This window comes from Pangasianodon hypophthalmus, chromosome 9, assembly GCF_027358585.1.
Source record: "Pangasianodon hypophthalmus isolate fPanHyp1 chromosome 9, fPanHyp1.pri, whole genome shotgun sequence".
Taxonomy (NCBI): domain Eukaryota; kingdom Metazoa; phylum Chordata; class Actinopteri; order Siluriformes; family Pangasiidae; genus Pangasianodon; species Pangasianodon hypophthalmus.
Genome location: NC_069718.1, coordinates 1,502,793 through 1,632,016, shown reverse-complemented (window position 1 = coordinate 1,632,016; position 129,224 = coordinate 1,502,793). Strand labels below are relative to the sequence as shown.

General features: G+C 40.2%; 4 protein-coding genes and 2 long non-coding RNA genes across 12 annotated transcripts in view; 3 read left to right on the top strand and 3 right to left on the bottom strand.

Annotated features, from left to right (window-relative positions):
- The window catches only part of eomesa (eomesodermin homolog a), a 12,317-nt gene extending 2,313 nt beyond the window's left edge, over positions 1-10,004 (top strand). For all 5 annotated transcript variants that reach the window (XM_034307673.2, XM_034307675.2, XM_034307676.2 and 2 more), the window contains 5 exons: positions 1,772-1,926; positions 3,981-4,102; positions 7,554-7,712; positions 7,853-7,914; positions 8,814-10,004. In XM_034307673.2, the coding sequence (XP_034163564.2) occupies positions 1,772-1,926; positions 3,981-4,102; positions 7,554-7,712; positions 7,853-7,914; positions 8,814-9,576 (1,261 nt within the window). In that variant the 3' untranslated portion in view covers positions 9,577-10,004. The remainder of the gene's footprint in view (positions 1-1,771; positions 1,927-3,980; positions 4,103-7,553; positions 7,713-7,852; positions 7,915-8,813) is intronic.
- A 9,283-nt stretch (positions 10,005-19,287) lies between these two features.
- Positions 19,288-26,531, bottom strand: LOC128318729 (uncharacterized). The gene is made up of 3 exons (XR_008302194.1): positions 26,455-26,531; positions 25,681-25,892; positions 19,288-20,425 (listed from the first exon to the last, which is right to left on the bottom strand). It is a non-coding gene; the product is annotated as an uncharacterized LOC128318729 (long non-coding RNA).
- Positions 26,532-49,850: 23,319 nt separating this feature from the next.
- LOC117598114 (procathepsin L-like) lies at positions 49,851-61,492 on the top strand. The gene is made up of 8 exons (XM_034307662.2): positions 49,851-49,903; positions 55,775-55,893; positions 58,127-58,249; positions 58,376-58,531; positions 58,661-58,885; positions 59,911-60,073; positions 60,916-61,018; positions 61,165-61,492. Exons 2-8 carry the CDS (start codon positions 55,780-55,782, stop codon positions 61,259-61,261), a joined length of 981 nt encoding a protein of 326 aa, XP_034163553.1. The 5' UTR covers positions 49,851-49,903; positions 55,775-55,779; the 3' UTR covers positions 61,262-61,492.
- A 2,804-nt stretch (positions 61,493-64,296) lies between these two features.
- Positions 64,297-92,125, bottom strand: LOC128318941 (uncharacterized). The gene is made up of 2 exons (XM_053237155.1): positions 91,954-92,125; positions 64,297-72,054 (listed from the first exon to the last, which is right to left on the bottom strand). The coding sequence occupies exon 2, from the start codon at positions 71,980-71,982 to the stop codon at positions 71,131-71,133; it is 852 nt and encodes a 283-aa protein (XP_053093130.1). The 5' UTR covers positions 71,983-72,054; positions 91,954-92,125; the 3' UTR covers positions 64,297-71,130.
- On the top strand, positions 90,723-105,156 carry LOC128318940 (cathepsin S-like). Of its 3 annotated transcripts, XM_053237152.1 has the most exons (8): positions 90,723-90,930; positions 97,623-97,741; positions 100,428-100,550; positions 100,667-100,822; positions 101,447-101,671; positions 103,149-103,308; positions 104,206-104,308; positions 104,463-105,156. In XM_053237152.1, exons 2-8 carry the CDS (start codon positions 97,628-97,630, stop codon positions 104,557-104,559), a joined length of 978 nt encoding a protein of 325 aa, XP_053093127.1. In that variant the 5' UTR covers positions 90,723-90,930; positions 97,623-97,627; the 3' UTR covers positions 104,560-105,156. The 3 variants fall into 3 exon arrangements, with proteins under 3 accessions (XP_053093127.1, XP_053093128.1, XP_053093129.1); XM_053237153.1 differs by lacking the exon at positions 90,723-90,930 and having other exon boundaries at positions 97,613-97,741; XM_053237154.1 differs by lacking the exons at positions 90,723-90,930; positions 97,623-97,741 and adding an exon at positions 99,311-99,340.
- A 1,306-nt stretch (positions 105,157-106,462) lies between these two features.
- On the bottom strand, positions 106,463-107,602 carry LOC117598140 (uncharacterized). The gene is made up of 2 exons (XR_004578843.2): positions 107,505-107,602; positions 106,463-106,938 (listed from the first exon to the last, which is right to left on the bottom strand). It is a non-coding gene; the product is annotated as an uncharacterized LOC117598140 (long non-coding RNA).
- Positions 107,603-129,224: the final 21,622 nt, after the last annotated feature.

Below are 129,224 nucleotides of genomic sequence, written 5' to 3'. Positions count from 1 at the left end.
TTAAAATGTGCAAAATGTTCCACTTTGGAATTCTAAAAAAATAAACAAACGCATTAAATAAATAAATAAAAATAAAAACCTGATCGTTTTTAAATCGTTTTCGCTAAACGAAACAGAAAAGTTCTCTCACACACATGCATCCTGAAAACAAACATTTATCGAAGTGTGTGTGTGTGTGTGTGTGTGAGAAATTGGCTAACGCGCATGCGCAGAAGCAGATCAGCGTGGATTCAAGTTCGACTCACTGAAGAAAACATTTTACACCAAAAACATTTTACACCAAAAACATTTTACACCAAAAAGTCGAAATGAAATTAACCGCACTTTATTTATGTATTTATTTATTTATGCATGCATGCACCGCTGCAGGGTGTGTGTGTGTGTGTGTGTGTGTGTGTGTGTGTGTGTGTGTGTGTGTGTGTGTGAGATTTGGGGGGTCAGTAGAACTGTGCATCCCGTTAAACAGAATTAAATGCAGTTTATTTTCTTTTCTTCTCGTTTTCACCGTTTGATGTGAGCTGCATTAGGAGCGCGAGCGTTAAAGCAGTTAATGTGAGTGAATAATGGAATAAAGTCTCTGCTGGTGTTCAGGTGCTGGTTATAGTGTCGAGATGCAGAGCTGCAGCTGTTAATCCGCCGACATTAACACTGAACATCAGCAACATTTACTCCATTTTAACTGGATTTATTCTCTTTTTGTTGCTGTTTAAAAAAGTCTTTGTGCAGAAATACACCACTGTGATTCTGCAACACAATCAGCAGCACATGCTCAAGCTCTTTCTGTCTTTCTTTCTGTCTTTCTAAATAACTATTTATTCCGATTTAAATGCACTAAGAATTATTAGCGTTCATTAATCAGGTAATGATGAATATATTCGGTTAATTAATGCTTTAATTAATGCTTTGTGATGTTTTGTTTAAATAAATATCAGAAGATTCATGAACTTTCCCGAGACAGAGTTTATTTAATGAGCTGAAATTGAGAGATGATTTTATTTTTCCTCCTTTTTACCCACGAGCCAAATGTACAATAATAATAATAATAATAATAATAATAATAATAATCTGAGGTTTTATTAATTTGATCATTTCCACGTGTTTAATATGTTTTAATATAAGTGTAGTTTTTATAAGCTATAGTTACTCCTGTAGTAGTGAAGCTTAATTATGCTTTTTAAATTAAATAGAAATAAGGAGTTATTTATTTGTTTTTGTTTATTTATTTTTGAGCTCTATATAGATTTAAAATGTATTTATTTTTATTATTATTTTGATATTAATTCTGAACTGTTTGTGTTTCCGTGCATTTAAAACCAGATGAGCTGTAGTTAGGTGTAATACACACACACACACACACACACACACACACACTTAAATGTTTATATCGATTAGAAGTTGTTTATTTTTTTGTTTATGTTTATTTGAACTCCGTGTTTGTGCGCATGCGCGTGCTTCCTTCTTTGCGCTTCAGCATTTATTTATTTTAATTGTATATTTATTTATTTAAATGCTTTTGTTTAAATGATTGTAGTGTGTGTGTGTGTGTGTGTGTGTGTGTGTTTTGTCTCGTTTCCGTTGCTGAGTTTGATGTAAATGAGACACGTTTTATTCTCCATGTGTTTTGTCTCGCGCGCTCCGAACTTCACGCATTAACTAACAGTGTGATCGATCGATCGATTGATTGATTAATTGATTTTTTTGGTTCTGTCTCGTGCATCCGCGGTTCAATCCGTTTTTAAAACGAAATAATTCCGGTGTTTGTCTCGCGCAGGCGCATGTTCCCGTTCCTGAGCTTCAACATCGCGGGGCTGAACGTGAGCGCGCACTACAACGTGTTCGTGGAGGTCGTGCTCGCGGACCCGAACCACTGGCGCTTCCAGGGCGGGAAATGGGTCACGTGCGGGAAAGCGGACAACAACATGCAAGGTGAGGATGATGAGGATGATGAGGATGAGGAGGAAGAGGAGGAAGAGGAACGCGCGAGCTCGAGCGGTGTTATTTCCGCTCTCACGCGCTGTAATGTCACTTACAGGATATAAACTGCTGAAATGTGACTCTGAGGAATTGGGCTGTAATTATAAATTGCTTATGTGGAGCTTAAAATAATTTAAAAAATGACATTTTTTTTCCCCAAAAATAAAGACAATAGTGAAATACTAATTTAATACTCATTTAATTTATAAAGGGAAGAAGTTACTGCACTCAGGTTGCTCGCTCTCACTGATGCTGCAGCAGAAATGAAAAGATAAATAACAACAAATAATAACGCCAGTGTGTAAAGTTGTGCAGGACATGAACATTAATCTCAGGAGTAACACTAACACACACACTAACACACACACTAACACACACACTAACACACACAGCACTGAAGTCCCTTACAATCAGTTTCATCAACACCTCGTCATTTTATATCCACTCAGACCCACAGGAGGGAAGTTTCTAAATTATAAAGCAAGCATTTCCAAACTAAATCAATCAGTAAATCAATCAATAAATCAATCAATAAAGGTCTGATGGTTTTAATGCCGCCGCTGAGACGTGCAGTGTGAGGAGCCGGACTCTGTTCATCACTACACAACAGCTACACAGGACTGGCTCAGAAATAATTTCACACGCAGGTCGTGTGAAGTGAGAGCAGTGTTACAGCTGGCAGAGGTGTGTGAGGCTACAGTGCACTTTCACTGCAGGGAAAAAGGAACTACAAACACAAAGGGATTAAAAAAAACCCTTAACACTTGTATAACATGGTAAAGTAGGTTAATAATAAGGGTGTGTGAAAAGTGACCCTCGTGACCTTTTCACCAAAACACAACAACATTCCTGTAAAGGAAAGTGTGAAAAGTGTTCTAACATTTTATTGATTTATTGATTGAATCACTCAGTATTTTATGCAGATATGTTGGCTTTATAGTCTGTTTTTTTTTATGAATGTTCATTAGCAAAAATCCATTTGGAAGAAAATACACTTACAGGAAATTTAAAATTGAAGTGAAAATGTTCTACACAATATATAATTATTGCTAAACCGTTAAATAAAGTCGAATAGAAATTTAATTTCAGGTAAACAGAATTATTAAATCTATCAGTAGTACCTGTACGTTCATTGTCGCTGGAGTGGTACCGTCAAGCGCACACCTTTAGCACCGATCTTTTACCTGCTTTACATTTTTTATAATTGTAATAATATAAATACAAAACAAAAAAAATTAATATTCACAAACCAAAACGCAGCATGCTTTTATTTATCATTTATCACAAATATTTTACTTAACGTAAGCGGAACATAAAGTACTCGAGGCAGATAATTTCGGTTCAAGGGCTTCATCTGTGAAAAGTATGAGAACTTCTTCTCTAAAGATAATTAAGATCCAGTTGCGTATCTTGAGTCTTTTTTACATTTTAACAAAAAATAAGGAAGGATGCAGATTAGAACCGAGTGTGTGCTGTGTACATAAAAAAAAAACCCACGATAAAATATAAGTAGAGAGAATAAAACGGATAAAATATTAGACAAAATACTGAGGTTTAATTTTTAAGCTTCCAGATAACACACAGGCTTTCTTTTCATTTTATTTCATTCATGTTAATAAATCATAAATTCAGTAGGAGCTGAAAGTGAGAAAGTGAGAAGCTTGTGCAGTGTGTGTGTTGTGTGTGTTTCGAAATGAGCAGATTTCCTGCTGCTGCTTCATGTGTCTGATTTTTATTTTCTAATTAAATATTGATGTATCTTCTTCAGAACAAAACAATATTATTTTGTTCAATTATTTTAGTTTTGTTATTTGGAAACTAATCAGTGACATTAGAACAGGAGGTGTTTTTCAGCAGGGATGCTCCGCTCTCCTCATCAGGATCTCTCAGGGATTTATATAGTTATTTATATAGTTATTTATATAGTTATTTATATATCAGGGGAAAAGTGAGGACTGTGTGATCCTGAGTAATTTGCATAATTTGTATAATTTGTGTTCTTTCAGGAAATAAGATGTACGTGCACCCGGAATCGCCGAACACAGGAGCGCACTGGATGAGGCAAGAGATTTCATTCAGCAAGCTGAAACTGACCAACAACAAGGGCGCAAACAACAACAACACCCAGGTACACACACACATACACACCCAGGTACACACACAGATACACGCACAGGTACACACCCAGGTACACGCACAGGTACACGCACAGGTACACGCACAGGTACACACCCAGGTACACGCACAGGTACACACCCAGGTACACGCACAGGTACACGCACTCACTTACTGAGTGTTTTCGTAAACACAGGAATGTGTCAGGATAAACCACGAGGTCCTGGTGTACATGTGGTTATTTTACGGTCACATTTTCTCTCTCTCACACACACACACACACACACACACACATACACACACGCATCCTGATTTTAGTGAAACTGTGAGGACCAGCATGTCCTTACTGCCCTTACAGTAATGTCGAAGAATGTCCCTTGAGGTACTAAGGTTTACATTCACTTATTTTACAGTCATGTTTTATCTTAAATGTCATTAACACACACACACTGGTATTAGTGAACTTTTCTTAATTGGTCCTCGTGCCTATATGCATTTATTTTATCGTATTCAATCTTAAACACACACACACACACACCCTGGTATTTGGTAACTCCCGGGGACCGTGTGTGCTCATAAACAGAGTAAAAACACTCAGAAATACACACACATCCTGGTACTACTGAACTTGGAGACTGGAGTGTCCTTGTAAGCACAGTAACATGGCAGAATAAATCGTGAGGTCCTCGTGTCTACATGCATTTATTTAACAGCCACATTTTATCTCGAACACACACACACACACACACACACACACATGTCCTCATGAACACAGTAATACACAATTACACAATGACACACATATTTTTGTTATTAGTGAATTTGCAGTAATGGTGTCCTTGTAAACGCAGTAAAAAAAACACACAATGTACACACATCTTGGTATTTGTGAGGATCCTCGAAATCACCACACACACACACACACACACACACAGTTACACTGTACATTATAATTCTTACTCTAATTCCTTCTAATAAAGCATCAGCACTGTAGTGAATGTGTTATAAATTGGCTGGAAACTGCACTGTAAGGTGGAGTGGGATGTATTGTGAGTGTGATATGTGAGGTGGGTGGAGATCATAGAGACGGTGGCAGTAATCGAGCAAAAACCGAGACATCAGACTGTAAAAATATAGTGCAGTTATAGACCAGTGGTACAAGATGTGCAAGAGGCCGCGGTACACTGTGCGATACTGCAAGGTTCGGTAGCAGCAGGTGCGTGTGTGTGTGTGTGTGTGTGTGTGTGTGGAATTGAGCCCAGCACATCACTGGACAGAGTCAGCTGTACGTGCTGGTGGAAGCGTCAGTGGGTGAGAGTCACTGACGAGCCTGATCGTTCGTTAAAAGCAGTTCCTTAGCCGTGAGGTTTTTGATTTTACACTCCTGCAGCGTCTCTGTGATGGTAGGAGTGTAAACAGGCTGCGTTCTGCCCATGACGATATTGCGGGATCTCCTGGTGATGTAAATATCCTCCAGTGATGGATAGGCTGCTCCTGCGATGGTTTGAGCCGTTCTAACCAGTCGCTGATGAGTGGTTCCAGTCCTGAGCAGAAAACACGCATAGATACACCAGGACACACACATTGTAGTATTAGTGAACTTGCGGGGACCTGAAGTTTAAGTGTCCTCATAAACAAAGTAATGTGACATAATGACCCCTGAGGTAGCACCGTTTACATGTGTTTATCTTACAGTCATCTGTTCCCTCGAACACGTGCACGCATACACAAAAAAGTTTATCTCAAATACACACATCCTGGTATTAATGAAGTCTGTAAGTTTACACGTGTTTATTTTTCCATCACATCTTCATTAAACACACACACACACACACACACACACACACACACCACATGGACTTTAATGCAGCATTTGTATAACAAACAAAGTCCTTAGTTTGTCAAGTAGCTCAGACAAGCAGCTTTGAAAGAAATTGTTTGTGGTTGCGTTGTGATCCCCTCCCTCACCCCCCTGGTGTGAAATTGCCTTAAACAGTGTGAACTTTCACTGCACAGCGTCCGAGGTGCAAATCTTCACTTTGTTTATGCTCACAAATCAACTTTATGCACTTTATACACATGCACATATGCATGGACACTGCTCATTATTGTGCAAAGGCTGCAGGACGGTTCACACACACACGCACACACACACACACACACACACACACGCACACAGACACACACACTGAAGTGTCAAACCACTATGCAACGTCCGAGAAAATGGTGATGAAGCAACTTTAACACACGTTCCCATCAGTAGATATCGTTTATCTTATAGATTCATGTTTTAACTCGCCCTTTCTTTATCTTAAACCTTCTAGAGCAATTCATTTATCGTTAACATTCTCTTCATTACAGTGTTTTACAGCTTCACAGTCTGAACCTGTTGTTTTTTTTCCCCTCCATCACTTAATGCCTCCATTTGTACACACAGTCGCTAATGAAGCAGCACTGCTGCACTTTGCTAGCAAGTTAGCATGCTAGCCAATTAGCGCAGGTGTAAATGAGGGCGTAACGACAAGTTTAGCCAATGGGAGTGAAGAGACTGTGAGATTAGAAGTGAGCTTTGCGCCAGTGTTAACACTATTTACGACTGTTTTACACCATGAAACTGCAAACTATGAATTTCTTCATTTTTCTGAGGGCTTTTGCTCTCCTTAGCACTCGCTAATTTTGTCTGCAAACATTACAGCACAAAAATAACCCTAAAGTAGAAGTATTAAGAACACATTATGGCATTCTGTTGTAATCCACACATATGAATCATAGTGTTAACAAGGCTTTGTGGTGGTGAGTGTGTGTGTGTGTGAGTGTGTGTGTTACCCATTATGGACTGCAGTTCACTGGACCATAGAGATAAAGGTGACATGTTTAGTGTCTCAGGGTCTTCTGTCAGGATTTAGAGGAATGTGTGACTTTATGTAGAGCCTTAGCGCACATGCTAACAGCCTGCTAGCTAATTGGCTAATTAGCGGTTAGTGTAACTTGATGGTGTTCTCTTTCCACATACCTGCTAATGGGAACTCGACTGGTGCAGAGTGAGAAGTGTGGCAAAAGTGCAGAAAAATAAACATTTACTGGAGGAGGATGATGATGATGATGGAGTACTGTGTGTGTGTGTGTGTGTGTGTGTGTGTGTGTGTTGGCTGAAGTGGAGACTATCACTATCTCTTCTGTTTTCTGACTATGCTTGGTGGTTTGACACCTCTGGGTCTGCTGGCATTTTTGCAAAGGCAGAAAGATTCTCTGCAGCACCACTCTGTGTGTGTGTGTGTGTGTGTGTGTGTGTTTGTGTGTTTGTGTGTTTGTTTGTGTGTAAAATGCAACAAAAAATACACCAAAATACCAAGCTAACTTCTAAACAAACTTTGTAATCATGTCTGCATTGCAATGTTGAGTAATGTGTGGTCTGTAATTGTGTGTGCGTGTGTGTGTGTGTGTGTGTGTGTGTGCGCATGCAGATGATCGTCCTGCAGTCTCTCCATAAGTATCAGCCGAGGCTGCACATCGTGGAGGTGAGCGAAGACGGGGTGGAGGACATGAGCGGCGAGTCCAAAACTCAAACTTTCACTTTCCCTGAAAACCAGTTCATCGCAGTTACTGCTTACCAGAACACAGATGTAAGCCAAACACACATGCACACGCGCACACACACACACACACACACACACACACACACACAATGTATATCAATCTTGCTTCCTTCTGCTTTGCTGACCTTGTGTGCCTTTAGTAAAGTGATTATTTCTCTCTTGTCCAGATCACACAGTTAAAGATCGACCACAACCCGTTTGCTAAAGGCTTCAGAGATAACTATGACTCGTAAGTGTGTCTCTCTCTCTCTTACTCACACACACCCACACACACACTCCACCCTGTTCAGAGAGACAGACAGATGGGGAGATGGGTTGATGTATAGTTTAATGGATAGATAGAGGGAGGTATAAAGACATAGAATGCTTGATGGACAGCTAGATGGATGAATGGATAAACGGTAGATTGAGAAATGGGTGGAGATTTAGAGGGAGGTATGACTGGATGGACAGGCAGACAGACAGACTATTGGATAGTTAGACAGAAAGGTAGGTAAGTGTGTGTACTGTAAAACCCTTAAGGGTTCTTCAGTTGTCCCTCTGGAGGATCCCTTAAAGGTTGAAAGTAGAACTCTACCAGTGTTTTCCTAGCAGAAAAAATAGAACCCTTTAAAAAAAAAAAAAAAAGCTAAGAACCCTTAAAGAACTTAGAGTATATGCATTAATAGGGTACGTGTGCAGTGCAAACTCCAAATTATTGCTCATTATTTTCTTATTAATATCTAGAACCTGTCAGGATTTTAACAGCTAGCTTCCTGGTACTTGGCACACTCTTACAAAAAGTGTTCTTTAAGGGTTCTTTGTATAATTAAGGCTTCTTGGCTTCCTCCTAAATGTTTTTTCTTTACTTGAACCATTTTGAGCATTTATGTTCCACTTTGGGTTCTAGATAGAAATATTAAGCGCTCCCTGGAAACGATGATTAAAGTTCTGAATTTTGTATTGAACAGTAAATGTTCATTTGTCAATAATTAATCAGAAAGAAATGTGTTTAGGATTTAGATTCACATCTACACTCATGTTAATGTACTTCTGTATCTGTATCTATGCCTGACTGTCCTCCCTCTCTCTCTCTCTCTCTCTCTCTCTCTCTCTCTCTCTCCCTCTCTCTCTCTCTCTCTGTAACAGGATGTACACAGCTCCGGAGAGTGATCGATTGACCCCGTCCCCCACCGACTCTCCTCGTTCACACCAGATCGTCCCGGGAGCACGTTACGCCATGCAGCCTTTCTTCCAGGACCAGTTTGTGAATAATCTCCCTCAGAATCACCGTTTATACGGCGGCGAACGCGCCGTGCCGCAGACCAACGGCCTCCTGTCTCCTCAGAGTGACGACTCGTCCATCTCCGCATCATCCTCGTCCTCCGCAGCTCAGCGGTGGTTCGTCACGCCCGTCCAGCAGAACGAGACCGATTACTCCGTCCTTCCTTACGGCATCAAGCCTCTCCCGCTTCAGAGCCCGCACTCGTTTGGTTATTACCCAGAATCCTCTGCTTTTGCCTCGATCTCAGCTGGCTGGAGTGGCGGGAGAAGTTCCTACCAGAGGAAAATGGCTGCCGGTCTGCCTTGGTCGCCTCGTCCGAGTCCGCCTTCCTTCTCTTTTCCTGAAGATCCTCTCACGACGACGACGATAACGACGAGCGCTAAAGATAAGCTGCAGGATGAAGGAACGGCGGTTACTGCGGGGGCTGGAGGAGTCTGGGGTCTCGAAGCGGCCTCAAATTTGAAGCCGTTGGACAAATTCGATGCGCCCTACGCCATGGTGTGTAAAAGACGACGTCTCTCGTCGGGCACCGACGCCTCGCCGACCATAAAGTGTGAGGACGTGACGAGCGACGAGTACGGAAAAGAGCAGCCCAAAAGCTACTACGCCTTTTACACCAGCCCTTAAATGAATATTTTTCTCGGGGTTTCTCTCTATTGCGCCATTCCCCTCGTTCTGCTATTTTAAAGTGCTTTTAAAATCTTTTTATTATTATTATTATTTTTTTTATTTTAAACGCAGGTGCCAAAGCTCTGTGCTTCTTATCGTGATCCTGATTTTCATTTTTGACATTTTGTGAAAGATGGGGATTGATTTATTTTCCTTTTATCTTTTTAAATAATCTGCTGTTTTTAATTTTCTTTTCTATTTTAAACATAGATATATATTATATATAAAATCAGTGTGATGGGTTTTTTCCCTTTGCCCTCTCCCCTTTAATTTAAGATCCTTTGGTTGTACAGTATTTGTGCACTTTAGATTGTGACGTATCTTGTATAAATTGTCTACATGGCACTGGTATGAGACGTGTAATAAAATGTGCTTTTCATAAAGTTCTTCATGTCCTTCTTGGTTTCTTTTCTTTTCTTTTTAACACACTCAAATAATTAAATGCCAGAAAAAGCAAACCTATTAATACAGTCACAGGTTAGATTATGTATGTATGTATTTATTTATTTATTTATTGGAAACTGTTTTGTTATCATTGGATCACAGTTTTTATTACCCATTATAACTATATCTTTTTTTTTTTTTTTTTTTAACTCATTTTTTATCAGTTCTTCACAGTAAGGTTGCTACCTTTTTTTTTCTTCTTCTTCTTTTTTTAAATCAATTTTGTTCATTGCATTAAGATTCTTCAGATTTCTCCTTTTTTAATTTTTTAATTCTGAATTAAATGAATCCTGTTTAATGTTACACAGCTCTGGTTTCATGGTGCTTTATTATTTGTCCTGATGCTCCACCAGCCATTAATGATGAATAAATTCGTGATGGTGATCTTAAACACGACACATTTCTCATTTCTAAATGATGGAGTTTTAATTCTGAAGTCCTGATTCTTCTTCTTCTCTCCAGAGAAAGCCAGCTGAACAGACTGAAGGAATGCAGGGATTACACGCTTTTAGACCTCTCTTAATGTCCGAGCTGTCTCTCTCTGTCTTTAAAAGACTCATTCATCATTCTGTGCTTTATTAGTTATTCTGTTCATCTTCTGCGTGTTGATCTGTTTTCTGGAGGAACCGGAAACGGTTTATTTCATTACATTTTTAGGTGAGCTCAGGGACACTGTGTCCTTCTCCTGAATAAAAGCCTATATGTGAAAATGATCAGGAAATGAAATTAGTTAAATAAAGACGGTGCATTAACTGAACCTCACATTTCTCTTCTTCTGAATTTACATTCATTAATTATCTCACGGAGGAAAAAGCGTTTCAGACGCACAGAGAAACACATGAATAGATACAAAAGATAATAGATACATAAAATAATAATAAATAATAATAAAGGCGTTGAATTGCCGCATTTCCAGCAGGAAAACACTGAATTATTTTATTTAACGAGTGTTCTTAGGGACTGTAACGCATACAAATCAATCAATCAATCAATCAATCAATCAATCAATCCCACTGCAGTCATTTGAATCATTCAGAGCTCTTCACACGACTCGTCTTGGGAGCTGCTCTGTGTGCTGTAACTCTCACAATTTATTATTATTTATTATTAATTTAAAGGTTAATTATCAGATAAATAACTTCACAGTTTGGGTCTCGACTTAATAAATAAAGCGCTATATTTCCACAAAATCATTCAACTTAAATCATTTCTTCTTTCTTCATCTATAGTAAATTGTTTTGTTTGTTTTTGCCTCCAGTTCTTTTCTGTAGGCCTACTGTTTACATAGCGTTATTTTTACAGACAGAGCAACGCCTCGGAAAAACCAACAATTAACACCGGAAGTAGCCAATGTTAGCTTTTTATTCTCATCCAAAACACAGTGAATTACATTAATTACATTTGACACCTAATTGAAATACATTTAAACGTTTATATTTTAATAATTAAAGGATTTTTCACTCATAAACGCTGACAGTAGTAGGTGGCTACCGGCGCACAGAAATGACATCATGCTAATCTGCAATAACTAGCATTCATTTCTTATTAGTACCTGCTGGTTTTAATGATATAACAGTCGTGAAATTGTTTTTTTTTTTTTTAATCCATGTTATGTTCACTATTTCACATTGGATGTACCATTTTCTAACTTATTTTAATGCAGCTGTTAAAAAACAAATAGATTTGTTATTTAAAGTTCTTGTCAGGGATTAGCATACTAAGATGCAGAAAAGCCCTTCTCATACTTGGTGCTTTTTCTAACAGACTAAAATGATGAATTTTTTACAGTGAAACAAAGACAAGTCATTTCACCACATCCATTTTTGGATTTACTGTGGTTTTATATGCAATGCAGACAGCTAGATTATGTGAAAGATTGAAGGTTGATTTCTAGATCAGTGCAGGAAGAAGAAGTCTCCAGATAACAAGGATGGAAATGAACAGCTGAGTGACCTCCATGAAGAGAAACGGTAAATTATGACAAAACAGCACAGTAAAGGTGAAAAAGGTCGCGTTAGACATCTCTCTCTCTCTCTCTCTCTCTCTCTCTCTCTCAGAAGAGGTTTAGTGACTTTGTATTAGCGAGGAGAGAAACACAAGTGAGGAACAGCAGGGATGGGAACCACGCTCGCTTTTACAACAAAGTCGATACACTCTGAGATGCTAACATTCATTCACGCAAGAGTTACACTGATCAATACACACTGCTCACTACAGGTAAACCAAAGAGAGAGACATCTGTCTGTCTGCCTGCCTGTCTATCCGTCTGTCTGTGTAGTTTATCACTAAATTGTTTACTATTCATCCTTTGTGCACCTACAGAAAAATCACATACATTTCACACCTGATCATATGTTTTTTTTTAGTATGTAATTTGGTGAGTAATATGTGATTACATGTGGGAAAACTCCATGTGTGACATCATGTGAAAAATGTCATCGTTGAATAGTTCCAAAATCATGCGTGAATATAAATGAATCATCTGTAAAATCACTTGGAAATAAATGAATTGTCGGAAAAATCCCAAATGAGTATAACTTCACTACATGTAGTATTAGTAATTGTTTCTGTGCACTAAACACCTAATATTGAGCAGTTTTGTAATCAAATCCTTCAGATCTCTCACAAATTTTGGCCAGTGACTCCAATCTAAGGGCTCAAAATTCTTCCCAACCACCACTCACATAATTCCCAGTGGGAGTTAGTAGAGAAAAAAATCATATATCGCACATCACATTTAATTGTTTATTACATTAAAGAGGGAAAGAGAGCAAATGGGTTTTTTATATTTTCACATTTAACAATGTTATTATGAATCAGTGTGTGTAAGAGTGTGTATCTGCATGCATTCTGCAGTCTAATGAGAGGACTGGGCTTGTGCGTCACACTGCAGCGTATCAGAATCAGGAGATGTAGCTGAAATCATGCTCATCTTCACTGTTACCTCCAACCATCCAACCATCCAACCTGATCCTTTCGTGAGCATAAAGCCCATTTTACACCAAAAGGCCACGTTGAATAACATGACAGAGTGTTGGCTGTGGCGCCGCTGTGGTCTGGTGTAAAATGGGGAAAAAAATAGGAAGCACTCCAACTAATGAAGGCTAATGAAATTTTAATAATAGTAATAATAACAATAACAATAATCTGACAGTTTTAAGTACTATTAAATATTCCATAAATCAGGTTTATGTCCAAAAGACTACATAATACATAATGGTTTGTAACAATTGACAGGAACCCACATGGGGTCACATGTTGAGAACTTGACCTACAGTGTGAAACTATAGCATAGTGCACTTCCTGTACAATAGGACATTTTGGAATTAAGGTCAGTCCATATGATATAAAATAATGACTCCTATGCCCTAATTAGTGTACTATAGTGTACAGTATTATATTTTTATATAGAAAATAAAGGCCTCCACAACCTGCGGAGCACACTATAGCACTCCTCTCTCAGTAGGTGAATTCTCCCGCTGATGATATTGTGTGGATTGTAGTCACTGCGTGAGTGTCACCCTGCACACAGCCAAGAAAAGTGCACACTGCTGTGTTTTTTTATAATGAAGCAGTTGTCCTTTATTTTCATTAAAATTTTTTTTATCGGCTCCTCCGAAGTGCGAAGGCCGTAACAGTTACGTGTATTCTCTCTAGCTTTCTCTCTCTCTCGCTCTCTCAGCTGCGCTGTGGAATGTAAAACTGTAATAACTGATAGTTTTTTATTGATATGACACGTTCACGTAACACGAGCGTGACAGATCCGGTGTGATTGCAAAAGAGGAAGCGGACCATGGAGTGATTGTAGCTCTTCTCTCTTTCACTCTTTTATAAAACACAATAAAATGGCCATGCATGTGAGCGTCCTGGAATGATCATGTTTTAATTTCAAGGTTTGTATAATAGTCAGCAATTGAGTGATAAGTATGAACACACACACACACACACACACACACACACACGCTTTCTCTGTCTTTCTGTCTCCATCTCTGTCTGTCTTATGTATGTGTGTACAGATAGACAGTATATATCATCAAAACTCTGACCTCCATGTATATGTGTGTGTGTGTGTGTGTGTGTGTGTGTGGGTGTGTGTCTGGCTCACTAAGGTGTGAGTAACAGCTGCCCCCTTACGACCCTGGCAACACCCCCCCCCCCCCCCCACCAACCCCCACCCCCCATTCCCCTGGTTCCTGGTTCCTGCACTTAACACTGAATTGATTTCAGACACTCCACATGATCCTCAAAGGGGACATGATTTCCCCTACAGACTCGCTCACACACGCCCCCACACACACACTCAGTAGAACGCTGGCCAAGTTGTTTGGAGGCGGCGCCCCCATGTGGTCCCTCGGGAGAACCACAGACGCCCCAGAGCACTAAAGAAAAACATGAGCCATGATGTGTGTGTAACGTGAAATCGTCAGTCCGTAAAAAAAAGTTGTGCGTAAAATCAATGCAGCGGCACTTTGAGGAATACCACCGATTTGGGAGTGTCCCTGTAGAGCTGACCCCTATCTCTCTCTCTCTCTCTCTCTCTCTCTCTCTCTCTCTCTCTCTGTCTCACTGTCTATCAATTCAGTGTTTTACTGGCTTGAAAAAAGGGTTCTGTAGACCATGTTCACTGGCGGACAGTAGATCCAGGTTCTGTTGTAGACCTTGTTCAGTGGGGACAGCAGGTCCAGGTTCTGTTATAGACCCTGTTCAGTATGGGACAGCAGATCCAGGTTCTGCTGTAGACCCTGTTCAGTATGGCACAGCAGGTCCAGATTCTGCTGTAGACCATGTTTAGTATGGGACAGCAGGTCCAGATTCTGCTGTAGACCCTGTTCAGTGGGGGACAGCAGGTCCAGGTTCTGTTATAGACCCTGTTCAGTATGGGACAGCAGGTCCAGATTCTGCTGTAGACCCTGTTCAGTGGGGGACAGCAGGTCCAGGTTCTGTTATAGACCCTGTTCAGTATGGGACAGCAGGTCCAGGTTCTGTTATAGACTGTGTTTAGTGGGGGACAGCAAGTCCAGGTTCTGCTGTAGACCCTGTTCAATGAGGAATAGTAGGTCCAGGTTCTGCTGTAGACCCTATGCTTCCATCTTTTCCATAATTTTTTCTTCATCTATCTTTCTCCTAACAACTAAGTCATTAGAAAAGAGAGAAAACATGCTCTCTCCATCCTCAAAGGGAAGTCTCTTTTCTGTCTCTCACTCTCATGGGGACTGGAAATGACATGCTCAATAGTCATCATCCTGTGAAACATCTACTGTAAAAACTATTGAGATAGACACACACCTGCATTTATACCCTCCAACACACACATAAGAATCTAGCTAATGTTAATTAAAAGATTGTTAACAGAAGATTGAACGTTTCTAGAAAATAACTTTTCTCTTGTGTAAATTTTAAATTTACTAAGAATCCAGAGAAACAAAACCTGAATATTAAATACCAATTGTGATCTCCTTGATGTTTAACACTCTTCAGGCTGTTCTCATCAGAATATAAATGAAATATTGAATAACAAGTGTGGTATTAAAATAAATTTTCACTTTCTCCATGTTTCAGTATTGGCAGAGGAAAACGTGCCATAAAAACTTAAACAATATGCCATTTACAGTGTTTAAAAAGCCGTGTTAGCTCGGTGCTCAGTGTTCATGCACACTGACTTTAATACAGAAACACACACTTGGCTTCGGCCGTCAAGCTGTGAATCCCGTTCTCTGTTCCATTGTTTCACACCGCGTCAGGATGCCATTTTCACCACATACAGAATCTGAAAAAACAAACCTACAGTATACAGTGTGCAACATTTTCTAGAAGATATTTCCAGTGATGGATCGAGTCCAGGCATTGTCAGGGTGCAGCATAAAATAATGGAGGTCTGCTTTATGCTGATTTTGGATTCTGTGACCTCTGCGTGACAGCTTTGTGATGGACTAACCATGCCAAAAATAATAAATAACAAATGCATATAAATAGTAAATAGCAATTAAATAATAATCAAATCTATAAAATATCTATAAAAGTACACAAATATTTGCCCTTGATTTCACTGTCATGAGAGGATTTTGTGTCTTTTTATATATATTTATATCTCACCACAGTCTGCCAACTATAGTGTATCTTTTATTTTTGTTTTTAATTATTGTTTTTTTTTTAAGATGGTAATTGTGTCTTCTATTTGAAAAAAAAAAAACTTGTTCTGAAAAATCTCAGCTGTTGGGTATTATACTGGAAACCTAATCTTTGTAAAATATTCTAAAATTAAATATTATAATAAATTGTTATTTTAAGATACATCAGAATCTAAGTTATTTGTTGATTATCCCACAGCGCTGCTGAATTCTGGATTGTTATTGTTCAGAAGGTGTTGATTAATTCTCTAGAACAGCAGCTCTGACAGTAGCGCAGCTGCAAATCACAGGTTTATATTAATGCGCTCGCTCTAATACATCATCATTTCTATAATAACAGCTCATTCACAGGGACTAATAATAGATGCTAATAATAAATTAAAAACGCGTGTAATTGTGGTGAAGTTTTCTGTAAGGAGATGTTTATGTAACATTTAATGAAGGAGTCTCCAGTGTCAGCGCTTTGTAACAGTCAGAGGTAAAACTGTAACCAAGTTTTCCGACACCTTCAGGACAGAGGAGTTTACGCTTTGTGGTTTCTCAGTAACATGACAAGCTGCGATTTTTTTGTCTTATTAACTTCAAGAGAGAGAATAAAGAGAGGCTGGTGAGGGAACGACTCTTTATAGCTGCTATAACATAAGTGAGAACAGGAACTAATTAGTTTTGCAAACATTCTACAACAATAACTGTAACTATAAAGGGATAAAGATTATGACATGCCATTCTTTAATAAATAAAATATTGTAATTGTTGACAGATTGCTGTGGTATAAAAGGAATGCATATATTGTTATAGGAAAATAATCAAATCTACCAGGAGCACACGCATCAAACTTAAGAGAGCCAATCAGGTTTCAGTATGCAAACACTGCCCGGGTTTATCTGGGAAGGGGGGCGTGGCATGTCGGTTGGGGCGTGTTTGCATATTTATTGACTTTGGATTGGATTTCTTCCTGAAGGTAACAAATGGGGGGTTGATGAAAAACATTAATTAGTTATTCAATGTAGGTCAACATTTGTGCTTTTCAAAATACTCTAGAATAGATTTATTTTAACTTCATTCTAGAAAATACAAACTGATAAAAAAATTTCTTGATCAATCGAGCAGCAAAATTTATCAATCGATCGACTGACTTCATGGAAGAATCAATTGTTTCCTTTCACAATGTATTCTGCACTTGAATTATTTGAGTCATCTATCTGTGTGTGTGTGTGTGTGATAATAAGCTCTGAACAGAAATTGGCATCGGGGCACAATTAAGAGGTGCGATCAGCTCCCTCCTGCCTGATCAGTGCTATTTCCTTACTCTGGTGTGACTTGCCTTTTGGGGAAATGAACTATATAAAGACAGAAAGCCTCGATGTTGAAAAATCTGGAGTCACGATCTGAACGGGCAGAGGCAGTAAGTGAAAGACAGGAAGTGAGACTGAGAGAATGTGAGAAAGGTGGACAGATATCATACATGTATCCCAAAGCCTTGTGTTTGATAAAGTTCAATTCAGTAATAATCATTTAGATAATAATTTTGGTTTTGGGGTGGTTTAGGGGTGGGGTACTGGGTGCTTTGTGGGTGTGGTTTTTTTTTTTTTAGTATTTTGGGGGTGTGGTTTTGGGTGGCTTGGGGGTGTGGCTTGGAGTGTGGATTTGGGTCAGTTTGGAAGTGGTATTGGGTGCTTTGGGCAGGGTCTGACACTACAATTTTATATTAAAGATTACATCTTGTATATATGTGTGTGTGTGTGCAAACAAGATCTTTCAGTTCCTTCTGAGTACTGGAACAGCAAGCCCAATTCTTTTGTTTTTGCTATACACTGAAGACATTTGGGTTTGAGATTAAAAGATGAATATGAGACGATCAGAATTTCAGCTTACATTTCCTGATATTTACATCTAGACGTGTTAAATTTAGAACATGGCACCTTTGGTGAGCAAAAGTATAGGAACAGATAATCTGTTGCATTCTTCTTTTGTGATGCTTTCCCAGGCTTGTAGCGCAGTAGTTGTTAGTTTTGGGGGTTCCTCCTGTAGGTCTCCTCTTCAGGAGGTGAAATCTGCTGAACTGGGTTAAGGTCTAGTGATTGGGTTTAATGGCACATCTACTAAAATCCATACAGAGAAGATTAGCATGGCTCAGTGCAAGCGGTGACACACAAGATCCTAAAACCTTCCACAAAACACTTTGATCGAGCGTTTCATCTCATCTTTTCCTCTGCAATGTTGCCATCTTGTGGACATTACATGACACGCACCCCAGGTTCCTTTTTATTTCCTTAACACTTTCATACATAAATTATTTAGAAGATTCTTTAAATGTTTTTTTTTAAACTTTTATATTGCATGTAATGTGAATCTTGACATTTTCTATATACCATTTAAATGGTTTAATAAAAATTAATTTACATTATACAAAACATTATAATATGAAAAAATATATATTCCAATGTGTTTCTAAACAAAAACTGTTGACACACACACACACACACACACACACACACACACACACACATACATATAGTATAAACTACGCAAAATATCATATATATATATGAGATTTTGCATAGTTTGTAAAAATATACCGGAGACATAGACAATGGCTAACAGAATGCCAAAAACTCTAATAAATAGGCTATATATATAATTCTGCATATATAATAATATACAGTATAAAAATTATACTTGTATTTAAATAATATAAGTATGGAGGTGATTTACATCTAAATCATATATCTTAATCCAAATTACAGATTATATAATTATAGCCTGAGTTCTTACACATTGTGTTATGCTACTTAAAACCTAAGGTCTTTCTTTTTCAGTGTTGCATGATGTGATTTTCTAGAAGTTTCTATTTCCAAAAGAAACATTTGCAGGACTATTTTGTGAAGTTTATTTAGAAGTTGAATGGGTATTTCAGAGAAATCTGTGATATTAACATACTAAGTTTACTGCAGGAGACTCAAACATAAATCTGTCAGCAACAAATTAAGTTCTGGTTTATAATTGACAGGTGCAGGTCTATTACATTTTACTAGTCAATCAGCAATTCAGAAGATTAATGAATAGTTAAAGCAGAAACTGTTTCAGGACATCATTATTTTTCAGATATTTTATTTCAAAGAATGCATCAAACTGCACTTCATTTATCAGCCACATACAGGCTACACATTACATTCAGCTTCACTGCTTTTCATGTTGCATTGTTAATAACTAAAGTAAATACATTAGTGCAATAAATGTAATAAAACAATCTATGTATCATATTACATTATATAATGACCATTCTGAAAATACACTTATGTGCTGAAATGACTAATTATTGCCTTATACCTTAATGATGAATGGAAGATGTAATGTCTAAAGCAGTGGCTGAGAGATTTTAATGCCACATTCATCTCCGGTTCAAAAAATATTCTGCACCGGCCTCATTGAGCAGGCATTGTATAGCACTGGTCACAATGGAAATCCAAACCGGTATTATTTACATTTTATTTATCTTTAAAGGATGAAAATAACTGCAGAAGGAATTCCTTCAGAAACATCTGGGATTAAAACGCAGTCTTGTGCAAACACACCTCTACACTTCATACAGAGTGACATCGGAGTGTTAAATATCAAAGTGTACTATGCTTTTCCCAGCATAATCTTCTACAGTGGACTGTCGAATTGGCATCTAATCTAAAATAATTCTCAAAATAACAAAGTACATTTAGTTGGTCAGGTAAGCAGGTGAGGATGGTAATGCAGGTTGACAGGTTTTTAATAATCCAGGCAATCAAAACAAGAATGAGATTCAAAAGCAGGGTTGAGGAGAAGACAAATGTCAGGTGATCAACAAACAGAATAAACAAGGGCAGACAAGAGCAAGTTGAAGCAACCAGGAACAATATCAAAACCAGCATAGCAATCAATAATCAAAGGCTTGGTAACGACTGGCAACACAGAGCATATACTTCACAAATTGCATGTGGGAGAAGAGTCCTTTAATACTGTGAGTGTGTGTGTGACTGCGATTGAGTTCAGGTGTGTGCAATCAGTAACTGAGTGAACTTGAACGTGAGAGTGTTTGAGATGGTGGTGTGGTATAGTCCTTTTTGCCGGCCATGTTTGTAGGCTGTGCTGTGCTGTGAGAGCTGTAGATCGACGCTGATTCCAGCATAGACATGTCAGAAACCTCCCCGAAGCGCTAGGACCGGGAGCAGACTTCTTCTTTGTCCTCCCCCTGGGCCGTGGAGCTGAGAGATATGTGTGGTGTGCATGAAAATCTTGGCATACACTGCAAAAACTCCTCATCTAGTCAAAACTTACAATCTTATTTCTAGCCATAAAATCTTATTGATCTTATTTTAAGAATAAAATACTATGCAAGAGCAGATTGTGTAAGATTATTATGATTGTTTTAAGATTATTTATCTTTTTTTTCTTACTTAGTTAGCAAAGCTTAAAGTTAGTTATTTTACCTGCAAATTAAGCTTATTTACCATCGCAGGCATCATTTGAGGCCAGCCTTGTATCTTTTAAGACTTTGTTTTAGCTGTAATAACTGGTTTTAAGGTTGCCCGGTACAAAATGCTCAATAATCACACTTAGGACTTTTAGCTCTGGTAGCTCTGGTTTGAAGATATTTTCACACAAACTAAGATAAGCAAACTGTTTAAAAAATTAATTAAAAAGCTAGTTTTATACACTGCTTGGAATAAGTGTTTTAATGCTTATTTAAAGACATTTTGTTCTTTTCTAAAGCCTAGTTTTCTTATTTCAAGAAATCTTACCAAATGTAAATATCTTACTGCACTGGCAGATAATTTGACTTGTTTCTAGTCTGTATCTTCTTAAATCATGCATTTGTTTCTTATATTTAGACGGTTATTTTTTGCAGTGGGTCGAATATATCATGAGCTGGACCCCAACATCTCTCCTCAGGTCTGCAGCCCTCCCAGTCTGATATACTGAAATTTACTCTCTGTCTGCATCGTGAGTCCAAGATTTTATGGGGGTAGAATGCCTTCTGTGAGGGGTCCTGGCTTGACTGGTTTGAGTTGGGAGATGTGAAATGAGGGAGCAATGTGGCTATGGCGTGGCAGTTCCAGCTTGTAGGTGACGTCGTTGATACATTGCAAGATCGATGTAGCGGTATGCCAGCTCCCTGCAGCCCTCTGTGATGCACAGATCCCTGGTGGAGAGCCACACCTGATCCCCTGGCTCATAGACAGGTGTCTCCCCCAGTGTCTGTCTTTGAATTTCTTAATGCTCTGGGCCAAATTTTTCTAGGTGCTGGTGAGCCTGTTTCCACACTTGTTTGGTTCATTGGTACCAGCTGTCCCCACTGGGCATTCATCCCCACTGGGCATTGTCTAAGAATCCTCCCTCCTGCTGCATTTTCAGTCTCTTTGTTGAGATCCCAGGTTAGTCCTATGAAAAGGGAGGATACATTCCTCTGAGGCGTCACGAGGCAGAGCGGGGTACAGATGGAACAATGAGTTGGCCTTTACATTCTTGGAACTGGGACAGTAAGAGAGGGTGAAATTAAAGCATGCAAAGAAAAGCGTCCAGCGTGCTTGATGAGAGTTCAGTCTTTTGGCAGTTTTAATGTACTCAAGGTTCTTTTGCTCAGTATAGATAATGAACAGGTACAGGGCCCCCTCTAACCAGTGGTGCAATTCTTCCAGGGCTAGTTTGACAGCAAGAAGCTCTCTGTTGCACATGTCATAGTTTCATTCGGCAGGTGTTAGCTTCCTGGAGTAAAAGGCCATTGGGTAGAGCTTTGGTTTCACTCCGAACCGCTGAGGGAGTACAGCCCCGACTCCCATCTCTGAGGCATCTACCACCACAACAAAGGTTTAGGTGGGTCAGGGTGTTTCAAGATTGGAACGGAGGTGAATGTTTATTTGAGCTTTGTGTAGGCTTGTTAAGCTGACGGGGTCCACTGCAGCCATTTGCTTCCCTTTTTTAGCAAGGTGGTCAGTGGCAAAGCTATGATGCTGAACCCATGGACGAAACAACGATAAAAGTTTGTGAAGCCCAGGAAGCATTGCAGTTCCTTTATTGTGGAGGAAACTGGCAACTTGGTGACTGCTAATACTTCTAATACTCATAATCTTGCTCCATGAGCACCCGGTATGGCCAAATAATGTATCCTAGGAATGTCACCTTGTGCATATTAAATTCACATTTCTATCCCTTGCCATACAGCTGATTAGTGAGAAGGTGAGACAGTACCTGTTTGACGTGCTGGGTATGGGTGGCTTGGTCAGGGGAATATATCAAAATATTGTCACTGTAGGTGATGACAAATTTCCTCAGCATGTCTAGCAGAACATCACTGATAAGGCATTGGAACACTGGCACTGAAGATAGTCCATATCTTCAGTTACACAATACTCAAAGTGGCCAGAGGTGGTGCTGAAGGCAGTTTTCCACTTGTCTCCTTCTCTAATTTGGACCAGATTGTAAGCTTGGTGAAAACTTTGGCTTTGTGTAGTTGTTCAAGGGCTGCTGGTACCAGGAGCAGAGGATAATGGTACTTGACTATGATTTGATTTAAATCTCTGTAATCTATGTATGGGCTTATGCCACCCCCTTTCTTTTCCACAAAGAAGAAGCCTTAAAATGTTGTGAATGTAAAACAACTATGACCATAGTATTCAGCAGATAAGCTTATACTATATATGGACATAGCAGTTATTGAGGTAGCAGCCAGGTAGAGAGTACAATAATGACGAGAAATTATATACAATAATTTTATAAGTACAGTAGCAGCAAAAATGCAGATAGTAAATACAGAAATGTGCAAAAATTGCAAAGGGAATGGGATGGTATTCAGTTGAGTATGTGTGTGTGTGTGTGTGTGTGTGTGTGTGTGTGTGTGTGTGTGTGTGTGTGTGTGTTTGTGTGTGTGTGTGTGTGTGTGTTGTTAGGCCAGTCTCTGAGTATTGAGGAGTCTGAGTATTGAGGAGAAACTGTTACACAGTCTGGTTGTGAGGGCCCAAATGCTTTGGAAGAAGATTGCAGCATAAGAGGTGTGCATCCAGACTCTAGAGAGGGTTAGTGAGAGTGAGAGCAGTGTGGTTTCTGTAGAGGAAAGTCTGGATATCTTAGGCGGAGTTAGTAATCCCCCAACTCCGGCATTAGAGCCCTCACAGCGGGGTGAATGGGTGACGACTCGGCGGCATAATTGCAAAGCCAAAGTTAACGCTAAGGCTCGCCCACAGGAGCACCACTCCTCTCCGCTTCACGTGTCTAACCGGTTTGCTCTCCTCAGTGAAGCACCTGCTGAGAAACCTGAAAGAGCTCTGGTTATAGGAGACTCCATGTTAAGGCATGTGAAATTAGCTAGGCCTTTAGGTGCACCAGCAGCACTAGTTAGGTCTATACCGGGAGCCAGGGCGCAGGACATAGCAGGTAATCTTAGGGTCTTAGGCAAGCACAGGTTCACAAAGATAGTTATTCATGTAGAAGCTAATTATATACGCCTTCGTCAGTCAGAGGTTACTAAGAGTAACATTGTAGAGGTGTGTAAATTAGCGAAGGCGATGTCCGATGCTGTAGTATGCTCTGGCCCCATCCCAATGCGGTGTGGCGATGTAGCTTACAGCAGGTTATGGTCGCTGAACTGCTGGATGTCCAGGTGGTGTTCTGAAAACAATGTGGGCTTTATAGATAATTGGACTAACTTTGAGGGCAAGGCTGGCCTGTTAGGGCGGGACGGTATCCATCTCACCCGGAAAGGTGCTGCTCTCATTTCTTGCAGCATAGCACATAGTCTCAGAACAGGCCTAGTTAATCGGTGACAATCCAGAGCCAAGGCCAGGGAGTAGACAAGCAGGCTAAACCGACCGTCTGCTAGCTGCATTGAGTTGTCACTCAATACGGTTCCACCATATTGAGACTGTGTCTGTTCCCTGAGCTAAACAAAAATGTAGAAATACTCAAAGTTTGTTTTAGTAACCTAATTAACATATAATTAAATCAAACCAAATGCGTAGCCAGCACCGTTGATGTGAAGCTAGGACTGTTGAATATTAGATCTCTTACGTCTAAAACGCTTATTGTTAATGAAACCATTACTGATCAGTAGTTTAATGTACTGTGTTTGTTACAATCACCAGCTGGAGTGCCCACTGACTCCACTAGAGGGCATTCCACCCCGGACTCTTGCCCTTGTCTTCTGGACTCCATTTCCCATGTGTTCTTTGCCCCTCATGTGATCTCACCATGTGCTACCCTTGTTGGTGTGTTATGTTCGGATTGGTTCCTTAGTTAGATGTGTCTTGTTCTCATTGGTTGGTTTTGTCATGTGTTCTCCCGGTCCTGTATAAGAGTTGGCTTATTGGCATTGTGTGTATACCCATCCCTAGTTTCCTAGTTTACCTGTGTTTTTGACCCTTGGACTGTTTTCCATGTTTTTGATTGTTTGCTGCCTGCCCTGACCATTGCCTGTGTTCTGGATTACTCTTTTGCTTCTGCCTTGGATTATACTGTTTGCTGGTGCTCGACCCTGCCTCTTTTGACCACATTTGTAAATAAAGCCTTGCATTTGGATCCCCAACTCTGTTGTCGACCTCCTACGTTACAGTTTAACAGAAATGTGGATTAAACCAAATGAGTATGTAGTATTAAATGAAGCTAGTCCTCCTGGATACAGTTACATAAATCAGCCCCGTCTAACTGGCAAAGGAGGAGGTGTCACAGTTATTTATAATGATAATCTAGGTGTCACACAAAAACCTGGACATAAATTAAACACAACTGAAGTTCTTTATACTAACATAATATACATAGCCACAAAAAATATGTTAATTATTATTTACAGACCCCCAGGACCATATTCACAATTCCATTGTGAATTTGCAGATTTCATCTCAAACCTGGTTGTTTCTTTAGACAAAGCATTAATTGCTGGAGACTTAAATATTCATTTTGATAATCCAGATGACCCTCTGAGAACAGCAGTTGTGTCCATTCTAGATTCAGTAGGGGTTAATCAGAATGTAATAGAACCCACCTGTAGTGGTGGTCACACTCTTAATTTAATACTAACATTCAGATTAAATATAGACACATTTCCACAGTCTGAAGCTATCTCAGATCATTTTCATTTCATTTAAAATTTATCTTAATCATAATATATGCACCTTGCCATGTTAACTTTTACATTTTATGCCTATTATTCTGGGACACATATTAATCTCAGCCTAAAGATGTTAAACATGCTGATTAGCATAGATTTATTTATTCAAACATTATTATTATAGTTGTCATTATCTATGTCTTAAATAACCACACCTTAGATTTAAAAGTATTTACTATTCTAGAAGGTCCACAAGGTAGGTTTCAGGGGGACATGGGCAGTATCTTTAATTCAAACACTAACTATAATATGAAAATTGAATAGTTATAACACTTAAGCAAGTGAAGAATGCACCAAGCTGTATAAAAGCAGCTTTACCCAGCAAAACTGAAAGATCAGTGAAGTGAGAGAGAGATTTACATGAAGACTGCTGCGTGTGTAACCGTCCTTCTTCTGTTCTTCTGCGCTGGTCAGAACCCCGTCCTTCACCTGGGAGCCGTCCACTGTCCAGCTCACCAGCGCCCCCTGTGGAGAGTAGGCAGACAGCAGGCAGAGCAGCGAGGCCGATCCCTCAGACAGCTGCAGAGAGGAGGGAGGGAGCAGAGACACGGAGGGCTTCACCGCGGGACCGGCTGGAGACCACAAACACACAATAAACACACATTTACACACGCTTACACAACATTTACTCATTACTGCTTATTCACATTACTGCAGTTCAGTAGAACTACTCAGCAGGAGAACATTTACTAGTTACTCGTTATATTGTGGAGCCACTCGGACTTTGATCAGCTTTATTCTGTGTTAGTTCTTACTGATGTGTCGTATAAAGCGCTCCCTGTGTGATAGCAGTAAATGGATCTGATTCCAGAAATGTTCATTGTTTAACACAAACACACAGCAGCATTCGTCTGTATTTTCCATCAGCACAGAGACTTTAGAACAATTTACACAATACTTCAGATATGAACCAGTGACCAGGTTTCCACTCACCAACACAAACACACTGGATATTTATTAAATGTTCAGTATTCACTCATTTATTATTTATTTTACTACTTTAAGGTTTAGAGTTACCCCAAACATATTACTCATAACTACACACATTATATTTCATTTTAATTATTTATTAATGTCATGGGTAAACAGAAGTAAATAACTTTTTAGAGTTTTAGAAGAACTAAAATGACTTACTGATGATGAGTTTGGTTCCTCCACCGAAAGGGAACCACAGTGATACATTCTAATGAAGCCGTCATACAAAAACCTCTTTTACACTACAGTGACCCCACAAACACACACACACACACACACACACACACACACACGTTTCCATAGAGAGAGGTTCCACTTTGCATTAGCAGCTCATGCTTCAGCGCTCTGCGAGTGTTTATAGCCCTGTGACTTTAACACTTCATGACTGAGAGCTGCTGCTCAGCGACTTCACCCACAGCAACCATGAGTTTGATCAGCGTCTTCATCTGCACACTGGCCCTCTGCGCTCGAGGTAACACAATGTTTTATCTTCTACTGTTCAGCTGACAAATCCATGTGAAGTAGGCCGACTAGATGAACTTCAAACTCCACATCATTATTAATGTAGGGAACGGATTTATTCTTCTTATTTTTTTCAGGATCCAGAGGTCAGGTGACTGTGACTCAGAGTCCTGCAGTGAAATCTGTTTCTCCAGGAGACACACTCACCATCAGCTGTAAAACCAGTCCTGATGTTTACAATAGTGGTGGTTATTGTTTCTCCTGGTATCAGCAGAAACCTGGAGAAGCTCCTAAACTCCTGATCTATTATGCTAGCAGTAGAGCATCAGGTATTCCTGATCGTTTCAGTGGCAGTGGATCTGGATCTGATTTCACTCTGACCATCAGAGGAGTCCAGGCTGAAGATGCTGGAGATTATTACTGTCAGTATGTACCTAATGTCAGTAACTGGATGTTCACACAGTGTTAGAGCGTCGTACAAAAACCTGGGTGAGTGTGACTGCTGCAGCTGGGACCTACTGCAGGTGCTGAGGGGGACGATGTGATACAGCACAGTGACACACACTGGAGCGAGTCCTCCAGTCCAACAGCTGTGTAGTAGAGATCGTCTCTCTGTCCACTGTGCTGAGACGAGCTGAGAGCTGACAGCAACGTGGCTGCTCTAAATGAGAGATTTAACACATGCAGGAGACGCCTGTGTTCATCTCATAGTCACGCTGATGAAGACTGATGGTTATTCTTACTGATTTCAGTAGTTTATTTTCTGTTTTATAATAACATATTATTTATTTATTCATTTGGATTTATCACATAGTTAACTAGCTAAACTAAATCCCTGATAACCTTTACTATGTGTAGTAGTACTATCCCTTTAAGAGTGATTATGTAAATGGGGCTTATAGACACAGGTGTGTAGATTACCTGCATGCTGTTTGGCAGTGACGTGCAACGTGGTACGCAGCATCCTTCCTAGTTGGTAGGAGAAAGTTGCGGGTTAAGGGCCTTGCTCAAGGGCCCAGCAGGGGCAGCTTGGTGGTGCTGGGATTTGAACTCTCAACCTGACTATCAGAAGTCCAACAGCTTAACCACTGAGCTACCACTTCCCATCCTGCAAGTGGTGGTGGTGTGATTAAGCAGTACCAGTTAATCTGTGTAATGCTTCAGATCAGGTATGGTTTCTTAATTATAATTAACAATTTTCTTTTTTGTAGAGGCTGCTCTGACACTCTGCTGCTTCCCTGCTTCCTCGTGTGGCTGGTAGCTGCTTGGCTGTTTCACTGATGTTTTGTCTGATGCGGCTTTTCTGCATTGGATTTCACCTGCTTCAGCCACACCTGCTCTGCTGCTTTGTGCATGATTTCTTCACTGTGGTGTTGTGGATTGGGTGTGAGTGACCATGTTTGTGTTCACCATGTTCGTCCCCGGTTGAGTTGCACTGTCGGCAGCTACATTCATGGCGTTAGGCTTGTGGCCCAGTCAATCTCCTGTGGTAGCTCTTGAACTCTATCAGTAGCATTTGTTTGTTTTCTGTTTTTGTATTTTTTTAAATACTTTTCTTTAGCAATTTCCATATTTCTCTTTTGACTGACTGTTTGGGCTTCTCCCAGTAGGAGAAAGGAAAAGTATTTTCTTTTATTATCTTGCTAACTGGAATTATCAAATTTGTAATTGTTGTTTGATTGTTCCAGGAACATCACCCAGTTGGTGTCCTAGCGAATGTGGAGGATTCCGTTCTGCAGTTCCTGGGGTGACAGTATTGCGTGATTATGTGTTGTTGTCGTTAGTACATGGTGTGATCAGTGGGAAGTGGAATTTGGTATTGGTGTGTGTCCTCACAAAATTGAGTAGGTATGAATTGCTAGATTGCCCCCTAGCATAGACCCCTCCACAGGTAGGTTGGGCACAGCTGGAACTACCTGAGCAGCTGATATTGTGAAATCATAGTAAAGTTGTAGAGAGTTTTTAATCATTGTTAATGTTATTTTCTTGTCGTATTGGATTTTAAATGTGTTGTTTAAATGCTTTTTCCTTGCAATCATTATGAACATTTTGGGAATTTACATTGATGCTTGTCTTCTTTCATTTAGTTGCAAGGCTTGTGATTGGGGAGCAACACGGCTATAATATAATATACGGCTATAATTGTTTGATCTGTTATTTCCTGGGTTTCTCAGGGTGGCGTAGTCACTACAGTGATTCTATTCCAAGTTTGTATCAGCTGTGGCCATTGTGGTCCCACGCCCACATATGGACACAGGGATTTAATAGCGTTCTCACAGGATCACATGATTTGAAGCACAAAATAATGAAGAAAGACAAAATTTAGACTGAATAAAATTATCAAGCACCAGACAGAGCACTAATGATGATAATCTGAACATTACAGGTTACTAAGCTAACTACATAAATCTTATGGAGATCAGGATAAAGTTCTACCTCTTTCCAAAAAAAAAAAAAAGTGATCTTTGAGTTGTTACACACACTTTAGCTCTCAGCTATAGTAACTGTGGTTCACTTTTTTACTCACATACACACATACATTACTCACATAGTGTGGGTGAGTAGCCTGTAAGTAATTAAGTCATTAATTAAGTATTAAGTAATTAAGTAAGTAAAAAGACTTCTCTTAATTGATAGCTATTAAAAATAATTGATAGCTATGAAATCATGTTAACAGAGGTGTCAGTATTGCTAATGAAAAAAAAAATTAGCAGATGGAGAGAAAAAACTGAATTTAGCCACAAAAACCTGGTGAACATATACACCGATGAGCCCAAACATTAAGTCACTCACAGATGAAGCCAATAACGTTGATTATCTCGTAACAGCGGCGCATGTCATGCTGTGGAATATTATATTAGACGTGGACAGTCAGTTCTCGTAGTTGAAGTGTTGGATTCGGGAGAAATGAGTGACTGAGAAACACAAAGAGGGTGTAGGACTAAGTGTAAAATTATAATATTTAATCCAATGCTCGAGTTTGATGCGATAGACTTAAAGTTAAAACTCTAATTATGTTCATACTCACTTAGCACTTTTTGACTATATAGTATAGTACAGTTATATATATAATATAGTACAGTTATAGAAGAGAAATTGTTTCTAGTCACACTGTCCAGTGTCACCCAGATGAGGATGAGTTCCCTTTTGAGTTACAATTTATAAAACTACAAGGGTGAACTAAGGAAACATTACAGAAACACTTGATATTTTCAAACATTTCATAACACAATAGCTCTAGGCCTTAAAGCCAACACAAAACAAGAACTACTGACAACAACGCTTTCATAACACTGAAAAACCCCCAGACTGTTTTAATTTTAACTTTGCTACTAAACATACTGTATTAGAAAGAAACAAAAAAAATCACTTATGTGCAGCACCATCATATTTACTGCACCGCTGAATCATTTCAGTGTATACATCATCTTTTAACCCACTTTAACCAAAACAGACACACACACATGCTGAGATAGACAGAGAGAAAGAGAGAGAGAGTTAATATAACAGCCACAAATAGGTATCAGGCCACGTTCTAACTCATTCATTCCCCCACACTCTCACTGCAGACTCGCGCTAAAGCACACACAGGAGTTAGAAGACGAATTTTTTAAAATCTGATTTAAATCCACAATTTCCTTCCCAGTGTTCTGTTAATATAGTGATATAGGAACACATGCTCCTGAGAGAGGGAGGCATTTGATGGTAGGAGATGTAAAACAGCACAACACACAGGCTCGATTGCCTTTGCCTAACACTGAGTAGCCGGATACAGAGGCTCCATTACAGTCAATCATTATGCATCACACTGACAGACACGGCTGTAAAAGTTCTGTATTAGTCTATTTTTCTCTCAACAATTGAGACCTTTCTCACAACTACTGTGTTGTCATGTCAGGTAATGAAAGGTAGCGTTCAGGTTGCCACTTTGAACATTGTTTAGGTACTGAAATGCCTGAGTGACAGTGGATATGAACCATCTATTAACGGTATATTCCATATTAAGTTAAGCAGTAAATAGCTAGCTATATTTTTCACACCTGGCTAGTTCGTTTAAATCACAGATGATAATGAAGAGAACACCAATAAACTAGTTAGCTAGTGTTAGCAACAATCGGAGCATGTGATGGCTGCAATGAAAATTGTCACTTTATAGTATTTTTAATGTATATATGGGTGATTGTGTGACAGAGTGAAACATATGTTTGTATAATTATATTGAGATTCATAAATCTGTAAAACATTGAAAGAATTCTATATTCAGGCTATTTTGAATCCATTTAAAAAGGTTCATCAAATGTAAATATGTTATCTAAGTAGTTTTGGTTAATCTGTAATCAATTAGTTCAGTCCAACAAGTTGTGCAATCGATTACTGCTGCCTTGTCAAACACTAGGGGGAGAACTCGCAGTGTTTCTCCATTACGCATAAAGTTCGCAGTGGAGAAGCTTCGTGGAGTGTGACTGATTAATTCTCTCCCCTTTTCCAGGTATGCCTTTTAATTATTTGTTAAAATAGTGTGAGTTGATGTTTAACAGTGTGCAGATGTCAGTATTATAGAGAGTAAATGTTGATTGAAATGCTTAAAAATGTGATTAGTTCGGTGATGCAGGAGTTTGGACGGCGCAGGGCCCACGTAATGGCACGAGGCCATATGGTGAGCAATGAGTCGTACATATTTAGATTGTATGTTTGTAACGAACATTTAATTCTGTTTGCGTAGTGTTCATTGTTTGATTCACATATTGTCTTAGACACCTAAGCATTTTTAGAAATATTAATTACTTGGAAGGAATATCTATATGTGTTAATGGTTTGTACTAGTTTATAGATGTGTCTTGCCAAAAAGAACAATTAGGTTTTCAGATAATTCTGAAATGCCATGAAATGTATTAATTCATTGATATATTGTTGATTATAGGTAACTGAAGATTACATCTCATTAACAGTTTATGTTACCAATTGTGAATTAAGAAAAAATGCAAACAACGCTGTTTTGGACAATTGTTTATTGTTAACTCTTATCAAGAGAGATTACGCATAAGGTTCGCAGTGGAGAAGCATCGTGGAGTGTGACTGATTAATTCTCTCCCCTCTTCCAGGGGTATAACAATTATACAGAAGTGGTATAAAATACTGTCCCCTATATTAAATTGTCCTTTTTAAAATATCTAAATTATAAATGGAAATATTTATAAATGGACATATTTATAAAAAAAACAAAAAACAAATGTAGTACTCATACTTACAGTTGAAATGTTTTAAATAAACTTTTGATAAATTTGATAAAATATTGAGTTAAATGCTCTACTACTTGCGTGTGGTGTCTCCCAGTCCATCCCCTAACATTTCACTGAAAAATAAAACTGCTTTTTTTGTTAATATATAAACACTTTTTTTCATATAACTTTTGTTGCTTTTGTGAACTCCTTATTAGTATTATTTTTTTACATTTATTTAAAAAAAAAACTGAAAATGTCATTACCAAAACACAAAAAAATCTGTGCACCTTAGCAACATTTGGCCACACCCATAATCATGTGACTAGGAAGTAGCATCAAGTCTTTCCTACCAATGAAAGAATCACATCCTACCATCCCACACTTTCCTACCATCTGTATCACATGGTGAGTAGACGGGCTTCAGGATTTTTTAAATTGACCTGTCATAAAATCAGGATGTGTTTCTAAAAAGTGTCATTACCAAACACCTTATTTCTCTTAAAATATAAAAGCTGTGACGTTAAAAAAAAACTGTATTTTTTTTTAATAAGTTACGTCTGTCAGAATGAATAGCCGCTATAATTCTGCAATTTACAGAGCTTTAGCTAAAGGCAGAACTTTGCAAGATGAAAGCAAGAAGGCAAATTTAAATGTATTAAAGACTTTTCAGAAAGGGAGCAGAGATACACTCGCACTAAATGGAAAGAAAGTCAAAGAGACATACGGCTAATGATAAAAGCACAGAGAGAGTTGGAGAGGTTTGCAAAGCAAACACAAAATTCTAAGAATGATGTAATTTCAGTCTTATTCCTAGACTTAAGAATAAGTGTGGTTCATAAAGTTTCCTAAGTGTTAAGACTAGGTCTCAGCTCCTAAATTACTTAAGAGTGCTGGAGAGGTATCCAAAACTAGTTAGTAGTAACAAGATGGCAGCAGAGAGTCAGAGACCACACACTGTACAACAAAGACAGTGTAATGCCAATTACAAGATCCTGAATCTTGTGCCAAAATGGCCAGGGTCAACCCATGATGCTCGAGTTCTTTCCCAGAGTGGCCTCACCGGGTTATTCGAACGTCTGCTGGGTGACTCTGGATATCCTTTAAAACACTGGTTTCTCACCCCTTACAGAAGACCACAAGGAGAACAGCAGCTCAGTTATAACAGATACTGGACTGAACTGTAGACAAAAATACTAATTATTATCATGGCTTGTGGCATTTTACACAACATTTGCAAAGCTCATAACCTTCCACTGCTTGGTGATGATGATGATGATGATGATGATGAGAATGATGATAATACCACCGACCACACATTATAAGTCTGTATCTGTATAATCTGTATTATTGTTGAGTCCTGCGCAATTGGTAAAAGTGTGTAGCTATAGGAAGTTCTAGGTTACAATAGCCAAACGATGTTGTTTTACTCGTCAATATGTAATTCGAGTGCAACTGGAGAAGCAGAATAAATCCTGCAGTTGAGCTGTACACAAGCTTAAATTTTCTGCCTCTTTGTTTCTACATACAGATGCAGGGTTGATGAACACACCCCTCCCCGACACCCAGCAGGCCAGTAGTGCAACAAATGCAAAGCAAATTTTTTAAATAATTGTTTCAATGTTTTAATTAAATCATGAATGAAGTTTGTCATGCTGCTGTGACTTTACCCTTGCAGGCTCATTTTTGGCTAATTCAGAGGTTGAGGGCAGCCTTATGGGTTCACATCATTGTAGTCCTTAGTTCACAACACTTAGTGCTGACTGAGGTGGCACTTGACACAAGAGTCAGTCTTAGACTTTGCTGAAAGTTGCTTTTAGCTTCTTTATAAAAAGCACCTACTCTTACACAACTCCTACTTTTTACTAAGATTTTTTTACACTTAAGTCAAAGCCTAAAACTATTCTTAAGAGCATTTCTGAGAAGTTTTATACATATAGCCCCAGATTATAATCAGAGAAGGTCCAGAAAAATAAGAAGTGGGAGTACCAGAAAAATTAGACAATTATCAAACAGAAATTAAGAAGAGATTGCAGAGATTCTGAAAACAGTGACAAACCCAGGATTGAGGAAGATATGTCGTCATGGAGCCCTCATCTCTTGCAGAGATCATCAAGACCCTCACCGGCATCCACCATATGCAACATCAGGCCCTCCTCAAGCTGCACAGATAGCAGGAGCAGCACTTCCAGGCCCTTCTCCAAGCCCAGACAGAGGAATGGCAGGTGCTGCAGAGCCTGGTCCGGGCAGCAGGTACTCCAGCAGTGGCCACGCTGTCCACCGCAGCCATGGCCCACATCATGCTCCACAAGATGAGACCTCAGGATGACCCAGAAGCTTTTGTGGAGCTTTTTGAGCGTGTCGCAGCCACTTGGGGATGGCCAGAGTCACAGTGGGCGGTCTGCTCGCTGCCGCTACTTTCGGGGGAAGCCCAGCTCGTGGCCCAACAGCTTCCAGTCATGAACCCACTGGAGTACGCGCACCTTTGCTTTTGCATGTAGCTCATGGCCCATTTCTATTGGCCAGGCATTTACAGCAATGTTCGCTGGTGGTGTTCGGCATGTCACAAATGTCAGCTGGTGAATCTGCCAGCCTCTCCAAAAGTGCCATTGTGCACCGCTCCCCATTTGAAAGAATTTGGATCGACCTCATCGGGCCATTGGAATGGACTGCATGGGGGCATCGCTTTGTACTAGTCCTAGTGGACTATGCAATGCAATACCTGGAAGCCATGCAACATCTCAGCACACAGTGTTGCGGAGTCATATTCTAAATAATCTCCCACCTCGGAATCCTGAAAGAGATTCTGACTGATCAGGGCACCATGCTCATGTTACACGCCGTTCGTGAACTTTACGAATTATTAATTAAATCAATTTGTACCAGCATGTACCATCCACAAACAGATGGTCTGGTCAAACAATTTAATCAAACGCTTAAAAATATGATTCGGACTTTCTTACACGATGGAGCTCGGAATTGGGATAAGTTGCTCGAACTCCTGTTATTTGCAGAATGAGACATCTCGCAAGCCTCTACAGGGTTCTCCCTGTTTGAATTGCTATATGGGTGCAAGCCTCGTGGTGTCTTTGACGTCCTCAGAGAAAATTGGGAGCAGGGCCGTTCTGAGAATAAAAATGAAATTCAGTACATTCTTTAGCTGAAAGCAAAACCCCACACACTGTTGCAATTAATGCAAGAGAATTTGAAGCAGACACAAGAGTGTCAAATGGACAGAGATGAGATGACAGAGATGATCACAGTGTCAAAATCAGGTGTCCAAAATCTTTTTTTCATTAGTGATGGACCAACAATGCAAAATAGGGGAAAGAAGAATTGATTTTTACTCATCCATTGCAGATGAACTTTATTGCAGTCAATTGGAATCGTCTTAAAGCAGGCCATGGGAAGGGTCTGGAAAAAGGAGTTGGAGCAATTAACAAGTGAACTGCAGGTTCTCAGGTGACCAGGAGTATTAACATTCCAAATGCTCAAGTCCTTTCTGATACCCTTGTGGAAGAGAAGGAGATTTGGGAAGTAGCCTCTCTCATTCCACATGATCTCCCATCAGTAAGGGGCACACTGAGTATACATCAAGTTATCAGCACCAGCGATGGCGTAATTCAATATCGTGATCCTAGTTGTTTCTGCCAGGGGGGACCATGTGCCCTTGCTTTTCATCATCAAAGCAAACGTGGCATTAAAAGATCATCCTGAGAAGCAAGTCTGGAAATTAAAAAAAATTTGATGTGACTGATGGCCCAAGCAATAAACATGAAGAAGCATTATTAACAATGGAGGATGTCACAGGTATGATGATGACTTTTATCTAGGAACAGTTGAGGTTGAAGAAGCAGGAGCTGTAAAGGTTAAAGTCATGAACAAAGTAGGCAAAAAACTGGTACACCTGGCCATGGATTTTTGTTTGTGTAAAGCTGCTTTGAGACAATGACCTTTGTAAAAAGCGCTATACAAATAAAAATGAATTGAATTGAATGAGGACAAGAGGTGAGCCACAGACATGTACAGATCAGCCTAAGAGTCTTCATTATTGTCTGTTAGATGTGTGTGTGTGTGTGTGTGTGTGAATAGACTGAAGAAATTGTTCCAATATTGACCCAAGTACTGTATTCTCTAGTTTTTGTTCATTTTCTAAATGTCAGATTGAGACTGTTCAATGTTCATTTTAAAGAGATCATTCTGTGAATATCCTGGAGAAGTGGTCATTGATGAAGGTGATTCAGCATACAGTTTTCTTTCCTAACTTTTCCTAACGTTTTCTGTATCAATCCAACCTGTTTGTTGTGGTTTGTGAGAAGAAGAAGTGTACATTTTTGTAGAATGACCCATATAAGTTAGCTCACTTATCTGGAGGAGAAACAGCTGCATAGTCAAGGACTGCAGCAGGAGCCCGGCCTACACACACTGCTAGCATTTCTGACTTTGTCCCACACACACTGCTAGCTTTTCTGACTTTATCCCACACACACTGGTAGTTTTTCTGACTTTATCCCACACACACTGGTAGTTTTTCTGACTTTGTGCCACACACACTGCTAGTTTTTCTGACTTTATCCCACACACACTGCTAGTTCTGACTTAATTAGTTTAACTGACTTAGAAATTTAATATAAACAGATTAATTGACCACATCATCAAGCTGAACAGATAGAATCAGTTGTAACCAGTAAAACTGAAAGATCAGTGAAGTGAGAGCAAGATTTACATGAAGACGGCTGAGTGATCCTCTTTCTCCCAGAAGAGAGCAGCACTTTCACCAGATGTTCAACTTCCTGCAGCCAAACTCACTGAAGCACAACACACAGCACTGAATCTACAGCTACACACACTCTCTCATCACACTGATAATGACTATTAACTCTAATAAAAGAACACACAATGTCCAAAATGAAGCTTTATTTCAGCAGAGCAAAACTACAGGAAGAGCAACAGGACAGTGAAGAGAGTAAAGACAGAAATGTCAGCATTGTGTAGAACTGAAACTCTATTGTAGATGTTTACAATAATAACTCCTCAATAGAATGTTGTAGAAATGTGATTCCAATTTCCTCTGATTCTTTGGGTCAAGCCACATTCATCAGACACTATGATGTTACTTTCTGCAATATTCAATATTCCAAGTTTAAAAAAATATTTTTCTCATCTTCTTCTACAAACTTTGTTCCATCATCACCAAATTTGAATCACAACATCATCATACTATACTCAGAAAATAAGTTTCTTTGACTTTTGGTATATGAGATGGTTTGTCCATAACACACAAACAAATTTGATGGAAAAGCTGCCAAACAGGAAGTGAAGGCATATATCAGCAACAGGGTGACGTATTCTGACCATACTTTGGAGGGAACTGAAAAACCTCACGATAAGGGTCTAACAGAAGGTGTGTCTATATTCACCTCTAGGTGGTGCTGTAATTAACAAATTTGTAAAATTGCTTGTATCTTTTGAACTACTCACCATTTAATCAAGATTCTTAATCCTATTGATTCCCTTGAATGTTGTGAGTTTAAGGAAGTTGTGATTTCTAAACAGGAAGTCAGCCATTTAAGGTTCCGAGTGTTGGTGATCAAAGGAATTTGTGAATTTGGCAGAAACCTGCCTCTCCTTTGTCTCCTTGTCTGGTTAAGCAGAGCCAGGGCACTCGTTGTTAGAATTTCCAAAAACTCTGATGCTTGAATAAACTCCAGAATAATACCAGGTGGAGTGCTCTCCTTGAGCAGCAATAAGTTTTCCCTGCTCCAAGTTAGTTTTCCATGCCATAGACAATATTAACAAACAAAAACACACACAACAGTTAGGAGCAACAGATCGCTTGTTGCCATTCGTGGTGCCATCTCAACTTAACATTTTAACCAGCACTGTCACAGTACTGTGATGAAGCTTAATTCCTGACTGATACATTTCATGAATGTTATTGCTATGTAGGTATGAGCATAACCGCTATGCTAAAACCTTTTCTAGAATCTTGGAGATAAAGGGGAGGTTTGATATTGGCCTACAGTCGAACAGCTGACAAGGGCTGAGGTCAGATTTTTTTAATCAGGGGTTTGATAACTGCTAGTTTAAAGGATTTCGGTGCAAAGCCAGTGCTAGGTGAAGAATTAATATTTGTAATAGATGTTCAATTACTTCTGTTAGTATCTGTTTGAGGAAATGTGTAAATGAGGGGTCTTGTACACAAGTGGATGACTTTGATGAGGAAATTAGTGAAAGTACTTTAGTCTGTCAAAGAGGAGTGAAGCATTCTAATCGCTGATCTGATGTGGTTATATTATTATCTACATGGCCAGTTATCAAGTTGTTTGGCTTTAAAATAATAGTCTTAATTTTTGCCTGATATTTTCTATTTTGCCATTGAAAAAAATTCATGAAGTCATCATTGCTATGACTTGATGACATTATGGTCTTTACGATGACCTGGGAAGATCATCTAAAAGCGCTAGAAATGGTGTTAAAACATTTGGCTGAGTTTTAATGTCAAAGAAGACTCAGCCAAATGTTTTAACTCCATTTCTAGCACGACTAGTTTGCCAAAGTGTGTCACCACTGCCTTGCCAAAAGTGAATTTGGAAAGGCAGTGGTGACACACTTTGGCAAACTAGTCGGGCAGGGCTAGATTTGGCCTGTTGAGGCCAAGGTCATCTATTGTTGAGTTTCCCTCTCCCACAAACAAATGCAATTTGCATTTCTTAGAGAATTCTGTTTCTTAGAGATGGCAGGTTACTACCGGGGGTTCTTTAAGAACTTTGCCTCTGTGGTTTCGCCCCTGACAGACCTCAGAGTGAACTCAGACTGTAAATTTGTATAGAGCCCAAAATATGAATCTGCTTTTCATTCAGCAAATGATCTTTGTGTAACACTCCAGTTCTGTCTGCCACAAATTTAACCCTCCCATTCAAGCTGCAGGTTGATGCCAGTGATCACAGAGCCAGTGCCGTACTTATACAGCCAGTATGTTATTTTTCTCAAAATGTCAAAGACGCTTCCCTGGGTTAGGAGGGAGAAAACAGGAGGCAGACTTAGGACAACTCAATAAAAGGCTCTTTATTGGCTGTGACTATTTTACTCGTTTTTCGGAGGTGATATTTTAATACAACACACAGACACACACAGCTCTGCACAGCTCAGCTCTCACTCTCCTGAGGCTCTCATCTCTCCCCTCTTTAACATTGCAGCTGCTCACTGAAACACAGAACATTCATTAGCCAAATTCCGCACAGGTGTGTAAACCTTACCACTCACTTTCTCCGATTCTGCCCTCCATTCATAACCCGGTGCTCAACCATGCCCCCGCTTCCACGACGCTATAGTACCATTGAGAAAGAGTCTCTAGTCTTATTATTAGCTTTCCAGCATTTTGAGGTCTATTTGGGCCAGTCCAATAGTGGTTTACACCGAACACAACCGTCTAGTTTTTCTATTGCGTATGTCTAATTCTAACCAGCGGTTGATGAGGTGGTCCCTCATTGTACAGGAGTTTAATCTGGACATACGATATAAAAAGGCGGCAGCAAATGTGGTAGCTAATGCACTGTCCAGAGCTCATGTTGTTGAAATTTAAAGATGAGAGGGTGAGTTGTAAGTATTATTGTTACAAGCCCTGGTTTTCTGTTAGCAAGCCCTGGCTTGTAAGTAAGGGTGGGTGTGTTACGTCCCAGGATGTATTTATATTACATCTGTGGGTGTAATTTAATGTTGCTGTACATTGTGTAAGTGTGCTGTGCTTTTGTGTTTTCTTGTTGTCTTTCTTGTTGTTTTTCTTGCTCACTCTCTCTCTCTCTGTCACTGCTCCAGCCAGGTTAATGGATACCTGCTCGGATTGGTTGACAGGAAGAGAGCAAGTGGATAAAGCTGAGAAGGAAAGTCACTTCTCTCCTGCCCCAGTGTGTGGTGTGGTTGTACTATTGTTGGTGCATTTGTTCTTGTACATATGCTGTGTTTATAGGGTTTAATCCTATGTAACCAGTTTTTTAAATTCTTGTAAGTTGCTTTTCTTATTATATTGTTAGTTAACTTTATTGGGTGTGTGAAGCTGTAGAGAGGTCGATGCCATTATTTTTATTGATAATTCTGTTTTCTCCTGTTTATGGATAGTTAGGGAGTGAGGCTAGAGTTTTGTTGTTTTTGTTTTCTTTTTGAAAAGTTAAGAAGTTTACTTCTCCCAGTAGTTAGGAACCTTTTTTGTTTGTTATTTCAGCCTTGTCCCTTCTTGACATTTTGTCGCTTCCTTTTATGTTAATTGTAAATAAACATTTGATTTTTGTTATTGCTTAAACTGGTGTTATTACTGGCTGGGTCAGGAGAGGAGATCTCCAGATTCTTTTCTTTTCTGTTCTTTATTACTTTTTTGTTACTTTTCTTCCCCAACCCTAGACGAGAGGAAACGTAACAATGTGGATAACTACCTTTGTGAGTAAATACCTGGCTGCCACTATATACTTAACTAGTGCTGCTTCTGAGCCTAAAGGCCTAGCTAATTTCACTTGCCATAAAATAAAGTCTGCTATAGAGCCCACAGGTGCAGGCTCATCCTTACCACTCATTCTCCTGATTAAACCCTCCATTTCTGAACTACCACACACCTGCCGCCACATACCCCCACAGCCTGACTCAGGACGTGGAACCATCTGGCCTGCCTGCCAGTCACTGCCAGCGGGTATTTGGGAGCATCCCCATGCACAGACCTCACCTTCACCCGGCAAGCTCTATCCAATGGTGCACCTTGAACCAGGGGGATGAGTGAGAGTGATAGAGAGAGAAAAGAGGGGGGCTATCTGACATACACTATATTACCAAAAGTTTTGGGACACCAAATCATTGAATTCGGGTGTTCCAATCACTTCCATGGCCACAGGTGTATAAAATCAAGCACCTAGGCATGCAGACTGCTTCTACAAACATTTGTGAAAGAATGGGTCACTCTCAGGAGCTCAGTGAATTCAAGCCTGGTACCGTGATAGGTTGCCACCTGTGCAATAAATCCATTCATTGAAATTTCCTCACTACCAAATATTCCACGGTCAACTGTTAGTGGTATTATAACAAAGTGGAAGCAACGAAGTGGTCGGCCACGTAAAATCACAGAGCGGGGTCAGCGCATGCTGAGGCACACAGTGCACAGAAGTCGCCAACTTTCTGCAGAGTCAATAGCTACAGACCTCCAAACTTCGTGTGGCCTTCAGATTAGCTCAAGAATAGTGCGTAGAGAGCTTCATGGAATGAGTTTCCATGGCCGAGCAGCTGCATCCAAGCCTTACATCACCAAGTGCAATGCAAAGCGTCAAATGCAGTGGTGTAAAGCACGCCGTCACTGGACTCTAGAGCAGTGGAGATGCGTTCTCTGGAGTGACGAATCACGCTTCTCTGTCTGGCCATCCGATGGACGAGTCTGGGTTTGGCGGTTGCCAGGAGAACGGTACTTGCCTGCCTGCATTGTGCCAAGTGTAAAGTTTGGTGGACGAGGGATTATGGTGTGGGGTTGTTTTTCAGGGGTTGTTTTTCAGGGGTTGGGCTTGGTCCCTTAGTTTCAGTGAAAGGAACTCTTAATGCTTCAGCATACCAAGACATTTTGGACAATTTCATGCTCCCAACTTTGTGGGAACAGTTTGTGGATGGCCCCTTCCTGTTCCAACATGACTGCGCACCAGTGCACAAAGCAAGGTCCATAAAGACATGAGGGCCTTTCGCACCACATAGTACCTGAACTAACTGTGGAACTACCCACTTTTTGGCGTTTTCGCACCTCCGGAACTGGGTGTGTTTTTAGTACCGGACTGCCTTTTTCGAGAACCAAATTAGCTCCTACTCTGGAGCAGGGTCTGACCAGCTCAACTGGTACTATCCGTGACGTAAGTAGACATTGATTGGCCAAACGCGTACAAAAACGCCCTCACCCGCCATGATTTAAAACACTGTGTAAACATACTGTAGTGTCAACTTATTTCGCAAGTATGGAGAACAGCGATAGATGGACGCGAGACATGACAAAAACACAGCTCCGATCACAGTGTCCTCCATCCTCTGGTTGTTTACGTTGTTCTTCTTTGTTTCCGTTGTTGAACGCCGCGCACAAATGACGTCGCTGTCGATCGGCTTACATCACTTCCTAGTGCCCACTGTCGGTGCGAATGCAACCCTTTAAACGGTACTGCGAAATAGTTCGCGCAAAATTGCGCAGTACTTTAGTACTGTAAATTTACTGCTGGAACTAAAGTGGTGCGAAAGGCCCTATGGATGAGCGAGTTTGGTGTGGAGGAACTTGACTGGCCTGCACAGAGTCCTGACCTCAACCCGATAGAACACCTTTGGGATGAATTAGAGCTGAGACTGCAAGCCAGGCTTTCTCGTCCTACATCAGTGCCTGAGCTCACAAATGCGCTTCTAGAAGAATGGTCAAAAATTCCCATAAACACACCCTAAACCTTGTCGAAAGCCTTCCCAGAAGAGTTGAAGCTGTTAAAGGGTGGGCCAACTCCATATTAAACCCTATGGATTAAGAATGGGATGTCATTAAAGTTCATGTGCATGTAAAGGCAGACGTCCCAAAACTTTTGGCAATATAGTGTAGATGGCCTCTGCTTTAGTTTTTTTGTCTTTAATCAAAAAACCCTAAAACCTTTCTTCAAGAAAATTAAAATGTGACAGAAAGAAAAAAAAATACAACAAATTAAAATGATATCATAAAATTATCAATGAAAATAAAAAAAACGGTATAGTTTAAACACTGACACAGGTGAGAAACTCCTAGCAAACGACTGGAAAACAGAAACTACATCAAGATCTGTGAATTAAAGAATATTCATTATTTGAATTAAAATTATGTTTAATTTATTCTTCATAGTTTTTGTTTTTTTTTTTTTTTCAGGGATGAAACAATTGTTTCATGTTCGCTTTAGTGGCCTCTGTATTGCGGCTTAAGCACATATTGGCCTGTTGGTATTCAAAATTTTTTTTGCTGCAAAAAGGGCATGAAATAATTTGACTGACTTCACTTTATAATATAGGGCATAGATGGACTTAATGAAAACTTATAAGAGGTGAATTTAGCTGAATAATTGATGCATAATAATTTGCCAAACAAGGTCTTTACAAAGCATGAATTGCACATTTCTACACAATAGTTCTCTAATTGTGAACCACACAAGTGTTTATAAATAAAATTTAATTTATATTAAATAAAATATTTGAGTGCCTAATTTTGGCTTTATTGAACTAAGAACGGGACCTTAATTAACCTCTATGTGTTTCTTAATCCAAAGAATATAGTATGATCCATTAAATTAAAACAGTTTTCACAAAAAAAGTGTTTATATCAATTATGCAGGGTCTAAAGCTAATATTATTTGATTTTTTTTTAATGGAGTACATATGGACTCTTATAGGCCCACTGCAAAAAGAAAAACAAACAAACAAACAAAATTTTATATATATATATAATATGGTACATTCTAATATGGACATTATGAGCCTAGAATAGATCCTTGTGGAACACCAAACTTTACTTTTGTACACACAGAGAAGTCACCATTCAATTTCCAAACTGATAATGATCTGTCAAATATAACCTGTGCCAGGAAAGAGCTTTTAGAACATTTATAGTCATTCTAAGGCTACTTTTTTATGTCTTGTAGGAATAACACATTTCATATTTTGGCTGCATCTTTGATGATACTATGCAGTTTTAGTGATGTTAGGTACATAGGAATCAATAATGAAAAAGCCCCAAGTTTCTAAACTGTAGTTTATGGTATGAATAGGCATCAAGCTCTAACATGAAATCATAATCCTTATTACAAGCAGACATGGTATGCAACATCAGAATTTGTTTTATTGCCAAGATTTTATGTAGCCATATTCCATTTGACGTAGCTGTGCCACTGATTAGTACAATTGTGCATCATCAGCATAAAAGTCAACATTGTTTACAAATTCCATGTCTAAGTGGCTTATGCTCATAAATTGGCAATGCCATGCAAATTAAGATCTCAAACCACATGAGAAAGTCTATCATGTTTTCAACCCTGCCATTATAATAAATGCTTAAAGACCTTTTACAAGAAATGTTTGGTATTCTTAGACAAACAGCTGTTATTTGAATTCTAAGAGATCCTCTCTGTAATTGATTTAGCAGGATGTGGTTTTGTATATATGTACAGACACACAATGTTATGTCTTTTCCTGTGCTGTGTGGTCATGTTGTTTTGCTAGTTTTCAAAGCCATGTGAAAGTTTTAGTTCAGGATGACTTTTATGCAACAGCATAGCTATTTCACCACACATTCTCAAAATCATAGATCAGCATTTCAGCTTTACTTTGAAGGTATTAGGCACTTTAAACCTAATTTCATTTCATTATTCAATTTCAACTTCAAAATACTGTGGTGGACAGATAAAATAATAACTTTGTCCAAATATTTATGGACCTGACTGTATATACCAATGTAAATATAAATTGCTTGACTTTAGTGCAGCTTTTGATACCATTGATCATGCTATTCTCCTCTAGACTAGAAAATGTTGTAGGTGTTTAGGAAACGGCCCTCTCCTGGCTCAGGTGTTATTTGACTGATCGTTATCAGTGTATAGATGTAAAGTGTGACTTCTCTATGCATACTAAAGTAAAGTTTGGTGTTCTGCAAGGTTCTGTTTTAGGCCCACTGCTCTTTTCTTTATATATGCTACTTCTGGGTAAAATTATTCGTAAACATGATATTAGCTTCCGCTGTTATGCTGATGATACACAGTTGTATGTTTCAGCAAAGCTAGATGAGAGACGCAAGCTTAATAAAGCTGAGGAATGTGTAAAGGACATTAGACACTGGATGCTTATTAACTTTCTTCTACTTAATTCTGACAAGACAGAAGTACTTGTACTAGGACCACATGCAGTTAGAAGTAATCTTTCTGATTGCATAGTATCTCTGGATGGCCTTTGTATTTCATCATGTGCAGAAGTAAAAGACCTTGAGATTACTGACTCCAGTCTTTCTTTTGAAGCTCATGTAGATAATATTACTAGGATAGCTTTCTTTCATCTCAGAAATATTGCTAAAATAAAAGAAATATAATGTCACTACATGAGGCAGAAAAATTAGTTCACGCTTTTATTATCTCTAGGTTGGATTATTGTAATGTCTTGCTTTCTGGATGTTCCAGTAGGAGCATAAACAAGCTCCAGTTAGTCCAGAATGCAGCAGCAAGAGTTCTTACTAGAACCAGAAGATATGATCACATCACCCTTATCTTATCCACACTGCACTGGCTCCCAATCACATTTCGTATTGATTATAAAATACTACTATTGACCTATAAAGCACTAAATGGTCTCGCACCACAGTACCTGAGCAAACTTTTGGTCTTTTATGATCATCCACGCCTGCTTCGATCAAAAGGTGCAGGCTATTTGTTGGTACCTTGAATAGTGAGGGCTAGAGAAGGGGGGCAGAACTTTCTCTTACAGGACTCAGACACAGTCTCAGTGTTTAGTCTAGACTGAAAACATATTTGTTTAGTCTAGGCTTTTGTGAATAGTTTTTTCTTAGGTAAGGGAGCAGATCTGGAGGGTTCACAGGCATAGAGTGTTGTGGTGAACTAGGATATTTGGATGCTGTCGCCCCTCCACTCTCACACATTCACTCAGGTTAGTTGACGGTGGAGTGGCTGGCTGCTTTATGTCCCAGGGTGCCCTCATGTCTGTGTTAGCTTCTGGCTCTCCCTTTTAGTTATGCTGTCATAGCTAGTTCTTGCCAGATTCCCTGCTTACGCTCTGCACACAATGTACAATTTCTTTAACCACTACAAAACAATGACAATACCTAATAATCTCTCAATCTTTCAATTTCTCTCTCTCTCTCTCTCTCTCTCTCTCTCTTTCTCTCTGTCTGCCTGATCCATTCTTATGCCCTGCTTCTGGTTGGAGTTCTCATCACTTTGAAATAACTTCCTGCTGCTGAGGATGACCCCACATCGTCAGTCTAAAGATACATGAGATTACTGTGGATGGTACCACTTAGAACCCACGAAGATGGCTTTTGAATGCAATTGATAAGAACAGTTTTGCCATGATGGCTTTAGGACTGCAATTTTTTGCACTCAAGTCTTCATCAGTGAACAGCTGATCTACCCCCAGCTGCCAGACCCCTGAACACTGTGCTGCCCCTCCCTACATACATCAACCTGGGATGCAAGTAACTCCGTCCACCCCACTGCACATATCTCACTGTGTACTGCACACTGTATATGGCTGTGATGACAAGACTTGACTTGACAGTGAGACACAGACACAATGAGAGACAGACATATTAAGACAGGGAGAGACAAATACAGTGAGAGACAGACAAATTGTCTCACTGTGTCACTCTCTCATTGTGTCTCAGAGAGAGCAACGCACAGACACAGTGAGTTACAGACACATTGTGACATAGGGGCAGTGGTGGCTCAGTGGTTAAGGCTCTGGGTTACTGCTCAGAAGGTCACGTTCCAGCCCCAGCACTGCCAAGCTGCCACTGTTGGACCCTTGAGCACTCCTCTGTGCTCCAGAGCCACTGTATCCAGCTTCCTAACAAGCTGAGATATGCAAAGAAAAGAATTTCACTGTACTATAATGTATATGTGATGTATATATGGTTTTTACAGTAGAATACAGACTCATACACATTATAGTCTTCACAGCTTGTTAGGAAGTTAGGTGCAAGGTCAACCATGATATGGTGTCCCCGGGGCAGAGAGGGTTAAGGGCCTTGCTCAAGAGCCCAACAGTGGCTGTTTGGCGGTGCTGGAGTGCTTGAAGCCCGAACCTTGTGGTCAGTAACCAATACTACTGAGCCACCACTGAAAGACAAAGAGAGAGAGAGAGAGAGAGAGAGAGAGAGAGAGAGAGAGAGAGAGACAAAACCCGCAATGGTTATCTGCAGGTTCCACCAGTGTGACCCCACAAATTTGGAGTAACTTCCTTCTATTCCTTCTACTTAATTCTGACAAGACAGACATACTTGTACTTGGACCACATGCAGCTAGAAGTAATCTTTCTGATTGCATAGTATCTCTGGATGGCCTTTGTATTTCATCATGTGCAGCAGTAAAAGACCTTGAGATTACTGACTCCAGTCTTTAATTTCAAGCTCATGTAGATAATATTACTAGGATAGCTTTCTTTCATCTCAGAAATATTGCTAAAATAAAAGAAATATAACGTCACTACATGAGGCAGAAAACCCGCAATGGTTATCTGCAGGTTCCACCAGTGAGTAATGTCCAATCTGTAGAGTGAGCACTTCTCTACACACACAACGTATATCATATTCTCACACTCACACACATACACACACATACTTTAACACTGCACTCTAACTGTAAACACACACTCTGGAGTTTTATCAGGGAAAACGAACACATTTTTACAGTGCAGCATGGTGTGGGAAGGGGTGACACACACTTCTGGGTTTCACATCCATACAGTCGTGGGAAAAAGAAAGTACACCCTCCTTCATTTCTGTGTTTTTACTTTTCAGTGCATAAATAACAATTGTGTGATCCTCGCCAACTTCTGTAAACATACAGGATACAGTAACTCATATTATCATTCTTTACAACTGTGGTGAGCAGAAAAGCATCTCAGATGCACAACATATTGAACCTTGAGGTGGATGGGCTACAACAGCAGAAGATCACATTGGCTTCCATTCCTGTCAGCCAAGAACAGGAGTCTGAGGCTATCATAGGCACAGGATCACACCAACTGGACTGTTGAAGATTGGAAAAAGACCAGGTGATTTTTTTTATCTTCAACTGTCCAGTTTGGGTGAAACTGTGCCGATGATAGCATCAGTTTCCTGTTCATGGTTGAGCACTTTCATGGGTTGCACATCACATATCACTATCCAATCTCACTCTGCTAGTTTTTCTTCTAGTCTGATGCTGGCTCAAAGATACCAAGCTACACACAAGACAGGAGCCAAAAGAAGAAAGACAGACAAAGACATATGTCATGTGTCATTCCAAAGATGAATATATGAATTATTGAATAGTTTGTGGAGAGAGCAAGGCAGTGTGTGTACCTGATGGACCTTGTAGAGCTTCTCCTGTTTCTGTGTTTGGCTACTAGTTGAGTTAACTCCCTCACTCTCTGTCGAGCTACACATGCTACTCCTGAGATGCCAGTGATGCCAGTGATCCTGACCCCTTCTGCTCCTCCTCGCTGCCTGACCCATCCTGATGCCCTACTTCTGGTTGAAGTTCTCATCGGTTGAGTTCGCTCGCTGCTGCTGGGGCCCTATATGGATTGCCTGAAGAACTGTTTGGATTGCTGGGGATGGCGCCACCTGGGAGCTGTGGAGATGGCATAGGGATCTCATATGGGGAGCTGTACTGTACTGTAATGGCTTGGGACTGCGATTTCTGTAGTGGCTGTGGGGCTGCAGTTGCCACGAGCAGCTTCGTACTCAGGACTCCATCAGTGGACAGTGGATAGATTTTAACCAGCCGGACTTCTTGCAAAAACTGTGATGAATTTATTGGTTGCACAATTGCACTATTTGTCCATATAGTACACAATAATAGAAGGGATTTATTTATAATTGCACTATCCGTTGCACCCAGATGAGGATGGGATCCCTTTTGAGGCTGGTTCCTCTCAAGGTTCCTTCCTCATATCATCTCATTCGTTTCTCTGAGTTTGAAATGTGAAGTGGAGCAACGAGAGGAACAGCATTCTTAGACCATTTAACAGAAGACACTGTAGATCAGCTGTACACTTTTCTACAAGAACCTCCACCATAATGCTGCTTGATGAAGGTGGTGTACATGGTTCCTTGTCTGTCATATGTATCCCATAATTCTGTGCAGCAGGCAGTGTGGAGAAAAAAATGGCATGGGAAAACATGTAGGAACAGGTGTGGTATGTGTACAGTTACTTATAATCGTCAAAGCACTTCTGTAAGTGGCTCTGGATTAGAGCATCTGCTAAATGCTGTAAATGTAGCCATGTGATTCCAGCGTAGGTGTTTATTTTTAAAATGCTTGCTTAGAAAGAATGAGAAAACAGAGCTTAACTATATATTAGAATATTAAAATATTTTCTTAAGAATAATAATATGCTCAAACCAATCAACATTACAAAAAATTCTGAACCTTTTTCTGATCCTAGAGTGTGGTGGGAGAAACATTTTTACTGAAAATAGGTTCTACTTCATCTCCCTGTCTCTGTGCACCTTGCCTCTTCACCAATTCCCACAGAGAATGGTGCAAAAAAACACACACAAAAAAAAAACTTTGTGTGACACACTGGACAGTTGAAGATTAGAAAAAAAATCACCTGGTCTTTTTCCAGTCTTCAGCAGTTCAGTTGAGTGAGTCTCTGATAGCCTCCGATTCCTGTTCTTGGCTGACAGGAGTGGAACCTGATGTGGTCTCCTGCTGTTGTGGCACATTCACCTCCACCACATCCACCAAATGTTGTGCATTCTGAGATGCTTTTCTGCTCACCATGGTTGTAAAGAGTGATTATCTGAGTTACTGTAGACTTCCTGTCAGCTCAGACCAGTCTGGTCATTCTCCTCTGATCTCTCTCATCAACAAAGTGTTTCAGCCTGCAGACCCTCCACACCCAGGATTATTATTATATAAACACACACACACACACACACACACACACACACTCAACATCATTTTGAGCAAATATATTACTATTATTATGATTTTTTTAATGATACCTGTATATATGCATGCCTGTTTTTTTTTAAGAACACTTCAATAAAGCTAAACAGATTCTAGATTAAGAGAAAAAAAGGAAAGAGAAATGAAGGCATGAGGGTGAGGTCATTTCCTGCTATAGCCTTATATACATTGAGAACTGCAACCAGAGTTATAGTTTCTCTCTCTTTCTCTCTTCTGCAAACACATCCACAGGTAAGAGGTATCTCTCTCTCTCTCTCTCTCTCTCTCTCATACATACACACATGCTCATTTAGTATTAGATAATATTGCATTTACATTCTTTGGTTCATTCTGTTGCATGTGATTATTGGTTTAATTTCTAGATTAAGTGATGAATTGTTGCTGTCAGTAGGACTGCAATCTCACACACCTGCCATGTTCATTCCTCAAGAAGACAGAGAGGGCTGTTTACACTGTAGAGAATTTATTAACAGCTGTTAGGTATTTCAGATAGACATGTTAAGCAAGAAAAAAAAGTTTGCATTCCTATGATATACAAAGAAATGTAATTAATAATAAGATGTTTAGTGTATTATAAGTATGTAACACAAATGCTACTATCTATATCATAGTTCATTAAATCTGAATCCTGCCCGTCTGCCCCCAGAAACTGGAAAGTACTGGAAACAATTCCAGATAAAAAAAATGTCAGCAGTGTGAGCATTCTGTGTGGCTCTGACAGTTCCTCAAACTCAGCTACATCATTCATAATTATTCTCAATTAGCCAATATGCACAGGTCTGTTTTAAATTTAAATGTGTCACATTAAGAGTTATAAATCTACAGTCTGTGCAAAAGAAATGGCAATATTTATGTGCTTAAAGTTCTCAATATTCAGATTCACACTACACAGGTGTTTAATATTTTCTTGGGTAGTGCTTTCAGGACTGACATTTTTCAGGAGTGTGTTTAAAATGTACACTTCAAGCCTGATTTAAAAAAATATTGGATAAAAAATGTGAATTGATAAAGCAGGTTTTGTGCTTTCCTGTTTCATCTAAAAGAATTTGTAATCAATGCAAATTTGCTTAACAACACTTTCACCCATTTCCTATCAAAATATAAACAAACTAGTGTTACTGTCACAGCTTCAGCACCTCCCAGCGGCAGAGTAACAACTTGTTAATTCATGTTCAGAATACAACACCCACTGTTAGTGATCTTAAAGCGACGACCCTTATTTCCCTCTCCTTCCTGAGGTCATCAGACTTCTGAGTCCTTCAACACCCAGCTGTTCTCCAGCGGTTACCGAGAATGGTAAGGTTTGAGCTTGTCATGATAAACGACTTTTACCTTGGTCCTTGGGCTCCTCTGGATCTGGTACACTAAGTTGTCCAGGTGTCCCAGGATAAAGTAAGGACCATCATAGTTGGGGAGAAACTTCCTGATCTTGTTTTTCATCTGTTTAGGTCCTTTAACAAGGTACCACAACGCACCACCGACCTCATAGTGTGTCCTTTTTAGCATGTTCCACAGATTGGCCTAGTGCATCCTTTGCAATCTTATATGCCAACTCCACATATTGCAGGGGTGTTTGAGCTGATGTATTGTTGAGGGCATTCCTGTGACTAGATCAATGGGCTCCATTAACTCCCAGCCAAAGAGCATCATGTTTGGGGTAAATCCAGTGGAACTGTTTTTGGTTGCTCTGTAAGCCATCACAGCATAAGGAACCATAAGATCCCACTCCCAATGACATTGCTCCAAGGTCATGACTAGGATTTTCGGGAGAGTGGTGTTGAACCGCTCGACCTGTTTGTCAGACTAAGGTCGGAAAGGTGTTATGCAGGTCTTCTCAATGTCTAGCAGTTCACACATCGTTTGGAAGACCTCAGATTCAAAATTAGTGCTTTGGTCACTATGCAAGGTTAGTGGTGCTCCATAGAGGCAAACCCATTCAGTGACTATGACTTCCACTACGGTGACAGCTTTTTTGTTGGGCAGGGGGTATGCTTCCACCCACTTGGTGAAATAATCTTGCATCACTAGTATGTCACGGTTGAAAGGTTCCATTTCATTCATGCATCCAATTAAATCAACAGCGATCCTCTCCATGGGAACACCTACTTGTATGCACTACACCATAGTGTCCACCCACTGGCCCCTCGTGCATCTGATGCATGACATCTTTCAGGAGCACTTTTGGGAGAGTAATCTGTGGATAAAACTCAGGGCCTTCTATCAGGTAGAATTGTCATACCAGAATGCCAACCTTTAAATACAGTCTCCACCACTGGCTCCAGTAGGCTTTTGTTGCTGGCCCATAGGGTGACTCATCTTCCCAGGAGGGTCATTCCTCACCTTCCTCCTTCTACCTTCTAATGGGGTCAGCCACTTGGGCAGAATGCAATTCCTCAGTAGTCCACCCGAGGAATGGAGTAGTACTTGTGGTGTTGACAGGTTGCACTACCCCCACTAGACAGGACTCCAGGGTAACAATTCCAGGTGCATTGTTTCCAGTTCCACTGACGAAATCACACTGGATGGCCTGGTGTTGAATCTGGGGACAACTCGAGGTGGGTTCTTTAAGATTGCAAGGGCAAGCGGAATGGCACAGCCTTCAGCACGTCTGTATTTCCATGACAGCGCCCAGGGTGATGTACAACCCTGAAGTCATACTCCCTTAGCTTCTCGAGCCACTGGGCTAACTGTCCTTCTGGTTCTTTCATCCTTATTAGCCACGGTAGACTGTTATGGTCCTTGCGCACTGTGAAAGTTTTGCCCAACAAGTATTGACGGAACTGTGTGGTGAACTCCACCATGGCCAGCAGTTCTTTCTGAGTGATACAGCAATTCTTTTCAGTTGGTGTCAAACTCCGACTTCCGTATGCCAGTACATGTTCCACTCCCTGCTGGAGTTGGGACAGCACAGCTCTGATCCCAAAGTTGCTGGCATCTGTGTCAAGAATGAGATCACCACTGTCCATAGGGTAGCCAAGAATAGGGACAGTACCGTTTAAGTCCTGCTGACTCTCCAGAGTCCAGTGGAATCAAGCATGTTTCCTTAGGAGGTTGTGAAGGGGTTTGGCAACCGAAGCAAAGTCTTTGACATGTTGTCTGTAGTCCAACGCAAGACCTACAAATTGCCGAACCTCGTTAACACTTGTGGGCCGTGTCCACTCTCGAATCTTCCACACTTTCTGGGGGTCGGTGGTGATACCCCGCTCTGAGACGATGTGGCCCAGGTAGGCTACCTGGTGGCGGAAGACACAACAATTGGTGGGTTTCAGTTTTAGGTTGGCTTCGAACACTCAAGCTAGTCGCTGAAGCATTTCCTTCACATCTTTCCCCAGCACAATGATGTCTTCTAGATAGACCACGCAGATCTCCCACTGCATTCCAGTTAAGACATGATCCATTAAGCGCTGAAACATTGCCGGTGCGTTGCAGAGGCCGAATGGCATCACGATCCATTCGAACAGCCCCTTCCTGCTGCAGAATGTGGTGGCCCATCTTGCCTCTGGAGTCAGCTCCACTTACCAATAGTCCAAGGTTAGGTCTAATGTGCTGAACCATTTCACCATAGACAGGGTATCCAGGGTGCCTTGAAGTCATGGAAGCAGGTAAGCATTCTTGATAGTGGCTCATTCAGAACCCTGTAGTCCACGCACAGTTGGTATGTCTGGTCTTTCTTTTTCACCATTACGATGGGTGATGCCCAGCTGCTATTGCTTGAGGAGGCTAAACCAGCATCAAAATTTTGCTGAATCTGTTCATCTGCACTTTGCTGTTTCTCAAAGGCCATTCTACATGGTTGTTGCTTTACAGGTGTACCAACATCAATGTAGGCATTAAGCAATTCTGCTAGCTCACACTGTTCTGTATCTTCCAGCTCTGTCGTACTCTCTGCATACAGGGACTTAAGATGACTTGGGATGACAGCAGGGAGTGGGTCTGAAGAGGGTAGTTCTGGGGAGGTGGCCTGAACCACATCAGCAGGCTGGAGGACTCCAGCAATGACTCCTTTTTACCTTCACAGCAACAGTTATACAGTCTGATGCGGATTTGATTACTTGAATGGGCATCAATTACAATCCATGCCACCATCACCTGGTGCTTCTCCATGAAACCTTTAGTTGGGCTCAACAGCACGTTGCACTGCATCTGCTCTTGGAAATGTGAATTGCCTGGCATGATGTATTCACATCCCGCCTCAAAAACAGCTGTGCGTGCAATCCGAACCACATGTACTCAGGGTTTGTTCCTCAGGTTGAAGTACGGTATCTGCTCAGCGGACAATACAGTTTTCTGGCTGCCGAAGTCAAGGCATGCCCGTGCTTGTTCCAAGAATGGCTTCAGTGCCCTCGGCTACATCTGCCACGATGAAATTGACACTGACTGTATGGGTTCTGACTTGTATTGGAACGTCAGCTTCCCCAAGGACATCAAAATTTATAGGGCTTATTCCTTGCAGAGCCTGTATGGTAGATAGCTTGAGTGGGGGTCATACATCTGCATTAATGATCTCATAGCAGTGCCGGGGCAACAAACTCCTTCTGGCCCCACTGTCTAGAAGAGCACATACTTCCACGTCATACAACAGTGTGTGGATACACATCTCAGGACCACTCCCCTTGACTCTGAGAACTGTGGAGGCACGTTGGATTTCCAAAGTCTGGGGTAGAGCTCGAGCTAGATGCTGCAGGTTAAGCCTGGGCGAAGGACAGTTCCACCTCATATGACTGATGCCTTGACAGTTGTGACATACAATCTCTTCCCAATTTATTTTTCCCTTCCTCTTGTACTTTGGCAGGTGAGGTTTGAATTCCACTCTTGTATTTTTGTCTCCACCCAGGGATTGATGGCACTGGGTTTCTTTCATCACTTTCGCTTTGCTCTGGGAACTCTCCTAACATAGCTGCTCTAGTCTTTCATTCCATTAGTCTTGTGGTATACTGCATGAGTTGTGTTTCATTAGCGGCTGTTTGACATGTGGTTTCATACCTGTGTGCAATCTTGTAGGCACGGGCCAGTGTACATGGGTGCTCCTCCAGCAGCCGTTGCACAATATCAGCATCCCCCATGGCATTAGTGAACTCCTCCACACTGACTGAGTCCTGTTCCCGCTCAGCCTCTAACTTCTCCACGATATGGCCATAATCCCTAAAATGATCTATTTAACCCAATCCTGAAGCAGTTACTAAGGACATTCATTTGTGTTTGTTGAATATTCCATTCAAGATTAATTCCAGTTATAATAAGCTCCACTTTTCTGTGAAGGCTTCTGAGAAGGCTAGATGTTGGAGCGTGGCTGTGGGGATTTGTGTTCATTCAGCTACAAGAACATTAGTGAGGTCAGGCACTAATGTTGGGTGAGGAGGTCTGGGGTGCAGTCGGTGTTCCAGTTCATCCCAAAGGTGTTCAGTGGGGTTGAGGTCAGGGCTCTGTGCAGGACACTCGAGTTCTTCCACTCCAAACTTAACACACCATGTCTTCATGGAGCTCGCTTTGTGCACAGGGGCATTGTCATGCTGGAACAGGTTTGGGCCTCTTAGGTCCAGTGAACGGAAATTGTAATGCTACAGCATACAAAGACTGTAACAAATCCAGCAACAGGGATGCAAGTGCAAATAAGCTTTATTGAATAAAAACCAAATAACTAAAAAGCAGGAAAAGAACCCAGAACTAGCAAAACCAAGCATAATCAAGACAAGCCTACAACAGGAAGATACATATCAGGGATACATACATATCAGGGACTTCTAAGGAAAACAAACAGAACTTAAATAGGGAAACTAATCAGGGGAAATACAACTCAGGTGAGCATAGGAAATCAGCCAGACAACAAAAGAAGTTCAAAAACATGAGTGAGGGTGCCCTCTGGTGGTCTGGGGGTAGATTGTAAATGTCCATGGTAGACGTGACAAAGACATTCTACACAGTTGTGTGCTTCCAACTTTGTGCCAACACTTTGGGGAAGAACCACATATGGGTGTGATATCCACATACTTTTGGCCATATAATGTTTATGTACATCTATAATGATATTCAGACTATGAGCATAAGAAAAAACAGAATAAGAAACGTTACTGTTCTTTATTTAATTTCAGTTTGTGTTAACAGGTACAATGATGCGTGTCTTGCTTCTGGCTCTGCTGCTCTCTCAGGTTTGCTGTGACATGAATCTAGACGGCTACTGGAAATCCTGGAAAACCGAATTCAATAAAAACTACAGCAGTGTGGTGAGAACACACACATTAAATATTAATTTAACATAAATAAAAATAGACCATAATATTTAAAAAGAAACAAATGTTTTATAAAATTGTATTGTAAAATTATATGAAATGCATAACACTACAATTCACAATTAAAACAAGAAGCTATTAACACTACAGAACTGAAGCAGCACTTTTGAGAGTTTTAAATGATTTAACAGATACTAAAATCCTTTTGATTTGAAATGTGTCACTTTAAGAGTTATTAAACTACAGTTTGTGCAAAAGAAATGTCAATATTTATGTGCTTAAAGTTCTCAGTATTCGGATTCACACTGCACAGGTGTTTAAGTTGAAATATTTTCTTGGGTAGCGCTTTCAGGACTGACGTTTTTCAGTTGTGTGTTTAAAATATACACTTGCCTTCAAGCCTGATAAAAAATATTAGATAAAATGTATGTGACTCGTTAAAGCAGGTTTTGTACTTTGCTGTTAATTATATTATTATTATTATTATTATTATTATTATTATTATTAATAAAGGCAAGATTCATGAATATAGTTTAAACTATTACACTGAAATATAAATGATAATGAATCAAAGATTAATCTAAAAGAACTTGTAATCGTTACAAATTAACATTGCTTTCACTCACCTTAAACAGCATGTCCTTTTTGTGCATAATGAACTAGATAAAAGATAATAGATAATAACATAGCTAATATTTGATTTCAATTTAATGACCATTATACTAAATTAAGATCAAAATATACTTTTTGCATTCTTTTAAGTTGGAGTGGTTTGCATTAATAGCTCCTACGCAGTAAGACCCTACTGAAATCAGGCAGCTGTTAAAGTCATATGTTTTGTATATTTCTTTTCTGCCACACTTTACTGAAGGTCTCTAACATTTCAGCAACACAGATGCTTGGGAGATGTTAACTCCAAAACAGGAGTTTCCTGAATTGATTAAATGTTAGGTCTCCTTTTAATGTCACATTCAAATCATGTAGTATAACAGCCCAGTCTGGGTATGCGTCTTCAGCTAGACCGCCTTTGGCCACCAGAGGGAGGCACAGGACAGCTCTGAAATAATCAGGACCAACGAGCCACACCTGTTCACTTGGCTACTTAAGAGCAGCATACAGGCTCTCATGTGCTTAGACTTTGTTTCAGAGTCCTGGTAAAAGACTTGGTCAGTATTTTGGGTGTTTTAAAACTAGTGCTATACTCTAGCGTTTTCTCTGTGCTAGACTGACCTTGACTTGTCAATGAAGCCACTCTCTTAAATTCCTTCTTGTATAACAATCAAAACAGAAAAGCATAGTTAACTCCCTGTAGTGAGTGGATTTTTCCCCCTGGCATTCCTATGTTACATTTAATTTAAGATTAAATGCCTCCTGATTAAGTTTATGCTTTTAGTTCCTCCTTGGTTTTCATTTTCCCATGCTCTTCTGTTTTTTATTTTGTTTTGTGTCAGGCCTCAGACATTTTGCGTGCAGCTCCCCTTTTTGATTTCAATTTGATTTCATCTTTAATTTGTGATTTTTTTTTTCTATTTGTTGTGCACTTGGGTTCTTGCTATTAACTACTGGGTGGTGGCACGCTCAGTTTGCTCAGGTCTCTCATGATATATAATAGTTTGGCATTCTGTTTGTGTGCTTTTGACCAGAAATATCCAAATGTCTGAATATAAAATAAATTTACAGCAGTAAGATACACAATGCTACCTCATCATCAAACTTCAAACTTCTGGCTTCCATGGAGACAATGTGTTCCATGGAGCAGAAGGTATGATAAAGCTAATCCAATTGAATTTCTAAAATATAATACAAAGGTAGGTCCTTACCTTTTAGATGTTCTGTCATTAGCTTTTATTGCAGTCACTGAAAAATCCACCTTGCAATATTCAGGTCAAAGCTACTCACCACAGGTTTTTTTCTGCACTCCACTATGATATTTTCTGTCATCCATATTTACTGAGACCAATGCCTGAGACTGAAACAAGTCAGAGAACAAATGCAGGCAAGTGAGAGACAAGTCCAAGCCAATACAGGAAGTAACTTGAGACCAGAGTCAAGTCCAAGAGTGGACTTGAGTCCTCTGGCCTTACTTTAAGGGAAAAAATAATAAAAGTTGCATCCTACATGAAGAGTGAAGTAACCTATTAGCGTTTTTTTGTTTGTTTGTTTTTGGTTTTTTTATGTTCAGTGACACAGTTTTATGGATTTGTGTGTGTGTGTGTGTGTGTGTCAGAGTGAAGAAGCATACAGGAGAGCAGTTTGGGAGCAGAATGTTTTTAAAGTGATGAAGCACAATGAAGAAGCTGCAGCAGGACAACACACCTTTACCATTGGGATCAATCACCTTTCAGACATGGTATGATCCAGTGTGCTTGTGTTTCTTTATGATGCCCATGGGGTTATATATGGGGGAAAAAAACCTTCTTTCTCTCTTTCCATTTCATCTGTGTGTGTGTGTGTGTGTGTGTGTGTGTGTGCGTAGACAACAGAAGAAGTCAGTGCTAAACTGAATGGTCTGAGGGTGGAGAATTTTTCTCCTCAGGATGCTAATGAGAATTTCACCTTTCTGAGTGATTTCTCCCTCCCTCCCAGTGTGAACTGGACTGATGATGGATTTGTCAGCCCTGTGCGGAACCAGGTATATATGTGTACAGTATGTTAGGAGCTTTTCAATGAACTGTTTTGTGCAAAAAAAATGAGGAAACATGGTATTTCACTTCACATATATCTTCACTTTGTGTGTGTGTTTGTGTTTGACTGTATGTAGGGTGACTGCAACGCATGCTGGGCGTTCAGTGCTGTTGGAGCTTTAGAAGCTCAAATGATGAAAAAGAAGAGTCCGCTTGTTCCTCTGAGTGTTCAGAACCTGATAGACTGCAGTAGTACGGAGGGAAACCATGGCTGCCATGGAGGACTCATTACTAATGCCTTTAATTACATTATAAACAATAATGGAATCAGCACTGATGCTGACTACCCTTATGAAGGAAAGGTACTTTTTGCTATTTTATAGATTCCTATGGCCAATCATTTACCTACTTCCTAACTTACTTCTTCCATATCTTTATATCACTCATTATATAATAAAGAGGAGGTGTGTCTTATTTACTGATTCATTATTAGCTAATTGTGCACAAGAAGTGTGTGAATATAAAAGTTTAGGAGTACATAGTTAGGGTCATCACAATCATAGTCCCTTTCCAAATCCACAAAGCACATGTAGACAGGATTAGCATACCCACCTCACAAAGCTGTGCAAGAGTAAATGTCCTGTCTGCTGTTCCATGGCCTGGATGATGTCTCCTCTCCAGAACTCTAGCAGACTTTTCTGGGGAAGCTGAGGAGTTTAAATCTCCTATAATTGTAACAACTCCTCAGATTCAGTTTTTTTAAAAAGGGACCAAAATCCCTGTCCAAGGCTCCTGGCAGATCTCCATGAAACACCAAAGAGACGTGTTAACCGCACAACCCCAACTTTATCCAAGACTTTCAACATCTCCAGCTGTGAATGTTTCTAACTGCCAGAGTAACCAGAGGTACACCAGAGATTTCTGACACTGCTTCCTGAAGGAAAGGCATGTCCAGTGTGTTACGGAGATTCCTCAAAGTGCTCCTTCCATCCATGGTGTTTATTAATTTTACATGTTTATTTTATTAGTATTCTGACAATTTGTGTTTAAATAAAAAGTAATTCCTTAAAAAAGCTGAATAGAAAATGCATGTTTGAAAAAGATTGTCCCCCCCACCACCACTGTTAATAGCAATTTCCTATTATTATTAGTTTTACTATTATCCAAACTGTTAACCAAATAATATGACCCCATAGGCCTAGATAAAAGTGGAGGTTCTGTGACCTTGATTTCCAGTTGTAGTTTTCACACAATTTAGCTTTATTTTTCTAGAACTGCCATGCCAAAGTCTTCATTATCCAATATTTTTTATTATTTTATTTTGAAGAAAATAATGCTTACCTCACACATAATGTTGTTGTTGTCACTTTAATGTTTAATTGTGCAGGACTGCCGATATTGCCGTGCTAATCATAAATATGGACACTGTTCTGGTTTCCGGGTTCTTCAACATAATAATGAGTTTGAGCTGCAGAAGGTAGTGGCTAAGATTGGACCGGTTGCAGTGGGAATTAATGCGGATGAGGTCACATTTCACCATTACAGTAAAGGTGACACACACACACACACACACACACACTGTACATTAGCAGCTCGGTGTGTTTGTCCATTAATTGTCAATTATTTATAATCATAAGTATGTGCATTTGGATCTGTAAAGCCTCATGTCTCATATGAGTCAGAATTTCTTTTTTGATCATTTTTTAAAATAAGAATGGAAAAAAAATAAACAGAAAAATTAGTTATTGTGTGAACAGAATTTTGACTGATTTTTTTTAATTGTATTTATATTAAACAGATTACGTTCAGCTCAAAACAGCCTATAGATTTTAAAAAAAATTAATTAAACATGAACCCTACACTGTAAAATGAAAAGTAGTGTTCTGAAGAGTGTTTAGGTAATGAAATGCATGTCCATGCCCGGCTGGTTAGCTAGTTTGTTTAAGTTCTGTTTGGAACTCTGTTTGGCATGGTGTGTGAATTCTAGCTTTGACAGTTCCTCAAACTCCGCTACATCACTCTAGTTCATAATCGGTCTGAACTGGAGATGTGTGCAGGACTGTTTTTATGAATCACACAGTTATTACATGTACCTGCCCCTCTTATTTCATTTATTCCTACTTCAAAAAATCTTAAAGAACACGGTCTCCATTTGTCCTGAGAGCTTCGTATTTGACCGCTCGTTCTCACCTGCATAAAAAATAAAAACCTTGCATGATTTTTTTTTTTCAGGATCTCAAATAGAAGGTCTCAAACAGATGCCCTGTGAACATTTCTGCCTAGCTTTCTAAAAAGAAAAACAGCGTGCCTCTTATTTATATCTCTATTCACTTAGTAACATCTGTTCATTCCGATTAATGTGTGTGTGTGTGTGTGTGTGTGTGTGTGTTAGGTATTTATAATTCCACTTGCAAGAATCTACCATTGAATCACGCTGTTCTGGTGGTGGGATATGGAAAAGAAGAAGGGCAGCAATACTGGCTGGTCAAAAACAGGTTAAACGCACACACACGCGCACACACGTTCACTGTTGTACTCTTGCGCTATTCATTTGTGTTATTGTTGGAAAGGTTTTTATTTAACAAAGTTTGGTAATGAAATCATTGCTAAAATACTTCTCTCTCTCTCTCTCTCTTTTCAGTTGGGGTGCTGATTGGGGAGAGGGGGGCTACATACGAATGCTGCGAAACAAGAATCAGTGTGGAATCGGCAGCTATAGTGTTGTCCCCATTGTCTGACCTCATTTCTCACATATCACATTAAATTTTTTTTTTTTTTTTTAACTTTTCTTGCTATTATAGACTAATTCAAAATATTTTTTTTTATTTGTATGTTAGCTTCTGGTGGTGGTGATGAAAAAGCATTTCTGTTTTTGGAATGAACGAAATCCAGAGTTGATTATATTGTATACCATGTAATCCATTCCCCAAATCATTGAAAATAAATTTTTTAATGTTGCTGTATCCTGATTAATTCCTCCACTGTGGCTCCTCTCACCTGCTGGACCTGAATCATCCTGAGCTCCATTCTCTGATCTCTGTTCCTAACCCTACAGACACACAAGAAAGTGACAAGTTGCTTATGTCACTTGTAGTTTATCTCTCTTATGGTGTATCACTTATCAGTGTGATAATTTATTTTATATTCTTGTTATATGATCAGATTTGGACTAGATTTGGATCAGATTTCTTCTCTTAAAGAAAAAAAATGGGAGCAACCGGAAGACCAAACTAATGGAAGAATATAAAAGATGGAGAAATCTCACAGTAGAGGTCACGTGCTGAGTGCCTGGTGACTCCACCAATCATCTCAGGGAATTGAGAATAGAGAGAGTGCAAGCTGCCTGCACATGGGATGCCGCAAACAACTGCAGACTGACGCGCTTTTCATTGATCTAAGTGAGCCGATGTGACCGTGGGCGCTGGCTGCACCGCGATATATACACACATGACTTCACACCTGTGGTGGGGCTATAAAGAAGGGTTATAGAAAACCAACAAGACCAGTTTGGTAAAATAAAAAAATCAACTATGCCACCCTGGGAAATGACACCTATTCTGACCACATAGGTATTAACCCGAATTGTCGCAGGTTCGCTATATGCTGAAATAAAAGGCTAGAGATGTGGGTTCCAATACCAAAAATAGAAATCTTTATTCACACACAACTATAATTAAAAAAAAAATCTCGATTTGGCCAAGTCAGACAAAACCTATAACACAGGCAACATCAATCAATCAGTGGTCAGAGGAACAAATTAAAAACATAAAAAAAACAACAAAAATTAAAAACAAATACTACAGGGTGGAGGTTTCCCAATGAGGAAAGAGTGGTCTGGCTATAACAGCACTGGGCCCAAGAAACTCAACACCACTCCAGCATACATGCACTCTACAAACCCTAAAGTTGAATGTAGGTGAAAAGCATGGCACTTGGTGAGGAAAAGAGACCACCATCAACACAGCACAAGGAAGCTAGCATGGCTGCTCAAAACACTCTGCACCTATAGATAACAAAGCACACAGACAAAACAATTAGCCACAATTTACATAAACTCGAATAAAGGCTAAACTTGTTTCAATGAAACAGTAACAAAACAGGGAAAAAAAATGATATTAACATAATTCACAAACACGTACACACTCACACAGCCAGGTGCAGAACAGCTTAAGCCCAAAAAACACCCACAGAGCCGAATAGGTGGTAGCACCAAAACAACTCAACCCTGTTAAAGAAATCTAAAAACAATCTAGAGCCAAAGAGCTCACACAAGGGCAAGACACAACTCAAAATTTGGCAAAAACAAAACAAAATGGGAACAAATGATTAAAAACAAACCAACAAAAAGGAAAAAAACAATATCAATAATGATAATACAATAAAAAAAAAAAGCCAAGAAAGCAAAGTGAAACAAAACAGAAACAAAACAGCAGTGCTGCCTGAAGAGCGGGACAGAACTGACGGTAATCTTCGTCACCCTGACAATGAGCACACAGCCGAATATGCAATCGAGCCTAGTCAAAACAAACCAACATTACTACAAAAACAAAAGTCATTCAACTCAACTAAGCGATAAAAAAGATCACCTACCAAAGTAGTAAATGTCAATTAATGATGTTTATGTGAGCAACAGCCGGTATGCCAAAGATACAAATTCGCACAAACAGTCATTAGGCCTACCACTAATCCTAACCAGAACTCAATAATTTACCTCGACAAACCTGGGAGCAAGCAGCCTATCATCAGCGGTGTGTTTTGTTAAAACACACGACATCTCCAAATTACACTACAATCAAGTAGAAATAAGTATTATTACTTAAAACAAACACTAAATGACACAAAGCCACCCCATTAACAAACATACCTCTTTGGTAGTGCTTAAACGGAAAGGGCTGATCCTCGACCATAACGCATCCCAAGTGGCATAGACAGATGCTTAAATACCCCAATAGCAGAAGCTCATAGGCCATCCATCCACAATATAATTACAACACCAAAAAACAAAACATTGTTACCACACTCAACTACATTCTACCTTCTGCTTTTTAAATCATCACCCGATAAACTAAGACTAATAAACCACACCAATCAACTCCAAGGTCGAAAAAAGCAGATGTACTAGATACAGGACCAGGGGTAAAAACTGCCCATATTACCCTCCACACTGCTCATGGGAGGTAGTGGACATTAGAATATTGTCCTGCAGTGGCTCTGCCTGTCCGTTACACAAGCCCTGCATCTGTACCAGGCTGGCCTGAGGACAAGGCAACAGACATGGGTGGGGAACTTAACATTGCAGATGGAGAACCCAGCTCTAAGCTACAAGATGGCCCATTGGCTGCTGAAGCCGTAGCTACTATATCAGAGGATGCTAATAATTCAGAAGTGGTGGGGGTACCACCACTAGGAACCTGTGACAGTACAGACCCGAGCCCATTAGTGGAAGCATCCACTGAAATTAAGAAAGGCTCATTCAAATTAGTTTATTTTTTAAATTAGTTTAAAATATTGTCTTGTTCAGCAATATCATAATCAGAGTTTGACAAATTCTCTAACAACTCCTGGGAGTTCCTCAGCTGGCGAATCAGATGTTTCAACAGGTTACTGCCAAGAATAAGATCGTCATCCTGTCCATTAACTACCAAAGTCGGAATGATAACGTAAAAGCTATTCAAATTCAATTCAAAAGCTTTATTGTCTATCCCAAATAGGGTAGAAAATTGTCTTTAGACAAAAGGCTCAACACACAAACAATACAAATAATCATCACAACAACACTTTACATTACATACATCACTTCACAACTATAATAATACATAAAAAATTCATTTTAAGATCCTATTTAAAATACCAATCGCAGTTGGGATAAAGGTCGTCTTATACTTGGCCCTTTTCACTAAAGGCACTTTATACCGTCTGCCAGAGGGAAGTAACTTGAAAGAACTATACAGGGGATGAGACGAGTCTCCCACAATAACAGAGGCTTTCCTTTTTAATGCCACAGTAAAGAGATCAGTGAGAGGTGTTTGTCTCTCACCAAGTATTTTACTCGCCACATTTATAATCCTTAAAAGTTTGTTTTTGCTTTTCACAGAAAGAGAGTTAAACCAGGATACAATATTAAAAGTAAGAACAGATTTGATAAGTGATTTATATACAACCATCAAAACGTCCTTTTCAATGTTAAAACTCCTCAGTTTTCTCAATTAGCCTAAACGTTGATAAGCCTTTTTAAAAACATTGTCTGAATGCTTAACAAATGAAAATTGGGAGTCAATCTCTGTACCTAAAAATTTAAAAGATCCCACCTGTTCAACTTCCTCTCCATTAATTAACACAGGTTCACAAAGTGCTCGTACATTGTTCACCCCACAACACATTTCTTTAGTTTTATTAATATTAAGCTGCAAAGAACTCTCCTCTGTCCAAACTGTGATAAAATTAACAAAATTGAGGTAAGTATTTAATGACTGAATATCCTTTACACATCCCACCAGTGCCATATCGTCTGCATATTTTATAAGCGTCAATTTATCGTTATCACAGGTCACTTCGTTTGTATAAATAGAAAATAGAATTGGTGATAAAACACACCCCTGTGGAAGGCCAATGTTTAAAACCACATTCTCCGACTTTTTGCCATTCACCAATACATGCTGCGGACAGTCCCGTAAAAAAACTGTTAATCCATAAGATAAGGGTTTGGTGCACCTGCAACTTCTCCAGCTGCCTCAAAAGAATATTTATGTTCACAGTATTAAAAGCAGAAGAAAAATCCATAGAGCCGAATAGGTGGTAGCACCAAAACAACTCAACCCTATTAAAGAAATCTAAAAACAATCTAGAGCCAAAGAGCTCACACAAGGGCAAGACACAACTCAAAATTTGGCAAAAACAAAACAAAATGGGAACAAATGATTAAAAACAAACCAACAAAAAGGAAAAAAACAATATCAATAATGATAATACAATAAAAAAAAGCCAAGAAAGCAAAGTGAAACAAAACAGAAACAAAACAGCAGTGCTGCCTGAAGAGCGGGACAGAACTGACGGTAATCTTCGTCACCCCGACAATGAGCACACAGCTGAATATGCAATCGAGCCTAGTCAAAACAAACCAACATTACTACAAAAACAAAAGTCATTCAACTCAACTAAGCGATAAAAAAGATCACCTACCAAAGTAGTAAATGTCAATTAATGATGTTTATGTGAGCAACAGCCGGTATGCCAAAGATACAAATTCGCACAAACAGTCATTAGGCCTACCACTAATCCTAACCAGAACTCAATAATTTACCTCGACAAACCTGGGAGCAAGCAGCCTATCATCAGCGGTGTGTTTTGTTAAAACACACGACATCTCCAAATTACACTACAATCAAGTAGAAATAAGTATTATTACTTAAAACAAACACTAAATGACACAAAGCCACCCCATTAACAAACATACCTCTTCGGTAGTGCTTAAACGGAAAGGGCTGATCCTCGACCATAACGCATCCCAAGTGGCATAGACAGATGCTTAAATACCCCAATAGCAGAAGCTCATAGGCCATCCATCCACAATATAATTACAACACCAAAAAACAAAACATTGTTACCACACTCAACTACATTCTACCTTCTGCTTTTTAAATCATCACCCGATAAACTAAGACTAATAAACCACACCAATCAACTCCAAGGTCGAAAAAAGCAGATGTACTAGATACAGGACCTGGGGTAAAAACTGCCCATATTACCCTCCCCACTGCTCATGGGAGGTAGTGGACATTAGAATATTGTCCTGCAGTGGCTCTGCCTGTCCGTTACACAAGCCCTGCATCTGTACCAGGCTGGCCTGAGGACAAGGCAACAGACATGGGTGGGGAACTTAACATTGCAGATGGAGAACCCAGCTCTAAGCTACAAGATGGCCCATTGGCTGCTGAAGCCGTAGCTACTATATCAGAGGATGCTAATAATTCAGAAGTGGTGGGGGTACCACCACTAGGAACCTGTGACAGTACAGACCCGAGCCCATTAGAGGAAGCATCCACTGAAATTAAGAAAGCCTCATTCAAATTAGTTTATTTTTTAAATTAGTTTAAAATATTGTCTTGTTCAGCAATATCATAATCAGAGTTTGACACATTCTCTAACAACTCCTGGGAGTTCCTCAGCTGGCGAATCAGATGTTTCAACAGGTTACTGCCAAGAATAAGATCGTCATCCTGTCCATTAACTACCAAAGTCGGAATGATAACGTAAAAGCTGCTCTTTAGACAAAAGGCTCAACACACAAACAATACAAATAACCATCACAACAACACTTTACATTACATACATCACTTCACAACTATAATAATACATAAAAAATTCATTTTAAGATCCTATTTAAAATACCAATCGCAGTTGGGATAAAGGTCGTCTTATACTTGGCCCTTTTCACTAAAGGCACTTTATACCGTCTGCCAGAGGGAAGTAACTTGAAAGAACTATACAGGGGATGAGACGAGTCTCCCACAGTAACAGAGGCTTTCCTTTTTAATGCCACAGTAAAGAGATCAGGGAGAGGTGTTTGTCTCTCACCAAGTATTTTACTCGCCACATTTATAATCCTTAAAAGTTTGTTTTTGCTTTTCACAGAAAGAGAGTTAAACCAGGATACAATATTAAAAGTAAGAACAGATTCGATAAGTGATTTATATACAACCATCAAAACGTCCTTTTCAATGTTAAAACTCCTCAGTTTTCTCAATTAGCCTAAACGTTGATAAGTCTTTTTAAAAACATTGTCTGAATGCTTATCAAATGAAAATTGGGAGTCAATCTCTGTACCTAAAAATTTAAAAGATCCTACCTGTTCAACCTCCTCTCCATTAATTAACACAGGTTCACAAAGTGCTCGTACATTGTTCACCCCACAACACATTTCTTTAGTTTTATTAATATTAAGCTGCAAAGAACTCTCCTCTGTCCAAACTGTGATAAAATTAACAAAATTGAGGTAAGTATCTAATGACTGAATATCCTTTACACATCCCACCAGTGCCATATCATCTGCATATTTTATAAGCGTCAATTTATCGTTATCACAGGTCACTTCGTTTGTATAAATAGAAAATAGAATTGGTGATAAAACACACCCCTGTGGAAGGCCAATGTTTAAAACCACATTCTCCGACTTTTTGCCATTCACCAATACATGCTGCGGACAGTCCCGTAAAAAACTGTTAATCCATAAGATAAGGGTTTGGTGCACCTGCAACTCCTCCAGCTGCCTCAAAAGAATATTTATGTTCACAGTATTAAAAGCGGAAGAAAAATCCATAAATAAAATCCTAACTCAACAATCTGCCGCATCCAAGTATTTTCCAACCTTATCCATCAGAGTGAGGGTGGCATCTTCAACTATACACCCAACTCTGTAAGCAAACTGCAAAGGATCCAGTTTCCCAGTCAATTCTTGGGAGAGTTGTTGACGAACTACTCTCTCCATGCACTTACATTTACATTTACATTTATGGCATTTGGCAGACGCCCTTATCCAGAGCGACTTACAATAGTGCTTTGAAGTCTATCCAAAAATACATTCTGATACTGGCTCGGTAGGTCTTACAAAGCACAGATGTTAAAGCCACTGGTCTGTAGTCTATAAGATCCTTAGCATGTGCCTTTTTTGGCAGTGGAATAATGGTACTCTCTTTCCAGGGCTGAGGTACAACATTACAGTCAAATGACAACTGAAAAAGCTGTGTTAACACTCCCTTCAGCTGTGTTGCACATTCTCTCAGCACCTTCCGCTTTATTCCATCAGGCCCCATTGTCTTTTGGGGTTTAACTCATAATAAAACCTCTTCCACTGTCTTTTCCTCTATTATTATAGGGAGAAACACAGGATGCCCTGTTGGAGTCCATTTCTCATCAGAATTATTATTAAAACGAGCTTAAAACTGATTCAATTCAGAAGCAAAACAGGCAGAATCAGGACACTGAATATTATTATGCTTCTGATTCCTCCCCATCATACTGTTTAGGCCTTGCCAGGCCAACTGTGCATTACTCATTTTAAACTTTTCCTCAACCTTCCGTTTATACTGCAGTTTAGCCTCCTTAATTTTTTGCTTTAATTCTTTTTGCAAGAGTTTAACACCATGTTTATCTCCATTTAAAAAAGCTATTTTTTAAAGATTCAAACAGTGTTTAAGATCCTTTGTGACCCAAGGTTTGTTATTTGTTATTAGGGTATCATTTTACACGTTTCACAGGAATAACACTGTGTACACAAAAATCCACATACCCAGATATAGAAGCATTTAACATATCCAACATCATTTCCACAGTCCTTTAAAAATACATTCCAATCTGTACCTTCGAAACATCCTTTTAGTGTTTCAATGGAATCAAAGTCCCATACCTGAATAGACCTGGTTTCCTGGTTTCTTTAGTTTTTGCTTATACTGAGGCAAGAGAAGAACAGCATTATGATCAGATTGACCCAGAGGGAGACGTACCTTAGAGATGTAAGCACCAGGTATATTTACATAGCACAGATCCAATGTTTTATCCAGTCTAGTGGCAGATGTGACATATTGCTCCAGATTCGGCAGAAATGTAGTGACGTCACATCGATTAAAATCTCCAAGCAGAAACACTGGCTGATCTCCAACTCCGTTTACAATGTTATTAAAAGTGTCTGCAATGCTTTTAGCATCGAGCATAAAATCAGGTCCCGGAACATACACCAATATCACTGTAAATTGGGTAAATTCTCGTGGAAGATAATGTGGACGAAAGGAAACCACCATGATTTCATAGTGTTTTGAACACTGGGTTTCCCTCAACGTAAAGTTAGTCGCCCATCTATTATTTACAGCCATGCAAAGCCCCCCACCAACAGTTTTCTGCGTTTTAAGAATATCTCAATCAAACCGAATCAAAGTAAAACCATCCAAATGAAAGTCCACTGTTTCCTGAGAGAGCCAAGTCTCGGTAAAACAAAAAAGGCTTGTGCAACTATAATCCTCATCATATCTGATCAATGCAAAAAAAGTTTATTCCTCAGAGATCTGACATTTGATAAGATGATGGCAGGTAAGGGCAGCCTGTGTCCTCAAGCCAAAGCCTGTATTTGGCCAAATACAGGCTTCTGCTTGAGGACACACACCAAATGCATGCCCTGCTTTGCAACAAAAAAACAGAGATGATTTGCCCTACAGTGAAAATGAGTGGTGTAACATCCCCACACACCTCACAAGGCAATGTTGGCCTGACTCTGTTCTTCTGAAGCTTAAAGTTTTGCCACCCTGCACTACTCTGGCTTTGCAGTGGTTTCAATCCCAAAACACGCTCCAACATGGTCAGGATTCCCTCCATGGTTTCACCAGACTTGTGTGACAGAGCTGATGAGCTGACAATTTCAGGTGTAACATTTGGCTTACGCTCCACAATAGTGGACCGAACAGCAACTTCCTGCTTCAAAAAAGTAATGGCCAGCGATGTCAAGTCAAGTCAAGTGGAGTTTATTGTCAATTCAACCATATATAGCCAGTTAGTACATACTGAAATGAAACAACGTTTCTCCAGGACCAAGGTGGTACATAAGACAAACACCGAACAACACAGAACTATAAGGGACTACATAAATTTATACATAAAGTGCACAAGTGCAAACATGCAGACAGCACAAGACAGTACAATGACTACTGGGATAGACAATGGGCTCAGTAAGTCCCAGTGCAGCGCCGACCAGCACACAGTTCTATTAGAAAGTGAATCCAGTGACAATAGTGCAAAGAGTACAATATAAGCTGCTGTAGGTGTAAACATAAGAAGTAGCAGCCTATGTACAGTATAATAAATATTTGTAGCAGCATAATGTAATGTGCAAAGAATTGCAAAGAGGATGGAGGATGCACAGTTGTGTGTGTGTGTGTTCTTTCAGTCCAGTTTCTGAGTATTGAGGAGTCTGATGGCTTGGGGGAAGAAACTGTTGCACAGTCTGGTCGTGAGGACCCGAATGCTTCGGTACCGTTTGCCAGACGGCAGGAGGGTGAGGAGTGTGTGTGGGGTGTGTGGGGTCGTCCACAATGCTGGTAGCTTTGCGGATGCAGCGTGTGGTGTAAATGTCTATGATGGAGGGTAGAAAGACCCCAATGATCTTCTCAGCTGTCCTCACTATCCACTGAAGGGTCTTGCAATCCGAGACGGTGCAATTCCCAAACCAGGCAGTGATGCAGCTGTACAGGATGCTCTCGGTAGTCCCTCTGTAGAACATGTTGAGGATGGTGGGTGGGAGATGTGCTTTCCTCAGTCTTCTCAGAAAGTCCAGGCACTGCTGGGCTTTCTTGGTCATGGAACTGGTGTTGAGCGACCAGGTGAGGTTCTCCGCCAGGTGAACACCAAGAAATTTGGTGCTCTTGACGATCTCCACGGAGTAGCTGCCGATGTGCAGTGGAGAGTGGTCACTCTTTGCTCTTCTGAAGTCAACAACCATCTCTTTAGTTTTGTCCACATTTAGAGACAGGTTGTTGGCTCTGCACCAGTCCGTTAGCCGCTGCACCTCCTCCCTGTATGCTGACTCATCGTTCTTGCTGATGAGACCCACCACAGTTGTGAGTCATCAGGGTGAACAGCAGCGGACTGAGCACGCAGCCCTGGGGGCCCCAGTGCTCAGTGTGCTGGTGTTGGAGATGCTGTTCCCGATCCGGACTGACTGAGGTCTCCCGGTCAGGAAGTCCAGGATCCAGTTGCAGAGGGAGGTGTTCAGGCCCAGCAGATTCAGCTTACCAATCAGGTGCTGAGGAATGATTGTGTTGAATGCTGAACTGAAGTCTATGAACAGCATTCGAACATGTATATCGTTATTGTCCAGGTGGGTGAGGGCCAGATGGAGGGTGGTGGTGATGGCGTTGTCTGTTGAGCAGTTGGGGCAGTAAGCGAATTGCAGAGGGTCAAGTGAGGGGGGCAGCATGGTCTTGATGTGCCTCATGACGAGCCTCTCGAAGCACTTCATGATGATGGGTGTAAGTGCAACAGGATGGTAGTCGTTGAGGCAGGACACTGAAGACTTCTTCGGCATGGGGACGATGGTGGTGGCCTTGAAGCATGTCGGAACGACGCCGCGGCTCAGGGAGATGTTGAAGATGTCGGTGGGAACATCCACCAGCTGGTCTGCACATCCTCTGAGCACTCTGCCAGGAATGTTGTCTGGTCCAGCAGCCTTCCGCAGGTTGACTCCGTGTAGAGTCTTCCTCACATCGGCCGTGGTTAGGCACAACACCTGGTCCTTGGGAGAAGGAGTGTTCTTCCTTGCCATTACAACATTCTGCGCCTCAAACCGAGCGTAGAAGTTGTTCAGCACATCTGGGAGGTAGGCATCACTGTCACAGGCAGGTGGTGATGTTCTATAGTTTGTGATAGCCTGGATGCCCTGCCACATGCGCCGCATGTCTCGACAGACCGAGAACAGCATTGATTCTCTCTACCTTACTCTTCTCATCTTGCATGAACATCAGCTGCTGTCCACTGCTCCACAGGTCTTCACCTAAAAATAAGAGAAAGCTCAAGGTATCTAATAAACAGTATCTAATAAACATCACAGTAAGCTCACAGGATGGATCATCGACCATTTTGCTTTGTTTCATTTTCATTTTGCAAATTCTCTCAAGGGCACAATCAAATCTGCCTCTCCCAACTGATGGCATGGGAGTAAACATGAATAACCCTCTACCTTTCCCAAAATCATTCCCTGATGCAGAAAAGTACAGTATGTAAAAATACAACCCACCCCTCTTGTAAAACTAATTATATGACCCCTCTTGTCAAACTAATTATGAAATGTCACTGAATTGAAAAAACAATCTGAGCGATAATCACCCCTTCAATAAAGAAAACACATTAGCCACTCAGTCAATTAAGCAATGGTGTTACTGTGACACTAGTGGGAATATTAGTCATGTAAACATAAGACACCCCCCCCCCTAATTTTGAGTTTAATTCTCATCCATGCTAATTTTTCATGTTGGTTTGAAATTGTTTATTTTTAGTTACTTCTTGTAGTCCACTTATGTATAAACTGTATTGATGCCCTTTGCTCTAACATTTAGAGTAACAGTGTTACATACAACCTTTAGGGGGAGCTCTATACTGTAGCGTTGTGTTTATTACTGCAGGTGAAACAGTGATGAGTAGGTGGCAGACAAAAAAAGCTTCACTAATGGTTCTTTTCATTATTACCTAAACAGGTAAGATTAACAAACTGCATTAAATATTGTGTTGTGTATAATATCTGTTGATACATCTCAGTTGAATTCTTGCTGTTCTGTCTTGTGTATGTGTGCAAATGCAGTGTATTGTCACTCGAGCAAGATGTGAAGAATCAGAGCTAATTGAAACTTAGCATATGCGATCCTTTTGGTTTATTCCTGCATCGAAGAGAGCATTTTGTAAGAATATGTGATTTCTTCATGTTATTTTTGTTTATTAAGTGAGCCTGGTTCAGAGAATGCAAATTATAGATTCTATCGCCACATGTGCAAGTCAAATAGTGATCGCCATTTTGTCATGTGTAACGCACATCTCCGCTATGTGTCTGTGATACTGGACAGACACGATAATTGAACAAATAGAGCTGAAAAGGTGGATATTTAATGGTAATGGCATAAGGTAATTTCAGATGATCCATGTTGTTTCAGAATCGTACTGTCATGTTGAAATAACAACAGTGGATGCGATCAAAGAGTTAATATGGAGAGACTGTAATTAAAGTTAACTGTAATTTGCCTGTTAAAATGTTGTTCTCTTTATTGTTCATTGTGTTGAAAGAATATATTAAGTGTCTCCATGCACTCCCTCTGGTGACGAAATTCAGTACTGAGCCACACAGCTCCAGACCCCGACTCACACGTCACCCATGGCACGACCTCCTCCAGAAATTCTCAAAGATTTGCCTAAAGTAGTCAGTGAGCTTTCTTTTGTTGTTTTAATAGCAGTTAGTTTATCTGCAGTAAACATGCAGTCTAGTGTAGTGCTGGTTTTATTCTGTTCTGTTCTTTAGTAGTGTCCACGTTCTCTCTCCTAGGTAAGACTCATCCCCCTGATGGTGTCTTCGACCTCATGTTGAGTAACTTCTGGGAAGCAGCAAAGCAGGATTGAAATATGAGACTGCGGGTCAGCAGTTGGGGCAGACAAGGAGGAGAGAACATAAAAAGAGGAGTGAATTTTGTCAATTTTGGTTTTTAAAAGAGGTCATAAAATCGTTGCATTGTTCTTCTGTAGCTCCTGTGAGTGGAGCAATTTGAGGTTTAAGGAGTTGATTTATGGTGGAGAACAACTGTTTGGAATTGCCAGAACTATTTTGAATAATATTTGAATAGTACTGTGACCATGCTTCTTTGATGGACTTCAAATAAGCTTTTTGGTGGTCCCGATAGGCCAGCTTGTAAACAGTAAGTTCAGAAGCATTATACCGCCGCTCAATGGCACATCCAGCTGCTTTCATTTTCCGCAGATCACTTGTGAACCAGGGAGCTGAGCGAGAAAACGCAATTGTCCTAACTTTAACGGTGCATGAAGATCCAAAATGCTGCACAGTATCTTATTATAAGATTCCACAGATTCAGTGACTGATGAGACATTTACAGAATGAAGATGCTGAAGGCTTAAGGTCAAGTTTTCTGTGTTAATGTTTTTCAGATTTCTGAAACGTATTTCACGTTTGGGCTTGATGTGGGAAGACAGAAAAGGCAGCTCGACGGAGATGACCTTATGGTCAGATACAGATCATACACAAATGGTGCATTTAAAAGGGGAGACTCGGTAATGACCAAATCAAGAATGTTCCCCTTAGTGTGTGTAGGAACATCAACATGTTGCCTGAGGTTTAACCAATCCAATAACTGCAGGAATTCTGTAGCAAGATGGCAAGAGGGGTTGTTGACATGAATGTTAAAATCTCCAAGTATTATTATATTGGAAGAGGTTGTGCAGAAAGTTAAAAGAAAATTGTATAGCTCTGAGATGAAGCATGCATTTAGTTTGGGTGGCAGGTAGATTAATAGTACTGTCATTGTGAAAGGGGGCTTACAATTAAATGCCAAACATTCAAAGGAAGACAGCTCAGGGAGGGCCAGAGGGGACAGATCTAGGTGACTGCGGTAGATGACAGCCAGGCCACCACCACGGCCAGTGCTACGAGCTTTTTGTAAATAACAGTAACCAGGAGGACAGGTCTCATTTAAAACAGAAAAAACATCTGGTTGATGCCAGGTTTCTGTGAGGCACATTATGTCCAAACTTTTGTCCCAAATATGATCATGTATGAAGCAGGATTTGTTTGTGAGGGATTGTGTATTAAACAGTTCAATTTTAATTTTAGATGAAGCAGTGAATCTCCTTACTGGCCGAAGTAGGCTGAAATCCACTCCACGTTTTCTGTCTGGCTCCATGTGTGGCACTGTTGCAGTATCTCCAGTGCTACTAATCCACAGATTATCAGTCCTCTGATGACGTGGAAGAGATGCTACAGGGCGCACAGCTGCCCAAACGGAAGGTATTTCGTTACCAGACCGGGAGTAAGCAAACTTTCGCCGAGAGCTTCTGTGGATATACTGGGGACGACGTAGGAGTCCAAGTTCTTTAATGACTGATATACATGATGGAATGTTATGGTTGTTATATTCTATCAGTTGAGTGGCCGAGCAGTTCATTATGCCAGTCACACGGGCTCCACGTCTGTTGTTAGTCGCTAGCCACAGGGGCAGTATACAAAGAACAGAGAAAGGGAAGAAATCGGCACCAAAAAATCATCCGTGATGTGGCTGGAGAAATCGAGAGCAGAAGAGATAAATCATAGTGAGCACCAAAAGGAGATGTAAGCGCTGGGAATGCAGGCAGAGCCAGGAAAAGCTGCAGCCGGTTAGCTGCACAGCTAACCGCAGGCAATTGCTATTAATGAGCCAAGTAGAGTCAACTGAGTCGGTAAAATCCGTATAACAGACCGCAAATGTTATATAGAAGTAGCGCCATTAGTTCTAACGTTGTATTGCTATTTTAACAGTTAAAACTCGAGTGGAGAAGCCGCGAACAGACAACGCCAGTGTCCTCTCGAACCCGCATCATTTGAAAAAAAAAAAAAAAAAAAAAAATATATATATATATATAAAAATTATAAAAATTTATAAAAAGCTCCTACTCTTACACAACTCCTACTTTTTACTAAGATTTTTGTACACTTAAGTCAAAGCCTAAAACTATTCTTAAGAGCATTTCTGAGAGGTTTTATACATACAGCCCCAGAGCATAATCAGAGAAGGTCCAGAAAAATAAGAAGTGGGAGTACCAGGAAAATTAGACAATTATCAAACAGAAATTAAGAAGAGATTGCACAAAAAAGAGATTGCGGAGATTGAAAGACAAAGATTTCTACTGTTTCATAACATACTCATTAGCCATCTGAGGAAGAAGTACAGCTCAGAAAGCTTTAAAAACAAACATGTGTATGATAGAGTGCTGTCCACTAAACTGAAGAAATACATGCTCATATCTACAGCCAAACAAGCTGTGGGCATCTCACAAAGACATTAAAAGAAAAATTTAAATGACACACATCTTATATTCTCCTCTAAGAGCAATGTCAATAGCTGCACAAGTGAGATTCTGAAAATGGTAACAAACCCAGGATTGAAGAAGATGTGTCATCATGGAGCCCTCACCTCTTGCAGAGATCATCAAGACCCTCACTGGCATCCACCAGATGCAACATCAGGCCCTCCTCAGGCTGCACAGATAGCAGGAACAGCACTTCCAGGCCCTTCTCCAAGCCCAGACAGAGAAATGGCAGGTGCTGCAGAGCCTGGTCCGGGCAGCAGGTACTCCAGCAGTGGCCACGCTGTCCACCGCAGCATCATGCTCCACAAGATGAGACCGCAGGATGACCCAGAAGCTTTTGTGAAGCTTTTTGAGCGTGTCGCAGCCACTTGGGGATGGTCAGAGTCACAGTGGGTGGTCCGCTACTTTCGGGGGAAGCCCAGCTCGTGGCCCAACAGCTTCCAGTCATGAATCTACTGGAGTACCTGGACCTTTGCTTTTCCATGTAGCTCATTATAATCCTATGGTGGAGCATTTAGGTCAAGAGAAAACACTGAACCGTCTCATGGCCCATTTCTATTGGCCAGGCATTTACAGCAATGTTCGCTGGTGGTGTTTGGCATGTCACAAATGTCAGCTGGTGAATCTGCCTGCCTCTCCAAAAGTGCCATTGTGCTCCCCTCCATTAATTGAGGTCCCATTTGAAAAAATTTGGCTCGACCTCATCGGGCCATTGGAATGGACTGCATGGGGGCATTGCTTTGTACTAGTCCTAGCACACAGTGTTGCGGAGTCACTCTTCAAAATAATCTCCCAAGTCAGAATCCTGAAAGAGATTCTGACTGATCAGGGCACCATGTTCATGTTACACACCCTTCGAGAACTTTATGAATTATTAATTAAATCAATTTGTACCAGCATGTACCATCCACAAAAAGATGGCCTGGTCAAACAATTTAATCAAACTGCTGAAAAATATGATTTGGACATTCCTGAGCTGCCGGTGATCCAGACCTCCCCCCCTTCACTCTGGACCTGTCCACCGGCAATGCTTCATACTGCCACGAAAACGCTTCAGCTGTTTTCCATGGACTACACCAACTCACATTGTGCTCACACACACGCACACTACAGTGTAAACCCATATGAGGATGGGTTCTCTGTTGAGCCTGGTTCCTCTCAAGGTTTCTTCCTATCACCATCTCAGGGAGTTTTTCCTTGCCACCGTCGCCCTGCTTGCTCATCAGAGACGGCACACACACACACTTCACTTTTGTTTGTGTAAAGCTGCTTTGAGACAATGACCTTTGTAAAAAGCGCTATACAAATAAAAATGAATTGAATTGAATTGAATTACACGATGGTGCTCGGAATTGGGATAAGTTGCTCGAACTCCTGTTATTTGCAGTATGAGACATCTCGCAAGCCTCTACAGGGTTCTCCCTGTTTGAATTGCTATATGGGTGCAAGCCATGGTGTCTTAGAAGTCCTCAGAGAAAACTGGGAGCAGGGCCCTTCTGAGAATAAAAATGAATTTCAGTACATTCTTTAGCTGAAAGCAAAACTCCACACACTGTTGCAATTAATGCAAGAGAATTTGAAGCAGACACAAGAATGTCAAATGGACAGAGATGAGATGACAGATGATCACAGTGTCAAAATCAGGTGTCCAAAATCTTTTTTTTCATTAGTGATGGACCAACAATGCAAAATAGGGGAAAGAAGAATTGATTTTTACTCATCCATTGCAGATGGACTTTATTGCAGTCAATTGGAATCGTCTTAAAGCAGGCCATGGGAAGGGTCTGGAAAAAGGAGTTGGAGCAATTATCAAGTGAACTGCAGGTTCTCAGGTGACCAGGAGTATTAACATTCCAAATGCTCTAGTCCTTTTTGATACCCTTCTGCCATTGTCCAAAATAAGGCTGCTCTTCTCTTGTGGAAGAGAAGGAGATTTGGGAAGTAGCCTCTCTCATTCCACATGATCTCCCATCAAGTTATCAGCACCAGCGATGGCACAATTCAATTTTCTAAATGTCAGATTGAGACTGTTCAATGTTCATTTTAAAGAGATCATTCTGTGAATATCCTGGAGAAGTGGTCATTGATGAAGGTGATTCAGCATGCAGTTTTCTTTCCTAACTTTTGCTAATGTTTTCTGTATCAATCCAAGCCTGTTTGTTGTGGTTTGTGAGAAGAAGTGTACATTTTTGTAGAATGACCCATATAAGTTAGCTCACTTATCTGGAGGAGAAACAGCTGCATAGTCAAGGTTTGCAGCAGGAGCCCGGCCTACACACACTGCTAGCATTTCTGACTTTATCCCACACACACTGGTAGTTTTTCTGACTTTGTGCCACACACACTGGTAGCTTTTCTGACTTTATCCCACACACACTGCTAGTTTTTCTGACTTAATTAGTTTAACTGACTTAGAAATTTAATATAAACAGATTAATTGACCACATCATCAAGCTGAACAGATAGAATCAGTTGTAACCAGTAAAACTGAAAGATCAGTGAAGTGAGAGCAAGATTTACATGAAGACAGCTGAGTGATCCTCTTTCTCCCAGAAGAGAGCAGCACTTTCACCAGATGTTCAACTTCCTGCAGCCAAACTCACTGAAGCACAACACACAGCACTGAATCTACAGCTACACACACTCTCTCATCACACTGATAATGACTATTAACTCTAATAAAAGAACACACAATGTCCAAAATGAAGCTTTATTTCAGCAGAGCAAAACTACAGGAAGAGCAACAGGACAGTGAAGAGAGTAAAGACAGAAATGTCAGCATTGTGTAGAACTGAAACTCTATTGTAGATGGATGTGTAAGCAGCTCAGTGTTAAATTCTATCTTGGAGCTGAGAGTCTTCACTCTGGCTCTTGCTGAACGTGACCGGATGATTGACGCCGACATGGGAGACCGTACAGACAAACTCCTCCCCCTTTTCCCAGAGTGCTTTGCTGAGTTGATTGCATCATCCACAGACCTTTGCTCTGTATGCAAACTGCAGGGGATCCAGCAGGGGGTCTGTAATAGCCTTCAGGGGGGGTTAGGAACAGGTGTTCCAAGACTTTCCTGATCACAGAGGTAAGTACGACTGGCCTGTAGTCAATTCAGTCCTGTAATGTTTGACTTTTTGGTAACTGGAATGATGATAGAGGTCTTGAAGCATGTAGGAACAGAGCGAAGTTCCAAAGATTTGTTGAAGAAGGCTATTAAAACTGGTGCTTATTGTTCACAGCAATGCTTTAGGTTGGAAAGTCAGACTAGATCTGGGCCTGGAGCTTTTCTCAACTTTTGTCTCTTGAAGAGCCCGTAGACGTCCTGCTCGTTGATGATGAAATGAGCAGAGGGGAGTGAGGTGAAAGCCAATTTTGTTGAGAGCCAGGTTGGGTGGGGGGGTTTGTTAGTTGGGGTTGTGGGCGGGGCTTGGACTGGGCACAGGAGTGTTAATTGTATTTTCAAATGTACAATAGAACTTATACAGGTTGTTGGTGAGCTGGCAGTCATTCAGGAGAAGGGGATTTCTTCTCACCTTGTAGTTGGTAATCTCCTGGAGGCCTTTCCAGAATGATGTTGCATTGTTAGCAGCAATGTGGCTTCTCTGAGCATTTTCTCTTTGCTGCTTTCATCCCTTTCTCCAGCCTGTACTTGGCCTCTTTGTAGAAAATTCTGTCCCTACTGTGGAATGCTGCCTCTTTTTCCCTACAAAGCTGCCTGAGTTCAGCTGAAAACCACAGTTTTTCATTGCTGTGTCTCACCAGTTCTTTAGATGAAATACAGCTGTCTTCGCAGAAGTCTGTCATCTCCTTGAAAACAGTCCAATTTGTGGATTCAAAGCAGCCCTGAAGCTTTTCAATGTCTCCAGCTCTTCTGATGCGATGACAGGTTTGTTAGTGGGCCAAGCAGCAAAGGTGGATAGGCACCCCTTAGTGAATGCTTTCCTATTATTATTATTATTATTATTATTATTATTATTGTTATAATACTTCCTATAGAATGCTTTGTGCACTTTTTATGAAATTTGGCACAGGGAGAGAGGACAGTCTCAGCTACCTTCACAGCAATTTTGGTGTATGCCACTCAAGCGTCACCAATAGGGCAAATTTGGTAACATATGTTTACAATAATAACTCCTCAATAGAATGTTGTAGAAATGTGATTCCAATTTCCTCTGATTCTTTGGGTCAAGCCACATTCATCAGACACTATGATGTTACTTTCTGCAATATTCAATATTCCAAGTTTAAAAAAAATAATTTCTCATCTTCTTCTACAAACTTTGTTCCATCATCACCAAATTTGAATCACAGCATCATCATACTATACTCAGAAAATAAGTTTCTTTGACTTTTGGTATATGAGATGGTTTGTCCATAACACAAACGAATTTGATGGAAAAGCTGCCAAACAGGAAGTGAAGGCATATATCAGCAACAGGGTGACGTATTCTGACCATACTTTGGAGGGAACTGAAAAACCTCACGATAAGGGTCTAACAGAAGGTGTGTCTATATTCACCTCTAGGTGGTGCTGTAATTAACAAATTTGTAAAATTGCTTGTATCTTTTGAACTACTCACCATTTAATCAAGATTCTTATTCCTATTGATTCCCTTGAATGTTGTGAGTTTAAGGAAGTTGTGATTTCTAAACAGGAAGTCAGCCATTTAAGGTTCCGAGTGTTGGTGATCAAAGGAATTTGTGAATTTGGCAGAAACCTGCCTCTCCTTTGTCTCCTTGTCTGGTTAAGCAGAGCCAGGGCACTCGTTGTTAGAATTTCCAAAAACTCTGATGCTTCTTGAATAAACTCCAGAATAATACCAGGTGGAGTGCTCTCCTTGAGCAGCAATAAGTTTTCCCTGCCCCAAGTTAGTTTTCCATGCCATAGACAATATTAACAAACAAAAACACACACAACAGTTAGGAGCAACAGATCGTTTGTTGCCATTCGTGGTGCCATCTCAACTTAACATTTTAACCAGCACTGTCACAGTACTGTGATGAAGCTTAATTCCTGACTGATACATTTCATGAATGTTATTGCTATGTAGGTATGAGCATAACCGCTATGCTAAAACCTTTTCTAGAATCTTGGAGATAAAGGAGAGGTTTGATATTGGCCTACAGTCGAACAGCTGACAAGGGCTGAGGTCAGATTTTTTTAATCAGGGGTTTGATAACTGCTAGTTTAAAGGATTTAGGTGCAAAGCCAATACAACACACAGACACACACACAGGCACACAGCTCTGCACAGCTCAGCTCTCACTCTCCTGAGGCTCTCATCTCTCACCTCTTTAACAAAATTATTTTTGTTGATAATTCTGTTTTCTCCTGTTTATGGCTAGTTAGAGAGTGAGGCTAGAGTTTTGTTGTTTTTGTTTTCTTTTTGAAAAGTTAAGAAGTTTACTTCTCCCGGTAGTTAGGAACCTTTTTTGTTTGTTATTTCGGCCTTGTCCCTTCTTGACGTTTTGTCACTTCCTTTTATGTTAATTGTAAATAAACATTTGATTTTTGTTATTGCTTAAACTGGTGTTATTACTGGCTGGGTCAGGAGAGGAGATCTCCAGATTCTTTTCTTTTCTGTTCTTTATTACTTTTTTGTTACTTTTCTTCCCCAACCCTAGACGAGAGGAAACGTAACAATGTGGATAACTACCTTTGTGAGTAAATACCTGGCTGCCACTATATACTTAACTAGTGCTGCTTCTGACCCTAAAGGCCTAGCTAATTTCACTTGCCATAAAATAAAGTCTGCTATAGAGCCCACAGGTGCAGGCTCATCCTTACCACTCATTCTCCTGATTAAACCCTCCATTTCTGAACTACCACGCACCTGCTGCCACATACCCCCACAGCCTGACTCAGGATGTGGAACCATCTGGCCTGCCTGCCAGTCACTGCCAGCAGGTATTTGGGAGCATCCCCATGCACAGACCTCACCTTCACCCGGCAAGCTCTATCCAATGGTGCACCTTGAACCAGGGGGATGAGTGAGAGTGATAGAGAGAGAAAAGAGGGGGGCTATCTGACATACACTATATTGCCAAAAGTTTTGGGACACCCCTCCAAATCAATGAATTCGGGTGTTCCAATCACTTCCATGGCCACAGGTGTATAAAATCAAGCACCTAGGCATGCAGACTGCTTCTCCAAACATTTGTGAAAGAATGGGTCGCTCTCTGGAGCTCATTGAATTCAAGCGTGGTACCGTGATAGGTTGCCACCTGTGCAATAAATCCATTCATGAAATTTCTTCACCACTAAATATTCCACGGTCAACTGTTAGTGGTATTATAACAAAGTGGAAGAAATTGGGAACAACAGCAACTCAGCCACGAAGTGGTCGGCCACTTAAAATCACAGAGCGGGGTCAGCGCATGCTGAGGCACACAGTGCACAGAAGTCGCCAACTTTCTGCAGAGTCAATTGCTACAGACCTCCAAACTTTGTATGGTTTTCAGATTAGCTCAAGAACAGTGCATAGAGAGCTTCATGGAATGAGTTTCCATGGCCGAGCAGCTGCATCCAAGCCTTACATCACCAAGTGCAATGCAAAGCGTCGGATGCAGTGGTGTAAAGCACGCCGCCACTGGACTCTAGAGCAGCGGAGACGTGTTCTCTGGAGTGACGAATCACGCTTCTCTGTCTGGCCATCCGATGGACGAGTCTGGGTTTGGCAGTTGCCAGGAGAACGGTACTTGCCTCACTGCATTGTGCCGAGTGTAAAGTTTGGTGGAGGAGGGATTATGGTGTGGGGTTGTTTTTCAGGGGTTGGGCTTGGTCCCTTAGTTTCAGTGAAAGGAACTCTTAATGCTTCAGCATACCAAGACATTTTGGACAATTTCATGCTCCCAACTTTGTGGGAACAGTTTGTGGATGGCCCCTTCCTGTTCCAACATGACTGCGCACCAGTGCACAAAGCAAGGTCCATAAAGACATGAGGGCCTTTCGCACCACATAGTACCTGAACTAACTGTGGAACTACCCACTTTTTGGCGTTTTCGCACCTCCGGAACTGGGTGTGATTTTAGTACCGGACTGCCTTTTTCGAGAACCAAATTAGCTCCTACTCCGGAGCAGGGTCTGACCAGCTCAACTGGTACTATCCGTGACGTAAGTAGACGTTGATTGGCCAAAAACACCCTCACCCACCATGATTTAAAACACTGTGTAAACATACTGTAGTGTCAACTTATTTCACAAGTATGGAGAACAGCGACAGATGGACGTGAGACACAACAAAAACACAGCTCCGATCACAGTGTCCTCCATCCTCTGGTTGTTTACGTTGTTCTTCTTTGTTTCCGTTGTTGAACGCCGCGCACAAATGACGTCACTGTCGATCGGCTTACGTCACTTCCTAGTGCCCACTGTCGGTGCGAATGCAACCCTTTAAACGGTACTGCGAAATAGTTCGCGCAAAATTGCCCAGTACTTTAGTACTGCAAATTTACTGCTGGAACTAAAGTGGTGCGAAAGGCCCTATGGATGAGCGAGTTTGGTGTGGAGGAACTTGACTGGCCTGCACAGAGTCCTGACCTCAACCCGATAGAACACCTTTGGGATGAATTAGAGCTGAGACTGCAAGCCAGGCCTTCTCGTCCTACATCAGTGCCTGAGCTCACAAATGCGCTTCTAGAAGAATGGTCAAAAATTCCCATAAACACACCCTAAACCTTGTCGAAAGCCTTCCCAGAAGAGTTGAAGCTGTTAAAGGGTGGGCCAACTCCATATTAAACCCTATGGATTAAGAATGGGATGTCATTAAAGTTCATGTGCATGTAAAGGCAGATGTCCCAAAACTTTTGGCAATATAGTGTAGATGGCCTCTGCTTTAGTTTTTTTGTCTTTAGTCAAAAAACCCCAAAACCTTTCTTCAAGAAAATTAAAATGTGACAGAAAGAAAAAAAAATACAACAAATTAAAATGATATCATAAAATTATCAATGAAAATAAAAAAAACGGTATAGTTTAAACACTGACACAGGTGAGAAACTCCTAGCAAACGATTGGAAAACAGAAACTACCATCAAGATCTGTGAATTAAAGAATATTCATTATTTGAATTAAAATGATGTTTAATTTATTCTTCATAGTTTTTGTTTGTTTTTTTTTTGTTTTCTTTTTTCAGGGATGAAACAATTGTTTCATGTTCGCTTTAGTGGCCTCTGTATTGCGGCTTAAGCACATATTGGCCTGTTGGTATTCAAAATTGTTTTTGCTGCAAAAAGGGCATGAAATAATTTGACTGACTTCACTTTATAATATAGAGCATAGATGGACTTAATGAAAACTTATAAGAGGTGAATTTAGCTGAATAATTGATGCATAATAATTTGCCAAACAAGGTCTTTACGCTTTGTAAAAATGAATTGCACATTTACTACACAATAGTTCTCTAATTGTGAACCACACAAGTGTTTATAAATAAAATTTAATTTATATTAAATAAAATATTTGAGTGCCTAATTTTGGCTTTATTGAACAAAGAACGGGACCTTAATTAACCTCTATGTGTTTCTTAATCCAAAGAATATAGTATGATCCATTAAATTAAAACAGTTTTCACAAAAAAAGTGTTTATATCAATTATGCAGGGTCTAAAGCTAATATTATTTGATTTTTTTTAATGGAGTACATATGGACTCTTACAGGCCCACTGCAAAATGAAAAACAAACAAACAAACAAACAAAATTTTATATATATATATATATATATATATATATATATATATATATATATATATATATATATATAATATGGTACATTCTAATATGGACATTATGAGCCTAGAATAGATCCTTGTGGAACACCAAACTTTTGTACACACAGAGAAGTCACCATTCAATTTCCAAACTGATAATGATCTGTCAAATATAACCTGTGCCAGGAAAGAGCTTTTAGAACATTTATAGTCATTCTAAGGCTACTTTTTTGTCTTGTAGGAATAACACATTTCATATTTTGGCTGCATCTTTGATGATACTATGCAGTTTTAGTGATGTTAGGTACATAGGAATCAATAATGAAAAAGCTCCAAGTTTCTAAACTGTAGTTTATGGTATGAATAGGCATCAAGCTCTTACGTGAAATCATAATCCTTATTACAAGCAGACATGGTATGCAACATCAGAATTTGTTTTATTGCCAAGATTTTATGTAGCCATATTCCATTTGACGTAGCTGTGCCACTGACTAGTACAACTGTGCATCATCAGCATAAAAGTCAACATTGTTTACAAATTCCATGTCTAAGTGGCTTATGCTCATAAATTGGCAATGCCATGCAAATTAAGATCTCAAACCACATGAGAAAGTCTATCATGTTTTCAACCCTGCCATTATAATAAATGCTTAAAGACCTTTTACAAGAAATGTTTGGTATTCTTAGACAAACAGCTATCCTTTGACTTCTAAGAAATCCTCTCTGTAATAGATTTAGCAGGATGTGGTTTTGTATATATGTATAGACACAAAAATGTCTTTTCCTGTTCTTTGTGGTCATGTTGTTTTGCTAGTTTTCAAAGCCATGTGAGAGTTTTACTTTAGGATGACTTTTATGCAACAGCATAGCTATTTCACCACACATTCTCAAAATCATAGATCAGCATTTCAGCTTTACTTTGAGGGTATTAGGCACTTTAAGCCTAATTTCATTTCATTATTCAATTTCAACTTCAAAATACTGTGGTGGACAGATAAAATAATAACTTTGTCCAAATATTTATGGACCTGACTGTATATACCAATGTAAATATAAATTGCTTGACTTTAATGCAGCTTTTGATACCATTGATCATGCTATTCTCCTCTAGACTAGAAAATGTTGTAGGTGTTTAGGAAATGGCCCTTTCCTGGCTCAGGTGTTATTTGACTGATCGTTATCAGTGTATAGATGTAAAGTGTGACTTCTCTATGCATACTAAGGTAAAGTTTGGTGTTCTGCAAGGCTCTGTTTTAGGCCCGCTGCTCTTTTCTTTATATATGCTACTTCTGGGTAAAATTATTCGTAAACATGATATTAGCTTCCACTGTTACGCTGATGATACACAGTTGTATGTTTCAGCAAAGCTAGATGAGAGACGCAAGCTTAATAAAGTTGAGGAATGTGTAAAAGACATTAGAAACTGGATGCTTATTAACTTTCTTCTACTTAATTCTGACAAGACAGAAGTAGTTGTACTAGGACCACATGCAGTTAGAAGTAAGCTTTCTGATTGCATAGTACCTCTGGATGGCCTTTCTGTTTCATCATGTGCAGCAGTAAAAGACCTTGGTGTGATTATCGACTCTAGTCTTTCTTTTGAAGCTCATGTAGATAATATTACTAGGATCGCTTTCTTTCATCTCAGAAATATTGCTAAAATAAAAGAAATATAACGTCACTACACGAGGCAGAAAAATTAGTTCATGCTTTTGTTACCTCTAGGTTGGATTATTGTAATGCCTTACTGTCTGGATGTTCCAGTAGACGCATAAACAAGCTCCAGTTAGTCCAGAATGCAGCAGAAAGAATCCTTACTAGAACCAGAAGATATGACCACATCACCCCTATCTTATCCACACTGCGCTGGCTCCCAATCAAATTTACTTCTACTACTATTGACCTATAAAGCACTGAATGGTCTCGCACCACAGTACCTGAGCGAACTTTTGGTCTTTTATGATCATCCATGCCTGCTTCGATCAAAAGGTGCAGGCTATTTGTTGGTACCTTGAATAGTGAGGGCTACAGAAGGGGGGCAGAACTTTCTCTTACAGGACTCAGACACAGTCTCAGTGTTTAGTCTAGACTGAAAACATATTTGTTTAGTCAAGCCTTTTGTGAATAGTTTTTTCTTAGGTACAGGGGCAGATCTGGAGGGTTCATAGGCATAGAGTGTTGTGGTGAACTGGGATGTTTGGATGCTGTCGCCCCCCCACTCTCACGTGTTCACTCAGGTTTGTCAACGGTGGAGTGGCTGGCTGCTTTATGTCCCAGGGTGCCTTCATGTCTGTGTTAGCTTCTGGCTCTCCCTTTTAGTTTTGCTGTCATAGCTAGTCTTGCCGGTTTCCCTGCTTACACTCTGCACACAATGTTCAATTTCTTCAACCACTACAAACAATGAAAATACCTAATAATCTCTCAATCTTGCAAATTCTCTCTCTCTCTCTCTCTCTTTCTCTCTGTCTGCCTGATCCATTCTTATGCCCTGCTTCTAGTTGGAGTTCTCATCACTTTGAAATCAATTGCTGCTGCTGAGGATGACCCCATATTGTCAGTCTAAAGATACATGAGATTACTGTGGATGGTACCACTTAGAACCCACGAAGATGGCTTTTGAATGCAATTGATAAGAACAGTTTTGCCATGATGGCTTTAGGACTGCAATTTTTTGCACTCAAGACTTCATCAGTGAACAGTTGATCTACCCCCAGCTGCCAGACTCCTGAACACTGTGCTGCCCCTCCCTACATACATCAACCTGGGATGCAAGTAACTCCGTCCACCCCACTGCACATATATCACATACATAGTGTACTGCACACTGTATATGGCTGTGATGACAACAAGACTTGACTTGACAGTGAGACACAGACACAATAAGATACAGACATATTAATACAGGGAGAGACAAACACAATGAGAGACAGACACATTGTCTCACTGTGTCACTCTCTCATTGTGTCTCAAAGTGAGAGTGAGAGAGAGAGACACACACTGAAACATAGTAAAAGACAGACACAGTGAGAGATAATGTTAGACAGACACAGTGAGTAACAGACACATTGTGACATAGGGGAGGTGATAGCTCAATGGTTAAGGCTCAGAAGGTCACGTTCCAGCCCCAGCACTGCCAAGCTGCCACTGTTGGACCCTTGAGCACTCCTCTGTGCTCCAGAGCCTCTGTATCCAGCTTCCTAACAAGCTGAGATATGCAAAGAAAAGAATTTCACTGTACTATAATGTATATGTGATGTATATATGGTTTTTACAGTAGAATACAGACTCATACACATTATAGTCTTCACAGCTTGTTAGGAAGTTAGGTGCAAGGTCAACCATGATATGGTGTCCCCGGGGCAGAGAGGGTTAAGGGCCTTGCTCAAGAGCCCAACAGTGGCTGTTTGGCAGTGCTGGGGTGCTTGAAGCCCAAACCTTGTGGTCAGTAACCAAAACTACTGAGCAACCACTGAAAGACAAAGAGAGAGAGAGAGAGAGAGAGAGAGAGAGACACACACAAAACCCACAATGGTTATCTGCAGGTTCCACCAGTGTTATCAGTTTTATCAGGCAAAACGAACACATTTTTACAGTGCAGCGTGGTGTGGGAAGGGGTGACACACACTTCTGGGTTTCACATCCATACAGTCAACAATGGCAACAATGTAATTTATAACATTCATGCCAATAAAGCACTGATGAACTGATGAACAGACGTAGGAAAAAGAAAGTACACCCTCCTTCATTTCTATGTTTTTACTTTTCAGTGCATAAATAACAATTGTGTGATCCTCACCAACTTCTGTAAACATACAGGATACAGTAACTCATATTATCATTCTTTACAACTGTGGTGAGCAGAAAAGCATCTCAGATGCACAACATATTGAATCTTGAGGTGGATGGGCTACAACAGCAGAAGATCACATTGGGTTCCATTCCTGTCAGCCAAGAACAGGAGTCTGAGGCTATCATAGGCACAGGCTCACACAAACTGGACTGTTGAAGACTGGAAAAAGACCAGGTGATTTTTTTTATCTTCAACTGTCCAGTTTGGGTGAAACTGTGCCCATGATAGCATCAGTTTCCTGTTTTTGGTTGAGCACTTTCATGGGTTGCACATCACTGTCCAATCTCACTCTGCTAGTTTTTCTTCTAGTCTGATGCTGGCTCAAAGATACCAAGCTACACACAAGACAGGAGCCAAAAGAAGAAAGACAGACAAAGACATATGTCATGTGTCATTCCGAAGATGAACATATGAATTATTGAATAGTTTGTGGAGAGAGCAAGGCAGTGTGTGTACCTGATGGACCTTGTAGAGCTTCTCCTGTTTCTGTGTTTGGATACTAGTTGAGTTAACTTTAAGTTGATCTCACACAAACCTCCACCACACTTGGGGTTTCAGACTTGGCGAAACACTGGATAGTGTGTGTGTTTCTCTGAGTTTGGAATGTGAAGTGGAGCAACGAGAGGAGAGAGAGAGAGAGAGAGAGAAGGCAAAACCCGTATTACTGCGATTTCTTCATGAAATTCCTCCACTGTAGATCAGCTGTACACTTTTCTACAAGAACCTCCACCATAATGCTGCTTGATGAAAGTGGTGTACATGGTTCCTTGTCTGTCATATGTATCCCATAATTCTGTGCAGCAGGCAGTGTGGAGAAAAAAATGGCATGGGAAAACATGTAGGAACAGGTGTAGTATGTGTACGGTTACTTATAATCGTCAAAGCACTTCTGTAAGTGGCTCTGGATTAGAGCATCTGCTAAATGCTGTAAATGTAGCCATGTGATTCCAGCGTAGGTGTTTATTTTTAAAATGCTTGCTTAGAAAAAATAAGAAAACAGAGCTTAACTATATATTAGAATATTAAAATATTTTCTTAAGAATAATAATATGCTCAAACCAATCAACATTACAAAAAATTCAGAACCTTTTTTTTGATCCTAGGGTGTGGTGGGAGAAACATTTTTTACTGAAAATAGGTTCTACTTCATCTCACTGTCTCTGTGCACCTTGCCTCTTCACCAATTTCCACAGAGAATGGTGCAAAAAAAAAAACACAAAAAAAACTTTGAGTGACACACTGGACAGTTGAAGATTAGAAAAAAAAAATCCTGGTCTTTTTCCAGTCTTCAGCAGTTCAGTTGAGTGAGTCTCTGATAGCCTCAGATTCCTGTTGATAGCCTCAGATTCCTGTTCTTGGCTGACAGGAGTGGAACCTGATTTGGTCTCCTGCTGTTGTGGCACATTCACCTCCACCACATCCACCAAATGTTGTGCATTCTCAGAGCTTTTCTGCTCACCATGGTTGTAAAGAGTGCTTATCTGAGTTACTGTAGACTTCCTGTCAGCTCAGACCAGTCTGGTCATTCTCCTCTGATCTCTCTCATCAACAAGGTGTTTCAGCCTGCAGACCCTCCACACTCAGGATTATTTTCTTTTTCCCATCATTCTGTGTAAATTCTAGAGACTGCTGTGTGTGAAAATCCCAGGAGGTCAGCAGTTGGAAATATTCAACCCCGCCCTTCTGGCACCAACAACCATGCCATGATCAAAATCACAAAGATCACATTTTTCCCCCATTCTGATGTTCGATGTGAACATTACCCGAAGCTGCTGGCCCATATCTGCATGAGTTTATGCACTGCACTGCTGCTACATGATTGGCTGATTAGATAATTGCATGAATGAGTAGGTGCACAGGTGTTCCTAATAAAGTGCTCAGTGTGTTTGTGTGTGTGTGTGTGTGTGTGTGTGTGTGTGTGTGTGTATATATATATATATATATATATATATATATATATATATATATATATATATATATATATATATATATACACACATACACACACACACACACACACAAAACATCATTTTGGGCAAATATATTACTATTATTAAGATTTTTTAATGATACCTGTATATATGCATGCCTGTTTTTTTTTTAAAGAACACTTCAATAAAGCTAAACATATTCTAGATTAAGATAAAAAAAAGGAAAGGGAAATGAAGGCATGAGGGTGAGGTCATTTCCTCCTATAGCCTTATATACATTGAGAACTGCAACCAGACTTATAGTTTCTCTCTTCTGCAAACACATCCACAGGTAAGAGATATCTCTCTCTCTCTCTCTCTCTCTCTCATACATACACATAAGCATGTTGCATGCTCATTTAGCATTAGATTATATTGCATTTACATTCTTTGGTTTAAAGATGAATCATTCTGTTGCATGTGATTATTGGTTTAATTTCTAGATTAAGTGATGAATTGTTGCTGTCAGTAGGACTGCAATCTCACACACCTGCCATGTTCATTCCTCAAGAAGACAGAGAGGGCTGTTTACACTGTAGAGAATTTATTAACAGCTGTTAGGTATTTCAGATAGACATGTTAAGCAAAAAAAAAAAAAGTTTGCATTCCTATGATATACAAAGAAATGTAATTAATAATAAGATGTTTAGTGTATTATAAGTATGTAACACAAATGCCACTATCTATATCATAGTTCATTAAATCTGAATCCTGCCCGTCTGCCCCCAGAAACTGGAAAGTACTGGAAACAATTCCAGATAAAAAAAATGTCAGCAGTGTGAGCATTCTGTGTGGCTCTGACAGTTCCTCAAACTCAGCTACATCATTCATAATTATTCTCAATTAGCCAATATGCACAGGTCTGTTTTAAATTTAAATGTGTCACATTAAGAGTTATAAATCTACAGTCTGTGCAAAAGAAATGGCAATATTTATGTGCTTAAAGTTCTCAATACTCAGATTCACACTACACAGGTGTTTAATATTTTCTTGGGTAGTGCTTTCAGGACTGACATTTTTCAGGAGTGTGTTTAAAATGTACACTTCAAGCCTGATTTAAAAAAATATTGGATAAAAAATGTGAATTCACAAAGCAGGTTTTGTACTTTCCTGTTAATTACAATCAGATGCAGCATAAAGGCAAGATATACTCTATTTTAAACTAATACACGGAAGTACAAATAATGATAAATCAAAGATTCATCTAAAAGAATTTGTAATCAATGCAAGTTTGTCTAACACCGCTTTCCCCATTTCCTATCAAATTTAGTCAGTTCTGTTTCCCAGAATATAAACAAACTAGTGTTTCTCTCACCGCTTCAGCACCTCGTTAGTTCATGTTCGGGCAAATGATGAGTCAGATAAAGGTTATGGGTTGCAGTGCACAATAACTCCCAGCTGGCTTAACTGAAATAAACTAAAAGGAAAGCAAAACAAACTTTTTCTCCCCGTTTCCCTCCCCCGAACCGCACAGCAGCGCAACACGAGCACACTTCTTCCGAACTACATTACCCATAATGCATTTCGCTCAGGACTACAACACCCACAGTTAGTGATCTTAAAGCGACGACCCTCATTTCCCTCTCCTGCAACACTACCCCCACTCTGGATGGTGATTAAACTTAACACCAATCCAGCACTATTACATGAGTGACATGAAACACATCAACAAATACATTACCATAGATTCACAGTGTTAATAACAGCAGAAATACATTCAACATATTGTCTACCCATATTCCTTTTTTTTTTTTTTTTTTAATTATTATTATTCTTTTTTCCCCTTCTTTGTTCCCTTTTAACAGTCCATAGGTAGCACAATTTGTCAAACCATACAGTCCATTCAAGCAACTCAGCTCATTGGAGGCACTAGTCCATATATTCCAAGCCCCATGTGACAGGGTAAACAGTCCATAAAGTAGAAGGATAGCATAGTGCTGGGAGGGGTTTAAGAGTAGCTTTATAAAGGGGTCCTACCTTGAATCAATAGTAATTCAGTCAAAACACATATAGTGAGGTAGTACATTAAGTCCAGCTAAGCAACTGGCATTCCCTTCCACTATTGGCCTGCAGAAGGAAAAGAAGTTAACACCAGCCAGTGATTTGCATACTAATGAAATAGGCTTAATTAAACATATTCGTGGCTTCTTTCCTTAACCACATGTAAACAACAAAATCCACATGGGTTGCAAAAGAAACACATATAAGAGAACATTTTCACAGACAGTATGCTTTTTTAATTTCTTTTTAACAGTAGAACAAGAACACATTATCAACAAGAGTTTTTTTTTAAGCTAACAAGGGTCAATTAGTCCAGTCTCCTAACCAGTTGTGGAAGTGGACCTGGTTACATTGTAGTGCAACCTGATATGCGAACTGGAAGGGGTCAAGAGAGGGGAGGATGATGGCTTTGATGTGTTGCATGACTATCTGCTCAAAGCACTTCATGACAATGGGGGTCAGAGCAACAGGACGGTAGTCATTAAAGCTGGATGGGGATGGTTTCTTAGGGACATGGTTTTGAAGCATGTGGGGACAACAGCCTGGCTCAGGGAGATGTTGAAGATGTCTGTGAAGACATCTTTGAGCTCTTCTGCACAGTCCTTCAGCACCCGACCCGGTATGTTGTCTGGACCAGCTGCTTTCCGGGCATTGATCTTAGAGAAGGATCTCTTCACGCTGGATGGAGAAATACACAGAACCTGGTTGTCAAGAGAAGGTGGAGTCTTTTGTGCAGGCGTGATGTTGTGTGCTTCAAAACATGCAAAGAAATTATTGAGTTCATTTAGTAAAGAGATGTCATTATCGCAGGTCTGTGGTGGGGGTTTGTAGTCAGTGATGGTTTGCATTCCCTGCCACAGGCTCCTTGTGTCCACGGGACAGGTTGGCCCTAGCTGTTCTCAGGTCATCATCATCACCGGCCCTAAAGGCAGCATTTCGTGCCTTCAGCAGGTTATGGACCTCTCCTGTCAGCCATGGCTTCTGATTTTCGCAGGTGGTGATGGTCCTGGTTACAGTTACATCATCAATGCATTTGGTGATGTAGGCAGTGACTGTCTCAGTATATTCCTGAATGTCAATGTACTGGTTGTAGGTGGCTGCCTGTTTAAACAGATCCCAGTCTGTGGTGGAAAAGCAGTCTTGAAGTGATGAGTAGGCACCTTCTGGTCATACACCTGTCTTTGAGCTGGTTTGGTGACTTTCACCCTTGGTCTGTATGCTGGCATTAGCATAACAGTAGTGTGGTCAGAAAGGCCTAGGGGGGGGAGGGGGGAGGCTTTGTATGCTCCTCTGTGGGCTGTGTAAACCACGTCCAAAATATTATTTCCCCGTGTTGGAAAATCAATGTGCTGATATAATTTTGGTATAGTGTTTTGCACTAAAATGTAAATATCTACACACTCACATGTGCTGTGAATGTCTATAGTGTACATATTGTATTTTATTTTATTGTATTTTATTTTATTTTACTTTTTTTAATTACTTGTCTTGTTATGTTGGTTTCTCACACCATGGGTCTGAGGGAAACAAAATTTCAATCCTCTGTGTGTCCTGTACATATAGCAGAATTGACAATAAAGTTGACTTTGACTTTGACACTTTGGTGGTCTCCTGACTTGTTGTGGCCTACCCATCATTTGGCCGTTAACAGTCTCTGTTAAGTCCTGTTGCACCGTGATACCTTCATTCCATGGTACATCTCTGTCCTCCTGTTCCATTATTGGCACACAAGTGTTGTCCAGAGCAGGCACCCTGTCTGTATGGCTGGCATTTCCAGGTTCCTCTGCAAAGAGATGTGACAGGTCCAGGTTCAGTTCACTTCCATCAGCTTCCAGGGTTGGAGTAGGAACTTCCTGAGGTCGCTAGACTTCTGAGTCCTTCAACACCCAGCTGTTCTCCAGGGGTTGCCGAGAATGGTAAGGTTTGAGCTTGAATGACTTTTGGATCAATGACTTTTACTTTAGTCCTTGGGCTCCTCTGGATCCGGTACACTAAGTCGTTCCAGGTGTCCCAGGATAAAGTAAGGACCATCATATTTGGGGAGAAACTTCCTGATCTTGTTTTTCATCTGTTTAGGTCCTTTAACAAGGTACCACACTGCATCACCGACCTTATAGTGTGTCATTGCTGCTCTCTTATCGTACTGCTTTTTAGCATGCTCCACAGATTGGCCTAGTGCATCCTTTGCAATCTGATGTGCCAACTGCAGCCTTTCCCTCATCTGAGCCACATATTGCAGGGGTGTTTGAGCTGATGTATCATTGGGGGGCATTCCTGCGACTAGCTCAATGGGTTCCGCTAGCTCCTGGCCAAAGAGCATCATGTTAGGGGTAAATCCAGTGGAACTGTTCTTGGTTGCTCTGTAAGCCATCATAGCATAAGGAAGCGTAAGATCCCACTCCCAATTACATTGCTCCAAGGTCATGGATAGGATTTTCTGGAGAGTGGTGTTGAACAGCTCAACAAGTATTGACGGAACCGTGCGGTGAACCCCACCACGGCCAGCAATTCTCTCTGAGTGGTACAGCAATTCTGTTCATTTGGTGTCAAACTCCGACTTCCGTATGCCAGTACACGTTCCACTCCCTGCTGGAGTCGGGACAACACAGCACCAATCCCAAAGTTCCCACTGTCCATAGGGTAGCCAAGAATAGGGGCAGTAGCTTGTTGAAGGCCTGCTGACTCTCCAGAGTCCAGTGGAATCAAGCATGTTTCCTTAGGAGGTTGTGAAGGGATTTGGCAACTGAAGCAAAGTATTTGAAAAATTGTCTGTAGTATGACACAAAACCTACAAATTGCCGGACCTCGTTAACACTTGTGGACTGTGGCCACTCTCGAATCTTCCGCACTTTCTGGGGGTCGATGGTGATACCCCGCTCTGAGACGATGTGGCCCAGGTAGGCCACATGGCAGCGGAAGAGACAACGCTTGGTGGGTTTCAGTTTTAGGTTGGCTTGGCACAGTCTTTTAAACACTTGTGCTAGTCGCTGAAGCATTTCCTTCACATCTTTTCCCTGCACAATGATGCCATTTAGATAGACCAGGCAGATCTCCCACTGCATTCCAGCTAAGACACGATCCATTAAGTGCTGGAACGTTGCTGGTGCATTTCAGAGGCCGAATAGCATCACATTCCATTCGAACAGCCCCTTCCTGCTGCAGAATGCGGCAGCCCGTCTTGCCTCTGGAGTCAGCTCCACTTACCAATAGCCCGAGGCTAGGTCTAATGTGCTGAACCATTTCGCCATAGACAGGGTATCCAGGGTGTCCTGAAGTTGTGGAAGCGGGTAAGCATCCTTGATAGTGCACTCATTCAGAACCCTGTAGTCCATGCACAGTCAGTATGTCTTGTCTTTCTTTTTCACCATTACGATGGGTGAAGCCCAGCTGCTATTGCTTGCGGAGGCTAAACCAGCATCGCGATTTTGCAGAATCTGTTAATTTGCACTTTGCTGTTTCTCAAAGGCCATTCTACCCAGTTGTTGCTTTACAGGTGGACCAGGCCAGATTTGAATGTCATGCTCCACTAGACTAATGTGGCCAAGTAGTAGAGAAAACATGAGGTAGCGCTGGAGCTGGACGCTGCAGGTTAAGCCTGGGTGAAGGACAGTGCCGCCTCATATGACTGATGCCTTGGCAGTTGTGACATGCAATTTCTTCCCAATTTATTTTTCCCTTCTTGTTGTACTTTGGCGGGTGAGGTTTGAATTCCACTCTTGTATTTTAGTATTTTTTAGTTGATGGCACCGGGTTTTTTTCGTCACTTTCACTTTGGTCTGGGCACTCTCCTCTTGCAGATAACTTTGCACAAGACAAAACCTAAATACTAGTATATACACTATATACAAAAGTATGTGCACCCCTGACCATCATACCCATACCTGCTTGTTGAACATCCCATTCCTGATTTAAGCTCCACTCTTCTGGGAAGGCTTTCCACTAGATTTTGGAGTGTGGCTGTGGGGATTTGTGTTCATTCAGCTACAAGAGCATTAGTGAGGTCAGGCGCTGATGTTGGGATGTCGAGGAGGTCTGGGGTGCAGTCGTTGTTCCAGTTCATCCCAAAGGTGTTCAGAGGGGCTGAGGTCAGGGCTCTGTGCAGGACACTCGAGTTCTTCCACTCCAAACTTAACACACCATGTCTCCATGGAGCTTGCTTTGTGCTCAGGGGCATTGTCATGCTGGAACAGGTTTGGGCCTCTTAGTTCCAGTGAAGGGAAATTGTAATGCTACAGCATACAAAGATTGTAACAAATCAGCAAAATACTAAAAAGCTAGCAAAACCAAGCATAATCAAGACAAGCCTACCACAGGAAGATACATATCAGGGATACAGACTTCTAAGGAAAACAAACACCAACCAAGGAAGGAGAGAAAACACAGAACTTAAGTAGGGAAACTAATCAGGAGAAATACAACTCAGGTGAGCATAGGAAATCACCCAGACAACAAAAGAAGTTCAAAAACATGAGTGAGGGTGCCCTCTGGTGGTCTGGGGTAGACATGACAGAGACATTCTACACAACTGTGTGCTTCCAACTTTGTGCCAAGACTTTGGGGAAGAATCCCATATGGGTGTGCTGTCTGCATTAGGCAGTCGTGGCCTAATGGATAGCGAGTCGGACTTGCAACCCGAAGGTGAACCTGAAGGTTGTGGGTTCGAGTCTCGGGTCCGGCAGGGATACCATGACTGAGGTGAGACCCTTGAGCAAGGCACAGTACCCCCAATTGCGCCGCAGCGAAAAAAAGGCTGCCCGCTGCTCCGGGTGTGTGTTCACTACTGTGTGTGTGCACTTTTAATGGGTTAAATGCAGAGCACAAATTCCGAGTATGGGTCACCATACTTGGCCACAAGTCACTTCACATACTTTTGGCCATATAATTTATATGTACATCTGTAATGATATTCAGACTATGAGCATAAGAAAAAAACAGAATAATAAACGTTACTGCTCTTTTGTTAATTTCAGTTTCTGTTAACAGGTACGATGATGCGTGTCTTGCTTCTGGCTCTGCTGCTCTCTCAGGTTTGCTGTGATATGAATCTAGACGGCTACTGGAAATCCTGGAAAACTGAATTCAATAAAAACTACAGCAGTGTGGTGAGAACACACACATTAAATATTGATTTAATAAAAATAGACAATAGCTTTTAAAAAGAAACAAATGTTTTATAAAATTGTATTGTAAAATTATATGAAATGCATAACACTACAATACACAATTAAAACAAGAAGCTATTAACACTACAGAACTGAAGCAGCACTTTTGAGAGTTTTAAATGATTTAACAGAGACTAAAATCCTTATGATTTGAAATGTGTCACATTAAGAGTTATTAACGGACAGTCTGCATAAGAAATGTCAATATTTATGTGCTTAAAGTTCTCAGTATTCGGATTCACACTACACAGGTGTTTAACTTGAATTTTGATTTTCTTGGGCAGCGCTTTCAGGATTGACGTTTTTCAGTTGTGTGTTTAAACTATACACTTGCCTTCAAGCCTGATAAAAAAATAATGGATAAAAAAATTGTGAATTGATAAAGCAGGCTTTGTACTTTGCTGTTAATTATAATTAATAAAGGCAAGATACATGAATATATTTTAAAATATTACACTGAAATACAAATGATAATAAATCAAAGATTCATCTAAAAGAATTTGTAATCATTCCAAATTAACACTGCTTTCACTCACCTTAAAGAGCACCTCCTTTGTTTGCATAATGAACTAGATGTCGCTAATATTTTGTAACCTCATCAGAAAACATGAAGCTTAGGCAGCGGGGAAAACGCTGTAAGAGTTACAGCCTAAGTGAGGCAGCAAATAATTTTTTCTTTCTTATTTTATTTGCCAGCATAGTAAACTGTGCACAATTTAATATGACCATGATACTGAATTAAGATCATGAAATTGTGATATACTATTTGAATTCTTTCAGTTTGCTATTTTGAGTTCTTCAGTTTAGAATTTGTGCTCATCTTTGATTTATTTATGCTGATTTGTAAAGAAAACATGCCTAGCACTCATCCATGGTCCTCCAAGCTTCTCTCTGAGCAGAGAGACAAAAAAGATGCAAAGTACAGAACCTAAAGCCCAGAAACTGAATGACAGATTAAAACAGAAAGAGTGAGTAATGTGCAATAGAAAAGCTTAAAGTTATAATTAATAGCCATAACATTCAAACATTCATTACATGTTCATTACCAGTATAAGATTATTTTATTCTATTAAATATGCCCAACTAAGGTGGGCATATTTAATAGAATAAAACTTGTAGGAAGCACTTTTTGTTGTTTGTGTGTGCAGTTGTTTAGTAAGTTGGAGTGGTTTGCATTAATAGCTCCTACGCGATAAGACCCTGCTGAAATCAGGCAGCTGTTAGTCATATTTTACGTATTTCTTTTTTGCCACACTTTACTGAAGGTCTCTAACATTTCAGCAACACAGATGCTTGGGAGATGTTAACTCCAAAACAGGAGTTTGCTAAACTGATTAAATGGATTGAGTTAGTTCTTCCTTCAATGTCACATTCTAATCATGGAGCATAACAGCCCAGTCTGGGTATGCGTCATAAGCTAGACCGCCTTTGGCCACCAGAGGGAGGCACAGGACAGCTCTGAAATAATCAGAACCAACGAGCCACACCTGTCCACTTCATGTGCTCAGACTTTGTTTCAGAGGCCAGGCAAAAGACTTGGTCAGTATTTTGGGTGTTTTGAAACTAGTGCCATACTCTAGCTTTTCCTCTGTGCTAGCTTGCCCTTGCCTTGCTGACCAAGCCACCCTCTCAAGTTCCTTGTTGTTTAAAAAAACAAAACAGAAAAGCTTTTTGTTTTCTGGTTAGCTCCCTGTAGTGAGTGGTCAGAGGTTTTTCCCCCTGGCATTCCTATGTTTACAATTAATTTAAGATTGAATGTCTCCTGATTAAGTTTATGCTTTTAGTTCCTCCTTGGTTTTCATTTTCCCGAGCTCTTCTTTTTTTTGTTTTGTTTGTGTCAGGCCTCAGATATTTTGCGTGTAGCTCCCCTTTTCAATTTAAATTTGATTTCATCTTTAATTTGTGAGTTTTTCCTCTATTTGCTCTGCACTTGGGTTCTTGCTATTAAGTACTGGTTGGTGGCACGCTCAGTTTGCTCAGGTCTCTCATACAAGGAGGTCTGGGTTCATCCCCAGTGCAGAGTGCGCCACCATATTACATGAAGTTTTATATTAGTTTGGCATTCTGTTTGTGTGCTTTTGACCAGAAATATCAGAGATGTGTGAATATGAAATAAATTTACAGCAGTATAAGAGACACAGTGCCACCAACATAGCAATGTGTTTCATGGAGCGGAAGATATGATAAAGCTAGTGTAAATTAAATTTCTACAAAATAATACAAAGGTAGGTCCTTACCTTTTAGAAGTTATGTCATCAGCTTTTATTGCAGTCACTGAAAAATCCACCTTGCAATATCCAGGTCAAAGCTACTTACCACAGGTTTTTTTTTGCCTGCACTCCACCATGATATTTTCTGTCATCCATATTTACTAGACTGAAACAAGTCAGAGAACAAATGCAGGCAAGACAGAGACAAGTCCAAGCCAATACAGGAAGTAACCTGAGACCAGAGTCAAGTCCAAGACTGGACTTTACGGAGAAAAATAATAAAAGTTGCATCCCACATGAAGAGTGAAGTAACTTATCAGTGTTCTTCCATGTTCAGTGACACAGTTTTATGGATTTGTGTGTGTGTGTGTGTGTGTGTGTGTGTGTGTGTGTGTGTGTGTGTGTGTGTGTGTCAGAGTGAGGAAGCATACAGGAGAGCAGTTTGGGAGCAGAATGTTTTTAAAGTGATGAAGCACAATGAAGAAGCTGCAGCAGGACAACACACCTTTACCATTGGGATCAATCACCTTTCAGACATGGTATGATCCAGTGTGCTTGTGTTTCTTTATGATGCCCATGGGGTTATATATGGGGGAAAAAAACCTTCTTTCTCTCTTTCCATTTCATCTGTGTGTGTGTGTGTGTGTGTGCGTAGACAACAGAAGAAGTCAGTGCTAAACTGAATGGTCTGAGGGTGGAGAATTTTTCTCCTCAGGATGCTAATGAGAATTTCACCTTTCTGAGTGATTTCTCCCTCCCTCCCAGTGTGAACTGGACTGATGATGGATTTGTCAGCCCTGTGCAGAACCAGGTATATATGTGTACAGTATGTTAGGAGCTTTTCAATGAACACAATAACAAATATTGTATGTGCTTTTCTGTTTTGTGTAAATAATGAGGAAACATGGTATTTCACTTCACATATACTATATGGTCAAATGTTTGTGGACACCTGACCATCACACCCATATGTAGTTCTTCCACAAACTGTTGCCACAAAGTTTGAAGCACACAATTGTATAGAATGTCTTTGTATGCTGTAGCATTACAGTTTCCTATCATTGGAACTACGGGGTCTAGTCCAAATCCGTTTCAGCATGACAGTCCCCCTGTGCACAAAGCGACCTCAACCCCACTGAACACCTTTGGGATGAGCAGGAATGCAGACTGCACACCAGGCCTCCTCGCTCGACATCAGCGCCTGACCTCACTAATGCTCTTGTAGCTGAATGAACACAAATCCCCACAGCCACGCTCCAACATCTAGTGGAAAGACTTCCCAGAAGAGTGGAGCTCATTATAACAGCAAACACAGGGGAATAAATCTGGAATGGCATGTTCAACAAGCACATATGAGTGTAATGGTCAGCTGTCCCAATACTTTTGTCCATATAGTGTATCTTCACTTCATGTGTTTGTGTTTGGCTGTATGTAGGGTGATTGCAACGCATGCTGGGCGTTCAGTGCTGTTGGAGCTTTAGAAGCTCAAATGATGAAAAAGAAGAGTCCGCTTGTTCCTCTGAGTGTTCAGAACCTGATAGACTGCAGTAGTATGGAGGGAAACCATGGCTGCCATGGAGGACTCATGACTAATGCCTTTAATTACATTATAAACCACAATGGAATCAGCACTGATGCTGACTACCCTTATGAAGAAAAGGTACTTTTTTCTTTTTGCTATTTTATAGATTCCTATGTTCAATCATTTATCTACTTCCTATCTTACTTCTTCCATATCTTTATATCACTCATTATATAATAAAGAGGAGGTGTGTCTTATTTACCAGGCAGTAACTGATTCATTATTAGCTAATTGTGCACAAGAAGTGTGTGAATATAAAAGTTTAGGAGTACATAGTTAGGGTCATCACAATCATAGTCCCTTTCCAAATCCACAAAGCACATGTAGACAGGATTAGCATACCCACCTCACAAAGCTGTGCAAGAGTAAATGTCCTGTCTGCTGTTCCATGGCCTGGATGATGTCTCCTCTCCAGAACTCTAGCAGACTTTTCTGGGGAGTTTAAATCTCCTATAATTGTAACAACTCCTCAGATTCAGTTTTTTTTTTAAAAAAAAGGGACCAAAATCCCTGTCCAAGGCTCCTGGCAGATCTCCATGAAACACCAAAGAGGCGTGTTAACTGCATGGTGTTTATTAAACTCCATCCATGGTGTTTATTAATTTTACATGTTTATTTTATTAGTATTCTGACAATTTGTGTTTTTAAATAGAAAATGTGTTTGTTTTTTTTTCATCACTTTTAATAGCAATTTCCTATTATTATTAGTTTTACTATTATTATTGCTGTGAGTAAACACTTTGTTGAAGTCCACACGAAGACCACATCAACACCACCCTCACCCCAACCCCCAGACTTTAATGCAGCCTTCACACATTTATAGAAGGGAATGATTTATAATCGCACTATCCGGTGTCACCCAGATGAGGATGGGTTCCCTTTTGAGTCTGGTTCCTCTCAAGGTTTCTTCCTCATATCGGCTCAGGGAGTTTTTCCTCACCACTGCTGTCTCTGGCTTCTCCATTAGGGATAATTTCAAACATTTACAATTTATGAATGTATTTATTTCTGTAAAGCTGCTTTGTGATAATGTCCACTGTTAAAAGCGCTGTACAAATAAAATTGAATTGACTGAACACTTTCTTTCCCCTCACTCACAAGTCAAATCAATTAAAGTTAAAAAAAGCTTAAAAGTTTTTTAAGTAATATTAAATCTTATAATAAATTATAAACACAATTGAGAAAAAACTTGATATAAAAACTTGAGAGCAAGTTGCTCTTATCATAAAATGTAAAGCAAACGAAAACACAAAAAACTTGGCCTTCACCCCCGTTGAAGTCCACACCACCCCCAACACCGCCCCCAACACCGCCCCCAACACCACCCCACCCCAAGACTTTAATGTGTTCTCCACACAATTAACTGAATAATATGATAGTGACCCACACATGCGTGGATAAAAGTGTAGGTGCCTTTTGATGTCCAATTTAGGTTTTTTTTTTTTTTCAGAACCACCATGCCAAGCACTTCATTATCTACAGTTTATGTGTACAGTTTTTTATTATTTTCACTGAATATATAATGTTGTTGTCACTTTACTGTTTCATCGTGTAGGTCGGGTTGTGCCGTAAGCGTCCTAAACCTGCACGCTGTTCTGGTTTCCGGGTTCTTAAACGTTTGAATGAGTTTGAGCTGCAGAAGGTAGTGGCTAAGATTGGACCAGTTGCAGTGGGAATTAATGCGAATGAGGTCACATTTCACCATTACAGTAAAGGTGAGCCACACACACACACACACACACACACACACACACACACTGTACATTACCAGCTTGGTGTGTTTGTCCATTAATTGTCAATTGTTTATAATCATAAGTATGTGCATTTGGATCTGTAAAGCCTCATGTCTCATATGAGTCAGAATTTCTTTTTTTATTTTTAAAACTTACTCATTGTGTGAACAGAATTTTAACTGATTTTTGAATCGTATTTATATTAAACAGATTACGTTCAGCTCAAACCAGGCTAAAATAGATTTTTTTAAATTATTAAAACATGAACCCTACACTGAAAAACCTCAGATGTAAAAATGTCAGCAGAGTTTGATTTACAGTAAATCATCATCCATCACACTGACAGACAGGAATGTAAAAATTCCACCATAGTGTTAGTATTTTTGTAGTAGTAGTAATAGCAGTAGTATTATATGATAGACTATTTTTGTCCAACAAATTTTTTTTGACAGTTGAACAATTAAGACCTTTCTTGCAGCAACTGGGTCATCATATCCGATAATGAAAAGTAGTGTTCTGAACAGTGTTTAGGTAACAAAATACATGTCCTATTTCTATTTCCAAAAATATAAACAAAGTATTAGTCTAATTTTGCTGCAAATGCCTCACACGGAACAGCACGTTCGTGTTAAAGAACACGGTCTCAATTTATCCTGAATGCTTCGTATTTGACCGCTCGTTCTCACCTGCATAAAAAATAAAAAACTTGCATGATTTTTTTTGCAAGATCCTTTAGTCTCAAACAGATGCCCTGTGAACATTTCTGCCTAGCTTTCTTTAAAAAAAAAAAGTAGTGTGCCTCCTATTTATATCTCTATTCGCTTAGTAACATCTGTTCATTCTGATTAATGTGTGTGTGTGTGTGTGTGTGTGTGTTAGGTATTTATAATTTCATTTGCCATAATAACACATTGAATCACGCTGTTCTGGTGGTCGGATATGGAAAAGAAGAAGGGCAGCAGTACTGGCTGGTCAAAAACAGGTTAAACGCACACACACACACACACTTTCACTGTTGTACTCTTGCACAATTAATTTGTGTTATTGTTGGAAAGGTTTTTATTTAACAAAGATTGGTAATGAAATCATTGCTAAAATCCTTCTCTCTCTCTCTCTCTCTCTCTCTCTCTTTTCAGTTGGGGTGCTGATTGGGGAGAGGGGGGCTACATACGAATGCTGCGAAACAAGAATCAGTGTGGAATCGGCAGCTATAGTGTTGTCCCCATTGTCTGAACTCATTTCTCACATATCACGTTTAGATTTTTTTTTTTTTTACTTTTCTTGCTATTATAGACTAATTCAAAATGGTTTTTTTTATTTGTATGTTAGCTTCTGGTGGTGGTGATGGAAAAAGTATTTCTGTTTTTGGAATGAACAAAATCCAGAGTTGCTTATATTGTATTGTATACGTTCATGTAATCCATTCCCCAAATTATTGAAAATAAATTTTTTAATGTTGCTGTATCCTGATTAATTCCTCCACCGTGGCTCCTCTCACCTGCTGGACCTGAATCATCCTGAGCTCCATTCTCTGATCTCTGTTCCTAACCCTACAGTCACACAAGAAAGTGACAAGTTGCTTATGTCACTTGTAGTTTATCTCTCTTATGGTGTGTAGTGACCACTACTGTTGTTGCTTGTGGGTAACTATATAAAACTTCTAATGCTAAGAAATTAATGGTCAATTAACTTCTTGTCAGTCAATTGTCCAAATACCTTTGAGCCCCTGAAAATGGAGGTACTTTGTTGAAAATGGCTGTAATTCCTAAATGGTGAATGCCATATTTTTTGTAGGACCTCTTAAAATAAAGCTGAAAGTCTACACTTCGATCACATCCTGATTGTTTTATTTCAAGTCAATTGTCGTGGTGTATAAAGGCAAAATCACAAAAACTCTGTCATTGTCGAAATATTTCCGGACCTGAGTGTATTAAGTGTCTCCACGCACTCCCTCTGGTGACGAAATTCAGTACTGAGCCACACAGCTCCAGACCCCGACTCACACGTCACCCACGGCACGACCTCCTCCGGAAATTCTCAAAGATTTGTCTAAAGTAGTCAGTGAGCTTTCTTTTGTTGTTTTTATAGCAGTTAGTTTATCTGCAGTTAACATGCAGTCTAGTGTAGTGCTGGTTTGGTTCTGTTCTGTTCTTTAGTAGTGTCCATGTTCTCTCTCCTAGGTAAGACTAGCTTCCTGAATATTTCTTGTTATTATTTAAATCTGTGATTGTCAGAGTAGTCCACTGTCTGTGAATGTAAGTTTTAGTGTGGAGATTTTGTAACTGCAATACAATCTGCAGCCAAACTTCAAACTCCTGTCAGTCTCGTTTCCACCACCAACTCGTACCATCCTTTCAACCCACAATCTTAATCTATAGTAAGAATCTATAGTTCTTACTCGAGACCTTAGCATAACAGACGTTCCACCAAACTTTCATTGCTAATGCTCCTTTTACTCCTTATACTGACAATCACTCTGGTGATTCTGGAGAGTGTAATGTCCAGGACAGGGGATTAGAAAAGTACTTAATATAAATAACTAATCTTTGCTCTTTACTGATTTACACAAGGAAATGGGGGGGGGGGGGGGGGGGGGGGGGGGGGGGGGGTGGATATGGATTTACCATCAAACTTGCTCACAATTTAAACAAATAACAAACACACAAAGTGGAGTTTAAATATTCTCAGAAATATGACAAGTTTAATTCACGCATGTTCTGTTGCATGTACGATTTTAACTTGATTTGATAAACTTTTGCAATCAGGGAACAGATTCATGTCTTGATTAATGAAAATATTAAATATTTGTGTGTCATCTGCTAAGATGAAGTGGGTCTATAATGGTCCCATGTGGTTTGATTTAATATAAACAGATTAATTGACATGTCATCAAGCTGAACGGAAGGAGTTGGTTTTAAGCAGTAAAACGGAAAGATCAGTGAAGTGAGAGAGAGATTTACATGAAGACGGCTGAGTGATCCTCTTTCTCCCAGAATAGAGCAGCACTTTCACCAGATGTTCAACTTCCTTCAGCCAAACTCACTGAAGCACAACACACAGCACTGAATCTACAGCTAAACACACTCTCTCATCACACTGATAATGACTATTAACTCTAATAAAAGAACACACAATGTCCAAAATGAAGCTTTATTTCAGCAGAGCAAAACTACAGGAAGAGCAACAGGACAGTGAAGAGAGTAAAGACAGAAATGTCAGCATTGTGTAGAACTGAAACTCTATTGTAGATGGATGTGTAAGCAGCTCAGTGTTAAATTGTATCTTGGAGCTGTTAGGCTTCACACTGGCTCTTTCTGAACGTGACCGGATGATTGACGCCGGCATGGGAGACCGTACAGACAAACTCCTCCCCCTTTTCCCAGAGTGCTTTGCTGAGGGTCAGGGTGCTGCTGCGTGTGTAACCGTCCTTCTTCTGTTCTTCTGCGCTGGTCAGAACCCCGTCCTTCACCTGGGAGCCGTCCACTGTCCAGCTCACCAGCGCCCCCTGTGGAGAGTAGGCAGACAGCAGGCAGAGCAGCGAGGCCGATCCCTCAGACAGCTGCAGAGAGGAGGGAGGGAGCAGAGACACGGAGGGCTTCACCGCGGGACCGGCTGGAGACCACAAACACACAATAAACACACATTTACACACGCTTACACAACATTTACTCATTACTGCTTATTCACATTACTGCAGTTCAGTAGAACTACTCAGCAGGAGAACATTTACTAGTTACTCGTTATATTGTGGAGCCACTCGGACTTTGATCAGCTTTATTCTGTGTTAGTTCTTACTGATGTGTCGTATAAAGCGCTCCCTGTGTGATAGCAGTAAATGGATCTGATTCCAGAAATGTTCATTGTTTAACACAAACACACAGCAGCATTCGTCTGTATTTTCCATCAGCACAGAGACTTTAGAACAATTTACACAATACTTCAGATATGAACCAGTGACCAGGTTTCCACTCACCAACACAAACACACTGGATATTTATTAAATGCTCAGTATTCACTCATTTATTATTTATTTTACTACTTTAAGGTTTAGCGTTACCCCCAACATATTACTCATAACTATACACATTATATTTCATTTTAATAATAATTTTATTCATGTAATGGGTAAACAGAAGTAAATAATTTTTTAGAGTTTTAGAAGAACTAAAATGACTTACTGATGATGAGTTTGGTTCCTCCACCGAAAGGCCACCACAGTGATACATTCTAATGAAGCCGTCATACAAAAACCTCTGTTACACTACAGTGACCACACACACACACACACACACACACACACACACACGTTTCCATAGAGAGAGGTTCCACTTTGCATTAGCAGCTCATGCTTCAGCGCTCTGCGAGTGTTTATAGCCCTGTGACTTTAACACTTCATGACTGAGAGCTGCTGCTCAGCGACTTCACCCACAGCAACCATGAGTTTGATCAGCGTCTTCATCTGCACACTGGCCCTCTGCGCTCGAGGTAACACAATGTTTTATCTTCTACTGTTCAGCTGACAAATCCATGTGAAGTAGGCCGACTAGATGAACTTCAAACTCAACATCATTATTAATGTAGGGAACGGATTTATTCTTCTTATTTTTTTCAGGATCCAGAGGTCAGGTGACTGTGACTCAGAGTCCTGCAGTGAAATCTGTTTCTCCAGGAGACACACTCACCATCAGCTGTAAAACCAGTCCTGATGTTTACAATAGTGGTGGTTATTGTTTCTCCTGGTATCAGCAGAAACCTGGAGAAGCTCCTAAACTCCTGATCTATTATGCTAGCAATAGAGCATCAGGTATTCCTGATCGTTTCAGTGGCAGTGGATCTGGATCTGATTTCACTCTGACCATCAGAGGAGTCCAGACTGAAGATGCTGGAGATTATTACTGTCAGTATGTACCTAATGTCAGTAACTGGATGTTCACACAGTGTTAGAGCGTCGTACAAAAACCTGGGTGAGTGTGACTGCTGCAGCTGGGACCTACTGCAGGTGCTGAGGGGGACGATGTGATACAGCACAGTGACACACACTGGAGCGAGTCCTCCAGTCCAACAGCTGTGTAGTAGAGATCGTCTCTCTGTCCACTGTGCTGAGACGAGCTGAGAGCTGACAGCAACGTGGCTGCTCTAAATGAGAGATTTAACACATGCAGGAGACGCCTGTGTTCATCTCATAGTCACGCTGATGAAGACTGATGGTTATTCTTACTGATTTCAGTAGTTTATTTTCTGTTTTATAATAACATATTATTTATTTATTCATTTGGATTTATCACATAGTTAACTAGCTAAACTAAATCCCTGATAACCTTTACTATGTGTAGTAGTACTATCCCTTTAAGAGTGATTATGTAAATGGGGCTTATAGACACAGGTGTGTAGATTACCTGCATGCTGTTTGGCAGTGACGTGCAACGTGGTACGCAGCATCCTTCCTAGTTGGTAGGAGAAAGTTGCGGGTTAAGGGCCTTGCTCAAGGGCCCAGCAGGGGCAGCTTGGTGGTGCTGGGATTTGAACTCTCAACCTGACTATCAGAAGTCCAACAGCTTAACCACTGAGCTACCACTTCCCATCCTGCAAGTGGTAGTGGTGTGATTAAGCAGTACCAGTTAATCTGTGTAATGCTTCAGATCAGGTATGGTTTCTTAATTATAATTAACAATTTTCTTTTTTGTAGAGGCTGCTCTGACACTCTGCTGCTTCCCTGCTTCCTCGTGTGGCTGGTAGCTGCTTGGCTGTTTCACTGATGTTTTGTCTGATGCGGCTTTTCTGCATTGGATTTCACCTGCTTCAGCCACACCTGCTCTGCTGCTTTGTGCATGATTTCTTCACTGTGGTGTTGTGGATTGGGTGTGAGTGACCATGTTTGTGTTCACCATGTTCGTCCCCGGTTGAGTTGCACTGTCGGCAGCTACATTCATGGCGTTAGGCTTGTGGCCCAGTCAATCTCCTGTGGTAGCTCTTGAACTCTATCAGTAGCATTTGTTTGTTTTCTGTTTTTGTATTTTTTTAAATACTTTTCTTTAGCAATTTCCATATTTCTCTTTTGACTGACTGTTTGGGCTTCTCCCAGTAGGAGAAAGGAAAAGTATTTTCTTTTATTATCTTGCTAACTGGAATTATCAAATTTGTAATTGTTGTTTGATTGTTCCAGGAACATCACCCAGTTGGTGTCCTAGCGAATGTGGAGGATTCCGTTCTGCAGTTCCTGGGGTGACAGTATTGCGTGATTATGTGTTGTTGTCGTTAGTACATGGTGTGATCAGTGGGAAGTGGAATTTGGTATTGGTGTGTGTCCTCACAAAATTGAGTAGGTATGAATTGCTAGATTGCCCCCTAGCATAGACCCCTCCACAGGTAGGTTGGGCACAGCTGGAACTACCTGAGCAGCTGATATTGTGAAATCATAGTAAAGTTGTAGAGAGTTTTTAATCATTGTTAATGTTATTTTCTTGTCGTATTGGATTTTAAATGTGTTGTTTAAATGCTTTTTCCTTGCAATCATTATGAACATTTTGGGAATTTACATTGATGCTTGTCTTCTTTCATTTAGTTGCAAGGCTTGTGATTGGGGAGCAACACGGCTATAATATAATATACGGCTATAATTGTTTGATCTGTTATTTCCTGGGTTTCTCAGGGTGGCGTAGTCACTACAGTGATTCTATTCCAAGTTTGTATCAGCTGTGGCCATTGTGGTCCCATGCCCACATATGGACACAGGGATTTAATAGCGTTCTCACAGGATCACATGATTTGAAGCACAAAATAATGAAGAAAGACAAAATTTAGACTGAATAAAATTATCAAGCACCAACAGAGCACTAATGATGATAATCTGAACATTACAGGTTACTAAGCTAACTACATAAATCTTATGGAGATCAGGATAAAGTTCTACCTCTTTCCAAAAAAAAAAAAGTGATCTTTGAGTTGTTACACACACTTTAGCTCTCAGCTATAGTAACTGTGGTTCACTTTTTTACTCACATACACACATACATTACTCACATAGTGTGGGTGAGTAGCCTGTAAGTAATTAAGTCATTAATTAAGTATTAAGTAATTAAGTAAGTAAAAAGACTTCTCTTAATTGATAGCTATTAAAAATAATTGATAGCTATGAAATCATGTTAACAGAGGTGTCAGTATTGCTAATGAAAAAAAAAATTAGCAGATGGAGAGAAAAAACTGAATTTAGCCACAAAAACCTGGTGAACATATACACTGATGAGCCCAAACATTAAGTCACTCACAGATGAAGCCAATAACGTTGATTATCTCGTAACAGCGGCGCATGTCATGCTGTGGAATATTATATTAGACGTGGACAGTCAGTTCTCGTAGTTGAAGTGTTGGATTCGGGAGAAATGAGTGACTGAGAAACACAAAGAGGGTGTAGGACTAAGTGTAAAATTATAATATTTAATCCAATGCTCGAGTTGATACGATAGCCTTAAAGTTAAAACTCTAATTATGTTCATACTCACTTAGCTCTTTTTGACTATATAGTATAGAACAGTTATATATATAATATAGTACAGTTATAGAAGAGAAATTGTTTCTAGTCACACTGTCCAGTGTCACCCAGATGAGGATGAGTTCCCTTTTGAGTTACAATTTATAAAACTACAAGGGTGAACTAAGGAAACATTACAGAAACACTTGATATTTTCAAACATTTCATAACACAACAGCTCTAGGCCTTAAAGCCAACACAAAACAAGAAATACTGACAACAACGCTTTCATAACACTGAAAAACCCCCAGACTGTTTTAATTTTAACTTTGCTACTAAACATACTGTATTAGAAAGAAACAAAAAAAATCACGTATGTGCAGCACCATCATATTTACTGCACCGCTGAATCATTTCAGTGTATACATCATCTTTTAACCCACTTTAACCAAAACAGACACACACATGCTGAGATAGACAGAGAGAAAGAGAGAGAGAGTTAATATAACAGCCACAAATAGGTATCAGGCCACGTTCTAACTCATTCATTCCCCCACACTCTCACTGCAGACTCGCGCTAAAGCACACACAGGAGTTAGAAGACGAATTTTTTAAAATCTGATTTAAATCCACAATTTCCTTCCCAGTGTTCTGTTAATATAGTGATATAGGAACACATGCTCCTGAGAGAGGGAGGCATTTGATGGTAGGAGATGTAAAACAGCACAACACACAGGCTCGATTGCCTTTGCCTAACACTGAGTAGCCGGATACAGAGGCTCCATTACAGTCAATCATTATGCATCACACTGACAGACACGGCTGTAAAAGTTCTGTATTAGTCTATTTTTCTCTCAACAATTGAGACCTTTCTCACAACTACTGTGTTGTCATGTCAGGTAATGAAAGGTAGCGTTCAGGTTGCCACTTTGAACATTGTTTAGGTACTGAAATGCCTGAGTGACAGTGGATATGAACCATCTATTAACGGTATATTCCATATTAAGTTAAGCAGTAAATAGCTAGCTATATTTTTCACACCTGGCTAGTTCGTTTAAATCACAGATGATAATGAAGAGAACACCAATAAACTAGTTAGCTAGTGTTAGCAACAATCGGAGCATGTGATGGGTGCAATGAAAATTGTCACTTTATAGTATTTTTAATGTATATATGGGTGATTGTGTGACAGAGTGAAACATATGTTTGTATAATTATATTGAGATTCATAAATCTGTAAAACATTGAAAGAATTCTATATTCAGGCTATTTTGAATCCATTTAAAAAGGTTCATCAAATGTAAATATGTTATCTAAGTAGTTTTGGTTAATCTGTAATCAATTAGTTCAGTCCAACAAGTTGTGCAATCGATTACTGCTGCCTTGTCAAACACTAGGGGGAGAACTCGCAGTGTTTCTCCATTACGCATAAAGTTCGCAGTGGACAAGCATCGTGGAGTGTGACTGATTAATTCTCTCCCCTTTTCCAGGTATGCCTTTTAATTATTTGTTAAAATAGTGTGAGTTGATGTTTAACAGTGTGCAGATGTCAGTATTATAGAGAGTAAATGTTGATTGAAATGCTTAAAAATGTGATTAGTTCGGTGATGCAGGAGTTTGGACGGCGCAGGGCCCACGTAATGGCACGAGGCCATATGATGAGCAATGAGTCGTACATATTTAGATTGTATGTTTGTAACGAACATTTAATTCTGTTTGCGTAGTGTTCATTGTTTGATTCACATATTGTCTTAGACACCTAAGCATTTTTAGAAATATTAATTACTTGGAAGGAATATCTATATGTGTTAATGGTTTGTACTAGTTTATAGATGTGTCTTGCCAAAAAGAACAATTAGGTTTTCAGATAATTCTGAAATGCCATGAAATGTATTAATTCATTGATATATTGTTGATTATAGGTAACTGAAGATTACATCTCATTAACAGTTTATGTTACCAATTGTGAATTAAGAAAAAATGCAAACAACGCTGTTTTGGACAATTGTTTATTGTTAACTGTTATCAAGAGAGATTACGCATAAAGTTCGCAGTGGAGAAGCATCGTGGAGTGTGACTGATTAATTCTCTCCCCTTTTCCAGGGGTATAACAATTATACAGAAGTGGTATAAAATACTGTCCCCTATATTAAATTGTCCTTTTTAAAATATCTAAATTATAAATGGAAACATATTTATAAAAAAAACAAAAAACAAATGTAGTACTCATACTTACAGTTGAAATGTTTTAAATAAACTTTTGATAAATTTGATAAAATATTGAGTTAAATGCTCTACTACTTGCGTGTGGTGTCTACCAGGCCATCCCCTAACATTTCACTGAAAAATAAAACTGCTTTTTTTGTTAATATATAAACACTTTTTTCATATAACTTTTGTTGCTTTTGTGAACTCCTTATTAGTATTATTTTTTTACATTTATTTAAAAAAAAACTGAAAATGTCATTACCAAAACACAAAAAAATCTGTGCACCTTAGCAACATTTGGCCACACCCATAATCATGTGACTAGGAATTAGCATCAAATCTTTCCTACCAGTGAAAGAATCACATCCTACCATCCCACACTTTCCTACCATCTGTATCACATGGTGAGTAGACAATCTTCAGGATTTTTTAAATTGACCTGTCATAAAATCAGGATGTGTTTCTAAAAAGTGTCATTACCAAACACCTCATTTCTCTTAAAATATAAAAGCTGTGACATTAAAAAAAACTGTATTTTTTTAATAAGTTACGTCTGTCAGAATGAATAGCCGCTATAATTCTGCAATTTACAGAGCTTTAGCTAAAGGCAGAACTTTGCAAGATGAAAGCAAGAAGGCAAATTTAAATGTATTAAAGACTTTTCAGAAAGGGAGCAGAGATACACTCGCACTAAATGGAAAGAAAGTCAAAGAAACATACGGCTAATGATAAAAGCACAGAGAGAGTTGGAGAGGTTTGCAAAGCAAACACAAAATTCTAAGAATGATGTAATTTCAGTCTTATTCCTAGACTTAAGAATAAGTGTGGTTCATAAAGTTTCCTAAGTGTTAAGACTAGGTCTCAGCTCCTAAATTACTTAAGAGTGCTGGAGAGGTATCCAAAACTAGTTAGTAGTAACAAGATGGCAGCAGAGAGTCAGAGACCACACACTGTACAACAAAGACAGTGTAATGCCAATTACAAGATCCTGAATCTTGTGCCAAAATGGCCAGGGTCAACCCATGATGCTCGAGTTCTTTCCCAGAGTGGCCTCACCGGGTTATTCGAACGTCTGCTGGGTGACTCTGGATATCCTTTAAAACACTGGTTTCTCACCCCTTACAGAAGACCACAAGGAGAACAGCAGCTCAGTTATAACAGATACTGGACTGAACTGTAGACAAAAGTACTAATTATTATCACGGCTTGTGGCATTTTACACAACATTTGCAAAGCTCATAACCTTCCACTGCTTGGTGATGATGATGATGATGATGATGAGAATGATGATAATACCACCGACCACACATTATAAGTCTGTATCTGTATAATCTGTATTATTGTTGAGTCCTGCGCAATTGGTAAAAGTGTGTAGCTATAGGAAGTTCTAGGTTACAATAGCCAAACGATGTTGTTTTACTCGTCAATATGTAATTCGAGTGCAACTGGAGAAGCAGAATAAATCCTGCAGTTGAGCTGTACACAAGCTTAAATTTTCTGCCTCTTTGTTTCTACATACAGATGCAGGGTTGATGAACACACCCCTCCCCGACACCCAGCAGGCCAGTAGTGCAACAAATGCAAAGCAAATTTTTTAAATAATTGTTTCAATGTCTTAATTAAATCATGAATTAAGTTTGTCATGCTGCTGTGACTTTACCCTTGCAGGCTCATTTTTGGCTAATTCAGAGGTTGAGGGCAGCCTTATGGGTTCACATCATTGTAGTCCTTAGTTCACAACACTTAGTGCTGACTGAGGTGGCACTTGACACAAGAGTCAGTCTTAGACTTTGCTGAAAGTTGCTTTTAGCTTCTTTATAAAAAGCACCTACTCTTACACAACTCCTACTTTTTACTAAGATTTTTTTACACTTAAGTCAAAGCCTAAAACTATTCTTAAGAGCATTTCTGAGAAGTTTTATACATATAGCCCCAGATTATAATCAGAGAAGGTCCAGAAAAATAAGAAGTGGGAGTACCAGAAAAATTAGACAATTATCAAACAGAAATTAAGAAGAGATTGCAGAGATTCTGAAAACAGTGACAAACCCAGGATTGAGGAAGATATGTCGTCATGGAGCCCTCATCTCTTGCAGAGATCATCAAGACCCTCACCGGCATCCACCATATGCAACATCAGGCCCTCCTCAAGCTGCACAGATAGCAGGAGCAGCACTTCCAGGCCCTTCTCCAAGCCCAGACAGAGGAATGGCAGGTGCTGCAGAGCCTGGTCCGGGCAGCAGGTACTCCAGCAGTGGCCACGCTGTCCACCGCAGCCATGGCCCACATCATGCTCCACAAGATGAGACCTCAGGATGACCCAGAAGCTTTTGTGGAGCTTTTTGAGCGTGTCGCAGCCACTTGGGGATGGCCAGAGTCACAGTGGGCGGTCTGCTCGCTGCCGCTACTTTCGGGGGAAGCCCAGCTCGTGGCCCAACAGCTTCCAGTCATGAACCCACTGGAGTACGCGCACCTTTGCTTTTGCATGTAGCTCATGGCCCATTTCTATTGGCCAGGCATTTACAGCAATGTTCGCTGGTGGTGTTCGGCATGTCACAAATGTCAGCTGGTGAATCTGCCAGCCTCTCCAAAAGTGCCATTGTGCACCGCTCCCCATTTGAAAGAATTTGGATCGACCTCATCGGGCCATTGGAATGGACTGCATGGGGGCATCGCTTTGTACTAGTCCTAGTGGACTATGCAATGCAATACCTGGAAGCCATGCAACATCTCAGCACACAGTGTTGCAGAGTCATATTCTAAATAATCTCCCAACTCGGAATCCTGAAAGAGATTCTGACTGATCAGGGCACCATGCTCATGTTACACGCCGTTCGTGAACTTTACGAATTATTAATTAAATCAATTTGTACCAGCATGTACCATCCACAAACAGATGGTCTGGTCAAACAATTTAATCAAACGCTTAAAAATATGATTCGGACTTTCTTACACGATGGAGCTCGGAATTGGGATAAGTTGCTCGAACTCCTGTTATTTGCAGAATGAGACATCTCGCAAGCCTCTACAGGGTTCTCCCTGTTTGAATTGCTATATGGGTGCAAGCCTCGTGGTGTCTTTGACGTCCTCAGAGAAAATTGGGAGCAGGGCCGTTCTGAGAATAAAAATGAAATTCAGTACATTCTTTAGCTGAAAGCAAAACTCCACACACTGTTGCAATTAATGCAAGAGAATTTGAAGCAGACACAAGAGTGTCAAATGGACAGAGATGAGATGACAGAGATGATCACAGTGTCAAAATCAGGTGTCCAAAATCTTTTTTTCATTAGTGATGGACCAACAATGCAAAATAGGGGAAAGAAGAATTGATTTTTACTCATCCATTGCAGATGAACTTTATTGCAGTCAATTGGAATCGTCTTAAAGCAGGCCATGGGAAGGGTCTGGAAAAAGGAGTTGGAGCAATTAACAAGTGAACTGCAGGTTCTCAGGTGACCAGGAGTATTAACATTCCAAATGCTCAAGTCCTTTCTGATACCCTTGTGGAAGAGAAGGAGATTTGGGAAGTAGCCTCTCTCATTCCACATGATCTCCCATCAGTAAGGGGCACACTGAGTATACATCAAGTTATCAGCACCAGCGATGGCGTAATTCAATATCGTGATCCTAGTTGTTTCTGCCAGGGGGGACCATGTGCCCTTGCTTTTCATCATCAAAAGCAAACGTGGCATTAAAAGATCATCCTGAGAAGCAAGTCTGGAAATTAAAAAAAATTTGATGTGACTGATGGCCCAAGCAATAAACATGAAGAAACATTATTAACAATGGAGGATGTCACAGGTATGATGATGACTTTTATCTAGGAACAGTTGAGGTTGAAGAAGCAGGAGCTGTAAAGGTTAAAGTCATGAACAAAGTAGGCAAAAAACTGGTACACCTGGCCATGGATGAGGACAAGATATGGTATACAGTGGACAAGGTCATGACCTTAATGCCTCCTCCCACAGAGGTGAGCCACAGACATGTACAGATCAGCCTAAGAGTCTTCATTATTGTCTGTTAGAAGATGTGTGTGTGTGTGTGTGTGTGTGTGTGAATAGACTGAAGAAATTGTTCCAATATTGACCCAAGTACTGTATTCTCTAGTTTTTGTTCATTTTCTAAATGTCAGATTGAGACTGTTCAATGTTTATTTTAAAGAGATCATTCTGTGAATATCCTGGAGAAGTGGTCATTGATGAAGGTGATTCAGCATACAGTTTTCTTTCCTAACTTTTCCTAATGTTTTCTGTATCAATCCAAGCCTGTTTGTTGTGGTTTGTGAGAAGAAGAAGTGTACATTTTTGTAGAATGACCCATATAAGTTAGCTCACTTATCTGGAGGAGAAACAGCTGCATAGTCAAGGTTTGCGGCAGGAGCCCGGCCTACACACACTGCTAGCATTTCTGACTTTGTCCCACACACACTGCTAGTTTTTCTGACTTTATCCCACACACACTGCTAGTTTTTCTGACTTTGTGCCACACACACTGGTAGCTTTTCTGACTTTATCCCACACACACTGCTAGCTTTTCTGACTTAATTAGTTTAACTGACTTAGAAATTTAATATAAACAGATTAATTGACCACATCATCAAGCTGAACAGATAGAATCAGTTGTAACCAGTAAAACTGAAAGATCAGTGAAGTGAGAGCAAGATTTACATGAATACAGCTGAGTGATCCTCTTTCTCCCAGAAGAGAGCAGCACTTTCACCAGATGTTCAACTTCCTGCAGTCAAACTCACTGAAGCACAACACACAGCACTGAATCTACAGCTAAACACACTCTCTCATCACACTGATAATGACTATTAACTCTAATAAAAGAACACACAATGTCCAAAATGAAGCTTTATTTCAGCAGAGCAAAACTACAGGAAGAGCAACAGGACAGTGAAGAGAGTAAAGACAGAAATGTCAGCATTGTGTAGAACTGAAACTCTATTGTAGATGGATGTGTAAGCAGCTCAGTGTTAAATTCTCTCTTGGAGCTGTTAGGCTTCACACTGGCTCTTGCTGAACGTGACCGGATGATTGACGCCGGCATGGGAGACCGTACAGACAAACTCCTCCCCCTTTTCCCAGAGTGCTTTGCTGAGTTGATTGCATCATCCACAGACCTTTGCTCTGTATGCAAACTGCAGGGGATCCAGCAGGGGGTCTGTAATAGCCTTCAGGGGGGTTAGGAACAGGTGTTCCAAGACTTTCCTGATCACAGAGGTAAGTACGACTGGCCTGTAGTCAATTCAGTCCTGTAATGTTTGACTTTTTGGTAACTGGAATGATGATAGAGGTCTTGAAGCATGTAGGAACAGAGCGAAGTTCCAAAGATTTGTTGAAGAAGGCTATTAAAACTGGTGCTTATTGTTCACAGCAATGCTTTAGGTTGGAAAGTCAGACTAGATCTGGGCCTGGAGCTTTTCTCAACTTTTGTCTCTTGAAGAGCCCGTAGACGTCCTGCTCGTTGATGATGAAATGAGCAGAGGGGAGTGAGGTGAAAGCCAATTTTGTTGAGAGCCAGGTTGGGTGGGGGGTTTGTTAGTTGGGGTTGTGGGCGGGGCTTGGACTGGGCACAGGAGTGTTAATTGTATTTTCAAATGTACAATAGAACTTATACAGGTTGTTGGTGAGCTGGCAGTCATTCAGGAGAAGGAGATTTCTTCTCACCTTGTAGGTGGTAATCTCCTGGAGGCCTTTCCAGAATGATGTTGCATTGTTAGCAGCAATGTGGCTTCTCAGCTTGTCTGAACATTTTCTCTTTGCTGCTTTCATCCCTTTCTCCAGCCTGTACTTGGCCTCTTTGTAGAAAATTCTGTCCCTACTGTGGAATGCTGCCTCTTTTTCCCTACAAAGCTGCCTGAGTTCAGCTGAAAACCACTTTTTCATTGCTGTGTCTCACCGGTTCTTTAGATGAAATACAGCTGTCTTCGCAGAAGTCTGTCATCTCCTTGAAAACAGTCCAATTTGTGGATTCAAAGCAGCCCTGAAGCTTTTCAATGTCTCCAGCTCTTCTGATGCGATGACAAGCAGCAAAGGTGCATAGGCACCCCTTAGTGAATGCTTTCCTATTATTATTATTATTATTATTATTATTATTATTATTATTGTTATAATACTTCCTATAGAATGCTTTGTGCACTTTTTATGAAATTTGGCAATTTTGGTGTATGCCACTCAAGCGTCACCAATAGGGCAAATTTGGAAACATATGTTTACAATAATAACTCCTCAATAGAATGTTGTAGAAATGTGATTCCAATTTCCTCTGATTCTTTGGGTCAAGCCACGTTCATCAGACACTATGATGTTACTTTCTGCAATATTCAATATTCCAAGTTTAAAAAAAAATTTTTTAAACACACAAACGAATTTGATGGAAAAGCTGCCAAACAGGAAGTGAAGGCATATATCAGCAACAGGGTGACATATTCTGACCATACTTTGGAGGGAACTGAAAAACCTCACGATAAGGGTCTAACAGAAGGTGTGTCTATATTCACCTCTAGGTGGTGCTGTAATTAACAAATTTGTAAAATTGCTTGTATCTTTTGAACTACTCAGCATTTAATCAAGATTCTTATTCCTATTGATTCCCTCGAATGTTGTGAGTTTAAGGAAGTTGTGATTTCTAAACAGGAAGTCAGCCATTTAAGGTTCCGAGTGTTGGTGATCAAAGGAATTTGTGAATTTGGCAGAAACCTGCCTCTCCTTTGTCTCCTTGTCTGGTTAAGCAGAGCCAGGGCACTCGTTGTTAGAATTTCCAAAAACTCTGATGCTTCTTGAATAAACTCCAGAATAATACCAGGTGGAGTGCTCTCCTTGAGCAGCAATAAGTTTTCCCTGCTCCAAGTTAGTTTTCCATGCCATAGACAATATTAACAAACAAAAACACACACAACAGTTAGGAGCAACAGATCGTTTGTTGCCATTCGTGGTGCCATCTCAACTTAACATTTTAACCAGCACTGTCACAGTACTGTGATGAAGCTTAATTCCTGACTGATACATTTCATGAATGTTATTGCTATGTAGGTATGAGCATAACTGCTATGCTAAAACCTTTTCTAGAATCTTGGAGATAAAGGGGAGGTTTGATATTGGCCTACAGTCGAACAGCTGACAAGGGCTGAGGTCAGATTTTTTTAATCAGGGGTTTGATAACTGCTAGTTTAAAGGATTTCGGTGCAAAGCCAGTGCTAGGTGAAGAATTAATATTTGTAATAGATGTTCAATTACTTCTGTTAGTATCTGTTTGAGGAAATGTGTAAATGAGGGGTCTTGTACACAAGTGGATGACTTTGATGAGGAAATTAGTGAAAGTACTTTAGTCTGTCAAAGAGGAGTGAAGCATTCTAATCGCTGATCTGATGTGGTTATATTATTATCTACATGGCCAGTTATCAAGTTGTTTGGCTTTAAAATAATAGTCTTAATTTTTGCCTGATATTTTCTATTTTGCCATTGAAAAAAATTCATGAAGTCATCATTGCTATGACTTGATGACATTATGGTCTTTACGATGACCTGGGAAGATCATCTAAAAGCGCTAGAAATGGTGTTAAAACATTTGGCTGAGTTTTAATGTCAAAGAAGACTCAGCCAAATGTTTTAACTCCATTTCTAGCACGACTAGTTTGCCAAAGTGTGTCACCACTGCCTTGCCAAAAGTGAATTTGGAAAGGCAGTGGTGACACACTTTGGCAAACTAATCGGGCAGGGCCAGATTTGGCCTGTTGAAGCCAAGGTCATCTATTGTTGAGTTTCCCTCTCCCATAAACAAATGCAATTTGCATTTCTTAGAGAATTCTGTTTCTTAGAGATGGCAGGTTACTACCGGGGGTTCTTTAAGAACTTTGCCTCTGTGGTTTTGCCCCTGACAGACCTCAGAGTGAACTCAGACTGTAAATTTGTATAGAGCCCAAAATATGAATCTGCTTTTCATTCAGCAAATGATCTTTGTGTAACACTCCAGTTCTGTCTGCCACAAATTTAACCCTCCCATTCAAGCTGCAGGTTGATGCCAGTGATCACAGAGCCAGTGCCGTACTTATACAGCCAGTATGTTATTTTTCTCAAAATGTCAAAGACGCTTCCCTGGGTTAGGAGGGAGAAAACAGGAGGCAGACTTAGGACAACTCAATAAAAGGCTCTTTATTGGCTGTGACTATTTTACTCGTTTTTCGGAGGTGATATTTTAATACAACACACACACACAGACACACACAGCTCTGCACAGCTCAGCTCTCACTCTCCTGAGGCTCTCATCTCTCCCCTCTTTAACATTGCAGCTGCTCACTGAAACACAGAACATTCATTAGCCAAATTCCGCACAGGTGTGTAAACCTTACCACTCACTTTCTCCGATTCTGCCCTCCATTCATAACCCGGTGCTCAACCATGCCCCCGCTTCCACGACGCTATAGTACCATTGAGAAAGAGTCTCTAGTCTTATTATTAGCTTTCCAGCATTTTGAGGTCTATTTGGGCCAGTCCAATAGTGGTTTACACCGAACACAACCGTCTAGTTTTTCTATTGCGTATGTCTAATTCTAACCAGCGGTTGATGAGGTGGTCCCTCATTGTACAGGAGTTTAATCTGGACATACGATATAAAAAGGCGGCAGCAAATGTGGTAGCTAATGCACTGTCCAGAGCTCATGTTGTTGAAATTTAAAGATGAGAGGGTGAGTTGTAAGTATTATTGTTACAAGCCCTGGTTTTCTGTTAGCAAGCCCTGGCTTGTAAGTAAGGGTGGGTGTGTTACGTCCCAGGATGTATTTATATTACATCTGTGGGTGTAATTTAATGTTGCTGTACATTGTGTAAGTGTGCTGTGCTTTTGTGTTTTCTTGTTGTCTTTCTTGTTGTTTTTCTTGCTCACTCTCTCTCTCTCTGTCACTGCTCCAGCCAGGTTAATGGATACCTGCTCGGATTGGTTGACAGGAAGAGAGCAAGTGGATAAAGCTGAGAAGGAAAGTCACTTCTCTCCTGCCCCAGTGTGTGGTGTGGTTGTACTATTGTTGGTGCATTTGTTCTTGTACATATGCTGTGTTTATAGGGTTTAATCCTATGTAACCAGTTTTTTAAATTCTTGTAAGTTGCTTTTCTTATTATATTGTTAGTTAACTTTATTGGGTGTGTGAAGCTGTAGAGAGGTCGATGCCATTATTTTTATTGATAATTCTGTTTTCTCCTGTTTATGGATAGTTAGGGAGTGAGGCTAGAGTTTTGTTGTTTTTGTTTTCTTTTTGAAAAGTTAAGAAGTTTACTTCTCCCGGTAGTTAGGAACCTTTTTTGTTTGTTATTTCAGCCTTGTCCCTTCTTGACATTTTGTCGCTTCCTTTTATGTTAATTGTAAATAAACATTTGATTTTTGTTATTGCTTAAACTAGTGTTATTACTGGCTGGGTCAGGAGAGGAGATCTCCAGATTCTTTTCTTTTCTGTTCTTTATTACTTTTTTGTTACTTTTCTTCCCCAACCCTAGACGAGAGGAAACGTAACAATGTGGATAACTACCTTCGTGAGTAAATACCTGGCTGCCGCTATATACTTAACTAGTGCTGCTTCTGAGCCTAAAGGCCTAGCTAATTTCACTTGCCATAAAATAAAGTCTGCTATAGAGCCCACAGGTGCAGGCTCATCCTTACCACTCATTCTCCTGATTAAACCCTCCATTTCTGAACTACCACACACCTGCTGCCACATACCCCCACAGCCTGACTCAGGATGTGGAACCATCTGGCCTGCCTGCCAGTCACTGCCAGCAGGTATTTGGGAGCATCCCCATGCACAGACCTCACCTTCACCCGGCAAGCTCTATCCAATGGTGCACCTTGAACCAGGGGGATGAGTGAGAGTGAAAGAGAGAAAAGAGGGGGGCTATCTGACATACACTATATTACCAAAAGTTTTGGGACACCAAATCATTGAATTCGGGTGTTCCAATCACTTCAATGGCCACAGGTGTATAAAATCAAGCACCTAGGCATGCAGACTGCTTCTACAAACATTTGTGAAAGAATGGGTCACTCTCAGGAGCTCAGTGAATTCAAGCCTGGTACCGTGATAGGTTGCCACCTGTGCAATAAATCCATTCATTGAAATTTCCTCACTACCAAATATTCCACGGTCAACTGTTAGTGGTATTATAACAAAGTGGAAGCAACGAAGTGGTCGGCCACGTAAAATCACAGAGCGGGGTCAGCGCATGCTGAGGCACACAGTGCACAGAAGTCGCCAACTTTCTGCAGAGTCAATAGCTACAGACCTCCAAACTTCGTGTGGCCTTCAGATTAGCTCAAGAACAGTGCGTAGAGAGCTTCATGGAATGAGTTTCCATGGCCGAGCAGCTGCATCCAAGCCTTACATCACCAAGTGCAATGCAAAGCGTCAAATGCAGTGGTGTAAAGCACGCCGTCACTGGACTCTAGAGCAGTGGAGATGCGTTCTCTGGAGTGACGAATCACGCTTCTCTGTCTGGCCATCTGATGGACGAGTCTGGGTTTGGCGGTTGCCAGGAGAATGGTACTTGCCTGCCTGCATTGTGCCAAGTGTAAAGTTTGGTGGACGAGGGATTATGGTGTGGGGTTGTTTTTCAGGGGTTGTTTTTCAGGGGTTGGGCTTGGTCCCTTAGTTTCAGTGAAAGGAACTCTTAATGCTTCAGCATACCAAGACATTTTGGACAATTTCATGCTCCCAACTTTGTGGGAACAGTTTGTGGATGGCCCCTTCCTGTTCCAACATGACTGCGCACCAGTGCACAAAGCAAGGTCCATAAAGACATGAGGGCCTTTCGCACCACATAGTACCTGAACTAACTGTGGAACTACCCACTTTTTGGCGTTTTCGCACCTCAGGAACTGGGTGTGTTTTTAGTACCGGACTGCCTTTTTCGAGAACCAAATTAGCTCCTACTCCGGAGCAGGGTCTGACCAGCTCAACTGGTACTATCCGTGACGTAAGTAGACATTGATTGGCCAAACGCGTACAAAAACGCCCTCACCCACCATGATTTAAAACACTGTGTAAACATACTGTAGTGTCAACTTATTTCGCAAGTATGGAGAACAGCGATAGATGGACGCGAGACACGACAAAAACACAGCTCCAATCACAGTGTCCTCCATCCTCTGGTTGTTTACGTTGTTCTTCTTTGTTTCCGTTGTTGAACGCCGCGCACAAATGACGTCGCTGTCGATCGGCTTACATCACTTCCTAGTGCCCACTGTCGGTGCGAATGCAACCCTTTAAACGGTACTGCTAAATAGTTCGCGCAAAATTGCGCAGTACTTTAGTACTGTAAATTTACTGCTGGAACTAAAGTGGTGCGAAAGGCACTATGGATGAGCGAGTTTGGTGTGGAGGAACTTGACTGGCCTGCACAGAGTCCTGACCTCAACCCGATAGAACACCTTTGGGATGAATTAGAGCTGAGACTGCAAGCCAGGCCTTCTCGTCCTACATCAGTGCCTGAGCTCACAAATGCGCTTCTAGAAGAATGGTCAAAAATTCCCATAAACACACCCTAAACCTTGTCGAAAGCCTTCCCAGAAGAGTTGAAGCTGTTATAGTGTGGGCCAACTCCATATTAAACCCTATGGATTAAGAATGGGATGTCATTAAAGTTCATGTGCATGTAAAGGCAGACGTCCCAAAACTTTTGGCAATATAGTGTAGATGGCCTCTGCTTTAGTTTTTTTGTCTTTAATCAAAAAACCCCAAAACCTTTCTTCAAGAAAATTAAAATGTGACAGAAAGAAAAAAAAATACAACAAATTAAAATGATATCATAAAATTATCAATGAAAATAAAAAAAACGGTATAGTTTAAACACTGACACAGGTGAGAAACTCCTAGCAAACGACTGGAAAACAGAAACTACATCAAGATCTGTGAATTAAAGAATATTCATTATTTGAATTAAAATTATGTTTAATTTATTCTTCATAGTTTTTGTTTTTTTTTTTTTTTCAGGGATGAAACAATTGTTTCATGTTCGCTTTAGTGGCCTCTGTATTGCGGCTTAAGCACATATTGGCCTGTTGGTATTCAAGATTGTTTTTGCTGCAAAAAGGGCATGAAATAATTTGACTGACTTCACTTTATAATATAGAGCATAGATGGACTTAATGAAAACTTATAAGAGGTGAATTTAGCTGAATAATTGATGCATAATAATTTGCCAAACAAGGTCTTTACAAAGCATGAATTGCACATTTCTACACAATAGTTCTCTAATTGTGAACCACACAAGTGTTTATAAATAAAATTTAATTTATATTAAATAAAATATTTGAGTGCCTAATTTTGGCTTTATTGAACAAAGAACGAGACCTTAATTAACCTCTATGTGTTTCTTAATCCAAAGAATATAGTATTATCCATTAAATTAAAACAGTTTTCACAAAAAAAAGTGTTTATATCAATTATGCAGGGTCTAAAGCTAATATTATTTGATTTTTTTTTAATGGAGTACATATGGACTCTTATAGGCCCACTGCAAAAAGAAAAACAAACAAACAAACAAAATTTTATATATATATATAATATGGTACATTCTAATATGGACATTATGAGCCTAGAATAGATCCTTGTGGAACACCAAACTTTACTTTTGTACACACAGAGAAGTCACCATTCAATTTCCAAACTGATAATGATCTGTCAAATATAACCTGTGCCAGGAAAGAGCTTTTAGAACATTTATAGTCATTCTAAGGCTACTTTTTTATGTCTTGTAGGAATAACACATTTCATATTTTGGCTGCATCTTTGATGATACTATGCAGTTTTAGTGATGTTAGGTACATAGGAATCAATAATGAAAAAGCCCCAAGTTTCTAAACTGTAGTTTATGGTATGAATAGGCATCAAGCTCTAACATGAAATCATAATCCTTATTACAAGCAGACATGGTATGCAACATCAGAATTTGTTTTATTGCCAAGATTTTATGTAGCCATATTCCATTTGACGTAGCTGTGCCACTGATTAGTACAATTGTGCATCATCAGCATAAAAGTCAACATTGTTTACAAATTCCATGTCTAAGTGGCTTATGCTCATAAATTGGCAATGCCATGCAAATTAAGATCTCAAACCACATGAGAAAGTCTATCATGTTTTCAACCCTGCCATTATAATAAATGCTTAAAGACCTTTTACAAGAAATGTTTGGTATTCTTAGACAAACAGCTGTTATTTGAATTCTAAGAGATCCTCTCTGTAATTGATTTAGCAGGATGTGGTTTTGTATATATGTACAGACACACAATGTTATGTCTTTTCCTGTGCTGTGTGGTCATGTTGTTTTGCTAGTTTTCAAAGCCATGTGAAAGTTTTAGTTCAGGATGACTTTTATGCAACAGCATAGCTATTTCACCACACATTCTCAAAATCATAGATCAGCATTTCAGCTTTACTTTGAAGGTATTAGGCACTTTAAACCTAATTTCATTTCATTATTCAATTTCAACTTCAAAATACTGTGGTGGACAGATAAAATAATAACTTTGTCCAAATATTTATGGACCTGACTGTATATACCAATGTAAATATAAATTGCTTGACTTTAGTGCAGCTTTTGATACCATTGATCATGCTATTCTCCTCTAGACTAGAAAATGTTGTAGGTGTTTAGGAAACGGCCCTTTCCTGGCTCAGGTGTTATTTGACTGATCGTTATCAGTGTATAGATGTAAAGTGTGACTTCTCTATGCATACTAAAGTAAAGTTTGGTGTTCTGCAAGGTTCTGTTTTAGGCCCACTGCTCTTTTCTTTATATATGCTACTTCTGGGTAAAATTATTCGTAAACATGATATTAGCTTCCGCTGTTATGCTGATGATACACAGTTGTATGTTTCAGCAAAGCTAGATGAGAGACGCAAGCTTAATAAAGCTGAGGAATGTGTAAAGGACATTAGACACTGGATGCTTATTAACTTTCTTCTACTTAATTCTGACAAGACAGAAGTACTTGTACTAGGACCACATGCAGTTAGAAGTAATCTTTCTGATTGCATAGTATCTCTGGATGGCCTTTGTATTTCATCATGTGCAGAAGTAAAAGACCTTGAGATTACTGACTCCAGTCTTTCTTTTGAAGCTCATGTAGATAATATTACTAGGATAGCTTTCTTTCATCTCAGAAATATTGCTAAAATAAAAGAAATATAATGTCACTACATGAGGCAGAAAAATTAGTTCACGCTTTTATTATCTCTAGGTTGGATTATTGTAATGTCTTGCTTTCTGGATGTTCCAGTAGGAGCATAAACAAGCTCCAGTTAGTCCAGAATGCAGCAGCAAGAGTTCTTACTAGAACCAGAAGATATGATCACATCACCCTTATCTTATCCACACTGCACTGGCTCCCAATCACATTTCGTATTGATTATAAAATACTACTATTGACCTATAAAGCACTAAATGGTCTCGCACCACAGTACCTGAGCAAACTTTTGGTCTTTTATGATCATCCACGCCTGCTTCGATCAAAAGGTGCAGGCTATTTGTTGGTACCTTGAATAGTGAGGGCTAGAGAAGGGGGGCAGAACTTTCTCTTACAGGACTCAGACACAGTCTCAGTGTTTAGTCTAGACTGAAAACATATTTGTTTAGTCTAGGCTTTTGTGAATAGTTTTTTCTTAGGTAAGGGAGCAGATCTGGAGGGTTCACAGGCATAGAGTGTTGTGGTGAACTAGGATATTTGGATGCTGTCGCCCCTCCACTCTCACACATTCACTCAGGTTAGTTGACGGTGGAGTGGCTGGCTGCTTTATGTCCCAGGGTGCCCTCATGTCTGTGTTAGCTTCTGGCTCTCCCTTTTAGTTATGCTGTCATAGCTAGTTCTTGCCAGATTCCCTGCTTACGCTCTGCACACAATGTACAATTTCTTTAACCACTACAAAACAATGACAATACCTAATAATCTCTCAATCTTTCAATTTCTCTCTCTCTCTCTCTCTCTCTCTCTCTCTTTCTCTCTGTCTGCCTGATCCATTCTTATGCCCTGCTTCTGGTTGGAGTTCTCATCACTTTGAAATAACTTCCTGCTGCTGAGGATGACCCCACATCGTCAGTCTAAAGATACATGAGATTACTGTGGATGGTACCACTTAGAACCCACGAAGATGGCTTTTGAATGCAATTGATAAGAACAGTTTTGCCATGATGGCTTTAGGACTGCAATTTTTTGCACTCAAGTCTTCATCAGTGAACAGCTGATCTACCCCCAGCTGCCAGACCCCTGAACACTGTGCTGCCCCTCCCTACATACATCAACCTGGGATGCAAGTAACTCCGTCCACCCCACTGCACATATCTCACTGTGTACTGCACACTGTATATGGCTGTGATGACAAGACTTGACTTGACAGTGAGACACAGACACAATGAGAGACAGACATATTAAGACAGGGAGAGACAAATACAGTGAGAGACAGACAAATTGTCTCACTGTGTCACTCTCTCATTGTGTCTCAGAGAGAGCAACGCACAGACACAGTGAGTTACAGACACATTGTGACATAGGGGCAGTGGTGGCTCAGTGGTTAAGGCTCTGGGTTACTGCTCAGAAGGTCACGTTCCAGCCCCAGCACTGCCAAGCTGCCACTGTTGGACCCTTGAGCACTCCTCTGTGCTCCAGAGCCACTGTATCCAGCTTCCTAACAAGCTGAGATATGCAAAGAAAAGAATTTCACTGTACTATAATGTATATGTGATGTATATATGGTTTTTACAGTAGAATACAGACTCATACACATTACAGTCTTCACAGCTTGTTAGGAAGTTAGGTGCAAGGTCAACCATGATATGGTGTCCCCGGGGCAGAGAGGGTTAAGGGCCTTGCTCAAGAGCCCAACAGTGGCTGTTTGGCGGTGCTGGAGTGCTTGAAGCCCGAACCTTGTGGTCAGTAACCAATACTACTGAGCCACCACTGAAAGACAAAGAGAGAGAGAGAGAGAGAGAGAGAGAGAGACAAAACCCGCAATGGTTATCTGCAGGTTCCACCAGTGTGACCCCACAAATTTGGAGTAACTTCCTTCTATTCCTTCTACTTAATTCTGACAAGACAGACATACTTGTACTTGGACCACATGCAGCTAGAAGTAATCTTTCTGATTGCATAGTATCTCTGGATGGCCTTTGTATTTCATCATGTGCAGCAGTAAAAGACCTTGAGATTACTGACTCCAGTCTTTAATTTCAAGCTC

What these genes read in the sequence shown, in the direction of transcription:
- LOC128318940 (XM_053237152.1), top strand. Translation starts at nt 97,628, where the DNA reads ATGATGCGTGTCTTGCTTCTGGCTCTGCTGCTCTCTCAGGTTTGCTGT. An exon ending in TCAATCACCTTTCAGACATG is followed by an intron (nt 100,551 to 100,666) that starts GTATGATCCAGT and finishes GTGTGTGCGTAG; the next exon opens with ACAACAGAAGAAGTCAGTGC. An exon ending in TACTGGCTGGTCAAAAACAG is followed by an intron (nt 104,309 to 104,462) that starts GTTAAACGCACA and finishes CTCTCTTTTCAG; the next exon opens with TTGGGGTGCTGATTGGGGAG.
- LOC117598114 (XM_034307662.2), top strand. Translation starts at nt 55,780, where the DNA reads ATGATGCGTGTCTTGCTTCTGGCTCTGCTGCTCTCTCAGGTTTGCTGT. An exon ending in ATAAAAACTACAGCAGTGTG is followed by an intron (nt 55,894 to 58,126) that starts GTGAGAACACAC and finishes TGTGTGTGTCAG; the next exon opens with AGTGAAGAAGCATACAGGAG. An exon ending in TCAGCCCTGTGCGGAACCAG is followed by an intron (nt 58,532 to 58,660) that starts GTATATATGTGT and finishes GACTGTATGTAG; the next exon opens with GGTGACTGCAACGCATGCTG.
- LOC128318941 (XM_053237155.1), bottom strand. Translation starts at nt 71,982, where the DNA reads ATGCTGTTCTCGGTCTGTCGAGACATGCGGCGCATGTGGCAGGGCATC.